This window comes from Acinonyx jubatus, chromosome C2 (genome assembly GCF_027475565.1).
Source record: "Acinonyx jubatus isolate Ajub_Pintada_27869175 chromosome C2, VMU_Ajub_asm_v1.0, whole genome shotgun sequence".
NCBI lineage: Eukaryota > Metazoa > Chordata > Mammalia > Carnivora > Felidae > Acinonyx > Acinonyx jubatus.
This window is the reverse complement of record NC_069384.1, coordinates 81659391-81776574: the sequence shown is the minus strand read 5'-3', so window position 1 is coordinate 81776574 and position 117184 is coordinate 81659391. Positions and strand designations below refer to the sequence as shown.

The 117184-nt window shown below is 49.9% G+C and overlaps 6 protein-coding genes, 3 non-coding genes and 1 pseudogene across 28 annotated transcripts; 7 read left to right on the top strand and 3 right to left on the bottom strand.

Moving 5' to 3' along the window:
- Positions 1–989: 989 nt before the first annotated feature.
- EIF4G1 (eukaryotic translation initiation factor 4 gamma 1) lies at positions 990–20709 on the top strand. 7 transcript variants are annotated; one of them, XM_027061281.2, is made up of 34 exons: positions 990–1130; positions 1951–2007; positions 2232–2325; positions 2624–2710; positions 3215–3235; positions 3812–3988; positions 4212–4311; positions 5411–5523; positions 6344–6436; positions 6641–6707; positions 6987–7817; positions 8101–8189; positions 8285–8471; positions 8566–8699; positions 8824–8982; positions 9151–9336; positions 9774–9971; positions 10195–10341; positions 10567–10803; positions 10968–11072; positions 11195–11354; positions 11558–11658; positions 12260–12362; positions 12593–12695; positions 12926–13158; positions 13289–13407; positions 13534–13706; positions 14008–14133; positions 14292–14373; positions 16633–16731; positions 16846–16980; positions 17091–17172; positions 17314–17454; positions 20084–20709. In XM_027061281.2, exons 3-34 carry the CDS (start codon positions 2266–2268, stop codon positions 20266–20268), a joined length of 4833 nt encoding a protein of 1610 aa, XP_026917082.1. In that variant the 5' UTR covers positions 990–1130; positions 1951–2007; positions 2232–2265; the 3' UTR covers positions 20269–20709. The 7 variants fall into 7 exon arrangements, with proteins under 7 accessions (XP_026917082.1, XP_026917080.1, XP_026917084.1 ...); XM_027061279.2 differs by having other exon boundaries at positions 9148–9336; XM_027061283.2 differs by lacking the exon at positions 3215–3235.
- On the top strand, positions 7882–7956 carry LOC113600032 (small nucleolar RNA SNORD66). The gene has a single exon (XR_003421011.1). It is a non-coding gene; the product is annotated as a small nucleolar RNA SNORD66 (small nucleolar RNA).
- On the top strand, positions 10837–10900 carry LOC113600033 (small nucleolar RNA SNORD66). The gene has a single exon (XR_003421012.1). It is a non-coding gene; the product is annotated as a small nucleolar RNA SNORD66 (small nucleolar RNA).
- LOC113600031 (small nucleolar RNA SNORD66) lies at positions 11404–11479 on the top strand. The gene has a single exon (XR_003421010.1). It is a non-coding gene; the product is annotated as a small nucleolar RNA SNORD66 (small nucleolar RNA).
- A 143-nt stretch (positions 20710–20852) lies between the features above and the next one.
- FAM131A (family with sequence similarity 131 member A) lies at positions 20853–29976 on the top strand. Of its 6 annotated transcripts, XM_027061301.2 has the most exons (8): positions 20853–21508; positions 22713–22773; positions 23784–23926; positions 24342–24388; positions 26076–26169; positions 26418–26600; positions 26801–26917; positions 28229–29976. In XM_027061301.2, exons 5-8 carry the CDS (start codon positions 26100–26102, stop codon positions 28702–28704), a joined length of 846 nt encoding a protein of 281 aa, XP_026917102.1. In that variant the 5' UTR covers positions 20853–21508; positions 22713–22773; positions 23784–23926; positions 24342–24388; positions 26076–26099; the 3' UTR covers positions 28705–29976. The 6 variants fall into 6 exon arrangements, with proteins under 6 accessions (XP_026917102.1, XP_026917100.1, XP_026917103.1 ...); XM_027061299.2 differs by lacking the exons at positions 22713–22773; positions 24342–24388; XM_027061298.2 differs by lacking the exons at positions 20853–21508; positions 22713–22773; positions 24342–24388 and adding an exon at positions 22790–23121.
- A 207-nt stretch (positions 29977–30183) lies between these two features.
- CLCN2 (chloride voltage-gated channel 2) lies at positions 30184–45398 on the bottom strand. Of its 2 annotated transcripts, XM_027061291.2 has the most exons (24): positions 44426–44934; positions 41984–42140; positions 41658–41789; positions 41153–41281; positions 40932–41065; positions 40747–40824; positions 40585–40663; positions 40335–40460; positions 40150–40234; positions 39956–40057; positions 38351–38435; positions 38058–38213; positions 37611–37680; positions 37270–37380; positions 36805–37018; positions 36360–36493; positions 35951–36123; positions 35722–35836; positions 35433–35506; positions 35152–35211; positions 34973–35011; positions 34696–34800; positions 30594–30680; positions 30184–30448 (listed from the first exon to the last, which is right to left on the bottom strand). In XM_027061291.2, exons 1-24 carry the CDS (start codon positions 44495–44497, stop codon positions 30254–30256), a joined length of 2712 nt encoding a protein of 903 aa, XP_026917092.1. In that variant the 5' UTR covers positions 44498–44934; the 3' UTR covers positions 30184–30253. The 2 variants fall into 2 exon arrangements, with proteins under 2 accessions (XP_026917092.1, XP_026917093.1); XM_027061292.2 differs by lacking the exon at positions 35152–35211 and having other exon boundaries at positions 44426–45398.
- Positions 45399–46074: 676 nt separating this feature from the next.
- Positions 46075–50038, top strand: POLR2H (RNA polymerase II, I and III subunit H). 2 transcript variants are annotated; one of them, XM_015081990.3, is made up of 5 exons: positions 46075–46664; positions 47629–47712; positions 47796–47889; positions 48438–48521; positions 49673–50038. In XM_015081990.3, the coding sequence occupies exons 1-5, from the start codon at positions 46592–46594 to the stop codon at positions 49788–49790; spliced, it is 453 nt and encodes a 150-aa protein (XP_014937476.1). In that variant the 5' UTR covers positions 46075–46591; the 3' UTR covers positions 49791–50038. The 2 variants fall into 2 exon arrangements, with proteins under 2 accessions (XP_014937476.1, XP_053077112.1); XM_053221137.1 differs by lacking the exon at positions 46075–46664 and adding an exon at positions 46725–47348 and having other exon boundaries at positions 47627–47712.
- A 3180-nt stretch (positions 50039–53218) lies between these two features.
- THPO (thrombopoietin) lies at positions 53219–59971 on the bottom strand. 5 transcript variants are annotated; one of them, XM_027061295.2, is made up of 6 exons: positions 58219–59971; positions 56718–56875; positions 56366–56493; positions 55981–56067; positions 54346–54513; positions 53219–54104 (listed from the first exon to the last, which is right to left on the bottom strand). In XM_027061295.2, the coding sequence occupies exons 2-6, from the start codon at positions 56737–56739 to the stop codon at positions 53442–53444; spliced, it is 1068 nt and encodes a 355-aa protein (XP_026917096.1). In that variant the 5' UTR covers positions 56740–56875; positions 58219–59971; the 3' UTR covers positions 53219–53441. The 5 variants fall into 5 exon arrangements, with proteins under 5 accessions (XP_026917096.1, XP_026917098.1, XP_026917095.1 ...); XM_027061297.2 differs by lacking the exon at positions 58219–59971 and having other exon boundaries at positions 53219–53907; positions 54024–54104; positions 56718–58212; XM_027061294.2 differs by lacking the exon at positions 58219–59971 and having other exon boundaries at positions 56718–58212.
- On the top strand, positions 58352–69852 carry CHRD (chordin). 3 transcript variants are annotated; one of them, XM_027061290.2, is made up of 23 exons: positions 58352–60608; positions 60839–60942; positions 61472–61604; positions 61755–61883; positions 61973–62072; positions 62196–62283; positions 62644–62785; positions 62901–63041; positions 63125–63207; positions 63284–63431; positions 63580–63686; positions 63810–63929; positions 65142–65298; positions 65648–65868; positions 66319–66432; positions 66775–67038; positions 67122–67215; positions 67333–67389; positions 67677–67780; positions 68232–68334; positions 68743–68897; positions 69068–69167; positions 69396–69852. In XM_027061290.2, the coding sequence occupies exons 1-23, from the start codon at positions 60461–60463 to the stop codon at positions 69446–69448; spliced, it is 2865 nt and encodes a 954-aa protein (XP_026917091.1). In that variant the 5' UTR covers positions 58352–60460; the 3' UTR covers positions 69449–69852. The 3 variants fall into 3 exon arrangements, with proteins under 3 accessions (XP_026917091.1, XP_026917089.1, XP_026917090.1); XM_027061288.2 differs by having other exon boundaries at positions 58396–60608; positions 69393–69852; XM_027061289.2 differs by having other exon boundaries at positions 58402–60608; positions 61475–61604; positions 69393–69852.
- Positions 69853–116032: 46180 nt separating this feature from the next.
- On the bottom strand, positions 116033–116551 carry LOC106983798 (galectin-related protein-like; annotated as a pseudogene).
- Between the last annotated feature and the right edge of the window lie 633 nt (positions 116552–117184).

Sequence of the window (117184 nt, the reverse complement as noted above, 5' to 3'; positions counted from 1 at the left end):
CTTTGGAGCTTCAGTTCCTCATATACAATGGGAAGAATAATACAATCTGTTTTATAGGAAATTGTGAAGATTGAGATCAGATAGGCCATATATATTGAACCACCACTCTATCCTTGGTACAGAGAAAATTTTTTCTTACCTTCTGAGATTACATGTGTACACATACACACACCTACACCCACAGATCACACATGGGCGAGTGAGAGCAAGTGTGTCTTTGCTAGGTACATAGGCACTGAAGCCCTTTCACATGAATTAACTCCTTTAATCTTCACAATCCAATAGAGTGAGTGGATGTTGTCATTGGTAAAGAAAGCAGGGTGGTTAAAAGTTTAGATTTGAGTCAGACTGCCTGGTTTCAAATCTTCCCATTTTTACAACAGTTATTAAGTAGGTGGGTAGTAGGTACATGGATAGGAAGCAGCAGAGTTTGGATTAAAACCCAGGCCATCTGAGTACGTGTATTTGGCTCTAGGACGGTTCCTCCTGGTGCCAAGTCTTTTGACTGCAGGGAAGGGGTTTTGGGATTACTTCTTTCGTCATTATTCTGAACTTTCCATGATTGACTTTTGTCCCTCCCTGGGAGTGGCTGATCTTTGGGAGGCAAATCTACTCATACTAATTTCTTAGAATGTTTCAATCTTTCTGGCCTAACATTCAGTTTAAGTATTTCAATCACCTTATCTTCAAAGGTTGCATAATTTTTATTTTCCTATTTGTATCATGATTTATTTAGGCAGGACTGAGTCTTTAATGAATTTCGCTACTCTCAGCCCCTGGCCAGCACTTCGCCTCGTACTTAGTATGCACTCAATAAATGCTCTAAGTATGAATGAACTAAAGAACCGCGGAACGGAGACGCAGATGGGGGTCAGTCTGGAAGTTCCAAAGTTCGGGAGGGGACACGGGGGCGGGCAGTGACTGTCACATGACCAGGCGGGGCAAATCTTCTGTGCTCCGCGGCGCCGGGCGTAGCTCCTCCCTCTGCGCCGGTCACGTGGGGGCGCCGGCTGCGCCTGCGGAGAAGCGGTGGCCGCCGAGCGGGATCTGTGCGGGGAGCCGGAAATGGTTGTGGACTACGTCTGTGCGGCTGCGTGGGGCTCGGCCGCGCGGACTGAAGGAGACTGAAGGTAAAGCCGCCATGTCCGGGCCCGACCCGGCCCCCCCACCCCCTCCCCCCGCATCCGCCGCCATCCGGGCCGGGACCGGCCACCCTGCGCCGCCGCCCCGGCGCCCTGGCCCCGCGGCCCAAGCCCGGGCCCCGGCCCGCCAGGGCCCGATCCCTGGCCCACGTGTGCCCGGCCTGGCCCGGCCTGGCTGCTGGGTGGGGGTGGGGGAGCGCAGGGCCGGAATATGCGGTCCCCGCTGGCTGGGAGGGCGCCGGGTTCGCCGGCCGCGAAGTGCCACCTCGGTCTGACCCGAGGGGGCCCCGCGGGCGCAGGCACCGCGGCTCCCGGCCCGCCGCCCCCTCCCCCCTTTGCGGCCCGGCCGCCGGGAAGTGACACGTTGTTCTTTGGCACTGGCCGGCGCTGCGCAGGGAGGGCGCAGGGGAGGGAGGCGGCAGCGGCGGGCAGGGAGGAGCCCCCGGCCCCGCCCGCCCTCCGGGCCGACCCTCACTTACTAGAAACCGGCTCCTCTTCGGCCGCCGCCCGCCTGGCCTTTTACGGCCCGACTCCCGCCCTTCCTGGTCTCCACTCCTGGGCGGCGGCAGGCCTCGCGTCTGGCCCCGTGCGGGTGCCCCTGCGGCCACCCGCAGCAGGCGTGCCTTGTGTGCCCCTGGGCCTGGCCCCGAACCCGGTGTCCCCAGGTGGGGGGTGGGGACACCACGGCCGAAGCTGCTAGCTCCATTTGTGATCCGGGAGCCTGGTGCCAGCGAGACCTGGAATTTCCGGTCTGGTTGGTCTTGGGCCCCGCGGAGCCAGGTTGATACCCCTCACCTCCCAACCCCAGGCCCTCGGATGCCCAGAACCTGTAGGCCGCACCGTGGACTTATTCTTAACCGAGGGGGTGAGTGAGGGGGCTGTTTCAGCAGATCAGGGGGGTGGTTGGAGGTGATGCTGGTTTGACAACGTGTTGGTGGGGACATAAGCTGGATCTTTTCTGCTCTTTCAACCCCTTGGCGCCTCCGGGACTCGGTGTGGAACCCGGCCCTTGCTTCACCCCCTCCCCCCACTCCATTTGCCTTAAGCTTGGGTCCCTTCTCCTTTCCGAGCTCCACTCTTTCCCAACAGGTGCTGGGGGGACCCTGATGTGGCACCAAATGAAATGAACAAAGCTCCACAGCCCACAGGCCCCCCACCTGCCCCATCCCCTGGACTCCCACAGGTAATTAGGGAGGAATTAGCAGAGACTGGGGTGGGGGTGGGGGAGACCAGGCAGCTGGTCAGGAACAGGTTCCAACCTCTGGATTTTCCCACCCCCATCTGTGTCAGGGCAAAGTGCAGCTTCCTGCTGCCAAATTGAGACAGGGCCCCTGGGCTGTTCCCAGGGGCTGTCATGGGGAAGAGGGGGCATGTGGACTGCTAAAGCTCTTGCCACAGGTCTGCTCCCCTTACTTTACCAGCTTGGGTTTCTGCCCCACCCGGGTTTCCCCTCTTGCTGAACTCTGGTCTCCCCCCTTCAGCCAGCGTTTCCCCCGGGGCAGACAGCACCGGTGGTGTTCAGTACGCCACAAGCGACACAAATGAACACGCCTTCTCAGCCCCGCCAGGTGAGGGGCTGTGGGGAGGGGAGTAGGGTGCCTGGGTGGGAGCCATGGAAACCTTAGGCCAGTTTGGGCCTCGCATGGAAACTGTGGAGACCCTGTATCTGCCCCAATTTCCTGATAGTTGCTCTGTGTTCTTTCATGTGTCTCTGCACTTTGTGCTGTTGATTACTTACGGTGGCTGGCCCCTTGGGGAGTATGTAGTCTATGGGGTGGCATTAGTAGGGGTCCTGGTGCCTTGAGAATTGGGAGCAGTGCTTTGGGCCCCGCTGCCAACTCCTGTTTTCTTTGCTATTTCCTTCTTTTACTGGGAGGTTGTGGTTGCTCCATTTCCCTTCCCTTCTTTCTCTTTGGACTATGGCAAAGTAAACACTCCAGCTGGTTCTTGCCTTTCTCTGTTCCCTAAATTCTTTCTCACTAAGTGGCAGCATTCTTGTCCTACTTCCTTCATTTTTCCCCCTCATCACCTTGGAGATAATTCTCTTCTTTCCTGTCCCCATGTGCTCTCAGGGAGGATTCAGGTCTCTGCAGGTAATACCCCTTTGCTAATCCTGGACCCTCTCATAGTCTCACCATTATCCTCCGCCCTAGTCGAGGACTAGATACAGGGACTGGGGGTCTTCAGGGTGGGGACATGTTTGCTGTTAAGGTCCTCAGTCTGAGACTGACCGATGCATGTTAGAGGCTAAGTCTTGCAGAGTGCATATCTGGGAACTGGGAGACTGTTGCATGTTAGTGGTTAGTTTCTCAGTACCTTAGGGTGGAGCAATGCATGCTGGGGAGTATGTTGCCCAAAAGGGCTTCACTTAGGCATGATGCATCTGGGTGTTAGGAAGCCTCTGCAGAGGGTAGCCTGGTGGAAGTGACGTGAGTATGCACGGCAGTGAGGGAGTATATTCATGGAGTGCAAAGTGTATACCTGAATGTGGAGAGTATGTGTGAGTACAAGAGGCCACTTAATCATTAGTTGGTCAAGTGAGTTAGGATTGGTCCCTGTGCTCCAAAGCCCCCAGTATTTCTCTCCAGAGTAGAGACATTGTGGAGTGGCCATTTTGCTGTCCACTTCCTTCCTTTCCCAATGCCAACTGCCTTCCTCGCTCTTGACAGCACTTCTACCCTAGCCGGGCCCAGCCCCCGAGCAGTGCAGCCTCCCGAGTGCAGAGTGCAGCCCCCGCCCGCCCTGGCCCAGCTGCTCATGTCTACCCTGCTGGATCCCAAGTAATGATGATCCCTTCCCAGATTTCCTACTCAGCCTCCCAAGGGGCCTACTACATCCCTGGACAGGTGAGGTTGGAGGCTTGGGGACTGGAAGCCATGGAACCTTAAACCCAAACCCCCACCTCCCCTACCCTGACCCTCCTGTCCCATCTCTTTTCCAGAGGTGGGACTTCGTTTTGGTCATTGCCCATAGTTGACCTGTCCTGTCTTGCCCTACGTTCTCTTTGTAGTTTGATATGGTACTCATAGCTCCCTCAACTGCTCTCCCCTCCTCCCCCTTCCCCACCAGGGGCGTTCCACATATGTTGTCCCGACACAGCAGTATCCTGTACAGCCAGGAGCCCCAAGCTTCTATCCGGGTGCAAGCCCTACAGAGTTTGGAACTTATGGTAAGCAGGGGAAGGAGTCAGGTTGAGAGTGAGTCCCACGGAGCATCTAAACTCACCTATAAATTCCTAGACCCTTCCTAGGCTCATTCCTTGGTCTAAAAATGATAGGGTTAAGTAGGGATTGGTGCTTAATATGTAACTTGTTGGGTGAGGGGCAGGTAGTGTTTTATCCTATTGCTGAGAGTTAGGAGTCCTTCTCAGGTCAAAGAATATAGGGTCATGCACAAGTTTGAGGGCCTGTTAGTAAACATTTCCTGTGACACTTGTTCTGTGGTTGGTGGGAGCCCATGTAATGTGGATTTGAGAGGATTTTGTAGCTGTTTTTCACTTACACTCTAGGAAAGGATTAGTCTTTTTTATCGCAGTTGTTTCCAAAATTTTCTGATCATCTCAGGAAATATTTTGAGTGTGTACCTCTAATATGTGTGTTTTGTTTGTTTATACATATGCATCATTTAAACAAATAACATGTTGTTTGTCAAAAACAAACAAGTGGATATCATGGATGAGATTAAAGAATGCATCCCATTTTGGAGACCATTGCTTTAAGGAATTAATTTTTCCACTTCCTGGGCCTGGTTCATAATGTTACTCTTTGTTTCCTTGCCCCTTAGTAAAGGGCTGGAGATTGGAACTGGACTCAGGTTGAGTGGGACAGGGTTGGCAAATCTGTTTTTCTCATTCCCAGCCAAAGACCTGATTCTGTTTCAGGTTAAGTAGTTGCTGCTCCCTCAGAATACATGTGTGTGTGTGTTGCTGGGGGTCTGAGGCATACATTATATCTTATAGGGTAGAAGAGAAACAGAAGTTCCTGGTAGTGGTAGCTGGTGTGGAGGGGGAGGAGTGTGCGCCTATAAGGTGTGTGTCAGTGTCAGGAATTCTTGTAAACGCAGTTCAGACTGGTTCCCCAGCTTTGATAGACACCTAACTCCCTTGGGGAGGTGGGTGGGGCAGGGCGAGGGGCCGGCTGTGGGTGATGAGAGGTTCTGGGGATGGGAGGTGTTCAAGCAGGCATTTGTACATGGTTGGGCCCTGACACTGCCACCATTCTTCCTTTCTGTGTCCCTTCCATCCCCCTTCGCCCATCCCCCCTCCCAAGCTGGCGCCTACTACCCAGCCCAGGGTGTGCAGCAGTTTCCCACTGGTGTGGCCCCCGCCCCAGTTTTGATGAACCAGCCACCCCAGATTGCTCCCAAGAGGGAGCGGAAGACCGTGAGTAGCAGCAAGGGGCTCTGGGACATCTGGGAAAGGGAGAATCAAGGTCAGACATATTGTGGGTCAGGGAGCAGAAAGTTGAGGAAGGAGATCTTCAGCCGGGAGCGGTTAGAGAATGCGGATCTGAAATGCTCAGGTTCTCTGTAAAGTATAAGGTACTAAGACTTCAGTGTAGAAGCAGCTCATGGGAAGAACTGAAGTGGCTAGTGCAGGAGTTCCTGAGAGACCAAGGTTCTGGGGTCTATAAGATCAACGTTCGGTTTTGGGTTTCTGGTGGCTTGTCTTGGAAATGGTTTGTTTTCTGTGGCCCCACCCCCCACCTCCCAGTCCTGGAAGCTCTTGAGGCCTCCGCCTCTGCTCAATCCTCAAGCCCTGGGCGTGGTGCCCAGAATAGGGTGCCAGGGCTGGGGAAGCCGCTGAGTCACCCTGGCTCCACCCACTGGATCTGGGCCCTGCCCCCAGAGATCAGGCAGACTAGCCACAAGTGAGCCGGATGGGTGCTAGATGGGGGTCCTGGGCTCTAGGGTGTGCAGCCAGTTGACTTGGGGACTGCTGGTGGGGTAGGGATGAGGGAGGGAGGGGCATTGTGATGTACGAGATTGCTCTGTGAGGTCAAGGGTCTCTTAGGGGTGGGGGCCAGGGCAGGGAATACAAGATGAGCTGGATGGGTTGACAGTAGAACTCATGGGGTTTCTGGCACTCACCCACCCGCTTCCCAGTGGGGAGTGGGGGGTTGGTGTGGAGTCTTAGGAGTGGGGCAGGGTGGAAAGGTGGGCTCCCCTTGCTTCCCACTCATCCCGGAGCTTTCTTTCCCCAGATCCGAATTCGAGATCCAAACCAAGGAGGGAAGGATATCACAGAGGAGATCATGTCTGGGGCCCGCACCGCCTCCACACCCACCCCTCCCCAGGTACTGTCTGCTCTTTGAGTGAGGCCCTGGCTACGATGGCTGTTCTGACCTGGACTCTCAAGTCCTTTGATCTTTTTTTCCAACTAAGGGATTTGTTTTCCTGTTTTCCTGGATTTTTAGGCAGACTTAAAGTAGAAATGGCTCTAGTAGAGAAGGGTTGTGGGCCTCTTCAGGGCAAACTTGGTAACTCTTTGTGTCTTGCAGACGGGAGGCGGTCTGGAGCCTCAAGCTAATGGGGAGACACCCCAGGTTGCTGTTGTTGTCCGGCCAGGTAGGTAAGCAGGTGGGGCAGAGCTTTTATGGTGAAAAGGAGTGTGACAGTTTCAAATGCTGAGGAGGTGGAGTGACTTGACCTGGGTGCCAGGGAAGAATGACTTAGGGTTTAGGTAGTGGGATTTTGCGGGTGGATCAGATTTTAGGTGAGAAGGGAAAAGGCTTAGATAGGAGAAGATTGCGGGGGTGATTTAGGCCGGGAATGTCTTAGCTGGGAGGAGGAGGAACAACAGCACTGAAGACCTGCTTTTAATTACTTGTCTTTTTTGTGGTGCAGATGACCGGTCCCAGGGAGCAGTCATTGGGAGCCGGCCGGGGCTGCCTGGCCCAGAGCACAGCCCTTCAGAATCCCAGCCTTCGTCACCTTGTCCGACCCCATCACCACCCCCAATCTTGGAACCGGGGTCTGAGCCTAATCTTGCAGTCCTCTCCATTCCTGGGGACACTGTGACAACGGGGATGATCCAGATGTCTGTAGAAGAATCCACCCCCATGCCCCGTGAAACTAGGGAGCCATATTGCCTCTCTCCAGAACCCACTCCCCTCGCCGAACCCATACTGGAAGTAGAAGTGACACTTAGCAAACCGATTCCAGAATCTGAGTTCTCTTCCAGTCCTCTCCAGGTTCCCACCCCCCTTGCATCTCACAAAGTGGAAATTCTGCCTGAACCTAACGGCATGGTCTCATCTGAGGATCTGGAACCAGAGGTTGAGTCGAGCCCAGAGATTGCTCCTCTCCCTCCGCCAGCTTGTCCTTCTGAATCCCCCGTGCCCATTGCTCCAACTGCCCAACCTGAGGAACTGCTCAACGGAGCCCCCTCGCCACCAGCTGTGGACTTAAGCCCAGTCAGTGAGCCACAGGAGCAGGCCAAGGAGGTTACAGCATCAGTGGCTCCCCCCGCCGTCCTCTCTGCCACTCCAGCTATGGCTCCTCCAGCTGCTTCCCCCACCCAGGAGGAGGAAATGGAGGAAGAGGAAGAAGATGAAGAAGAAGGAGAAACAGGAGATGCTGAGGGTGAGAAAGGAGGAGAGGAACTTCTTCCCCAAGAGAGCACCCCTGTTGCAGCCCACCTGCCTCAGAATTTGGAGGCAGCAGCAGCCACCCAAGGTAAGGTGTGATGGGATGGTAGAAGTGGGGCGGACTGAAAAGTGTGTTTTTTTTTTTTTTTTCTCTTTATTGATGACCTCTCATTTGTGCCACTGTGTCTGGGTCATAGAAGCCTTGTCATGGACCCTAAGAGCTAAAATTCCGAGATTAAGGAATTTTAAGTCCACAGTGGGTATGTTGGAAAGAGGAAATACTATACAGTAGCTGCTTTTTATTTCCCCAATTATTCCCACTTTTGTTCCCCATAGAAGTTATTCCCACTTTTTTCCCCTTAAATAAATAGTGGCAGTGTCTGTGCCAAAGAGGAGACGGAAAATTAAGGAGCTCAATAAGAAGGAGGCTGTAGGAGACCTTCTAGATGCCTTCAAGGAGGTAAGGGAGCAGAAAGTAACGGAGGGGAGAGGGCAGAGTGTGGGTATGGAACAGTGATCATACTGTAACCAAAATGGGGTGTCCTGTGGTTACAGGTGAGCCCAGGAGTACCAGAGGTGGAAAATCAGCCTCCTGTAGGCACCAGCCCTGGTCTGGAGCCTGAGGGCAGCAGTGTGCCCCCCCGGCCTGAGGAAGCAGATGAGACCTGGGACTCAAAGGAAGACAAAATTCACAATGCTGAGAACATCCAGCCAGGGGAGCAGAAGTATGAGTATAAGTCAGGTATGCTGAGGGAAAAGTTGAGAAGGGTTGTATATTCTTGCCAGGCCCCCAGGAGACCAGTGTATATGATTGGTTCATCTTGTCTTCCTCGTAGATCAGTGGAAGCCTCTAAACCTTGAGGAGAAAAAGCGTTATGACCGTGAGTTCCTGCTTGGCTTTCAGTTCATCTTTGCCAGTATGCAGAAGCCAGAGGGATTGCCCCATATCAGCGATGTGGTGTTGGATAAGGTTGGTAGGCTTGAGGGGGAGGGTCAGTTTGGGCTGGAGGGCTTGCTGGGGGAGGTGCCTGAGGTCCTGAGAGAGTAGTCAAGAGCTGTAACTGTTTCTCATGCCTTCTGCATCCTCTTCACAGGCCAATAAAACACCACTACGGCCACTGGACCCCGCTAGACTTCAAGGCATAAATTGCGGCCCAGACTTCACTCCTTCCTTTGCCAACCTTGGCCGACCAGCCCTTAGCAACCGTGGGCCCCCAAGGGGTGGGCCAGGTGGGGAGCTGCCCCGAGGGCCGGTGAGTGGGACTGGCTAGAGGGACAGATGGTCAAGGGGGTTTGGGGGATGGCTCCCTTGTCTTGTTGAGAGATGGGGAGAAAACTGCCCTGGAGATGCGTGGTGGCAGTGTCACAGGTTGTGCTGATTGGCTCTGTGTCTTCACTTGTTCTTGCCCCTTGCTTAGCAGGCTGGTCTGGGACCCCGGCGCTCTCAGCAGGGCCCCCGAAAGGAACCACGCAAGATCATTGCCACGGTGTTAATGACTGAAGATATAAAGTTGAACAAAGCAGAGAAAGCCTGGAAACCCAGCAGCAAGCGGACAGCTGCTGATAAGGATCGAGGGGAAGAGGATGCTGATGGCAGCAAAACCCAGGTACTGACAAGTGCTGTTTTTGGTCTCCAATTTTTCTTTTCGGGGTCTGCCCTCTGAGTCAACTTTGCCCTCTCTGTTTCTGTTCTTTTGTTTGTTTGTTTGTTTAAATGTTTATCTGTCTTGAGAGAGAGAGGGAGAGTGCATGTGCATATGGGGAGGGGCAGAGAGAAAGGGAGACCGAGAGAATCCCAAGCAGGCTCCTCATGGAAAGTGGAGAGCTCGACGTGGAGCTCTGTCTCATGAACTGTGAGATCAGACCTGAGCTGAAATCAAGAGTCAGATGCCTAACTGACTGAGCCACCCAGCTGCTCCTGTTTCTGACATTCTTATCACTAGTGTCTACCTGAGTCCCTACCACCCTCTACTGTTCCTCCCAGCGACCTCTGTTCTTCTGAGAACCTCACTGGATCCTGTGTCTTCTCTGTCCCCTCTGCCAGGACCTGTTCCGCAGGGTGCGCTCCATACTGAATAAGCTGACACCCCAGATGTTCCAGCAGTTGATGAAGCAGGTGACACAGCTGGCCATCGACACTGAGGAACGCCTCAAAGGGGTCATTGACCTCATCTTCGAGAAGGCCATTTCAGAGCCCAACTTCTCTGTGGCCTATGCCAACATGTGCCGCTGCCTCATGGCGGTTAGTTTCCACTGTTACTAAACCTTGTGGTCTAGTTCCCTACTTCTCTTCCTGAGACTCCTTGAGTCCAGCTTCTTGGTTCTCTTCCAGCCTGTGCCGTTGATGGCAGCCAGAAGGAGGCAGATTGGGGACCAGAGGTCTTCCTGGGTTAGGTAGTTAAAGACTCTTGGAGGGCCTTCCCACTTGGGACCAGTGTAAATGTGACATTCTCTTTGACATACAGCTGAAAGTGCCCACTACAGAAAAGCCAACAGTGACTGTGAACTTCCGAAAACTGTTGTTGAATCGATGTCAGAAGGAGTTTGAGAAAGACAAAGATGATGATGAGGTTTTTGAGAAGAAGCAAAAAGAAATGGATGAAGCTGCTACGGTGAGAGAAAACCCACCAACCCACTGTCCATCCGGTTGCTACTCTGGTATAGAATTGGGGGTGGGAATAAGGGAGGGGTGGGGGTTCATGGTGTTTTGGAGGTTTTTCTGCCTTGAGGCAATAGTAGTTGCTGCTACGTTTAGGAATCCAAATGCAGTGGAGGAGAGACGTTTTAGCCCAGTGGCTGGGTACCTTTTTGATGGATTTCTATCCTATAACTGACAGGCAGAAGAACGAGGGCGCCTGAAGGAAGAGTTGGAAGAGGCTCGAGACATAGCCCGGCGGCGCTCTTTAGGGAATATCAAGTTTATTGGGGAGTTGTTTAAGCTGAAGATGTTAACGGAGGCAATAATGCATGACTGTGTGGTTAAACTACTTAAGAACCATGATGAAGAGTCTCTTGAATGCCTTTGTCGTCTGCTCACTACCATTGGCAAAGATCTGGACTTTGAAAAAGCCAAGGTAGGGGTCCTGGGATGTGGAAGGGACAACAGACCCCTTGTTGGGCTGTCATGTGTGGGCCACTGAGCCACAATGATGGAGCTGAAGGTCTGAGGAGGGGCCAGGCCTACAGTTGGAGGTGAGGTATTACAAGTTCCTGACCTGATGCCTTTGCTTCTTCCTAGCCCCGGATGGATCAGTATTTCAACCAGATGGAAAAAATCATTAAGGAAAAGAAGACTTCATCCCGAATCCGCTTTATGCTGCAAGACGTGCTGGATCTGCGACGGGTGTGTGTCCGCTCCTCTCCACTGCTGGTCTGCTTCCTGTACCCCACAGTCCCCAGTTCCCAGCACGGCTTTGTCTGGCCATCTGATGTAATTACTTTGTGACTGGCCTTCTCTACCCACAGAGCAATTGGGTGCCACGTCGTGGGGACCAGGGTCCCAAGACCATTGACCAGATCCACAAGGAGGCTGAGATGGAGGAGCACTGGGAACATGTAAAAGTGCAGCAGCTAATGGCCAAGGGCAGCGACAAGCGTCGGGGTGGCCCTCCAGGCCCACCTATTAGTGAGTTTGAGGCTCAGATTAAGGAGGGGGTAGAGTAAGGGGTTAAGCTTTCCGTTGATGACTTCTTGTTAGTGCCACGTGTCTGGGCCACTGAGACCATGTGATGGAACTGAGGATCTGAGGAAGGGAGGCTGGGCTGGCCCCAGGTGATATGGCGGCTAGGAGTTACTCATTATTGCAATATGCCCTCTTCTTTGTCCCAGGCCGAGGCCTCCCACTTGTGGATGATGGTGGCTGGAACACAGTCCCCATCAGCAAGGGCAGCCGCCCTATCGACACCTCACGGCTCACCAAGATCACGAAGGTAGGGGTGTGTGTATTGGAGGGAGGGGTGGTGGTCATGGGAGGGTGAAGAGGGATCAAACAGACATTGAGCATAGGTTTGGATCTCCGTCCCCTCATTTTCTGAGGTTGGGAAGGCGACGGCTGAATTTTCCCTCTTAGACTATCTAGTTAGATTGCTAGTGACAGGGCTGCCAGCTCTAGCCGGGGTTGTATTCACATCCGTCTGGGCCAGTGTCAGCAAACTCCCAGCAAATCTGGCCCATTCCTTGCTTCTCTACATTTCACAGCTAAAAAATGGCCTTCGTGTTTTTTTAATGGTTGAAAAAAAGAAAGCAGGTATTATGTAATATGAAATTATTCAAAATGTAAATTTCAGTATCCGTGGTTTTATTGGGATATAACTATTCTCATTTCCCTGAAGTATTGTGCATGACTGCTTTTGTGCTACAGTGGCCGAGTGGAGTAGTTGAAATAGAAACTATATGGCCTACAAAGCCTAAAATATTTACTATTTGGCCTTTTACAGGAAAAGTTTCCCCTGGTCTAGGCAATTTGCTACCTTGTGGCTGCGGGCTTTGGCCAGATTAGACTCATGACTCCACTCCCCTTTCCTTCCTCAGCCCGGCTCCATTGATTCTAACAACCAGCTCTTTGCACCTGGTGGGCGATTGAGCTGGGGCAAGGGCAGCAGTGGAGGCTCAGGAGCCAAGCCCTCTGATGCAGGTATGGAGGCCGTTGTAAGGAGCTGGGTGGCTATTCTCTCTTGAGGGCAGAGCCTTGTCTATAAGGGAGGCTTTTGGTACCAAGTGGTTAGGTAGTAATGGGAGGCGTATGTTTGGGGCTGGGGAATAAACTGTGTTCTTGTCGGGACTAGGACCAAGTGTCCTAAACAGTAGGAGATAGAATGGAAGACAGTAGCAAGAGATTCTGATCCGGGCTTTTTGCCTCCCCAGCATCAGAAGCTGCTCGTCCAGCTACTAGTACCTTGAACCGCTTCTCAGCCCTTCAACAAGCAGTACCTACAGAAAATACAGATAGCAGACGTGTGGTACAGAGGTGAGGTTTCCTGGATGTTTTTCTTCTTTATGCTGTGAGAGTGCTGTGATTGGACTTTGGTGGTTGCTATAGGAATCCTCACACCTGTAATGCTCAGAACCTCTGGCTAGATGGGGCACATTCCTGACGCCAGGAACTAGGCCCTGCAGTTGCTCAGCATGTTGGATAGTTAATACAAGAGAGCAGCTAGGCATATAGGTGAGACGTGATGTGCCTGCTTTTTTCTCCAGGAGTAGCTTGAGCCGGGAAAGAGGTGAGAAAGCCGGGGACCGGGGAGACCGCCTAGAGCGGAGCGAACGGGGAAGTGAGCGTGGAGACCGGCTCGATCGCTCTCGGACACCTGCCACCAAGCGGAGCTTCAGCAAGGAAGTGGAAGAACGGAGTAGAGAGCGGCCCTCCCAGCCTGAGGGACTGCGCAAGGCAGCTAGCCTCACGGAGGATCGGGACCGTGGGCGGGATGCTGGTAAGGGGCTGGAAGAGGAAGGGAAGGGTATGTTTGGGACTAGGCAGTCCCCAGACCGTCTTCAGAGCTCTGGGCCCTTCTTTCTAGGAAAATTAGAACTGAAGTCCTCAATCTGTTTTTTCCCTTTCAGTGAAGCGAGAAGCCACCCTGCCCCCGGTGAGCCCCCCAAAGGCTGCACTCTCTGAGGAAGAGCTGGAAAAGAAATCCAAAGCCATTATCGAAGAATATCTCCATCTCAATGACATGAAGGTAGGCATTGGGAGGGGTCTGAGTGACAGCAGAGTGGGCAGGGAAGGACGTGTGTGGATAGGCATGGAATACGGGGTCTGGACCAGACGGTGACTGCCCTCTCCCTCCTGCCCCGCACACCTGCAGGAGGCAGTGCAGTGCGTACAGGAGCTGGCCTCACCCTCCCTGCTCTTCATCTTTGTGCGGCATGGCATCGAGTCAACACTGGAGCGCAGCACTATCGCTCGTGAGCATATGGGGCGGCTGCTGCACCAGCTGCTCTTTGCCGGGCACCTCTCCACTGCTCAGTACTACCAAGGGTATGCCTTCTTAGGGCCTCCTATTTTTCCATACCCACAGACTTCCCTCCTTTATAGGACCCATGGAACCTTGGAGTTCCTCAACTGTCCTGGTTAACAGATCTTTTGGCAGGGATAGGGGTGTACCATGTAAGGACTGGAGTGTGGCTTTAGCTTGAGATAATTGCCCCGTGCCTAGGAAGTGCTCCCCAGGGGCTCCACAGTTGATCCTTTAACAATGCCGTGATGCCCCAGATGGAGGGTGAGAGGTCTGGCTGGTCTTTCCTAGAAGGCCCTGACTTTGAATTCATTTCATCTGCAGTTTGTATGAAATCCTAGAATTGGCTGAAGACATGGAAATTGACATCCCCCATGTGTGGCTCTACCTAGCAGAACTCATAACGCCCATTCTGCAGGAAGGTGGAGTACCTATGGGGGAACTGTTCAGGTAAGCCCCTTGAGTGGGATTCAAGAGAGGTAAAGACAGAGTTGGGGAGGGGAAAGGAGGGATGTATGGCAAGTTTGATGCCTGGGTTTAGGGAGGGATGGGGTAGTGTGTCGAGAGGGCTTTGGAGGCTATCAACACTCCCTGTAATTTTCTTGTAGGGAGATTACAAAACCTCTGAGACCCATGGGCAAAGCTGCTTCTCTGTTGCTGGAGATCCTGGGGCTTCTATGTAAAAGCATGGTGAGTGAGAGCCTTTTGGGGGTGATGTGTCAGGACTTCCCTTCCCACCATCCGGTTTTGGCTCCTTGCTGTGACCCTGAAACCTCATGGTCCTTTGGTGGGATGGGGTTAATGGTGATGGTAGTTGTGTGTTGGTACCTAGGAGAGGAAATGTTGAGACTGGCACTGACCAGTTCCTGTTGAGTTCTCGCCAAGGCTGGAGGAGAATGGGAATCTAAGACCCGAAGCCCTTGATTGATTGATTGATTGATTGATTTGTTCAGCTAGCATTCTTTTTTTTTTCTTTTTTTTTTATTAAATTTTTTTTTTCAACATTTTTATTTATTTTTGGGACAGAGAGAGACAGAGCATGAACGGGGGAGGGGCAGAGAGAGAGGGAGACACAGAATCGGAAACAGGCTCCAGGCTCCGAGTCATCAGCCCAGAGCCTGACGCGGGGCTCGAACTCATGGTCCGCGAGATCGTGACCTGGCTGAAGCTGGACGCTTAACTGACTGCGCCACCCAGGCGCCCCTTTTTTTTTTCTTTTAATGTTTGTTTATCTTTGAGAGAGAGACAGAGTGTGAGCAGGGGCGGGGCAGAGTGAGATGGAGACACAGAATCTGAAGCAGGCTCCAGGCTCTGAGCTGTCAGCACAGAGCCTAACGTGGGGCTCGAACTCACGAACTGAACCGTGAGATCATGGCTTGAGCTGAGGTCAGTTGCCCAACCAACTGAGCCACCCAGGCGCCCCGGTTAAGCTAGCATTCTTTAAAAACATTTACTAATCACATACTAGGCACTGGAGATACCACCGTGAATAAAACATAGAAAACCAGCTGGAAGAGAAAAGTAAGAAATGACAGCTTAATAAAAACAGCGTTAAGTAAAGTGTGAAATAAAATAGTCAAAATGGAGTGTCTTGAGTACTGTGAGGTTGGTAATGTTCATGACAGAAAGCCTTTCCAGAAGGGCGCTGGGACTGCTTTGTGAAAGTTAAGTGGTGACTATAAAATGTCATAGTGGAGAGATGGGAAAGGCAAGTTGGGCAGGGTACTCTGGTAGTGAGAGCTGGGAAGGGCACTTTTAAGAGTTTAGCTTCCCAGGGCGCCTGGGTGGCTCAGTCAATTAAGCTTTCGACTTCAACTTTGGCTCAGGTCATGACCTCACGGTTTGTGAGTTTGAGCCCTGCTCAGGCTCTGTGCTGATGGCTCAGAGCCTGGAGCCTGCTTTGGGTTCTGTGTCTCCTCTCTCTGCCCCGCCTCCTGCTCGCACTCTCTTTCTCTCAAAAATAAATAAACACACACACACACACACACAAAAAGTCTAGCTCCCCTGGGACCTGGACAAATGAGACTTTAGTGGAAAGGACTTGCTCTTTCAGCGTCCTATTAATCCTTTTGGGTAGAAATGTGTAGCAGGGTAGTTTGTGTTTAAAAAGAGAGAAAAGTACTTTGAACTACCGCGTTCATTAAATCTGGTGTATTAGGTTATAGGATGTGTTATTCATGCACTGTTAATAAAGAAAAAAACTTATGGTCATTTGTTTAAATGTAATATATCAACTGTGAGGCAGTTCAATTTTAGTGGTGTTGGAGGCAATTCAATTTTAGCGGTGTTGGAATGAGTATCTTTAAAATTCGTGAAGTATAATCGTCTTATTTAGGATTAATGTCATCATTTTGAGTGTCGGTTATTTTAAGAGTAACGTCTTCAGAATGCCTTGTTCCCTAACAGAAAATGGGTTCAGACTATTGTTTATGTGAGGATTTCTGATTTGCCTTGGGGGCTGTGGGAGGGATAGATCTGTATCTAAAATTTTCTGGACTTAATAACTAAAAAGGCATATTTGTTAGAAGTTGTCCTGTCCCATGAGCGTTTGGTAAGTTGGAATAATGGAAAACTAAGCAATTTTAGAAAAAGAAACATCAAGGAATGTAGAAGTCTGGGATGAGGTGTTTGGATTTGGTTGTTTACCTTTTTCAGTAAAGGCGGTCTTGTGAAAGCTAATTGATGTCTTTCATAGAGGCTGTTAGGCTATTCTCCCCACCGCACCCTACCCCCCGCCTCAGTTTCCTAGCACTGTGGTAGATGAGTTCTTGTGTCTTTGGGTGGTAGTACCAGTCTGTAGGCATGGAGAGACTGTGCCTGTTGGTATCTCTGTAACAATTTGAACCCTTAGGCACCTAATGGGCTTTCAGTAAATATTTGCTAGATGACATTCGTGGAACTATGTCTTAGAGGGAGAGAGGGTTACTGAATTGGTCTTACATTTTCTAGGGTCCCAAAAAGGTGGGGATGCTGTGGCGAGAAGCTGGACTCAGCTGGAAAGAATTTCTACCTGAAGGCCAGGACGTCAGTGCGTTTGTCGCTGAACAGGTTTGCGGCTGGAGTTAGGTTAATTCTAGCATTTGGGACTGGCCATTCGTCTCCCTCTTCCCTCAATGACTCACATGGTATACTTACCTCCTATTTGGGTCTTTTCATTTGTAGAAGGTGGAGTATACCTTGGGCGAGGAGTCTGAAGCCCCCGGCCAGAGGATGCTCTCCTCTGAGGAGCTGAGCAAACAGTTGGAGAAGCTGCTGAAGGAGGGCAGCAGTAACCAACGGGTGTTTGACTGGATAGAGGTATGTGTCTCCTGGATATTGGGAGAGAGGCATACAGGAGAGGCAGTTTTTGATGTGCGGGTAGGGACAGAATTCAGAACATATAGGCCATTTGTTTCTCTTCTGCACAGGCCAACCTGAGTGAGCAGCAGGTAGCATCCAACACACTAGTTCGGGCCCTCATGACAGCTGTCTGCTATTCTGCAATTATCTGTAAGAGGAGCCAGGGAGATGGAGGGGCAAGGGTGGGCCCAGCAGATGGAGGGAGGAAGGTTTTGGTCTTTGCCTCCTAGTTGTGGACTGGACCAGGCTGAGGGTGCATTGTTCTGCTTAACCCCGTCTGTCTTCCTGTAGTTGAGACGCCCCTCCGAGTGGATGTCGCGGTGCTGAAAGCTCGAGCGAAACTGCTACAGAAATACTTATGTGATGAACAGAAGGAGTTGCAAGCGCTCTACGCCCTCCAGGCCCTTGTAGTGACCTTAGAACAGCCCGCCAGTAAGAGCCGGGCTGCAGGGGTGGGGTGGAGGAGCTGCCAGAGAACAGGAGGCAGTAATTGCAAAGGGTCTCAACCCAAGAAAGGGGGCTGGTCATAGTAGAGCAAAATGCCCTGGTGATTGATTCCTTCCCCCTGCACTGCTTATTTCTTTGCCTACAAATGGAAGAAGTTAGACTCATCGTGAAGATTACTTGACTACTGTTCTGTGCCAGGAGCATGGAGGTGAAAAGTGATAACGGTTTCTAAATACTGAGTGCTCTGGCGTCCTGGCATGGGGTTGAGATGATTTTCTTTTTTTGCCTTATTTAATCTTCATAACTACTGTTTAAGGCTGATGCTGTTATCCCCTTTTTCTTACTGGGAGACTGAGGCTTAGGTTAATATGCCTGAGATTATGCATTCAGCAGATAGGTATGTGCCAGAGCACTGGGACATTGGCAGTGATAAAGTCCAGTACAGTTCTGTGTTGGCATAGAGTAACACAGTGGTGATGAGTGTTGGAAGATGGGTCCTGTGGGGTACTCTCTGGGGACACCTAAAGGATAATGAGTGGGAAGTGACAAATGGTAGCTAAATGACCAGTTGGAGGGGAAGATTTGAAGGAACTGTGTGTGTAAAGGAAGACCCTGAGGCAGAAAGTACTTGATACAAAGTAACAGAACTGTTCAAGAAAGGCCAGTGTGGGCGAGCACAGCAGCCAGCCGTATGTGAGGCAAGATGGGGCTGGAGAGATGGATGTGGGCTAGGTCATGCAGGGCTGTCTAAGCCGTGGGACAAGTTTTGGCCTTCAGCCTAAGGACAGGAAAAGGCTTTGTGAGATTTTAGTTTTTAGCTCATCTGGGCCTTTGGTAGGAAGAATGGTTTGGAATGGGTTAAGTGTGAACATGGCAAGAGCAGCAAATTAGGAGTGGGTTGTGTTGCTGGTGGCAGTGAAGCTGGGAGGGGTGTAACTACAGTTAAGACATAACACTGGCCTAAGGGGGAAGAGGTGATGAGACAGGTTAAGTTAATGTATGACTCTCAGGATGCTTTGAGTGAGGTGATAGTGTGGTATACCGTACAGTCTGGGGGTTGGGAACACTGGGTCAAGTTGATTTTGGTCATAATTGGGTTTGTGGTCCCTGGGTGGGGGTGATCAGAGATGTCAGGTAGACAGTTGAGTATGGGAATTCATTTGGAGAGGAAGAGGTCAGGGTGGCTGATCTGTGAGAAGCTGACACAGGGCAACACATGTGCAAGTCCTCAGAGGATATGGGATTGCCCAAGGGAGAGCAATGAGAATATGGGGTAGAGCCTTGAGGAAGTAGAGGACCCACAGGGAGGGACCAGAGGAGGACAGGGCCCTGTGAACAAAGGACAAAGTAATTTTAAGAGGGGGAAGTGGTCAGTAATGCTAGATGCTGCTTGAGAGTTCCATAGGAGCAGAGCTGACGGTTTAGGGCCTTTGGAGTATAAAAACATGGAGGCCGCTCTGGCATAAACAGTATTTAGTAGAGCAGGGGACACTCTGGATTGGAAAGGACTGAGGAATACTTGAGTGAGATAGGAAAAAAGGAAAACAGCAAGCGTAGACAAAGTGTTTAATGTCTCGTCCAAAGACAAAAATCTTTTGTTTGACTGTAAGAGATTGTGGTTGTGATGGAGGCCTTTTGTGTTTAGATGGGAGAAACTTGGGTTTGAAGATACAGGGCAGAGTGGATAATTGATTGTGTAGGGTCCCCAGGGTGGGATGCACCGGATTTGGAGCACAAGTTTGGGACGAATGCTCTGCTGCCATAGGATGGGGCTGGGGGGCTGTCCACGGGTGGTGGTTGTGGATTTGAGGGTGTGTGCGCCCTGAGGAACATCCTGGTTTGCAGCTTCTCATAGATGGCTGTCAGCGTTTCACCCAGGCCTGGACTCTAGAACCTATGCTTTATTTCTTTATTCAGAAGAAATGTTTCACTACTTGGCCTCCATTTGCTTTTGGAAAGATTGACAGTACAGTATAGGGAATGGGACAGGTTGTGTTCAGGCCTGATAGGACAAGCGCTAGGGAGGGCTTCACTAGAAGCCAGGTTGGGGAGAAAGAGGGTCAGAGGAAGGGGTGCTGGAGTTGAACCTAAAAGAATTCATTAGGAAGGTGACAAGAGAAAGATGATCCTGGCAAAGGATGTGGCACACGTAAAAATGTCAAGGCTAGAGAGGATGTGTATGTTCAGATGTATGGAAAATAAGGGGAAATGGGGATCCAGTTTGTCAGAATCTGTAATGGTGGCCAGTGAATGTTCCAGGTTATAAACCCTTGACTTTGGTGAGTGATATATCTGGGACTTTTGTGATTCCCAAATTTAGGAGTACCAATTCTGTATATAGTTTTCCTCATTAAATAGATCATGAATGGAGAAGCTGCCAAGGTAAGGCAGGTTTGTAAGGTTCTGCTGTGATTTGTTCCTGTGCGTGCAGCAGTCTTAGATCGTAAAGTAAGATTAACACCTTGTTAGAGACCTACCTAGTCACTCTAATCAATGGTCAGACACACAAATGTCAGGATGATGGGTCAGGGCCTTGATTTTTAACAGTGGAGCTTGGGAGTGGGTTGGGTGGTTGTGGGCATCACTCCTTAACTGCTGTCCTGCCTGCTTGCAGACCTGCTTCGGATGTTCTTTGATGCGCTGTATGACGAGGACGTGGTGAAAGAGGATGCCTTCTACAGCTGGGAGAGTAGCAAGGACCCCGCTGAGCAACAGGGCAAGGGCGTAGCCCTTAAATCTGTCACAGCCTTCTTCAAGTGGCTTCGTGAAGCGGAGGAGGAGGAGTCTGACCACAACTGAGGGCGGGTGGGGCCGGGGACTTGGAGCCCCATGGACACTCGGATGACCCGGCCAGCCGCCCGGACTGCAGGGGGGGCGGCAGCAGCGGCGGTGGCAGTGGGTGCCTGTAGTGCGATGTGTCTGAGCTAATAAAATGGCTGAAGAGGCAGGATGGCGTGGGGCTGCCTGGGGCCCCCCTCCAGGATGCTGCCAGGTGTCCCTCTCCTCCCCCTGGGGCACAGAGATATATTATATATAAAGTCTTGAAATTTGGTGTGTCTTGGGGGGGGGCACCACCGCCTGCCCCTGGGGTCCTTTTTTATTTTCTGAAAATCACTCATGGGACTGCCGTCCTCGCTGCTGGGGGCATATGCCCCAGCCCCTGCACCACCCCTGCTGCTGCCTGGGCAGGGGGAAGGGGGGGGCACGGTGCCTGTAATTATTAAATATGAATTCAATTAAGCTCACTGCCTCCCTGCTTTATGGCCTACTCCCTCTGGAGAAGGGATATGGATAGGTGGGCAGTCTCCTTTCCAGAGCTGGCACTGTAACAGTTCCTGTACCTGGCACCCCTCTTGCCTCTTCCCTGTCCAAGATTGTGGGAGTTGGAGGGTTACTTCGCTGGAGGATTGGACCCTTGAAGCAGACATGGTGGGATGTCCTGTTGCTTGGTAGGGGAGAAGAGAGAGACAAATAGCTGTGGGGTACCTTTAGACACACTGAACTCCTGGAAGAATGTGATCCAGACCCCAATAACGTGGAGGAGGCCTTGGGTTTCAAACTGTTTATAGCCGGAGAAGTCCTTTGTGGTTTCAAGGTCTCATCTGTGAAAGGATGGGGCTGGATGCAACGACTTTTACCGTCCTCATTCTGTGTACCTGGCAGCCCGGGCCCAGAGCGTTCCCTCCCACCCTTGCCTTTCGGGGTCGCTGCGCAGTAGGGCCTGGGAGGAAGGGACGAGGTGTTTCCGGACTCGGCCCCGGGCCGCCTCTGCGTGGCTGTGACGTGTTTCGCCCCGCCTGCCTTGGGTGGTGACGCGAGTGGCCACGCCCCCGTGCTGACGTCACCGGCCCGGTTCCCTCTCCGGGGAGCGGCGGCGGACGCTCGGCTCCCACCCCTCCCCTCTCTCGGGCTCTCCCCTCCCCAGTGGCGGCCGCGGCCCGACCCTCTGCAAGGCGATGGCCCGAGCCCCGAGCGCGGGCTAGCGTGCCTGGGTTCCCGGCCATGGGCTGTATCGGCTCTCGGAGTCCGGCGGGTCAGGGTAAGAGGCGGAGGCCGGGCACGGGTTGGAGAATCGGGCTGCGGCTGCCCGGTGCGCGGGCCGCGGGTGGGTGGGGGCCTTGAGGAAGGGGCCGGTGTCGGGAGGGGGAGGAGCTTGTACCGGGGAGGCGGGCCTGTTAAGAGGAGGGAGCGGAAAGGAGCGGGGAGGGGGCTAAAGCGACTCGGCTTCGCTCCCACGGCCTGCCTGCTTCTGGGTTTTGCAGGGTAGACTCGTGGTCTTTCCGCCTGGATTCCCACCGCTGAAGGTGGCAGGAGGTGCACAGCCTTGGGAGGGGCAAGTTGTCCATGGCAATTGGCCATCCACGCCCACACACTCGCCGCCCCCCAGCCTACACCTCTCCTCTCACTGTCCTGGGAGTGGCTCTCTGCTGGGAACGTGCCTCTTCTAGCTGCGTCCCAATACCCTTAAGGAGGTAGCCTGCAAAGGCTGTCAAGCACCCCAGCACGGAGTTTTTGTACTCCCCCGCCCAGAGTCGGCTAGTTTATGAAGGAGACTGAGGCCCCATTTGGGGCACCTGTGAGCACCTGATCACCTCTCACCTCGTAACTACTATTTTAGTTCCTTTTCCCCACTCCCAACAAAAACATTATCCTACCTTGTGTAGAGAAAGAGGAGCCAGGAGAGAGGCCATCAGGGCTTCCTACAACTGCTGATCCCTGCTGCTTGGGCCTTGGTTCCCATGGATGGTGGGTGGTGCATGCTGTGGCCTGGCCATAGTCCTATGCATCTGAGGTCCAGCAGCCAACTTAAGTGTCCTGGGTTTCTCCAAGCCCAAAGCCAGGCAGCGTTGTTGTTGTTGTTGTTTTTTTCCCATGAAGTTGAAGGCTGGGTTTTGGAATGGGTCCTGGGCTTTCAGGGCAGGTGGTCAGTCATACAGGCCTTAGAGTGGTTGGTACTTGAGATGTTTTGAAGCTAAGACTAGCTGAGATTTGTACTTTCCTTGGTTCCCATGAGGAATTCTGGGATTTGTAGTCCTAAATTAACCTCATGGCTTTTGAAGCTGAGAAGCAGCAGGCTGCTCTGATCCCTCTGGCCCTGCTAAGGCTTGGGGTTCAGGAAGTCATTCCTCCTGTAGTCAGGGGAGAATTTGGCTGACCTTAGGACTGGCTTTGAGAGCCCTGATTAGGTACCAGCCTGGGGCCAGGGATGGCCTGTAACCTTGTGTCTTCCTTCTGGTTGGTAGCATTTCTGGGGACCACCAGCTGGCTGAGGCTCAGGGACAGAGACGGCTACTCCAGCTAAAGGTCAGTTGTGATGTACATTGCCTATTGGCACTGTCTAGGGGATGGGCCTCAGCTCCCTGAGCTTCAGAGAGCTCTGCTGGGCCCCTGGCACTCCCACCTCCTCAAAGCCATGAAGCAGGAGTGTTCTCCTTCTGTGACTAGGCACAGGTTCCAAGTGGGGAGGGGACTGGCTCAGCATCCGGAGCCAAAATAAGAATAGAACTGGGAGCTGAGCCTGGAGCAGTTCTGGGCTTTTGGTTCTCTGCATCAACACAGCCAGCATGCCTATGATTTCTGTGCTGGGCAAAATGTTTCTATGGCAGCGTGAAGGGCCTGGAGGACGATGGACTTGTCAGACGAGTCGCAGAGGTGAGACCAGGGACTGTAGATGTGATCTGGGAGGTAAGGGGAAGCTGAGGAATTGGGTGCTCAGGTGGCAAAAGGAAAATTACTCTGGTTTAGATAGTGGGAACCAGGATGATACAAGAACAACCAGGCTGGGGCCAGACAGGGCATCAGGAAAAAAGCCTTAGGGGACTGGGATGAAAGTAAGAAAAAATCATGGGTTTGTCAGAAGAGAAGAGTAAAGAGCTGCATACCAGCTGATGCTGGCGAGAGGAAAGAACCAAGAGAAGGAAGGCAGCAAGGCTGTAAAGGGTCCAAGGTGGTGGTGGGGAGGAGGATGGCGATGGTGGTGGAAGATTGCGGTGTGCTTTCCAAGAGGAATGGGTAGGCCGAGAAACCCAAGATTCAGAATTTATGAAAGTGTAGGTTTCATCCCTAGGGTTCTGACGGTAAAATGTATCCAGAGGAGGAAGGGGGCCAGTGGGCTGCCACAAAGTCGTCCCAGGGGCCTGAAGGTCAGGAATGTGGGATAGGGGCTTTCAGAATTGTGGAGAGCACCAGGTGGTTGCTGATATTGGGAAGGGGAGAGGGAGAGGGGTGAGGAAAAATGATATGGCAGCGCGATAAAAATGAGGATTTTGGCACAAGTGAGAGCCCAGGTGAACAGCCTTTCCCCCACCCCTCAGTGGCCTCGGACCCGGCTTGGGCTGTGGAGTGGATCGAACTTCCTCGGGGCCTCTCTCTATCTTCCTTGGGATCTGCTCGGACCCTCCGAGGCTGGAGCCGATCCTCCCGCCCTTCCTCCGTGGACAGCCAGGACTTGCCAGAGGTGCTGGGCCCCTGGTGTTGGTAGGGGGAAGGGGGGCCGCATTCACATGAAGGGGATCTGTATCCCCCACCTCCGCCTCGACAGCCTGCTTCTGGCTCTCTTTTCCTGCGAGCGGAGGCGCTATCCGGCCGGCGGGGCCCGAGGCCGCCCCCGCGCCGGTCTGCTCTGCTCGGCGTGGTGCCAGCGGGCGGGCTTTGCTCGCGCCTTGGGCGCTGACGTCAGCGCATCCCAGGCCGTATCCCGGGAGATCCTGTTGCATGGTGATGGGTTGCCAGGGAGACACACACCTTTTCTCTGGGCCTGGGCCGCAGCTGCGCGCAGCGCAGCGCCGGGCACGGATGGCGGTGGCTGGGGGCAGTGAGGGGAGGGAGGGAGAGCCAGCCAGGAAACACCCAGCAGGTGCTCCTCCCCCCAGGCCTGGCCGGAAGCTAACGGCGCCACCCTGGGGCCCATGTAAGCCAGGTACTGACGCGGGGGAGGGGGGGGGGCGGTGCGGGCAGAGGGTGGGCCTGAGGTCAAGGGAGGAGGTGGAGTCCCTCTTGTGAGGGGTGGGAGCTAGGCAATGCCAGGGAGGGGTCATGTGCTTCCAACTTCATTCATTCATTGAGGGAAACATTTGACGGGGCTTGCCGAGGAGCACTGAACCAGGTGTAGGGTGGAGGTAGGGACCTAGGTGAATCAGTCAGGCCCTGCCATCCTGAGATCCCTCAGGAGAGATGGAAGGGCAATGCTGAGGTGGGTGTGGGGGCGGGGAGGGGGGAGAGAAGACTGGACTGAAAATATAATAGGAGGTGACACTTGAGTCAGGCCTTAAATGGTTGGGAGCATTTTGTCAGGCAAGGATGGCGTTCTTAGCCCAGGGGAAAGCCAGGTTCCTTTGCCTGGTGGCAGGAGGGATGCTTGCTGACAGGGAAGGTGAAAGTGGGGTTTTATTGGGCAGAGGAGATCTGTCATGGATTCCAAGGCCTGGAAGGAGACAGGGGGCTCACAGAGTGGGCTCATTCTGTGCCTTGCTGTGAAACTAGGACTTCATTGGACAGCAGAGGAGCCCAGAAAAGATTTTAAATAGGGACACGTGACCAGTTGCATTCCAGGAAAATTATTTGTTTACTTTTATACTTTGTCTCATTCACTCAGCCTATGTGTTTAGAAAGGTTACTGTGTACCAGGCACTGTGCTAAACACTGGGGTGCAGCAGTGACAAAAGAGACCAAATTCCTTCAAGAGCTAAAGATCAGTGAGGGAGACCAGCGACAAATAAGGAAACACACAAAGTGGACCATGATTACACACACAGGGTACGTTTATAGAGGATGGTGACTTGTTACAGAAGGAGGATGGAAAACTGGTTGGCTGGCCAGGAAGACCCTTCTGAGGGAATGATGTTTCAGCCAAGACAAAAGATGAGAAGGAGCTAGCCAGCCATGGGGAGGAGGGAGAGGAACACTTACACAACATCCTAGGCTAAGAAAATAGCATGGAATTGGAGGAGCTCATGGGTCTCCAACTATGCTAATCTGGACACGGAGTATTGAGGGCTTGAGGAAGGGAAGGCAGTGGCAGTGGGAGCCGAAAGGATGAGCAAAGCATAGGGGAGAGTTGACGGTCATGCTGAGGCTTGGAGCCAGACTGAATGGGCAAATGCGTGATGCCGAGTAAAGAAGCTGGGGAGCAGGGCCAGATGTGGGAAAAGGTGTTGGGTTTAGTTTGGGTCATGCTGAGTCTGTGGCCCTGGTAGGCTATAAAAACAGCTGGAGGATTGAGAGGAGATGGTCAAAGAGGAGAGGACCTGGAGGAAGTCCTTGATGCCATAGCTTTCTCCCTTCCTCTTTTTCCTTGTCAAAGGTTCTTGACTTCCCAGATTGCCTCCTTCCCCTTTGGGAGCTGAGAAGGTGGGGCAGGGGTGATAGCTACAGTTCTGCTCCTTTGGGTCCGCCTGGATCTCTGTTGCTCCTTGGGAGCACATAGCTTGCTGGTCCTGGCTTCTTAGCCTCCCTCTTATGTGTCTCAGCAGCCACTGAGACATATGTGCTGCCCTGGCGTCTCTTCCCAGCTCCCATATTCCCTTGACACCTTGGGTGGGTTATGGGCATGTAGGGATGCTACAGAGTGTCAGAGGGGCACTGACTCTCTGATGCTGTCACCCAAGGTGAATGTTGGAGACACAGTCGCGATGCTGCCCAAGTCCCGGAGAGCCCTAACTATCCAGGAGATTGCTGCGCTGGCCAGATCTTCCCTGCATGGTACGCACCCCCTTCCCATACCTTTGGCCACTCTGTCCTTCCTTCTTCCTTTTGCACATACACATTGGGGACTGTATCCTGTGAGCTCTTGCTGGGATCTCCCTTTTCTTCCCCTTCTCAGATGAATCCCAGCTTCCTCCTCCCATCCAAAGGCACATGTGGACCCAAACTACCACCACCCTTCCACTCCGCTCTCAGATGCTCCCTGGCCTGTGCCCTAACCAGGCCTCCCTCTGCCTCACCTGCAGGTATTTCCCAGGTGGTAAAGGACCACGTGACCAAGCCCACCGCTATGGCCCAGGGCCGAGTGGCTCACCTCATTGAATGGAAGGGCTGGAGCAAGCCAAGCGACTCACCTGCTGCCCTGGAATCAGCCTTTTCCTCCTATTCGGACCTCAGCGAGGGTGAACAAGAGGCTCGCTTTGCAGCAGGTGGGGACAGGAAGGGGTCAGCCACACATTTGTCATAGGGTTGCTCCCATTGCCTCACACCTGATGTGGAGGTTGGAGTCTTTCCATACCCCTTTCTCTTTCCTCTCCTGTCTCCAAGCTGAGCCCTAGTCTTAATTCTTCCTCTAATGTATTCTGCTAATGAACCTTCTCCGCTAACGAATTCCGTGTCCTCCCGACAGGAGTGGCCGAGCAGTTTGCCATTGCAGAAGCCAAGCTCCGGGCATGGTCTTCGGTGGATGGTGAGGATTCCACCGATGAATCCTATGATGAAGACTACCCTGGAGGAACTGACTCAGGTGAGGGGCAGTCCATGTTCGTGCCCCTAGCTGGGGTGGGACTGAATGAGAGGCCTTGTGACTCAGAGGCTTTTGGAAGGGGTGGGGTGCAGACCCTGTCCAGGCAGTCCTTGACATTTCCAGGGGCAAGAGGGCTGTCCACGCTCATGGGGGGGCAGTCAGCACCTGGAAATGGAGTAGTTCCTTTCCCATAGGTGCGGAGCCTTCTCTGCCTGTGCCGTTGGGCCTTGTAGTCCAGAGACCTCACCGATACCTTCTGTGCAACTGTGTCTCTGGGAGGGTCTGCTGTGCCTCACCTTTCCCTCTCAGGGCAGCCTTCTGGCCAGCTGTGGCAGCACAGATGAGCCACAGCAGCATAGCACCTCACAGGGCCATGGCCCCAGACAAACAGGAAGGCGTGCTGGGCCTGGACCGCCCACAGGGCCGTGCTGGCTCATGCTCAGCATCCTCAAATTCCATCTGAGACCTGCCTGTCGGCCTTTCTCTGGGCCAGTGCTTCCAGAGGGGACCCTGCGGGGCTGTGCAGCTGTGCACAGCCCTCTTTTCATCTTCCAATCCCCAGACCACATGGCTGACTTTCTCTGTAGCTTCTAGGCTCATGCCTCACAACACTCCCCCCACCCCTACTTCTTTGCCTTTGAAGATTGCCTCCACCAGCCCCCACCCCTCCAGCTAATTAACAGATTCTCCAAGAGCAATACATTCGAGCAGACTAGCAATACATTAGAGTTATGCTGTGGTCCAGAGGTGACTGATTTGGTTGCCTGAGGCCAAGATGGAGCCCGAAACCATAAATGCTCTCGTTTGATTGAGTTGCAGGCCTGCTTTTTGATCCTTGGTGTAATGATAATAACATTTATCCGAGGCCACCACAACCCCACGTAGAAGCTTCGTGCAAATTCAAAAAAGCACCTCTCTCTCTGGTGGGCACGGTCCCATGCTAGGGCATGCTGCTTGATGAGCAGAGGGTGGGCTGAACTTCAGTCCACACTCACTGCCTTGGATAGGCTCCCCTCGTGCAATGGACCACTGGCACAACCATGTGTGGTATCCCTGCATTTATTACTTTCTTACTTTGTGCTACATTCTTTTGTTCTCTCAGCAACCCCATAAGTAGGTATATTAGACTCTCCAATTTGCCATTAAGGAAACTGAGGCACCAAGAGGTTAAGTGACTTGCGCAGTTACCCAGCTCCTACCCACTCTCCCCAGAGCTAGGGGTGCCAAGGGTGGAGTGGGGAGAATGTGGCTTCCAGGTTGGTCAATTGACATGGGGCTAGTAGGGCTTAATTCTTTTTTCTCCCCCTGCAGATATGGCTGGGCAGCTGCCCCTGGGGCCCCACCTCCAGGACCTCTTCACTGGCCACCGATTCTCCAGGCCTATGCGCCAGGGCTCTGTGGAGCCTGAGAGCGACTGCTCGCAGACCGTGTCCCCAGAGACCCTGTGCTCTAGTCTGTGCAGCCTGGAGGATGGGTTGCTGGGCTCCCCAGCCCGCCTGGCCTCCCAGCTGCTGGGTGACGAGCTGCTCCTCGCCAAACTGCCCCCCAGCCGGGAAAGTGCCTTCCGTAGCCTGGGCCCATTGGAGGCCCAGGACTCGCTCTACAACTCGCCCCTCATGGAGTCCTGCCTTTCCCCCGCCGAGGAGGAGCCAGCCCCCTGCAAGGACTGCCAGCCTCTCTGCCCGCCACCAGTGGGCAGCTGGGAACGGCAGCGGCAAGCCTCTGATGTAGCTTCTTCTGGGGTGGTGTCCTTAGACGCGGATGAGGCAGAGCCAGAGGAACAGTGACCCAAATCATGCCTGGTGGTGGCATGCGTCCCCTGGCTGCTGCTGGGGGCAGAGCCTCTGTGCCCAAGTGCGGGCTGGAGGCCTCCAGCAGAGCTCCAAAGCCTAGAGGGCTCCTGGGAGCACTCACTCCTCCGTTGTGTGTTTTGCATGAAAGTGTTTGGAGAGGAGGCAGGGGCCAGGCTGGGGGCGCATGTCCTGCCCCCACTCCTGGGGTTTGCCGGGGGTTGCCCGGGGCCCCTGGGGCATGGCTACAGCTGTGGCAGACAGTGATGTTCATGTTCTTAAATCAAAAATGCCACATACACATTTCCTCCTTGGATGATGTGAACCCCTAAGGGGGTGGTTGTGACTGGGCCCTGTGGGGTGGAACGGGAGGGAGCCCGGCCCCCTCTCCCCCTTCCCCGTGCCTCTCTCTTTGCTTCTCTCCACCTCTGAGTCCATGTGCAGTGCTTGACAGACTCCTCCCCCATCCCAGGGTGGGCTGGCTCTTACCCTCCTGGAGCCTAGGATTGAGCCGTTTCCCCCAAGGGCCCCTCGCCCAGCTGGGCTCGTGCTGTGCTTTGCCTCTCCATCATCTCTAAATCTTCTATTTCCTAAAGAGGGGTTTTGGTCTGTTCTTTCAGTCGGATATTCTCTGGGAGGCACTGGATTGATAAAGGCATGTACCCTCTGCCCTTTTCCTGGCCCCTTGTAGGATGTGTGGGCAGGATCCCAGCGGCTCACAGCCTGCCTGGCTGCCCTATTCACCGAGTTCTTGTCAGAGTGGAGTTGGGAGAAGGGATGGCTCCACTTGCTACGGAGCTGTGACTTCAATGTTCTTCCAGAGAGGGCCACAAGGGGGCCACGTGGGTGGCTGGGCAGTTGTCTGTGGGGGCCTGAGCCAGGCAGGAATTGTGCCAACAAGTGACAGTCATGTGGGAGTGTCTCTCCTTGGGGAGGGAGGAGGGTAGTGCCTTTCTTGGCTGAATGAAAGGCCAAAGCTATAGCACTGCGGGCCTCTGCCCCAGCTAGCGTGTTGATAACTAAGCAGTGGAGGCCTCTGTGGATCCTGTGTTCCACAGACCGTGAGCTCTGGAGTTTTATGGCTGTGGGGGGTTTGGGTGGCTGCAGAATTCCGAGCCTTGTAGGCTTTGGCAGGTAAGAGGGCCCAAGGTAAGAACAAGAGCTGATGGGCACAGGCATTCTATATATAAGTGGCTCATTAGGTGTTTATTTTGTTCTATTTAAGAATTTGTTTTATTAAATTAATATAAAAATCTTTGTAAATCTCTATATACATCTGGTCATTGGAGGTTCCAGTATAAACCCATCTTAGTTCTACCCGTTTCCCCCTCAAAGGGGGAGCAAGGGTCAATTGACTCCACCCCTGTCCTGCCAGGGGGATGCTGATCTTCCTGCCCATGGAACACTTGCTACAGGTGGGCACTGGGTCAGATTCCAGGTAGGATGAACCAGGAGGAGCTTGGCACCCCAGGACTGGAAGGGAGAGCTTCACGGTCTAGACCAACAGCCACAGCCACTGCCATCCTAGGCCACCCACTGAGGGGGTTCATTGGCACTTGTCATCGCTGTCAGAAGGGCTCCCCTCCCGGGGGAGGCCATGATGGGAGCGGGGCCCCCAGAGTGCATGCACCTCTGTGGTCTCTGTGTCACTGCTGCTGGTGGCACTGTCACGGAAGCTGGCCAGGGGCGGCCGGACTTTGACGCCCTGTGCTGTGACAGAGCCCTCGATAGCCTTCCGGAGCTAGAAAGGGTAGAGGGTCAGATGTGTGGACTCTGAGCTCCCTGCTCAGACTCCACCCCAACACTTACCCCAGGTGAACTGGACACAAACAAGCCTGCATGCCTGTTTGGAAGCAGAAATGGTTTGATGGCCATTATCATCTCACCTCCTTTAGGGTGACGATCCCAATGAGTCGGCCAATACTGGTGACATAAGCATGGTCCACTCCCAGTAGTGAGAAGATGGTGTGAGTCTGCAGGGTGGGGAGAAAATACACTGTACATCATGTACACCATCTACAGGCCAGAGGGCCCCAGGACAAGGCCGGGGTGGGGAATAGGAGTGGTGCCATACATAGATGGGGGGTGGGGAAGGGAGGGCCACCAGAGGGAAAAGAATAGTGAGGACATTTCTGCAGCCAGGCCTCAGAAACTTGATAGAGGGAATCTTTAGGTTGCTTATTTGGTGGAGAAACAGAGGAAGGATTCTTCACCCCATGTTAGAAAGAGGATGATGGAGGACAGAACAACTGTTCAAATGTGACATGTAATGATTGGCCATGCACTGAGCGAGATCTTTCTGAAATTAGTAACTTCAGTACTGTTCTGAGATACCCATTCTACAGGAGAGGCAGTATGAGGCTCAGTGGTGACGTGACTTTGCAGCTCCAGAAGGAGTTTTCATCCCTCTATAGAAGGATAGTTTTCATCCCTCTACAGCCCCGCTCCTGTGCAGATGTCCAATCAGTCACAGAGGTATCTGGCAGGGATGTTCCATATCCTTTAGGGGTACTGGCCCTGAATTTTGTGCCTCTCACCCCACTTTAGTAGCTGACACATGCTTCCCATTTGCCTCCAGCAGGCTGGCAGTTAAAATGTCCTTTACCGTGGCTCTGACATTTCAATCATGACCTGAAGCACTCTACGTCTCACATACAGTTTGCCTTTTCTGGGGCCCAAGTAGCATCCCAGGTGCTGTTGAGATGTAGCTTGAAGTCCAGGGAAACAACAGTCAACCACAAACTCCCATGTCTTTCTGGCTTTGGACTCTCCCCCCAACTTTCAAATGTAATCACCAAGGGCTCAGGAATTGTCAACCAGTTCTCCTTGTGTTCTAAGTAGATTTTCTTGGGCCAGATGTCTTGAAAAACACTACTGACACAGCAGTTCCTGGAATTTTTGGCCTATCACTTATCGCAGTGTTTTCAGTTTACTTGTAAAGTCTCTTGGCTTAATGTTTGAATCAAAATGGGCATTAATAACCCAGCTTTTTGAATACTAGTTACTCAGAACTCATTATAGCCATCTGAAAGCTTCAAAAATATTTTCTTATACAGTTGCTAAATCATTAGAGGGCTTCCAGAGCTTTCCTAACTCTCCATTTAAGGCATGACAGTACTTACAAAGCAGTTAGAAGTTCAGTCTTAGAATAAGCTTCTCTACGTTCCTTCAATACCTTTATCATAACTTGTTGGGGTTACCAAGTTCTTCCTCATATCTAACTTGAATCCTACACGCTACATGTTACCTTTTAGTTTCCTCATCTGACTTCAAAGGGAAACCTATATTATCAGATTTTCTGTTTTAATCCACTAGCTTTGTCTTCTTATGGTTTAATAATCCCTCTATCTTCTCCCAAGGATCCTATTAAATTGTTCCCCCTGGATTTTCTTTTTCTCCACAATCTTAATTAGAATGAGCTTCTGGTGGACTCTATGGCTTTTAGGTTTGCAAACCACTGGTCCCGGGCAGTCACCAAGCCTTGCCGATCTGCTTCCTGAACATCTTGGCCATGCTGATTCCCTCACTATCCTTACCAGGACCAGGCCACAACATCCTCATGGGTTCTGCTTTTGGTCTCCCTTCCCTTCAGCATGGCTCTGCCATCCTATGAGCTTTCTCAAACTTGAGTTAGAGCCCATACTCCCCAGAATAGCCCACAAGACTCTGCCTAAGGCCATCCCAGTGGTCTCAGATTCTGCTAGACACTCTAGCTTCCAGCCTCACATAATCACTCATCTTCTTCTGAAAACACCAATTTCTTGGATACTTCAACCCTTCCCTCAAGTCTCCCGCTGTCTGCCTCTTAGTATAAGCAGTAGTAGAAGTCATTCCTCACATATATTGAACTCTTGCTATGGCCAGGCACTGTTCTAAGTATCCCATATCAAGTCCTTTATCCAAAGAAAAACCTATGATGTAGGTACTCTGAGCCCCATTCTACAGATAAGGAAAGCAAAGCACAGAGAGGCTAAGAAATTTGCCAAGGCTACACAGCTAGCTAACACATGGCAGGCTGAGGATTTAGGTAAAGCTGGGCTGGCTTAGCTTTGGCATCCTAGCCTCCCCTGCCCCTGCTTGTCTGCAGGTGGCTTCAGAATGAATGTGGCAAGTAGCTGGTATGGCTGGCAAGCTCTAGTCTCATAGGTCCCTAAATAGTCTCCAGTGGATTCCCTCTCCCCGTGAATGTTCCCCTCCTGAACTTGACTGGGCTACTACTAATTGATTCTTCAGGCCTACAAGGCCATTTTGAATTCTCATCTTTTATGTTCTTATCACTTCTAGTTCTTTGTACTTTTGTTAGTCGGTTTCTCAAAGGCTTCTTCTCTTCCTCTGATTTTTAAGTTTGTAACAAACACCTACTTTGTTCTTTTTCATTTTAATTTAATTAGACACCAGGGAGCCCATTGGAGGGCCTGTACATCTTGGGCTTGGGAACAGTGAATTGACAGGGAGAGGGACAGCGTGGCCTTCTGAAAGAATCCTGGGATTGTGGCCAGGGAATCTGGGCTCTGGGCCTGGCTCTGCTGTACTGACTCAGGCAAGTGACCTCTTCACTGCCTCAGTCTCCCCATGTATTAAAATGGTTAAATCCCAAGGCTTTTGGGTCAAACCATCTTGGATTCCAGTCTGATTGCGCTGCTTACTAGCTGTGTGACCTTAGGCAACTTGCTTAACTTCTCTGAATTTCAATGTCCTCATCTATAAAAACTGGAATATCACAGTATCCATTTTACAGTCCAGTTGTGAGGATTAAATTAAACGTGTGTAGAGCTTAGCAAGTGGCTGGCACATAGTGGACACTATAAAAAATGGCAACACGATAGAAAAGCTTTAGAGTTCTTAGGAAGAAAGGCTTTAAATAAAAACTCAGTGTATTCTCAGGTCTATATATATTTTTCTTGCAACTGTACTGTAGTTCCCCAGTCACTTTGATCTGATGTCTTTACCCAAAGGCTTTTAAGTTCCTTTATTACCTTTTGCTTTTTTTTTTTTTTTTTTTTAAATTACCTTTTGCTTTTCTCTTTCTTTGTGCCCTGTCCTTCCTGGCCCAGCCTCTGCTTGTCTGGGCTCTTAGGCTCAGCTTGCACCTCGGCTAGCTGCTGGAAATGCAGACCTTGGGAGTATTCCTCCACTGCCTGCATCCCCATGCCCTGGAGGCTTGCACGTTTAAATCTGTCAACAATTTGGCTAAAATGCTCTGCTCGGTTTCTACCCCAGCACCCTGCTGGGTGTGCCTGCACTTCCTGCCTTCGCTTAGAAGCCTGAAGATGCCCAATGAGGCCACTGTCCATGCTGGGGAGGCCCCGAGAAAGTCCTCCACAGAGAGCCCCAGCCCTCCTTGAGTGTCAGCCTCACCCTCCACCAACCTGTCTGCACTCAACTTTTCTCCCCTTGTCTGCAGGCCATTTTGCCCTTCTACTGAGCTATCTTCCTGTGTACCTACCAGTTTTCCTTTGGCCTACATTATTAAGTCAGACTTTCTGGGGTCTGACATTCCAAGCCCCCCACTGGGCGTTTCTCATCTTTGTTTATCTCTTCTCTGCAGTGTCCCCACCCCTACTTGGATATTTGCTAGCTTGTTTATTAGAGTTTCTTATCCTGCCTGTTTCTCACCCATTTTTTTTTCAGTTGTGGGTGTATCAGCCTTGTTGGGTGCTGGCAGTCTCCTGCCTGGCTCTGACCCTGGCCTGGCCCTCTGGCTTCCACCCAGCTCAAACCCTGTCTTTGTTGCTGCTTTGGCCCAGAGTTCCCTGGGGGCAAGGCTGAGCAGAGGAAAAATGATGCCTGCGGTAGGCAGGAACAGGCTAAGGGGCCCTGACTCCCGGCCTCCCATCCTTTAAGGCAATATGTTTGAAACACAGCACAGAGCCCACCCTCTGCTACCCTGTTTCCCCACACCTGCCTGAGTCCAAACTGTGGGAGGACCTAGATCCCCACACCCTGTGCTCCTGAGAGCTCAGGGCAGCCCCTGGCGACTGACCCTACCTTGTGCAAAGAGGTCCGCTCCACCAGCTGGAAGGGGGCAGGGTCAATTTTGCAGTCGCTGAAGTTGACAGGTTCATCTAGTTGCTGTTCCTCCCACTCCAGAATCTGAGAGGATGAGACAGAGGATTAGGGGGAAGGTGCCAATAGCTGCTCTCACCTTCCTGAAAGCTGGCTCCCCCTTTTCCCACCCAATGGTCCCTCCCATGGGGACAGCAGCCAAGATGATGACTGAACACTCCCAGGAAGAAACAGGGTCCAGAGTCCAGTCACACCTTACCTCCTCAGGGGTCATCTCGCCTTCCAAGTCTGAGTCACTCTAGGAGAGAGGGACAGAGGTTGGCAGCTAGTGGCTGGGGGGAGGTGGGTGTACCCCCCGGCTTGGGGAGGCTTATCCCGCTAGCCCACAGCCCTCCCTGTCCAGTGCTCCTGAGGTGCAGGAAGAAAGTGAACACTTACCGCCAGGGAGATTCGGACCCGCTTCAGCTTGCGCTTGTCACATGATTCGGACTTCTCCAACTTTGTTAGAGCCAGAGAGAAGAGGAGTTGATGTTACAGGGAGGGAGGTGAGGGTTAAGTGGTGGAGCTGAGAGGAAGAGCACACAGCAGGGACAGAGCTGACATCTAGGAGGGCAGAAGAGCAGGGACAATGGAGGCAGGCTCTGTAGGGTTAATGGAGGGGTGGTCTCAGTGTCAGAGAGAGAGCTGGAAAGAAAGAGACAGAGACTCTGACTACTCACCTCTGAAGCAGCCTCGGGGGGTGGACTGCCACAGAAGAGGCTCCTGAGGGCAATGCCTGCCTGCTCCATGTTCCCTGTGTTCCCAAACACAAGGCCCCGGGGGCAATGTCATCTTTGAGGGCGAGGACCAGGAGAGGTGAGGAGGGCAAGAGGAGAGGTGTCCTGGTTCTACCCCTGGCCCATCTGGGCAGCCTCTTAGCTGGGATGTGCTCAAGCAAAAAGGTTGGGTAGGGCTCCCACTGGATCTCAGGGGCCGTACTCTGGCTCTGCCAGTGGGAGAGAGGCCCACCTGTGGGACTTTCCCCGAGGTTCATGGTGTTGCTGGGCCCCCTCTTGAGAGCAGGCTTCAGGGGCTTGTGAGTCTCCCCCGGGGCTGCAGGGAAACCTGAGTCCTCTGTGTTCACCTGCAGAGGCAGGAAGGGGCTGGTGAGGCTATGGCCCCAGATGACTTCTGTATTGCCCTCCCAGTCTACGTGACATCTGGGAAGATTGTGCGGTTGTGGGGTTCCCCTGCTCACCTGGAAGCGGACGGAGGTCTCAGGGCTAGGGGGACTCTCCTGATCGGACGGTGGAGAGGTCTGGGCATTTTGATGCTCCTGCATGTACTGCCGTCGGCGGGCTGGGCTCAGCTGTGCCCCCAGCAATGCCACCACCTGTGAGCGCTCAATGGAGCCCAGGAGGATCATGGACTCTGGGTAGAGCAGGTGGGAGGACTCAGGAGCTGGGGGTGAGGCCCTCCTACTCACCCCCGGCCTTCTTTCACACCCAGAGTGGGGTCTTGGACACAGACCACGCACCAGAGGGAACCCCTGGCTGGCAAATGCTGGCCCAACCAAGGAGACTGGTTCTGAGCTCCTGTTCCCTCCCTCTTCCTGAGCAGCGACCCTGGGAGATGCCCCCAGCACCAGGGATCCCTCCTGGTCTCACCAGGGGATTCCACTAGGGCCAACATGCGGCCCTTGGTCCTGTGCAGTGCTAATCGAAGGTCCCGGAAGGTGCAGCTGAGGGCCACGTGGGGAACATCCCGCACCATGATGTCCTCCACTCGCATCCGGTACTGCCTGAGGGTAGAGAAAGGCACTTAGTTTGTGATCATGATGGGGAAGGGATCCCAGAGCACTACCATCAGAGCCATAAGAAGGCCCCAGAGCCCATGGGGACAAGGGCTAAGAGCCAAGGAGTATTTCTGCCTTCATTTGATCAGGTGGGGCTAGCTGCGGCTTCCCCAGGATGTGGACAGGGCAGCTCTGGCCAGGAGAGAGCAAGGTGGCTGGTCTCCCAGCTTCACTGTCTGAGGACTTTGCTGGAGGTGGGTCTGAGGGGGTCCTTCTGACCCTCACCCGCACCCCCCTTGTTGCCCAGCCCTCCATACTGGTGGCGGCCCCAGCCCAGTTCAGGCAAATAGGGCAGTTTCTTGATCCGGATGATGCTGTCATAAAGTGAGGGCTGTAGGCTCTGGGCAACGGCGTTGGCCAGGATGACGGCAATCATGACGGGTAGGATGTGGGCAATCTGGCCTGTGAGCTCGAACACGATCACAGCCGTGGACACTGTGTGTGTCACTGCTCCTGCCAGTGCAGCTGCCCCTGGAGGTAGCCATCTTCAGTCACCTCAGGGTGCTCAGGTCCCAGATGACCCTCCCCATCCAGGGATGGTCCTCTGGGGGCCTTTCAGGTCGCCCAGTACACTACCGGGGACCTGCCAGGCCGCCCAGTACACTACTAGGGACTGGCTTCTGCATCTGAGCGAAGCCGGGTTCCTGCCAGCAGGGGGCACCAGAACCTCAGACCCTGTGGCCAGGGGTCTTGGGAGACAGATGGGGACCTGGAGCACTTACCCACCACTGCATAGCCACCAGGCACAATCCGGTAGGTGCTGCCGTCAGTGTGAATCCCATCTGGAAACCAGGCAGCCATGCTTTCGCCCACCAGACGCCCAAATGCTGCTCCTTCAGGGAGGGGGGTGGGAAGAGAAACAGGTAGTGGAGGGGGAGGGTGGGGGCACTAGGAAGAGAGAGGGTCAGAAGGTGGGGGAGGGGCCAGTGGGTCATTCAGTACAGGGGATAGTCAGGGGGTGGGGTTGGGGCTGAGGCTGGACCAAAACCCACTCCCAGGCAGAGAGGGGACGGCGAGTGGGTGGGAAGGTTGAGGCTAGGAGAATAGGCAGCTGAAGACTCACCAATGACAAAGACTGGCATGAAGGCCCCACAGGGCACTGGGATGGTGGTGGCCAGTGCAGACATCCAGAACTGCAGGCAGGAGGTGGTTCAAACAGGTAGAGGCACTGCCAGGCCCCAGGCAGCCCCCAGCTTCACCCTGGGGCGTCTACCTTCCTTATCAATCAGGCACAAGCTCCCAGCTATCCCAGAATCCCCCAGGATCAAAGAAAGGAAGACTCCAGAACCAGATGGCTTGGGTTCAAATCTTACTCTGCGGTCTAGCTCTGGGACAATTATGTAACCTCTTTGTGCCTTGACTTCCCATCTTAAAAAAAGGGCTACTGATAGTACCTTTCTCATAGTGTTGTGAGACTTAAAAGGAATGACTATATGGAAAGTGCTTAGAACAATGTCTGGCACCTAGGAAGCCCAGGTTGGCATTAGCTCTACACATGTAAGAGCCCTACCTTCATGAGAATGAAGATGACCAGGGTGAGGAAGACGTTGGCACGTGGTGGGCTCCAGGCCTGTGAGGTTCCCGGTGGCTCTAGCTCCTCTACCAGGCCCTGGCGGACCCACGTCCGGTTGTCAAACAGGGTGACCAGAGTCTCTTTCTGTGAGAGCTGTAGGTGAACACGGTGCCTCAGGCTGGGGAACAGCCAGGATGAAGGGAAGGGGCCCAAAGGAGAGCAGAGACTGTTGGCTTTAGAGGGGATATATCCCAAGGGAAAGCACAAGTGTCTGTTCTGCCTGGAGTTACCTGTCCGGCCATGAACTGTCCAAACCCAGGGGGGAAGGTCAGAGTGGAGATGAGCAGGGTCACCAGAGCTGGGAAGAGCAGGCGCCTAGAGATACAGGTTTCACAGCATCAAACATGGGTGGTGTACCTACTACAGACTGGTAACAGTCTGGGTGCCCTCACATACCTCAGGGCTGAGGTCGCAGCAGAGCCTCATGCTTACATAAAAGCACACAGTTCTGAGAGAAGGTCCCTTTTGCTGTTCGTGATATGATGGACCCAAGGGTGATGGCTGTCTGGGGTTATTATAAGCCCAAATGCCTTTCTGTTGGCCCTCAATTCCCCAAGTAGGTAGCAGAAATCCAACCCATTCCAGCCCTCTCTTGGACACTTCTGAGCTGTGACTCCTCTCTATGCTCTCAGAAGCCCAGCCAAAGGGCACACTGTGTGACAGTATGGAGAAGTTTATGCCTTTGTTTCTCTCTGGTGACTTAGAGTGAAGGTCAGTGTTGGGAAAAGCTACGGTCACTCATGAAGTTGACCAAAGGTGCCAGAAGGAACAGGTTTAGTGGGCTGCCCTTTCTCTGAAAGACGTCAGTCCCAAAAGTCCCATCTCGGGCCTTCCCGCTCCCACTCCTCAAGTTCACAAATGAGAGAGTTAAGCTCTGGAGATTAAAAAATCTCACCCATTTCCGTGCTTCAACGGGGTGGGGGGGGCGGGGAAACTAAGGCTCAAACACTCTCCAGGAAGCAGTGCCATCTGTCCAGGCCAAGGGCCTAAGGAAGCCTTAGGGTTTTTGTTGTTGTTTTGTTGTTGTTGTTGTTTAATAAACATTTTTTTTTGAGAGAGAGTGTGACTGGAAAGGGCAGAGAGAGATGGAGACACAGAATCTGAAGCAGGATGGAGACACAGAATCTGAGGCTCCAGGCTCTGAGTTGTGAGCACAGAGTCCAATGTGAGGCTCAAATTCACGAGCTGTGAGATCATGACCTGAGCTGAAATCAGACGCTTAACTAACTGAGCCACCCAGATATCCCGGAAGCCTTAGTCTTTTCAAAAAAAAAAAGAAAAAAAATATATATATTTAAATATTTACTTATCTGTTTGTTTATTTTTAAGAGACAGAGCACGAGTAAGTGAGGGGCAGAGAGAGAGAGAGAGGGAGAGAGAGTGTGGAGCCTGGAGTGGGGCTTGAGCTCATCTGATGCGGGGCTCGAACTCAAGAACCATGAGATCGTGACCTGAGCTGAAGTAGGATTCTTAACCGACTGAGCCACCCAGGTGCCCCTTTAAATTTTATTTTTAAATACTCCCTACACTCAGTGTGGGGCTCAAACTTACAACCCCAAGATCAAGAGTCACATGCTCTCCCGACTGAGCTAGCCAGGTGCCCCATGGAAGTCTTAATCTTTGATGTGAAGTGCCTTGACTAAAAATTCAAAAGTGCCAATTTTGAGGTAATTCATATAAAAGCCAAAATGTTCAATCATTCCGGAAAACACCATTGGCTGATTTTCTCAATGAAGTGCTATCTTTAACTGGGCTACTCTTTGCCACAGTAGGGTGGCCCTCTCACCCTACTATGACCATCGCACAACTCAGAGAGGAGCCCAGGTCCAACTCACTTCTTCATGAGGAAGCGGTTGATGGTTTTCTGCTTCCGCATCACCTGGACAATCTTCCGGTTCAGGTAGACAAAGAGCGCTCCCCCAAAGCCACTAGCAATACTAGAGAGGGGAGAAGTACCAGGGTGAAAGGGGGTCTTCCCTCTTCTACCTCCTCCTCTCCGATGCACCCCAGCTCCCTGAGCTCCCCTCACCCAATGACAGCAAAGGCTGGCAGCTCCTGGAGGTCAAAGGGGAAGTCAAGCCGGAATCGGGTTTTGAAGAGAGCCGTAATTGTCTCTGAAAGGAAAGCAGAGTAGCAAAGGGAGGCAGGTGTAGTGTTGAGGGCCCTCACCCGAGCCATCTCAGGGGCTCCTCTCGTCCCCCAGGTCTCCCCCACCTTCATCACGGTTCCAGACCGCCAGGACCCGGAAGATGAAGGCACTGAAGGTGGCAGCAAAGAAGCCTCGCCAGTAGTTCCGCACAGCGAAGAAGGTGGAGGTGACCTCAATGCTGAATAGGACGCCTGTGGGGGGGCAAAGCAGAGTGCCACATGAGGCCTGGGCCCTGCCTGAGGACTCAGACCCAGATGAGAGGGGCAAAGGAGGTGAGGCCAGGGGCAGGGCTGAGGGGCTGGACTGACCGCCTACCTCCAATAGGTGCTGCAAAGCAGCAGCCTACTCCCACGGCACAGGCAGCAGCCAGCATCTCTGTGTTCCGGGATTCATTCTGGCAAGAGTGGTGGAAATGGGTGTCAGCGTGGCCTCAGCAGCCTCCCCTCCCCCTCTGCTTTCCCCCAGGGTCTCCCTTACCTCATAGATGCCCCCAAAGAGGGAGAGGAACTTGCTGAGCAGGGCAGCACACATGCTGGCGATATGCACAAAAGGGCCCTGGGGGTGTGGGAGCAAATGGTGAGTGGGGAAGGGGCACACCTTGACCTTGGCCTATCTTCTTCCCCCACTGGGTCAGACTCCTTCTATCCCCAATCTGGAGTTACCTCTTTGCCAAGGGGCATCCCGCTGCCCAGGGCACAGGTCAGCCCAATGACCTTAGCTACAAAGGTCTTCAGGGTGAGGTATTCCTTCAGCACCACTCCTCGCAAGATGGTCTTCATCTCAGGGATGCCAGACCCTGGAGAAGTTATGGTCCCAGGAGAGTCATTTGATGTGCCCATTTCAGGAGGTCCCATCACTGCCCTCCCCTTCTTTCTTACTGTACCGACAGCCTGAGGAGCCAGGATCTGTGTGAATCCAGCTGAGAAAGTGATGAGAACGATGGGGTAGGTGACCCAGGCCAGGTACTGGAGCAAGAGGCTGGTGTTCAAGCCTCGGGACATCCACTGTTGAGCTGTGGGGAGAAGATGAGCTGCTGGACCCTAGATGCACACACCCAGTCCCCACCTAGCCACTGGGACACACTGATATGACAAGCTGTCCCAGGGAGAATGGATCCATCACAGACAGCCTGGGCAAGAGGGGTAGGGAGGCGGCCTTACAGGGCATTCATTGGGACAAAGATCACAACAGGGAAGAGGGGCAGTTCGAGAAGGGAGGCAAGAAGTTGTGGCCTATGGGAGTGGCAGTCATTATGCCTGAAGAGGAGGCAGTCAGGCTGGCTGGGGAAAGTGGTCAGTGGCCAAGTAGCCAAGATGCTTGGACAAGTGTGGCATGGAGAGAGCAGGTTGGTTCTTCCCAGCCTTCCCCTTGCCAGCCCTTGTCCTTACCCTGCAGACAGGCAGCGATGGCATAGTCCATGGCCCAGCTGACCAGAGCCATGAGGAGCCCCAGCAGGACCAGGAAGATCCAGTCTTCACCAACCCTGGACACTAGGAACTTATGGCAGCGTACGGAACAGACTGGGAGCAGGGAAGGGAAGAATGGAGCGGGGAGGAGGGGAGGCTAGCACCAAAGTATTCCCACCTCTGCCCCCCAACCCTCAACCTCCCAATGGGTAGCTCTAATGGCCTCTGTCCCCCTTAGCACAGCACAGCACAGCACAGCACAGCACAGCACAGCACAGCCAGGTCTCCTGCCCCAACCCAGGTCTCACTGCGGCATCGGGCGCAACGGCTCTGTCCATATTCAAGGAGCTCTGGGGGAGCCCGAGGGGAAGGTGGACCCCTCCAGGTCTCGGGCCCTCCCAGGCGAATCCGAGCAGCTTCCTCTTTGGCAAAGGCCCCAAGGTCCTGAGTATACCGGCCATACATCTGAGGAACAGGGAATATGGGGACATTAGCAGATGTGCGCTGAGTGGGGACCCCTGCATCAATTCCCCTTCTCCCAGACTCTATATTATATGCCCCTTCTTGAACCCACAGTTTCCACTTTGGCTTGGGGTGTGGAAACAATGCACATTACAGACCGTGGGGGCTGTCCTGGCCAGAGTAATGGGGACAGCCAAGGTACAGGGCACAGCACTGGGGGTGGCAGAATAATCGTCCTCTTCTCACAGGCCTGCCCAGGGAGCATGGAGGAGGAGGAGTGGGAGGGAAGGCCCCAGAGGAGGAAAAGATGGAAAAACCTAAGGCAGTCTGAAAGTGGGAGGAAGGAAGGTCAGAGAATAAGGGATGGTCAAGGACGGAAGGGTAACAATGAGGGCCTCATGGAGCTGGGGGCAGCTGAGTTGGGCCTAAGAGCAGGCGGGGCCTCAATCCTTATCACGTTCCCGCTTGGCCTCTAGCCTGTGACCAACTCAGCTGCACCCTTCCCATCCACCGTAATCCCCTTGTCCCCATTCTCCACCCCTAACCACCCCCCCCCCCCCCACAGCCTGCCAGCCCAGCTGGGAGTAGAAAGTCTCTGGGTGGGTGGAGAATGCTGGTGGCTTCAGTCCCACTCTGGGGCTGCCCTGAGTCCAGTGGTGGGTTGGGGCCGGCAGAAGCTGATGGCTGGGCTGTGACTGGGGATGTTGGGGTGCTGGGACGGGAGAGTGAGAGTCGCTGAGCCTCAGCTAGACCTGCCAAGCTGGGCGTGTGTTGGGGGGTGGGGAGGAGTAGATTCCGGCTGCCACCCGCAGAGCTTCGGGACACAAAGGGCTCCTGTTGGGGCTGGGGTTGGTGGTGGGGGGGAGGGAGGGAAAGATAGAGACAGAGCAAGAGAGTGATAGAGAATGAGGAAAGGGAGGAGAGGGAAAGGGAAAAAGAGAAGCCAGGGGAAAGGCAGAGAAGAGAAAGGAGAAGAGGGGAAGAAGGAAGGAGGAAAAGAGAGAAAGAAAGTAGAGTACAAAGAGGCAGACACAGTGTAGGAGGGGGAGGTGAGTGTGTATGAGGAAGACAAAGGGATTAGAAGGAGAAGGGGGAGAGGCTGGAGCAGAGAGTGTTCGGGAGACAGCATGACCCTGAGGATTCGTTCCAGAGATAGAGACCAGGCAAAGGAGGTGGGGATGTGGCTGGTGCAACAGATAGACACCATTTCAGAGGTCAGGTGCCTGGCTTCTTTGACCAAAGCCCCATTCTCAGCCAGGACAGATTGACAGACACCTCCCCCACAATGCGAAGGCTTGCCCCTCTCCCCTGGCTCCACCCCCGCCCCTGCCACCTCTCCCTGTCATCCTGTTTCATCCAGTCTCTCTCTTATAACAGGGCACCTCCCAGCCCCAGCTACAACCCAGGACCCCTCCTCCTGGAGAGGCTCCCTCCCAGCCTCCTTCCAGAGCAAATTCCAACCCAAGCTGGTAAAAAGGAGCCACCAGCCCACTCCCTTCCCTAGAGTTTGGGTCCTCGGCCTAGTGACACAAGAAGGGGCAAAAGGCTTCTCAAACGCTAAGTTGTAATGGTAGCCATGAGTCAGCTCACAGCCCCAGGACCCCTGCTTTTAATGAGGTCAAGGGACACCCCTGAAGTGGGTGGGGGCTGGATACCCAGTCAGCATGGACAAAGGTCCCAATTCCCACACCCATTCTCGCTTGACCCATCCTCCCTAAAGCTCCTGTACCAAGAGTGGGGGGGGGGGCAGTGTACAGGAAAAGCTCTTTCCCCCCAGAGAATCCCCTGAGGGCTTCTTGCCAATGCTGGGTTGCCAGTCCCCCAGGGGTAAGGGCTGGGGGCTAGGTTTGGGTCTGAGCCATCTTTCCACACAGTCTTGTTTCTAATTCTAGTACAGTGCCACACACTTAGTGGGGATAGAGGGAATGTCTTGGATGGTGGAGATAGGAGGGTAGAGAGAAAAAGTTCAAGGGTGTGAGTGGTGCTGGGGAGGGATAGTGGGGTGCTGAGACTTCAGTCCAGGAGGAGCAGAGAAAACGTGTGTATGTGGGGGTGGTAAAGAGAAGGACACCTGGGACAAGCACCTGATGTCCTTGTCCTCTGCAGCCCCCTCCCCAACCCCCCCCCCCCCCCTTAGCTCTCCAGCCTCTCAGGCCCTCGAGCCTCAGTTTCCCCAGCTCACTTCTGGGGCGGGCTTAGGGTAGGCCCCCGGGCCTCGCGCTTCCAAGGAGAACCCAGAGCAGCGGTACCGGAGTGCACTCCTGAGGGTTCCGCTCGGCTTCACTTACCAGGGTCTGCTCGTACTGCAGCGCCCGCGGCTCCATCCCTTCCGCCACTGTCGCGGCCGACGCGGCCGCCATCTCCGCCCACAGTCCTCTGGCCTCCCGGTGCGGCTCGGGCTCGGGCCCGGACTCGGCTCCCGGCCGGCAGAGCCCGCGCCGGCACCCGTCCCGTCCCCGCCGCCCGGGCGGCCGAGTGCAGAGTGCGGCGGGCCCGGTGCAGGCGCTTCGGGCTCAACCTCCAGCTCGCGTCCCCTCCTCGGCGGGCGGGCCGAGGGCGGTGCCCTCTTGTGCTGCTCCGCCCGCCGGGCCATCCACAGGGGCCGGCCCAGCCGGGCGGGGGTCTGCGTTGAGGCCGCCTCCGAGGCTCCGGGGAGGCGGCAGGGGGCGCTTGGAACGTGCTAACCTGCGCTCCCTCTGCTCAAAGGCCGGGAACTGAGAGGGGCAATTGGGGCCAAGCGGGGGCGGGTCCGCTGGCACGTGGTAGGGCCGGGCCAGGCCCGCGGCGCCCAGTGCCGGAGCAGGAGGAGCCGGAGACGTTGGGGCTCAGCAGGGCCTGGGGCCGGGGTCTGCTGAACCGTTTAATCAGATTCTTTGCGCTCAATCTCTCAGGAGTGGCGCCCTCTCTTGCTTCTCCGGAGGGGCCAGACGGGCCTGGCAAGGCCCTTCTGCTCCGTCGAGGGTGAGAAGCAAAGCTGAAGGGACTCGTTGGGAGACGCTAGGCCCAGACAGCGGGCGTGAGGGGGTGATGCTCGGAACTGAGACTCTCGATCTCTTTCATCCTCTTTCCTCCTCCTTCCCTTACCTGCTGGTCCTCTTGGGAGTCGCACCTGGAGTAACCCGGCCTGTGGGGTGCACCAGGGTGGAGGTGGGGAGGGAAGGTGAAGGGCTGAGGCCGGAGGGAAGAGATGTCTAGGTGCCGGGAGGCCGCTCCTGGGAGGAGGGTGTGGGCGTACAGAGGTCGCTTTTCCTTGGCAGGTCCCAAGGAGAAACTCGAGTAGCTACTGACGTCTCACCACCATGGGGAACAGCCTGCTGGGGATCTGCATTCTCTACCAGGGTCTAAAGAAGGATAGAGCAGAGGGTGGGGTGAGCACAGAGTGGATGGGCAGTGTAAGAGATTGTGTCAGAGGAGAGGCTCTGGCCCAGGAAACAGGCAGTGTGCGGGAGAAGGCAGGATCAGGATGAGGGGGCATGTGGGAGGCACAGGCGGTGCCCAGGAGGGAGGACGGTGCCCAGGAAGGGGGCAGTGTGAGAGGAAGGGGCAATATACGGGAGGAGCTCGTATTCGTGGGAGAGGATAGCGCCAGGATGAAGGGGCATGTAGATCAGCGTCTGGAGGGAGAAGGCAGTGGTGGGGCAACAGGTAGTACCAAGCGGAAGGGGCAGTGCTCAGGAGGAGAGCAGTGTGATGAGGTTAATGCCAGGCTGAAGAGATCCTGTGGAAGAGAGTAGGTCCAGGGGAAGAGGGCAGTGGTAGGGAGGGTGCGGTACCAGTGGAGGGGACAAGTGCAGGCTTTCCTTTTCCCCATAGTGACATCATGGCAAATTCCCAAACTGTACAAACCCAGCTCAGGTGACATCCAGCAGGGCCAAGTCAGCCGGGGCCGGGCTGGGGGACCTCGGTGCCAGCTGGAGGGACTGGGCCCCGCGCTCTGCAGGGTCAGCGCGCTGGGGGCGGGGTTCTGTTCCTCCTGCCCTCCGCGAGGACTGTGCCCTCGGCGGGCACGCGGACCAGCAGGATAGGGCTAGGGCCGGGGTTCTCTGGGCCAAGGATCAAGGTCCCTGGCTGGGGTAGGCTCGCAAGCATTCTGGTCTTCCCAACCCGGACTCTCAAGAGGGCGCAGTAGAGCCTCATCAGGGAGCGAGAAACCGCGCCACCACGGCCGGAGGTGGGACTAGTCGTGTCCCCGCCCTGGGGCGGAGTTATATGGCCCTGAGGCCCGCCCTAAATCCTGAGGACTCTCGGAAGCAATCGTTCGGGGCGGAAGTTAGGAAGCCCCGAGAGCCAGGCAGCGGAAGTGGTGGCGTTACTCCTTGTCGGCGCGCATGCGTTATTCTAGTCACTTGCTGCCACTCTAGGCGCTTTTACCATCCCTCCACGCGAGGGGAAGCGCGTACCCTTAGTCGTGGTAGAGGTCTCAGCCACTCTGCTACTCTCGTGGCTGTTTCACCATGGCGGGCATCCTGTTTGAGGATATTTTTGATGTGAAAGACATTGACCCGGAGGGCAAGAAGTTTGACCGAGGTAAGTGAGGTGTACGTAGGGGCGGTTTAGGGGAAGGGGCTAACCTCCTCGGGGACACGCCCCTGGGCCCCTTGTCCACCCCACCCACGTGGCCTGCCCCTACCGGCAGTTCCTGATAGAGGACTCTCCCTCGGGAAACATTTTATAGATGGACAACGGAGACTCGGAACTCTGCCTGGCTTCACATATGCTGTGCCCTGTGCCTGGCTGGCTTTTTCTCATGGTGCTGATAAACTCCTGGGCACCTTTCTAATCGCTCCTCACTCTGAGCTAGGCGCTGTATCGAGCACCTTACACACATTTTGTCCTACCTATTCCTTTCAAGAGCCTCCATGAGGTAGGTGGTGACTTACCCAGTTTGCTCCTAGAAGTTAAGTAGCCTACCCAAGGCGACATTGTGAGTAATCAGACTTCAGAGCTTGTATTCTTGTAGTGTCCTAAGAATTTTTAGTTCTTTGTGACGTCCTCCCTTAGTCAGAATTGACTGATTGCTATACACGTCTTTATTCTGTTACTGATCAACAATTATTGAAGTGTTCCTCCTTGATGTCTCTTCCTTTACTTGGAGACTGAGATGTTCTTCGAGACAAACACCAGTTCTTACAAGTCCCGATAATCCACTCAGCACAGCAGCCAGCACCGAAAGACAAACCTTTGGATGAACGAATAACTTGCCCAAAGTCAGGTTGTTTCTTAATCACCCAGGCAGGCCTAGAACCTGGATATTATTTATTGCCAGAGGACCTTTGTTTTTTTCTGGGATTCTGTCCACTTGCCATAGTTTTCTTCCCTTTCTTTCTGACATGTCTGGTTCTGCATTTCTCTGAGAGCAGATGAGAGGCTAGTGGATGCAGACTGGGTTAGACTGAGTGTTCAATTACATATAATCCCCCAAAGCGGGGTCTGTAGCGTTTGCTGGAGCCTGGCAATTACCCATGCCACTCTTTTCTCTGCTTCCCTCCAGTGTCTCGACTACATTGTGAGAGTGAATCTTTCAAGATGGACCTAATCTTAGATGTAAACATCCAGATTTACCCTGTAGACTTGGGTAAGTATTGAACACAGACAATAGCAGGAGGCTTTTTGACATTTTAGCCGTTCTTCACTCCCAGGTATTGCCATTATTTTCAGGTGACAAGTTCCGGTTGGTCATAGCCAGTACCTTATATGAAGATGGTACCCTGGATGATGGTGAATACAACCCCACAGATGATAGGCCTTCCAGGTGAGGAAGTGAAGAAGGGAGCACTTGAAATATGCCTGAAGATTAAGTAGATAAGTAGTATGAAAAGACCCTTATTTAATTTGTGGAATAAATGATTATCAGCAGAATCTGAGTAACCTTAAGGAAATTGCTACACTTAAGAATTTGAACAGCCAGGTGTTTATCCAAGCAGTAATTACGTGCTTGTGGGTTGTAGTTTATTGATGGCTAAGGAAATGACCACTGAGTGACCTAAGCTGTGTGAACCTTGCATCTTGGGAGAGAGTTTGGTGTGATGGAAAGGCTTTGGAATTCCACGGAGTTCAAATCTCAGCCCTACCACTTATTTGTTGAACAACCTAACCTCTTTCAGCCTCAGTTTCCTCACCAGTAAAGTATGCATGGTCCTGCTTTGCTCATTGGGTTGCTGTGAGGACTAAATGGCATTGTATCTGGAAGACGTCCGTTTTCATAATGTTGACGCTTAGTTGTCAGTTACCATTATTAAAGGGCCTCTCGTTATTGTTAACTACTTTTTTAAGAATAACCTTGCTATTGTTGTTTCACAGGGCTGACCAATTTGAGTATGTAATGTATGGGAAAGTATACAGGATTGAGGGAGACGAAACTTCTACTGAGGCAGCAACGCGTCTGTAAGTTCCATGGTCTTGTGAGACCCTTGTCCCCCTGCCTTGGGCCATGCTCTGAAAATCTGGGCCGTGCTCATGTTTTCTGTGTCTCTCCCCAGGCACCTCAGACCTAGGCAGGACCCAGAACGGGACTGTTCTGGGAACAGTTTCCAGTCTGAAATGTAGGCTGCTCACTTGGCCCTTTGTCAGGACCTCAGGGCCCAGGGGTCCAAGTGAGAAGCCGATGATCTTGCTATGTGAAGTGCAAAGGCAGGTTGCTTCCCCAGGAACTAAATGCAGCATTAAGTGATTAAACTGCTAGACTTTTTTGGTTTTGTTTATTTGTGTGTGTGTTTTGCTACTCTGCAATCCAATCCCTAGTTCTTTGGTTTCCCTGCCCAACTATTTTAGCTGTTCTTTAAAATCTTATTAAAACAATATGTGCTCTTGGTAAGAAATTTGAAAAGCAGAGAAGTAATGTGAGGAAGCAAAAAAAAAAAAAAAAAAAAAAATCACCTATAATTCCATACCCAAAGGGAATCTTTTACATAAACATTTTTGAGTATTCTAGGTTTTTCCTGTGTACTTTTTTTTCTTTGAGATCATGTTGTTTGTTCTCTTTTTTTTTAAGTATTTATTTAGTTTTGAGAGAGCGAGTGCAAGCGGGGAAGGGGCAGAGAGAGAGAGAGAGAGAGAGAGGGAGAAACAGAATCCCAAGCAGGCTCTGTGCCATCAGTGCAGAGCCCAAGGTGAATCTCCACCTCATGAACCGTGAGATCATGACCTGAGCCGAGACCAAGAGTTGGACGCTTAACCGACTGAGCCATTCAGGCGCCCCTTCTTCTGCTCTTTTTGCTTCAAGTTATGTAAAATGGGTTTCCCTATGTCAGTTTAAGGCTTTTCCTAAACATTTTAATAGCAGCATAACATTCCAGTAAATGGATCTATCTTAGTTCATTTGATCATTTCCATTACTCTGGGCATGTAGCATTTTCCACCTTTGTTTGATATCCGGAATACTGCCATGCACATATCTGTGCATTCATCTTTGTCTGAATTTTGGTTCCTAATGACCAGACGCTAGAAGGGTGCCTCTCTTTCTTAAGCTGGGATGGGGAGCCACTGGGTAGCCGCTCCAGAGCTTAGACTCATGGGACTGGGGCCTTCCATTTCAGCTCTGCCTACGTGTCGTATGGGGGCCTGCTCATGAGGCTGCAGGGTGATGCCAACAACCTGCACGGATTTGAAGTGGACTCCAGAGTTTATCTGCTGATGAAGAAACTGGCCTTCTGAAGCACCCAGGAAGCCAACCTTGCTGCTTAGTCACTTAGGGCTTGGACATTCATTCATTCAAGCCTGAGGAGCAGTAACTGTTGACCACCTGTTCAGGAGGGGCTGTCTGTCTGCCCACTGTGGGTGCATCTTTAGGTGGTCTGGACTCCATGGGAAACTTGCCTGTGAAAGACCCAATGGGAGAGCTTAAAATGGATGAGAAGTTGTTTTGTGTGTATATGATTTTTAAATTAAACTTTACTTTTTCAGATCCGTTTCTGCCCTGCCCTTAAAAAAAAAGTCTTTTGCATTTACCCTAAAATCATTTTTTCTACTTTGCCTGTGGTATATTATATTTCTGGCCCACAGCCAGATGATCACATGTCAATGTAGGATCTATCACAGCCTTTTGGTATCTGGGTTTAGGGTTATCTCAGCCTTCTGGGTAACTACCCCAACATTTATCCTCCAAAGTGATTTTCTGTCTGGGAGAGTGTTGTGCTTTTGGCTCCTGAGGGCACCCCAGCACCGGAAGATACCACCCATTTGGCATAGAATTTTGAATGGGCAAGGAGCCCTGCTTGTGTCCTTCCAACACTTTAAGTCTCTTAGGAAGTCAGATCACGTTGATTTAAATGAGTCACTTGCATATCCTGGAAATGTCCATCATTTTTGTGGAAGCTTTGGGTGGAAGCTTTTAGATACAGGCATGGGACATGACTATGAAGAGAATAGGAAGAACAGATTTGGTGGTTATAGGAACAGGTGGAGGAGCTAGGTGTCTGCTCTACATTGCATTATGCAATGCAGGGAGGGAGGGTGAGTGGTGGGGGTTCTCACCAGTACCACTGAACAGGCAGCTGCTGCACAGACCAATGAAGTGGACAAGGCAGCAATACCAATGAGGCTGGCAGTCCAGTTCTAGGACAATGGAGCAGCCTGACTGCAGTCCCTAACTTAAAACTGGGCAAAAACAAAATGGAGGAAGTGGTGATGCTTGTAGAAGCACTCCAGAATATGAGCTGGCTTTTTAGCCTGGCATTTGAGGTCTCTGAGAAAGTCTCTGGACTCTTATTTCCCCTAGGAGATTCAGGGTAACAATCCAGAAAGATTGTGAGTGTGTATTAAGCAGTTTTCTCTTTTGATCTCCTGGTTTTGCCATGGGAGCTGGTCCCCCTGCTGGGATGCCTGGGGTATTTCCTTCCCTATCATTTTCAGGTCTTTACATGAGGTGTTAGAAATAGTATTTAGGGAAATGGGTTGAAAATGGATGGTCTCTGCAGGGGGGAGGAAAAGGTGTTTTGCTTTACTGTGGGGGGGGGGGGATGGACAGAAGGTGCAATGGGGGTTGGAATGAATTTTCATGGACTCGTAGAACTTTTTTACGTGGAGTCAGATTTGGGGTTTTGGAGAAGGCTGGATTTAGGTTAGAGTGGGGAAACTTAATTACCAGTAATAGTTTGTGGGGTAGCATAGCAGACCATCCTGGCTATCCTGGGTAGCAGAAGAGAGAACTGGCATGCAGTTGAATAGAGAGAAGAGTGTTCTGGTTGCCACAGTTTTTTGCTTTTTGTGTAAAGGGAAGAAGGGATGGAATAAGTCTGACGATGTTTTGGGAAGGGTAGATTCTCAATATGGACAGATTAGTTCACATTGGAGAAGCCCAGGAGTTATTTGCATTTGCCCTGAAGTAAGTCCAATGCTGATAGTGGATGCCTGGAACTTACTGGCTATATACTTCTTGCAGTTTTGCCAACCTTGTCTCTCATCTGACTGTGCTGAGAACCCTTATTAAGCCTTTGTCTTTGGTCCCTTCGGCATATCTTGTTCTGGGTGCTGACTCTTTCATGTGCCAGAAGGTTCTTCATTTTGATCATTACATTTAATCCAGGTTAGTATTTCAGTAAATTACAATTTCTACTTAACCATTCCCTTGACTGCATGCTGGAATTTGTAGTGTGGATGAACTGTTCTCTCCCATGCAAAAACTGACACCATCTGAGATGCGTACACTTTTGAGCTTTGCGCATTTGTTGATTCCTTCTCCATGGCAACTGTTCTATCCATGATGGGAGAGAAGGACACCTGGAGATGTCTAAGTTCGTCACCCCCTCCAAGAGCTTTTGGTTTTCTACTCAGAACTTTTTAATTGTTGGTCTGTTTACTCCCCCAAGACTTGGAAATCTTTCCTGATATACAGAATCACTGAATGATCTGTTGGACAGTACACCACACTGGGGACCATATGGGCTCTGGTCAGCCTAGGGTTTCTTCTTGCTCACAGGGCTATGTAAGCATTGAGAAAATGCCTGGCTTCTCTGAGCCTCAGTTTCATTGTCTGCAAAGTAGAGATGATAATCCCAAGGTGATAGAGTTGTGTGAGCGGTATAAAAGGTAACATACGAAAGGTTCCCGGCATGCTGGCTTTCCTTTCTTCTATTTTGGAATACCTCTAGTGATCCTGGGGTATCTGGCAGTGTTTGGAACTCTGGATTCCTGGCTGTTTTACCTACATGGTCGTCTTTCCTTTGGGGAGTTGCGGGGAGGGAAGAGGAAAAAGCTGCTATTAGTTTTCCTACAGGAGCCTCTGGAGGTAGTGTTGACCTGTGCAATGGAGTTTTTGTTTTGGGCAATAATAAACCTCTTCAGAGGCACCACAGCGGCATTTATTTGCAAGGCCCCATAAGCCTGGCTTCTCTAGAGAATCCTTAGCAGAGTTCATGGTGGTCACATAGGGCAGCTTCTTAGATACTGTGTGCTTCTGGGATTGGGAAATGAGCCTTCAACTTGTACTTGTCCCTCCTGCTGTGTGAGCCCTAGGAGACTGACTCTTGCCACTTCCTGCACTTCCCCCTGACCTCCACAGGAGGGAGGCAGGAACCCGTGCCTGGCAAAGCTTCCTGCTGAGCTGCTGAAGCTCTCGCTGTTTGCTCAGCTGTCACATCCAGGTTTTGTCTTGACTGAACTGTCTGCACAGCCTTACCTGGGGTGTGAGGCTCTCCAAGGCTTCCTGTTAACTTTTTGGGAGGGGAGGGAAGGGGGAGATCTATTGCCCCCTGAGAAGAACATCTCTTTCCTTTGCTTTTCTGTTAGCTTTTGGGTGTTCTTATTTATTCTTTATTTATATAGGCTCAGTTTTGTTGATTATGTAGAGACGGCCTTTCTGAGAGACAACTTCTCATTCATTTTTCAAGAGTAAGGATCTCCTAAGAAAAGGAGATCAGAGCCCTATTGAGAATGATAGTAAAGGGGAGAAAGACACTAACCTTAGTTCTGAGGAAAAAAAATCAAAGCTCTTTTTTCTCTGTTTTCTGACATAAGGTTAGTCTCTACCTCTGTTCAGAAGCCAGGCCAGACCAGCCCTTTGCATAATTACCGTATGAAAAAGAGCACGTAGAAAATTAGTAAGCTGTAAATTTGTGCAGAAAATAGACCAAAGATAACTAGACGCTCTAGTGAATATTATTGATAGCTTAAAAAAATAGCTTCTGAAGTTTTACATTATACAGTGAAAAATGATCCCCTTTTCTGTCCTGTGTATCCCGCTTTAGCAGGGCTTTGGGTTTCAGGTGAAAGCAGGAAATCTGGTATAACTTGATTCCCAGGGCCTCCCCTCCGGGTAAGGGAACTTTACATGGGAGACAGTGCTGAAGCTGGCAGGGCCCTAGTACCTTACTCCTCCTGAGACAGATTCTGGAAGTGAGGGTGGGGTGCAATTAGAAGAGGACTGGCAGAGTTGGGTGTGACAGAGGGGTCAGGAAGTGGAGGCTGGAGCTGGATCGGGGGAGTGGGTGAGGTGGGTGAAGGAGAGAAGAGTGTGTATTGCCCAGTAGGAGGATGGATTGGGGAAGGAGAATATCCAGGCCAGAGGTCGGGTGGCAGGGAGCTCATGTCTGAAGTTCCTGGAAGGATGTCTGGAGCTCCTAGAGCCCTGGGTGAGGGTCCAGGAAAGAGTCCATGAGTTCCAGTCAAGGGTCCGTGTGTCCTGTTCACGTGTCCAGGGATTTGGTCTAGGTACCTGGAGGTTTGGTTCAGCCGACCAGGAATCTTGGCTCTGAATCCCTGCAGCCTCTTCAGAAGTCCAAAGCCAGTAGTTCTGGCTGAGACACGGGAGTCTGTCTCCAAAAATCCTGAAGTCCTGTTTGGGAGCTTGTGTAGTGTGAGGACTACAGAGGTATTGCTTGGGCCAGCTGTAGTGGGCAGGGCCTGCTTGGCACAGAGAGTGGGCCCTACTACAATCAGCAGGAAGCGCACCTTTCCTCGGAGCAGTTGTTGGAAGCTCAGGAATATGGCATTGGGATCCTTGTGAGCTGTGGTCCTGCCCTGTGGAGGAAGCTGTGGGCAGAGGATGGGCCTGAGGCCAGAGATCTGGGCCAGATATCATGTCCCTCTCGTCTATAGGGAAAGATAAGGTGCCAGCACCCGGACTTTATGGCTCGGGGAAAGCACTCCTTAGTAGGTCAGCTCTGCTACCCTCAAGATTCCCAGAATTCTCCTTTCTTCCCTCAGGTCTTCCAAGGGGGCTAAGTCAGCAAAGGACAGTCTCTGTAGTCCCCTTGACTCAGGATTTACTTACCTGGGTTCCTAGGAGGCCCTGCAGGGCCCCAAGGAGGAGGCGGACCTGTCCAGAAAGCTGTCCCAGGAGGGATGAGAGGCAGGTGGGTCCCAGTTGTCCCCGTGCTGCCATTACTCCCTCCAGCAGAAGGGTCGCGGCTCCCAGAACGTCCTGTGCCTTGGTCTGCTCCTGCAAAAGAGATGGAAGGGAGAAGGGCCCGCTTCAAAGGGCATGCTAGTAGTGGGTGGGGAGCCCGAGGAGTAGCCAGGGGGATGAATCATAGGAGCTGAGAATTGGACAGGACCAAAGTCCCACCCAGCACAGGAATTCCTTCAGAGTCTCCCGACAATTGGTCATCGGCCTCTACTTGAGTAACTCCGGTGTCCAGTAACCCAGCCTGGTCTCACACTTAATTTCAGTCAGAAAAGTTCTTTTTTCCCCTTATATGCTGAAATCTGAGCTGTTACAGCTTTTACCTCTGGGTTCCAGTGTTGCCAGTTCACTCTTTCTGCTACAAAATCTTGGGGTCATATGGTTTTTTAAAACTTAATGTAGAGATAAGGCCATCATAAAGATCATAAAAATGAAGGAAGGGGGCTTACTGATAAATGGCAGACACAGAGCTGCAAGGGATCCCTAGGGACCACCCTTCATCCCTGGCCCAGTCCCCCTGGAAGACCTGAGGGAAGAGAGGGCATTCTGGGGATCTTGAGGATAGAAGAGCTTGATCTTAAAAGGCGTGCTCCCTCCCAGGTTTCCTGAGCCTCAGACTAAAGCACTTCCGGCCATACCACAAGACTACCACTTTCCTCCAAACTACTCAGCACCCCCCCCTCACCGCCCTTTTTTAAGCCATTCCTCACATAACCTGTTTTCTAGCTTCTCACTGTTCAGGTTGCTTCTTCCTTCTGGACACATGCTCGTTTAATATGGTCCCTCTGAATAAATTAGCATTTATCTTGAGGAGGATGTCTGGTACTCAGTCCAGTACCGTTAAGTGCAATCCCTTTACTGTTTTTTAGGAGTATTTCCACAATGCGGATGCTAGACATCTAAAACCAGCTAGAATCACTAGCTTTTAAAATAGCTGCTGTTTGAGGTCAACTCCGTCTTCCCAGATCTTTTTCATAGTAAGTTCTAGGGCTAGAAGTTTATATAAAGGAAGTGGGGGCATCGTGGCCTGGAAGCTGGAATAGGACTTTATTTAATTACTTTGAGTAAATGTACAGTTTTATATATATCTCTGTTAAATTTTACCTTGTTTTTGACCTAGCCTTTCAGCAAGTTGAATCTTGATTCTGCCTTTTGTTATTTTAGCGGTGCTTCCCAGTTTTGTGTCATCTGAGGATGACAGATCAGTCTTCCTTCATGCTAACTTAAGAAGGTTGCACGGGACTAGGTCAAAGGCATGGCCATAAGCGACTTTTATCCAGCTTTCCTTGGTGTTCAGCTTTGAATCTATTTTAACATACTAGGACTGTAAGTCACCTTGTCCAGAGGACAACATCATAGTGGAATGTAGATTAGGTTAGGGTGGCCAAGCTGAAAGTGAGATATTCTTAGGGGGCTCAAGAATTTTAAAGAATCCATGGGAAGCAGTACAAAACTGATGAAGACAGGATTTAGGAAAACTAAAGGAAGGAATGACTTTCTTACCTTCTGGGTTTTCCATTCTCCCAGGCTAAAGTCCACAGCAGGCAGCAGGACAGGTGTGGACAAAGGGTTAACGTCTGGGCACTGGCTCTATTGAAAAAGATGGGTGGTGGAGAGGTGGAGAAGGGAGCTCAAATAAAGGGGGGGGGTATGGTGACCCCGTGACCAAGATAGACTTCCATGAGCAATATATATCCAGGCTAGAGCTTTTAAAATGGGCTAGATTGCAAATCGTAATCCTTGTCAAGGAGTGGTGATTGGGAGGCGGTGATCTCACCAAAGACAATATGGGGACAACAGTGCTTGGATCATGGAGTGAGAGGAATGATGGGAGTAAGGGCGTCTAACCAGTTAATGGGTAGAGGGGTGAGTGCTGGGAGATTCTCACCAATTTGCTGTGAAGGACATGGGAATCACGAAGCAGTTTATTTAGGAGACGGGGGTCACAGGCTGGAGGAGCTGGAAGGCATAGATTCAGTCTTGCAGTTAGGAGAAGCATGACCACGAGGAGCAGTTCTTAGATGAGAAGTGAGGTTGAAAAAGAAGAAATCACTGTCAGGTGGTGGTCCAGGAATTCCCATTTAAGACTCAGACTTGAAATCCAGGGAATTTGCCTTTCAGAAGCCTTATTCCCAGGAGATTGGGTTCCCTCAGCCCTCCACCCCTGCAGCACATCTCCTTTGTCTTTCCTCTCTAACCATGTTCTGATTTGGCCCTAGGTCCCTCCAGTGGGTTCTTACCAGTCAGCTCCATTCTGGCCATGCTGTCTGGTTGGAGTGGCTCCCTGGATGGGGCCTCTCCCCTGAATCCTTCCTGGGGCCATGGAGGCGGCTTGGGCTCTTGCACTTCTTGCACTGTGGGGCACAGGTGGGCTGAGGAAGAGGGTCTGGAATCTATCCTGCAAGTGACAGGAATAATGAACATTTAATCAGGTGTCAAGGAAAAGACTGCCTGGCTGGGGGGAACAGCTGCTGGGAGGGTGTGAGCCGCCGACCAGCCTAGAACTGCTAGAGCTCTGACTGCTCCCAGGTTTCCGTGTGAGTGCAGCATATTGTGTCTCCTTTTTGTCAGGCTCCTTGGTGAATCTGCTGTGGGGCACCAGCCCCCTGCTGAGAGCAGGACAGAATCTGTATACACACACACACACACACACACACACACACACACACACACCTTAACTGGCCTCAAAATTCTGAGCAACCTTGGTTGTTTGGTTGGAGACAATCTAGGACAGGGAAAGGGAACAGAAGTATTGTGGCATAAGCCCTGGAGAAGAGGTTGGAAAGCTGGATACAGGGTCAAGGTGAGGAGCTAGTAAACATGTGCGATGTGTTGAGGGGTGGCTTGGGGAGTGGGGCTGAGGAGGTGAGTTGGGCAAAAACAAAACTGGACTACTAGGGGTTGGTGATTACAAGATTATGAGAAGGTGGTATGGGAGCAATGAACCTATCATTCTCTTTCCATTTACCCCCACCCAAAAGCCTCTTGGAGTTTTTCTTTACACTCCCAGTTCTGAAATACTGGGTTATCCAAGGTGAAGAGATGGGCTAACAGTCTTGGGACTTGCCACCTGAGGCAAGATGCCCAGGAATGGGCACCTGCTGAGTGAGGTACCCACCTTACACGGCTTACCTCGCCTTGGACACCCACCGTATCCATCTCATAGCCCATATCTTCCTCCCTGCCCCCTTTGCAGAACCCTTCCAGTTCCTTTGCAGGACCCCCCACATGGCCTCCTCCTTCTTTGACGAGTAGTGCAAAGAGGCCTGCACCTGATTCAATATTGGGATTTCCTGTAGGTCTGTCAACATGCATGAGCCCTCCTCCCATTACCCTCTCCTTCGTCCCAGCTTCTCCAGTCCCACAATTCAGAACCTTAAGCTAACTAGGAATGGCTGGGTAAGAATGGGGATTGGATCTGTGTCCAGCTTGATGCTATGTGTCCTAAGCCCTAAATGTGCCACCTTTCTTATTTTCTCCCTGAGCACATGTCCCCTTTCCTTAGGACCCGCCAGGACTGCTATATTCCTCCAAGTCTGAGATCAGTCCCTCAGAACCCAGCACCCCACCCCCTACCCCTGCTCTGTCCTGCTCCTCCCATTCTGGGAAGGCTACACTCTTCTCGACAAAGGTCAGTGCCTGTAGGTTCCAGTTTGCCTGCCCCTCCCCCAGCTGAAAGCCCAATTCCTCTTTCCTGTCCTTCCTACCCTCACTTAACTCCAAAACCTGCTTGCCACTCACCGGGTGGAGAAGGGCTCCAGGACCCAGGTGCACAGCAGGCAGCCCTCTGGGGTGCAGATGGGTAGGAAGACATGTAGTGTTGGGGCACAGCCCCTCCACAGCAGTAGGGTCACACGCCTGCCCAGGCCACTTCTGCCCAATCAGAGAGCAGGGAGCTACCAGACACTGGCGAAGGCCCCCGGAAGTGACGCCTTCTCCTCCCACCCGCACTGAACATGGAGCCCCTGCCTGGACCATGGTCCACCAGCGGAGCCCAGCTCTTCCACCCACGCACACCACACAGAGGATTTGAACAGAGGGATCCATCTTTTTCTAGGAGATGGGAAACCTGGGGCCTGGCTGGGGAAGGAGATGAGAGGGGAACAGGGTTTTTTTCTAGGAGGAATCGGGCAGGACATTTTTGTTCCTGGGGAAGAGTCACAAAGGTCTGGTTCTGGTTTTAGATATATTGGTGGGTTTTTCAGTTCTTGACTGGCTAAATTTCTTTTCACCTGCTGTTGAAATCCATTAGGGCTCTTGCTTTTCTGCTTTTCTTTCCTATAACCCTCTCGGAGTCATGTCTTATTTCCCCTTTCCCAGTGGGAATGTGGGTATTGCCCATTTTAGAGAATGACGCTGTCATTGGTCAGTGTTGTGGGGAAAGCGTTTGGACAATTTGAGAGGACTGCACGGTGAGGGCTGTTTGTGGTGGTGGTGGTAGGGAGGGGGTGGGGGTGAGGCTGAGCTCAGGGCCCAGCAGCTCAGACAGCTAAGGCCACTTAACTCTGTGCCCAAGCTCTCCTGCACTTGCCCTGTCTTTCTCCCTCTTCCATCTCCTACCACTCCATATGTGACAAGAAGAATAACCAGGCCCATGTGTCCCTGTCTCAGGGAAGACAGCTGCTGAACCTCCCCCGCAAATACCTCCTGCTGGCCCCCCTCTTCCTTTGGCCCTGGCTCTAGTTCCTTTGCTTTCCCCTCAATCCCAGTCTCCTCACAGTCTCTGTCCTCAGGGGCCTCCTGGCCTGACCTTGTTCCCATCACCCCCACCTCAGTTCTTCCCCTTCTGCTCCTCCTCCCAAGGATGGGGCTGTCAGCTAAGGAGGATGGCCTAGATCCCGGAATTCTCCAGTTCAGCCAGAGGAGATGCCTCCCAAGATTAGGAAGGAGAGTGCTGGGATGGTTGGGAGGATGGTGGGTGAATGGGTGTGGGAGGGGACAGGGAGGCAGTCAAGACCAGGAAACCAAGACAAAGGAGGTTGGGGGTGGGGTGGAGAGGCAGAGGGTCCCCTGCGTGAAGGAAGAAGGTGAGAAAGGATGTGAGGCTGGGGATGAGGATGGTTAGATGGGCCTCCGGACAGGTTACCGTAGGGAGGGAAACACTGTCACCAGACAGAAATGGGACTCTGAAATGGGACTTCCTGGGGACCAGTAGAATGAGGACAGACCTCAGAGAAGAGACAGGGACACAAGCTAGACAGAGAGTGTGGGTAGTGTGGGGTTTGAGAGGTGCTGTGGGCCCACAGTAGGGGAGATCAGTTGACCGGCCTTTGGTGCACGTTGTCATCCTTAAAAGACAAGTCTTCATCCTTCCGGCAGTTACCGAGTACTAGCCCAGTGGCCGGCCCAGGCCTCAGGCCCAGCCTCTGCCCCTCCCTGGCCTGGGGCTCCCGTCCCGGGCTGGACACGCACCTCCCGGTGCAGCCGCCCTGTGGCCTCCGGCAGCGGGGGGCTCCAGACCCGCCTCTCCTCCCCTCTTCGCGCCCCCTGGTCTCTCCCCTCCCCCTACCCCCTCCGCTCCCCCTTCCCCTGCAGCCCCTCCCTCCTCCCCTGCCCCGTCCCAGCCCCTCCCTCCCCTCCCCCACTCGCGATCCGGGCCGCTGCTGCTGGGCCGGACCCCCCGGGCTCAGCCCGGCCCCTCGCCGAGCCGCCGCCGCCGCCCCGTTTGCTGAGGAGGAGGCCCCCGGCCGGGGCGCCGGGCGCGGGGCATAAAACGGGCCAGAGCCGGCGCCCAGGGCACTAGAGGCGCGTACGGCCCGGGTCAGCGCCCGCCCGCCCGCGCTCCTCCCGGCCGCTCCTCCCGCCCCGCCCGGCCCGGCCCGGCGCCGACTCCCGCCGCCCGACGAGCCCCTCGCCGCACTGCCCGGGCCCTGGCCCCGGCCCCCTCCCGCCGTACCGCCCCCGGCCCGGCCCTCCTACCACCTCCCTCCTCCTTCTCCTGCTCCCTCCTCCCTCCCGCCTCCCCAGCTGTCCCGTTCGCGTCATGCCGAGCCTCCCGGCCCCGCCGGCCCCGCTGCTGCTCCTCGGGCTGCTTCTGCTCGGCTGCCGGCCGGCCCACGGCGCCGGCCCCGAGCCGCCCGCGCTGCCCATCCGGTCCGAGAAGGAGCCGCTGCCCATTCGGGGAGCGGCAGGTAGGTGGGCGCCTAGAGGGACGCGCAGGCAGAGTCCGGCTCGGGGCAAGTCTGCTCCCGCCCGGAGGGGGCGCCGGGCGCAGGTGGCTCAGCTCGGCAGGCTGCCTGGAGGGGTGGGCGCGGGTCGCGAGGCGCGTCGTGCCGGGGGACCCAGGGCCCGGCCGGCGGCCCCCGGGGCGGGCACACCGCAGGAGCGGGACAGCGGCCGCCAGCCAAGCCCGTCCCCGCAGGCTGCTCCTTCGGCGGGAAGGTCTATGCCTTGGACGAGACGTGGCACCCGGACCTGGGGGAGCCCTTCGGGGTGATGCGCTGCGTGCTGTGCGCCTGTGAGGCGGTGAGTGGACCAAGCGGCCGTAGCCGGGGGCCCTTGCGGGTGGGGGAGCGCTCGCGTCCCGGGATGTCGGGGTGCACTCGGAGCCGCTGAGGATAAAGAAGAGAGTCTGCAGGTATTTGGGATATATATATATATATATATATATATATATATATATTTTTTTTTTTTTTTTTTTTTTTTTTTTTTTTTTTTTTTTTCTCCTGGTGGGAGGCAGTGCCCCTTCAAGTCTCAGGTGTTGACTGCTATTGATCACCCACTATGTGTCAGGCTCTTTGCCAACGGTTTCGTCTGTCTCTCACTTAACTCCTAGAAAAACCCTGCTAGATACACACTATTATTTCCCCCATTTTCCAGATAGGGACCCTAAGTCCCAGAGAGGTTAAATTGTCTAGGGTCACACAGCTTGTAAGAAGCAGAGTGGTCTGACTCCATGGGATGACCTTGCTCTGGTCCTGACTCTCCCCTGCTCGCCCTGGGTCTCACCAATTGGCATCTTGCACTCACTTGGTTTTTGCATCTTCTCTGCAAGCAGCCTCAGTGGGGTCGCCGCTCAAGGGGCCCGGGCAGGGTCAGCTGCAAGAACATCAAACCTGAGTGCCCAACCCTGGCCTGCGTGCAGCCGCGTCAGTTGCCGGGACACTGCTGCCAGACCTGTCCCCAGGGTAAGGCCCGCTCCGCGGTGAGGGGAGGGCGGCAGGACAGTGGTACTTGGTCCTGAGCCACAAGGATGGATGGGGTGGATGGAGCAGATGAAACTGCCGACTGCCTTCTCGGTGCCCAGCTGAAGCCCGTGTTTCCCACTCCCGGCTTAGAGCGCAGCGGTCCGGAGAGGCAGCCTACAGGCCTGGCCTTTGAGTATCCGCGGGATCCAGAGCACCGCAGCTACAGCGACCACGGGGAACCAGGCTCTGAAGATCGGACGCGCGGAGACGGCCACACCGGTAGGTAGGGGCCAGGCAGGAGTTGGGGTTGTGATTGGGGCCGGGCTGCTTCAGTGGGTGACGATACTAGGGACATCTTTTCCTCACAGACTTCGTGGCGCTGCTGACAGGGCCGAGGTCGCAGGCCGTGGCACGGGCCCGAGTGTCTCTGCTGCGCTCTAGCTTGCGTTTCTCCATCTCCTACAGGCAGTGAGAAAGGGGAAGGTGGGAGGAGGGGCCAGCTGGGGACTGGGGAAGGAGAGTTGGGAGAGGCTGGAGGAGCTGCTCCTGGCCTAGGCTCAGAGCCCATACTCACCAGACCCTCATTCCCAGGCTGGACCGCCCTACTCGAATCCGCTTCTCAGACTCCACTGGCAGCGTCCTGTTTGAACACCCTGCGGCCCCCAGTCAAGATGGCCTGGTGAGATGATGCCATTTATGAGTGCTTCTCCAGTCTGGGCGCTATGCTGAGGGCGTGCTCTGCAATGCCTCCTTTGGTCCTCATAACAGCCCAGTGAGAGGAAAGCACTGACATTATGATGCCCATTTTACAGATGAGGGAACTGAGGCTCAGTAGCAGAATGTGATTTGCTCAAGGTCACACAGCTAGTAAGTGGTTGAGCCAGGATTTGGACCCCAGCCTCTGGCTCCAGGGCCCCTTCTTCAGCTTCCTAGGAGGGCTTGGGGGCTCCTTTGTACTCCTTCCTCACCAGAGCTAGGCCTCTCAGCTGGCCTGTCTTACATACTGTCTGAGTAGGACCTTCTTGTCTCTCTGCTCCAGGTCTGTGGGGTGTGGCGGGCAGTGCCTCGGTTGTCTCTGCGGCTCCTTAGGGCAGAACAGCTACATGTGGCACTTGTGACACCCACTAACCCTTCAGGGGAGGTCTGGGGGCCTCTCATCCGGCACCGGGCCCTGGCTGCAGGTGAGGGGAGCAGATGGCCCCTGGACATGAAGTTCTGAGTCTTCTCTATCCCCAGGAATGGAGTGGGCTGAAGAGGGGACTTTCTGATGGGCTCTCATGGTCTTCCTTCCCCCAGAGACCTTCAGTGCCATTCTGACTCTGGAAGGCCCCCCACAGCCTGGCACAGGGGGCATCACCCTACTCACTCTCAGTGACACAGAGGACTCCTTGCATTTTTTGCTGCTCTTCCGTGGGCTGCTGGAACCCAGGAGTGGGGGTAAGTGGGAGGGGGCAGGGCAAGTGAGGAGAGGAGGCAGAGCAGGTGTCTGTCAGAGGCATCCATACGGATGGCTGTTGCAGGGCCAAGCCAGGTTCCCTTGCGGCTCCAGATTCTACATCAGGGGCAGCTGCTGCGAGAGCTCTACGCCAATGCCTCAGTCCAGGTGAGTGAGGGTCTGGCTCTTGCTGCCACCTGCTCCAGCCTCTTGCTGCCCCCACCATTCCTTGCTCTCCCTCCAGGAGCCAGGCTTTGCCGAGGTGCTGCCCAACCTGACAGCCCAGGAGATGGACTGGCTGGTGCAGGGGGAGCTGACGATGGCCCTGGAGAGGGCAGGTGGGCCAGGGCTGCGCATCAGTGGACACATTGCTGCCAGGCAGAGCTGCGATGGTGAGGCAGGGTGGGGCCTGGCACCCCGGGCACACACAACCAAGAGGCACAGACAAGTGGCCGGGGTGGGTATGGGAGGCATCGTGTGGGCTGGGCGTATGAATGGCTGTAGGACAAGCCGGCCTCCACCTATCTCGCCCCTCTGCAGTCCTGCAAAGCGTCCTTTGTGGGGCCGATGCCCTGATCCCAGTTCAGACGGGTGCAGCCGGCTCAGCCAGCCTTACACTACTAGGAAATGGCTCCCTGATCTACCAGGTAAGAGTCAGGGGCTGCAGGAGGTGGGAGGGCAGCAGGCCGGGGTCGGGCTTTGGCCTTCATGGTTCAGGCCCCAGGCCTTCTCTGCCACTTCACTTTGCCCTCCCCAACCCTGCCCACCAGGTACAAGTGGTAGGTACAGGCAGTGAGGTGGTGGCCATGACACTGGAGACCAAGCCTCAGCGGAGGAACCAGCGGACCGTCCTGTGCCGCATGGCTGGACTCCAGCTGGGAGGACACACAGTGAGTACTTCAGGCAGAGCCAGGCCACAGGGCCCACACCCCAGAGCTAATAATGCAGGGGTGTGGGAAGCCAGGTTGGATGAGCAGAGATGTTCAGAATCATTCACTCACTAACAGATTCTCTCACTGACACATTGACTCACTGGACATGTTTTTTTTTTTTTTAATTTTTTTTTTCAACGTTTATTTTTTTGGGGACAGAGAGAGACAGAGCATGAACGGGGGAGGGGCAGAGAGAGAGGGAGACACAGAATCAGAAATAGGCTCCAGGCTCTGAGCCATCAGCCCATAGCCTGACGCGGGGCTCGAACTCACGGACCGTGAGATCGTGACCTGGCTGAAGTCGGGCGCTTAACCGACTGCACCACCCAGGCGCCCCTAACTGGACATGTTTTTAGTGAGCCTCGGGCTAGAGACTGGAATACAAAGAAAATCAGGTGTGGCCCCTGTCCTCAGCAAGCTCACATCAAATGGGAGGAGGAGTTGGACAGGGAGACCATATAATTATAAATGTGATAGCAATGGCTGCCACTTACTGAATCCTTCTTTTTTTTTTTTTTCCTATAGTTAACATTTTTAAATTTTTAAAAAAGTTTTTTAAAAAATTTTAATTTATTTTGAGGGAGAGAGAGACAGAGAGAGAGCAGGAGAAGGGCTGAGAGAGGGAGACAGAATCCCATTGGCATGGAACCCAGTGTGGGGCTTGACGTGGGGTTTGATGTGGGGCCCGACATGGGGCTTGTAGGGGGGGCCTGACACGGGGCTCGTAGCAGGGCTGGATGTGGGGCTCAAACTCATAAACCATGAGATCATGACCTGAGCTGAAATCAAGAGTCAGAGGCTTAAACAACTGAGCCACCCAGGTGCCCCTTACTGAGCCTTTCTACATGCTACATAGTGCACTGGTTGCCTTACTTATATTATTTTTGGCCCTTACAGTTCCCATTTTATAGATAATGAAGCGAAGGATCAGACAGGTTAAATAACTCCTCAAGATTGTTACATAGGTAGGAAATGGCAGAGAAGGGACCGGAACCTGGGCTTTCAAGGTTCTTATCCAGTGTTATGCGTGTGTAGAAGTGTGTTGGGTGTAAGAAAACATGGAAGACATTCGGAACCTTGGGCTTGTGTGAAAGCTGAGGAGGGGTTCGTCTGGAATCTGGCAGACTGCAGCTAGGGCATCTAAGTCTGGCATCCTTCCCTGTCCTCCAGGCTGTGGGTGTCTGCCCTGGACTGGGTGCCCGAGGGGCTCATATGCTGCTGCAGAATGAGCTGTTCCTGAATGTGGGCACCAAGGACTTCCCAGATGGAGAACTGAGGGGGCATGTGGCTGCCCTGCCCTATAGTGGACACAGCACCCGCCACGACAGTGAGTGCCCTGGGATCTGCCTGCCCTTTGGTGTCCTGTGATCTGTGACTCAAGCATGTGAGCATGGTGCCAGAGCCTGGTGTGTCTTTCTCTGTGCCTGAGCTCGAGGTTGGCATCTGGAGAAGATGGGGATGTACAGGGTGGCCCTGCTGGGAGACCTTCTCTGTTGCCATGGTGCAGGGGTCTAAAACTTGACTTGCTGCTTGCCTCCCCCTCCACCCTGCCCTGGGCCTATGGACCGTGTCGGCCGATTTGTGGAATGCATGTTGGGGGAGGCCGGGGAGATGGGGAATACCGGGCTGCTCCAGGCCACCTTTTCATCTGTCACCTGTCCTCTGTCTGGATCCAGCACTGCCCGTGCCCCTGGCAGGAGCCCTGGTGTTGCCCCCTGTGCAGAGCCAGGCAGCAGGACATGCCTGGCTCTCGCTGGATACCCACTGTCACCTGCACTATGAAGTGCTGCTGGCTGGGCTTGGTGGCTCAGAACAGGGCACAGTCACTGCCCACCTCCTAGGGCCTCCTGGGATGCCAGGGCCCCGGCGGCTGCTGAAGGGATTCTATGGCCCAGAGGTGAGGACATGATGGTGGAGGCAGCTTTGAAAGTATCTGCTTTTTAGCACGAAGGGCTGTGTGGGCCTGTGGCGGGAAAAGCAGAGAGCAGGTAGCTTGGTATGGCAGAGCTGACATGGGCTCGGGAGTCAGACAGACCTGGGTATGAATCTGACTCAGACTTTTGTTATCCATTCTCCTTCCTGTGTCCTTCTCTGGTGGGATCTCTTGGATAGCATGTAACATCCTGAACCTCCAAAGGAGCGGGTGGGGTGGAGCAAAACCCCTCAAATGGGGTGGACTTGGAGTTAGAGAGGCCTGGCTTTCTGAGCTCCACACCACCATTAATGGGCTCACTTCCTTGAAGACTTTACTTAACCTCCTTGGGTCTCGGTTTCTCATCTGTGAATTAAGAAGGGTAGGTGCAGCCCTGGACGGCCTTGTTCCCATCCCTTATCCCGGCTCTTACAGGCCCAGGGCGTGGTGAAGGACCTGGAGCCTGAGCTGCTGCGGCACCTGGCTCAGGGCACTGCCTCCCTGCTGATCACCACCAAGGGTAGCCCCCACGGGGAGCTCCGGGGGCAGGTAGGCAGGCAGTGTGGGCCGCTGGGGATGTTTCAGAGTTGAGCCTGCACTGTGTGCTCTTGCCTGAGTCACTTTGCTCTCTCTGAGCCCTGGGGGGTTGGGGGTGGGGGGTAGTATCACATTTCCTGGCTGGTTGGGAGGATAAAGCCAGCCAAGGTACATGACGAGGCTGGCAGCAGACCACCCTGTCTCTGGTCGCTGGGGTGACTGCTGGTGCTAATAGCATCCTCCTGGGACGCAGAGGTGCTCAGGGGTCGAGGTGTCTCGGGCAGGTGGGCTGGCCGAGGCTGGTGGAGACGCGGAGGGAGCCCGGGTGCTGCCTCAATTCGCCTCTCCTCCCAGGTGCACATCGCCAACCAGTGCGAGGTGGGCGGCCTGCGCCTGGCGGCGGCGGGGGCCGAAGGAGCGTGGGCGCCGGACTCAGCGGCCGCCGCGCTGCCCGCGCTGCCGGCTGTGCTTGGCCAGGACGCCCCCGCGCCATCCAAACCCGGAGGCCCCGGGCGGCCGCGAGACCCCAACACCTGCTTCTTTGAGGGGCAGCAGCGCCCCCATGGGGCTCGCTGGGCGCCTAACTACGACCCGCTCTGCTCGCTTTGCACCTGTCAGGTAGGATGCCCCTGCGGAAGGGTGCACTGGGGTCTGGATTCTGGGGCAAGGGTCCCAGCCAACCACCCCACCTCTCTTTGCAGAGACGCACAGTGATTTGTGACCCCGTGGTGTGCCCGCCGCCCAGCTGTCCGAGCCCAGTGCAGGCACCAGACCAGTGCTGTCCTGTGTGCCCCGGTGAGTGACCTGTCCCAGTGGGAGAGGGTAGTGGAAGGTCCACTGTAGGGGCTGAGGCCTCTAGGGAGGGAAGGGGGGCCGCCATCCTCTGCCTTCACTATTTCTTTGGCTCCACAGAGAAGCAAGATGTCAGAGACCTGTCGGGGCTGTCACGGAGCAGAGACCCTGGAGAGGGTGAGCTGGAAGTCTGTGTGCAGGGATGAGGAATCCAGGGGAGCTGTTGGGTGGGACCAGGAGGGGCACAAAAGGGTGAGAATATATATGGGGGGAGGAGACTGAAGGGCACAGGTTCTGAATGACACCTGGTAGGCTTCATTAGAGTCACTGGTCCACAAATGGGTCCTGGTGTTAGACTAGTATGGGGCTGGCCTGAGACTCCAGCCTTGATTGTGGGCCCAGCCAATGAGCTCAATACTCACGGCAGCTGGGCACTGTGCCCCCCCTTCCTCCCTGTCCCCCAGGCTGCTATTTTGATGGTGACCGGAGCTGGCGGGCAGCGGGCACCCGGTGGCACCCTGTCGTGCCCCCCTTTGGCTTAATTAAGTGTGCTGTCTGCACCTGCAAGGTATGGCTGCCCAATCCTCTCTGGTGCCATAACCCAGCAGGGTCTGCAGAGGTGGGGAGGGGGCTGCCAGAGGGAAAAGCCCAGCCTTGGTGAGGGAGGCTCAAGGATTAAAACACTGAAAAGTCCTTTGAGCTTTGAGAATCAGCTTCCTGCAGGAAAAGGGAAGGGCTGATGTGGGTGTGAATTCTGGTTCTGCCAGCTGACCAGCTCCACATAGCCCTGGAACTTTCTGTACCTCCCTGAACTTCCTCTTCCACTCCTGCAAGCAGATACGATAGCAGTTATGTTGCAGGGCTACCGTGAGCACTTGAGTTCATGTATATAAAGCACCAGCCCAGGGCCTCTGAGTGAAAGGCCATGGAAATACGACATTGGAGGGATGGAAAGGAGAGGGAGGAAGCAGGAGGCTCCCCTTCCTTTCTGACACCCATTCCTCAATGGATCCCTACAGGGGGGCACTGGAGAGGTGCACTGTGAGAAGGTGCAGTGTCCTCGGCTGGCCTGTGCCCAGCCTGTCCGTGCCAACCCCACTGACTGCTGCAAACAGTGTCCAGGTGAGGGGGTGGGCACTGAGGCCTCTTGGGGCAGTTGAGGTGCTTCACTGGCTTGTCATGGGTGAGGGGGTGCATAGTGAAGGTGGGTGGAAGGAACTTCTCAGCTAATTCAGCGTTTACTGAGCACTGCTCTGTGCCTAGGAGCTAGGGCTCTAAACGCACTGGAAAGAATGTGCATGTATTTATTAGTGGGCTATGATGGGTTCCAATTCCTACACGTCCCTCCCTTTCTTTCTCCCTCCCTCCCATCCATCCATCCATCCATCCATCCATCCATCCATCCTCTCACCCAAATTTGTCACCTACTAAGTGCCAGAAACTGCTAGGTGTTGGAGATTCAAAAACAAATAAAACCTGGGTGGCCCTTACAGAGCTCACATCTGCTGATCTCTTCCTCCCTCCCAACAGTGGGGTCAGGGGCCCACCCCCAATTGGGGGACCCCATGCAGGCCGATGGGCCCCGGGGCTGCCGTTTTGCAGGGCAGTGGTTCCCAGAGAGCCAGAGCTGGCACCCCTCGGTGCCTCCCTTTGGGGAGATGAGCTGTATCACCTGCAGATGTGGAGTAAGTGGGGAATGGGCTCTGTGTGAGATGGGCATTGGGGACCTGGCCTAGAGTGGGGAGACCTTTCCAGGGAGGGTAGGCTCCTGGGAGTGGGCTTCCCTGAAGAGGCTGGAGGCTGCTGTTCCCCTGTGCCTCTGGGTACCCTCAAAATCTACTCTGTCTGGCACCAGGCAGGGGTGCCCCACTGTGAGCGGGATGACTGTTCACTGCCACTGTCCTGCGGTCCAGGGAAGGAGAGTCGCTGCTGCTCCCACTGCTCACCCCGGCGATGTAAGTGAGGGGGCTGTATGTGGGGCACCCCGGGAGGGAAGGGGGCACCTGCTGCCTGCCAGGAGCAGTGCCATCTGCTTCACGGGTGACTGAGTCACACAGATTGTGTGTGCTGACTTGTTTAAAAGTTCTGACCTTTCTGGGCCCAGAACAGAGATGCTCCGCTGTGTCCTCCGTGCCGCCCAATTTCCTCTGTCTCCAAAATGTATTCCCTTTTGTCTCCAGCAGCCCCAGAGACCAGGACAGTTCCAGAGCCTGAGAAAGAAGCCGAAGGCTCCTAGGGAGCAGCCGGAAGGCCACATGACCAAGAGGACGGGGCCTGGGCTGGGAGAAGGAGTGGCGCCAAGGGCCCTGCATCCTCCTGTGGGAAATCAAGTGCCTTCGGCTCTTTTCTGCCTCTTCTCCCTCCCCCCACTACCTCTGGGAACCACAATTCCACAAGGGGAAGGGGCAGCCAGGGCAGGCCAGGGCCACGGCCATTCTGACTCCTGCCCAGTCACCCTCCAGCCTCTGCCTTAGAAGCCCAACCCCTTTCTTTCTGTACATAATGTCACTGGCTTATTGGGATTTTTAATTTATCCTCACTCAGCACCAAGGGTCCCTCCACTTCACTCCTGCTGCCCCTGAGCTGAGCAGAGTCATTATTGGAGATTTTTGTATTTATTAAAGCTTTTTTTTTTTTTTTTTTCAGTCTCAGGGCTAAAAGTTGTTTCTTTGTGGCCAGGGACCTGAGTGGGCCTCCGGGGAGAAGGTCTGAGAGTGGGAGCCCTGACTCCAGGGGCTTCCCTCTGAGCCTTGGGGAGCAGGAGGAGACCTGGAGAAGGAGAGTGGAAGCATAGCTGTTGGCTGGCATTGTGGGACTCCACAGAGGGGCCTGGCGATGTCACTGAGATGGACCAGAGCCTCAAGAACTCAGGCAACCCGAAGCAGGATTTAGACACAAATGTGGTTTCCACTGGTCTACTCATGGTTGGCATTTTGCTGACCCCATGTTTTTTTTTTTTTTTAAGTTTATTTATTTATTTTGAGAGAGAGAGAAAGAGTTGTGTGTGTGAGCAGGGGAGGGGTAGAGAGAGAGGGAGAGAGAGAGAATCCCAAGCGGCTTCCGTGTTATCAGTGCAGAGCCAGATGTTAGGCTTGAACTCACGAACCGTGAGATCATAACATGAGCCAAAATCAAGATGCCTAACTGACTGAGCCACCCAGCCACCCTGCTGACCCTATGTTTGAAGTGGCTCCAAAGAGGGAAACAAAAGTGCCACCAGCCTTTGTCTTGTTTGTTTAAAGTGAGGCAACCAAGCCCCTGTTATTCTTTTCTGGAAATGAATTGCATTCGGGACCCATTCTGGGGCAAATCTGGATCAGAGTAGACTGGAATCAGCCCCTGGCCCCGTTCTTGGCTGAGCTTATCTTGGTACCAAGTGGTATACAGAATAAGATAAGACCTCTCCCCGGTTCCTCCCCATTCCTGCCATCAGCAACTGGGCATTCCCACAGAGCTCAGGGGCACAAGGGAAAGAAGAGTGTCAGGATAGAGAGCAGATACATGTACCTGCAGATCTATCTTTTGTATAAACAATGCAGGATAAAGTGAGGATGGAATTTTATGACCTGGTTGGGTAGTGGGAAAGAGCAATCATAGCCTTCGTGTGTAGGATGAAGCATGGTGTGTGTCCTAAAGAAGTTATTGTCCTAGCCCCTTGGAGCTCCAGTTCTGCTGTCAGCTAGCTGAGTTATTTAGCTTTCGGGAGTCAAGTCCCTGTTTCCTTTCTGTGAAACTGGTATCTCCCTCACAGGATCCGATCAGAACACGTGAACCCCGCAGCTCTGGGCCTGGCACACGTTAGTTGGAAAGGCACTCTGGCTGAGGTAGGATTCCTGGAGCTGGTTGGAAGTGAAAGGCAGGGGGAAGTCTGGGAAGTGTGGCGAAGGGTTTCCATTAATGAGATATTCTGCCGAATGCCCAGGGGGAGTGGGGAGGCTGGTTGGAGATGAAGGATGATAAGGATGGGGAAAACTGGACTTGGCCCAGAGCCCTGGCTGTCAGTAGGGGCATCGCGAGGGTCAGATAGGGAAGCCAAACAGCAGGATTGGCACAGGGCTAAAGGCAGAGAACGAAGTACAGGACCAGGTGTGGTGAGATGGAGGATTTGGCCCAGGAACGGATGTGCTGACGGTATCGTCCTCCCTGGCAAGGGAACTTCGTGGGAAGAAGCGTTGGTTGAAAAGGAAATTTTCATCCTCAGTTTAACACGAGTTTGCTACTGATGCTCACAAGACGACAGGAAGGGCAGGGGCAGTGAGCATCCACAGTCTGGCTCGATGGGTTTACCCCAGGGACCCTGACCCGCAGGACCCATCAGGGCCTCAGAGCAGTGTCAGGGGATGTCAGCTGAGCAAATGAATGGACAGCTAGTGGCCCAGGCAGAGGAGGGCTCTCCTCAGACACCAGCCCCTGAAACACCTGTCATAGCCCGCGTCCCCACCAAAGCTGGTTGGTCCCCAGGCCCTGCGAGCCCCAGGAAGGTGGTGTGGTGACCACGGATATCCAGCCCTGTGCAGCGTATGAGGAACACGTCAGACAAACTGGAAGCCCTGACCTGTAGAGACCTCAAGAGGGCACCCCAGCTGTTCCCCTTTAGGGAACCACAAAGACCCGGAGAGCTCTTTCCCTTTCTAAAAACACCACCACCTGAGAAGAAGCCCGTTTGCCCTGGGGTTGCGTATTTCAGTGTCTCGAAGCAGTTGCTGGTGAGACTTAAAATCTGATGTCTAAAGTGTGCCAGTCAGGCCTTCTACTTCGCAGAGGCTTTGACAGAGCCTCCGCACTTCTCCAGCAGAAAGAGATGGAAGGTAGGACACAGGGGCCCCGCTTGGCCAGAGGAGAAATGGGGGTGGTTCTGGCACAGCTGCTTTGTGAGAAGACAACTCCTCCGCGTGCAGCCCTCCGCTTGGAGGCTTTCGACTCGTGAACCGCTGCCGAGGCGGGCCGCGGTGACACCATTTGCAGGCGTTTATAGGGCACTTCCAGATTTCGGTGTCAGGTGATGGACAGCCACGTGAAGCTATCGCAAGGTGGCGCTGCCAGCACCCACCGGTTCAGGTTGGGCCACAACTCAGGGTAGCGTCTGTGCAGGTAGTAGAATAATGGATGGTGATGACTTAAGCAGTCGTTTTCAGACCCTGAGAGGGAGTGAGTGCCGGTGCCTCCCTCTGGGCAGAGGGAGCAATGGCACTGGGAGGCGGGGGGGAGTAGCCTGGGCGCTTCCTGGGAGTGGGGAGTACAGGCCCCACTCTCCTTCCATTTGGCCACCACTTCTGTGAAGGCCTGCATTCCAGAGAAGAATTGGTTGCCTTGGAGAAAGTTTCAGAACAACTGTTCTGTTGCGTTCGGCTTCTGTTTACAAAGATCACGGGAAATAGAAAAAGTGTGACTCTTCTGGAGCAACAAGAGTAACAGAGGGGGAGGTTTCATAAAGTAATAAAGTTGGGCCGAGGAGGGAGCTCACCAGGTGGGCCGGGAGGGACACATTTTCATTCACCATGTTCTAGATAGTCAGAGACCATGTGTGTAGGAAAAAAAGCACAGAGAACATGTATGGGATACCGGAAATATTTTGTTGGTCTTTTATTTTTTTTAATGTTTATTTTTGAGAGAGAGAGAGAGAAAGAGAGGGAGGGGGGAGGGGCAGAGAGAGAGGGAGACACAGAATCCGAAGCAGGCTCCTGGCTCCCAGCTGCCAGCACAGAGCCTGACAGTGGGGCTCGAACCCACCAACCGTGGGATCATGACTTGAGCTGAAGTCGGATGGTCAACCGACTGAGCCACCCAGGCACCCCCAGAAATACTTTCTTAAAGATGTCAAAAATATTGTATACCTGAAGCTGATGTGATATTGTGTGTCAATTGTAATTCAACTAAAAAGAAGATGACAGATGAAGGAATTCTTAGGGATTGTGCAATGATTATGCACCGAGGATGGAGCCACCCCTTATAACATCGTTGGCCTTTGATATATGTTTTTATTTAAAAAAAGGAGCTGCCTGAATTACTTTTACTCATCACAGAAGTAAGTCATTGTGAACAATTATGGCAGGACACAGACGTGTGAGGAAGAAAGAAGAAGTCACCTGTTAGAAAGAAAGAATTCCAACCCCTGGATAGCTACTGTTTAAAAATCCCTGGGTACTGGGGCGCCTGGGTGGCTCAGTTGGTTGAGCGTCCGACTTCGGCTCAGGTCATGATCTCGCAGTTTGTGAGTTCGAGCCCCATGTCAGACCCTGTGCTGACCACTCAGAGCCTGGACCCAGCTTCAGATTCTGTGTCTCCCTCTCTCTCTGCCCCTCCCATGCTTATACTCTCTCTCTCTCTGTGTCTCTCAATAATAAATAAACACTAAAAAAATAAAAAAAATCCCTGGGTATTTTCTAAGTTGTAGTCTGCCCTGCACCCCACTCTGGGTCCTGTCCCTGCAGCACCTCTGTTCCCACTTGTGAAGTGAGTGATGTCTGTCCTTGACCCAGTGGAGGTATTTGTATACCTCTGGAGCTGGAGAACAAGTAAATTTGCACAAATAGGAAAAGCAGGGGATTGCATTTAAGGGAAATCTAACCCTTTGCATTTAAAATGCCAGTGGACGGGGCACCTGGGTGGCTCAGTCGGTTAAGCGGCTGACTTTGGCTCAGGTCATGATCTCACTGTTCGTGGGTTCGAACCCCACATTGGGCTCTGTGCTGAGAGCCTGGAGCCTGCTTTGGATTCTGTGTCTCCCTGTCTCTCTGCCCTTCTCCCGCCCCCTCCCCCCCCCCCCCCCCCCCCCCCGGCCGCTTGTGCTTTGTCTTTGTCTCTCTCTCTCAAAAATAAACATTAAAAAAATTTTTTAAATGCCAGTGGAGGCAAAAACCCAGAAAATTTGAAAATGTCCTCACCAACTCAGAAAACTTGGCAAACTGGCATTGAGTGATTTGATTTTCAGCAAATTGACTAGAGCCAGTGGGGTCCCAGCTCCTCAGCTGATGGGTGTTGGGCGGGTCTGAAGGTTGTCCCATCCATGTGGGCAGCAGAGGTTGGCCAGCGGGGTTGTCTCCTGGCGGCCAGGGCCCCAGCTGTTCCTTGGGAGGAGTCATTCACCGTGTTCTCACGTTCGCATGCCTTGGCTGGCCTGGCTCCTTGGCTGAGACGCGGCTTCCTCCTCTTTGGCTTCCTCCTCTTTTGGAGTCCCGCGTGCCTGGCTGAGTCCCTGGTCCTACTGCAGGGACAGAGACTCCTCACTCTCCAGTTGTGTGGTGGAACGAGAGGGGGGATGGGCGAAGGTAGCAAGTGACAGTGGAAGGGGAGCTGCCACTGAGCACCCCACTGAGTCCTTCTCCATGCGGGGGACAAGAGAGGCTGCTGTCTGCATTCAGCACGGGTTCTAGGAAGACAGCTCTGCCACGGACAGGTCCTTCCAGCCCAGGAACTGGTGGACCAGATGAGCCTGGCATGGCTGGTGAAGCAGCACATGAGACTGGCACAGGTGGCTGTGGCTGTGACTTTGTACACGCATGGCAAGGATGCCCTGGGGAGCTATTGCACTTCCTGCTGCTGCCCCCGCTCTTCCTGGTGGTCCTGGTGCCCACTATGGAGGGCTGGGTCCTGACCAGCACCCTCTCTGAGGGGAGATGAAGGAAGATGACGGGGAAGTGGATGCAAGCTCGCATCTTTTTACGGTGCTTTTGGGGAGCATTGACATGTGTACACGTGTGCACGCACACACGTCTGAAGCGTGTTCTGTGTGAGAGAGTGAAGCTGTCCACGCTGCATTTGTCATTTACATCCACGTTTGTTTGAACACGGGGTTTTCTGTTTCCTTTATTTCTGGTTCACTTTCCCCTAATATGAATCTAAAGAAGCAATGAACTTGTCCTTTAAAACCCAAAGGTTCTGTAGTCCTTTCTGCCTGCTAAGTGGGTAGCTATAGAGACCTATTCTATTTATTTTTATTTTTTTAAAAAAAGTTTTAAATGTTTATTCATTTTTGAAAGACAGAGAGAGCACAAGCAGGGGTGGGGTGGAGACAGAGGGGGAAACAGAATCTGAAGCAGGCTCCAGGCTCTGAGCTGTCAGCACAGAGCCCGACGGGGTTGGGGGTGGTGCTCAAACTCATGAACCCGAACCCGTGAGATCACTACCTGAGGTGAAGTCGGAGGCTCAACTGACTGAGCCACCCAGGTGCCCCTGTAGAGACCTATTCTTTACACTGATCTGGGGAGGGAGGTGGGGTAGGGGATGGTAAGCAGCAAGACAAGAGCCTACAGAGAAAGGAGGCCCCGGAGAGGTGTCCAAGGAGAAGTAACAGAAGGCCTTTAATTATGTACTCTATCTTACAACTAATCAATTTACTCACTTTTATTTTATTTTTATTTTTATTTTTTTTTAGGATGAACTTCTGCATTTATTTATTTATTTATTTATTTTTCAATATATGAAATTTATTGTCAAATTGGTTTCCATACAACACCCAGTGCTCATCCCGAAAAGTGCCCTCTTCAGTACCCATCACCTACCCTCCCCTCCCTCCCAACCCCCATCAACCCTCAGTTTGTTCTCAGTTTTTAATAGTCTCTTATGCTTTGGCTCTCTCCCACTCTAACCTCTTTTTTTTTTTTTCCTTCCCCTCCCCCATGGGTTTCTGTTAAGTTTCTCAGGATCCACATAAGAGTGAAACCATATGGTATCTGTCTTTCTCTGTATGGCTTATTTCACTTAGAGTCACACTCTCCAGTTCCATCCACGTTGCTACAAAAGGCCATATTTCATTCTTTCTCATTGCCACGTAGTATTCCATTGTGTATATAAACCACAATTTCTTTATCCATTCATCAGTTGATGGACATTTAGGCTCTTTCCATAATTTGGCTATTGTTGAAAGGGCTGCTATAAACATTGGGGTACAAGTGCCCCTATACATCAGTACTCCTGTATCCCTTGGGTAAATTCCTAGCAGTGCTATTGCTGGGTCATAGGGTAGGTCTATTTTTAATTTTCTGAGGAACCTCCACACTGCTTTCCAGAGTGGCTGCACCAATTTGCATTCCCACCAACGGTGCAAGAGAGTTCCCGTTTCTCCACATCCTTTCCAGCATCTATAGTCTCCTGATTTGTTCATTTTGACCACTCTGACTGGTGTGAGGTGATATCTGAGTGTGGTTTTGATTTGTATTTCCCTGATAAGGAGCGACATTGAACATCTTTTCATGTGCCTGTTGGCCATTCGGATGTCTTCTTTAGAGAAGTGTCTATTCATGTTTTCTGCCCATTTCTTCACTGGGTTATTTGTTTTTCGGGTGTGGAGTTTGGTGAATTTACTCACTTTTAAATAGATACTAATTGTATGCAAAAGGCACAAAATGATTCCTGGGGAATAGTTTCTTCCTACCATCATCATTCCCCAGGCAACCTGGTTCCTTCCCCAGAGCCTTATTGGAAACTATTTCTTGCTTATAAGAAAGCCTTTTAAGAACAGAGATGTGTAAGATCCAAGTTTCAGTTGTTTGCATTGTTGTGATACAGGTCAGTGCTTTTCTTTTCTTTTTTTTTTTTTAAATGTTTATTTACTTTTGAAGGAGAGAGAGAGAGACAGAGCATGAGTGGGGGAGGGACAGAGACAGAGGGAAACACAGAATTTGAAGCAGACTCCAGGCTCTGAGCTGTCAGCACAGAGTCCGATGAGAGCCGTGAGATCATGACCTGAGCCAACGTTGGATGCTTAACGGACTGAGCCACCCAAGTGCCCCAGACCAGTGCTTTTCAATCTTTAATGTGCATATGAATCGTCCTCGGATCTTGGTTAAATGCAGAGTCTGATTCAGCAGGTCTGGTGTGAGGCCTGGGATTCAGTACTGCTGGCAAACTCCCAGGCCATTTGCTGCTGCTGCTGGTCCAGGACACTTTGTGAGTAGCAAGGATGTAGACAAGTCCATCACAGCACACTTTCAACAAATCGGCCATGCCACCAATGCCTCATGGCAGTTTATTCACTCAACTAATATTTATTGAGCATCTTTATTATGCCAGTCACTACTCTAGGTGCTGGGGACTCAGCAGTGAATTACACTGACAAAAAGCCCTGCCTGTATGGAGTTTATAATCCAGTTGGGGAAGACGGTCAATAAATGCGATATATGTTAAACATACAGTGTGCCAGAAGAAGATGGTGCTATGGGAAAAAAAAATTACTGCAGGAGAAGGGAAAGTGGGGGAGGAGGATCTGAGGGTAATTTTGATAAGGATGGTCACAGAATTCTCTGGTAAGGTGACATTTGAATAAAGACTGAAGGAGGGGAGGGAATGAACCATGGGGTTATGTAATGATTTTTATAAAATTATGAATGGGGCTAAGTTCCTTATTAGGAGAGGAGAAGGGAAGAGACCTGCCACAACCGTGAGATACATGTGAAATCTGTGTCTGTAGATATCTAAACTCTGAGTGAGAAGGGATTCTAAGAAAAAGAGTCCCTTGGAATATTAGGGAGAGAGCTGGACCCCCACAGGAATAGGGAATGGACTCTTGATCAATAGTATTAAATCTCTTCTTCTAACATTTAAATTATATACTATATAAAAATGAAATATGAATAGAATAAGAGTTAAAGAAATATCTACTACCAGGTACAATGAGGTCACATGCATTAATGGGTCAGTTATGCCTGCATGAGTTTGCCTTCAAGATACAACCCACCCCAGGCATTTGTGAGTCTGGAAAAGGAGGGAGAGGAAGAAGGGAGGAGGTTCTATTCACAGCAGGAAAGGAACCTCACAGTAAAATCTCTACCGAGGCAGAGGTTGCAATTTAAGCGCATATTTTGTGGTTGGAAATGTTAGAGGCCAAAATGTCACATGAAACATAGAGAGGTTTCCAGGTTGGCAGACCAGGCAGGCTGGAGTTTGAAAATCTCACGGAAGGCCACCTAAAGAAGCTCCATGCCAGAAAACAGAAATGGACTCCTGGAAACTCTGATGCAAGGGGCTAATGTGAAAGAAGGGAGCAGAGGAAAGATGGGGGTGGGGAGGTACCAGGTGGATTCCTCCTGGCAGGGTGACTCCAGATGTTGGAGGACCCCAAATGCCTCATTCTCCCCCAGAAGCTCCAGCAGCTGGAGCCAGATCAGTGCTAGGGGAGTGCGGAACCCATCTGGGGAGAGGCACAGCACCTTTCCTTCTGATCATCCCATCAGGTCCCAAGAGGTCTCACTCAGATTTACTTCCAGGATATATCCCCCTCTTCCCTTGACACAAACATTAGTGCACCTGCTGGCTGATGCCTGAAATTCCTTTAGTAGATGTTTTTCTTTCCACAACTGGAAGATGAGAGTTTTAAAATGCCAACGACTGGTTAAGATATTAGGTCATCTACTAAAGTATAACCTACCAGTCAACAAATATAAATGCTTATGGTCAGATCCTGTCCCTTTTTGACAAGGAGAGTGTTAGAAAAGACTTAGAGGATGGATGACTGAGGGGTAAGGGGGGGGGAAATGAGGACTTGACAGCCAACCTTCCAGGCAGGGACACTGACCTGGGCTGGGGATATTTACCTTTAGCAGCTCCGCGGGAAACAGTTGCTGTGTGAGGGGGAATTTCTGTCCTGCACATCTGTGTACTCTTCCAGCTTAGTGGGAACTTCGCCACTCAGACATATGACTCACATCAACAGTGTTTTTCATGAGTTTTAGAGGCTTTTTTTCTTTTTTTAAAGCAAGGCTGAGGTCATTACGAAGGAACTTTTTCTCATAGGTTCCAACTGAGGTATCAATGGAAACGGCACCATCGAAGACCTTTAGAAGAAGCTTTTTTATTTTCCCTCCTCCCTCCAGAGATAGATGAATGAGGGGACTTCCTGATGGGATTAAAAAAAAAAAAGTAGTGTTTTATTTTTGTCTAATTATAAATGTAATGATTCTTCACTGGAAAAGTTTTGGCAAACAAAACAGCCTAACATGAAGGAAATTTAATGTTAATTACTTAATAAAATTAAAATGCCAACTCAGAAGTAATCCTCATTTACCTTTATTATTTTTTTTTAAGTTTATTTATTTATTTTGAGAGAGAGAGAGAATCCCAAGCATGTTCTGGACTTTCAGTGAGGAGCCTCATGTGGGGCTCGAACTCACAGAATGTGAGATCATGACCTGAGCCGAAACCAAGAGTCCGACTCTTAACGGACTAAGCCACCCAGGCGCCCTAATCCTCATTTACCTTGGATTTTTTTCTCCTAATTTTTTTTCTGAACGTTAATATACCATGATTTATTTGAAGATTTCAGATGGTGTTTCTAGTGAACCATCTTTTTTGATTATAAAAATGTTTGCCTGAAGTAGAAAAATTTGGTTGAAGAAAAGTCCAGGAAAAATCCTTTGTTGAGCGTACAAAGTTTTCTGAAGTCTTTTCATCCTTGTGTGTGTTTTGTTGAGTTTACCCTGTGTTTATATTTTTATATCCCTCTTTTCTTTGCTTGGCCCTATTATCACACATCTCATGAGCTTTGCTGTGGACTGTTGAAGTTTTGAGAAATGCCTGTTTTTCCACATCTGGGTGAAGCTTGAAGTAGAGGCTGAGACCTAAGCGCCATCTTGGTGGGACAAACTGGGCCCTGGGTCCTGCTGGGAAAGGGCAGGCAGCTGCTTGGTGACAGCAGCTTGGATAAGGAAGGAATGGGTTGGGACACCTACAACTACAGTCAGGAGCAGTGGGGAGCCATGAGGAGCCTGGAAAGTGGCAGTCAGAGGGAGTCAGGATGCGAAGCCAGGGGAGGAGGGGCCGCTCCCCCTGAGATCAGCCAGAAGCTGCTCCAAGCTGGACCAGCTCTCTCCACATAGCTGTGGTTACCTTAATAGTTTGCAATGTGTGTATTCATTTTGGTTGCCAAGAAGACTCAGCTGGGTGGATTTGGGCTCAGTAGATGACATTTTGTGAGGAGAAGGGAGGCAATTGTGGGAAGAAGGCACAGGAAGGAGGGACCCGAGGAGCAAGAAAAGCCTGTTTTGCTGGTGACCATGTTGGTGTCTTGACTTCCATTACCTCAGGTTACTTGGGTGTGAAAACTTCTTAGAAATATGGCAAGTCTTGAACTAGCAGCATCTTGGTATAGTGGCTTGAATCCAAGGCCTGCTGTGTTTGTTTGTTTGTTTGTTTGTTTTGTTTTATTTTTTAGGCCATGTGACCTTGGGCAGGTCATTAGACACTCAACCAAGCCTCAGTTCCTGCAAAACGGTGACAATAGCAGTTATCTGACTGATTGTTAAAAGGACTGTGGAAAGGTATGGAACCTGCTTGGTATAGAGTTGGCACTCAGTGACAACACTATGATTGGATCTGATGGGTGTGAGACTCTTTAGGGAGGTGTGAAGTGCTCTGCATGCCCATGAAAGGGTGAGGTTATTTGGAGTAGAAGAAACTGAGTGCTCAGGGGTCCATTATGTGAAGGGACAAAAAATATTACTGTGGGCACTGACCACAGCCTTTCCTCTGTCAAAGAGAGTCCTTCATAGCCAACCTAATCCTCATTCCCTTTTCCAGCCCAGAGAGGAGGCATTCTTTGTTGCTGGGAGTGAGGCTAAGCCATTTGCATGGTGGGGAAATTAGGGTTCAGGGGTGAAGGCTCCAGGGCTGGAGTGGTGAATGTTGAAATTTGTATGTGGGTGAGAAGGAAGTGCACAGGAGAGCAGAGATTCGAACATGTTACTGTGGGCTGTGTTTATGGTTCTTTCTTTCTTTCTTTCTTTCTTTCTTTCTTTCTTTCTTTCTTTCTTTCTTCCTTTCTTTCGAGAGACAGAAAGAGTGTGAGTGGAAGAGGGGAAGAGAAAGGGAGAGAGAGAGAATCCCAAGCAGGCTCCATGCTGCCAGCACAGAGCCCCACTCAGCACTTGATCTCACGAACCACGAGATCTTGACCTGAGCTGAAATCAAGAGTTAGTTGCTTAACCGACTGAGCTACCCAGGCACCCCTGGTTGTCCTTTAATATTTTCCAAGATGTGAATAAAAAATGGAATTCTTTTTTTGTGGTAAAATATAAAGAACATAAAAATTTATCATTTTAACCACTTTCAAGTGTACAATTCAGTAGCATTAAGTACATTCACAGTGTTGTGCAACCATCACCACTGTCCATCTCCAGAACTTTTTCATCCTCCCAAATAGAAGCTTTGTACCCATTAAAAAATAACTCCCCATTTCACTCCCTAGTCCCTGATAACCTTAATTATACTTCTGTCTCTATGAATTTGACTATTCTAGGCACCTTATAGAAGTGGAATCATACAATGTTTGCCTTTTGTGGGGGGCTTCTTTTACCTAGTGTAAAATTTATAAGGTTCATCTGTGTAGTAGCGTGTATCAGAATTTCATTTCTTTTTCAGACTGAATACTATTCCACTGTATGGATATTCCACATTTTGTTTATCCATTCACCTGTTGATGGATAGTTGGATTGTTTCCAACTTTTGGTTACCATGAATAATGCTGTCATGAACCTTGATGTACAATATCCAGTTGAGTCCCTGCTTTCAATTCTTTGGATATATATCAGGAAGTGGATATGTGGATCATATGATAGTTCTGTGTTTGACTTTGGAATTCCTCTCTAAGTGCCTTTGGCTGAGTGTCTTTTGTTCTTGTTGTTTCTCAAATCCTTTCATTCTGTTTTAGTCCCTCCCTTTCTTTATTTCATTCCATCGATTTGTTGGGGAAACTGGATTATTTGTCTCTACAGAATGATCCACCTCTAGATTTACTTATTGCTTTCTTGTTAGTGCCTTTTAATTTGTTCCTCCATCCCCTATATTATCCATAAACTAAAAGCTAATTATAGAGTCTTGAATAGATTATGGTTCAGGCTTTCCGCAAGAATATTTCATAGGGGAGCTCTGTATTACCCTTTGGATCGCATCCAGAGGCACAAATTGTATTTCCTTCTTTTCTTTCTTTTTTTATTATTTTTGAGAGACAGAGTGAGCAGGGGAAGTGCAGAAAGAGAGGGGGAGAGAGGATCCGAAGCGGGCTCTGCACTGACAGCAGTAAGCCTGATGAGTGGCTCAGACCCACGAACCTCGACGTCATGACCTGAGCTGGAGTTGGATGCTCAGCCAACTGAGTCACCCAAGCACCCACAAATTGTATTTCTTAAACATAAATCTCTGAGAAGGAACCCACCAGGTATCTTGGCTTGTTAAGATTGGACAGTTCTTGGACCTGCATTTCATCGCAAAGGAGTAGGGCCAGCAAATAAGTCAGTGGCTGCGGTCTCCTCCTTCAGGTTCCCTGGGGAGAGCGCAACCTCTCCCACCCAGACATCCTCGGGACCTGACGTGGCCCAAGGCTCTGCACCCTGGATAGAAGGGGAGAATAGAGAGTGAGAAGGAGGACCCCAAGCCCATCTCTGGGTTTTGTACACAGCTGATGTCCAGGGAATGTTTGTCTGTAGGGATGATAGTCTATGGATGAAGTGAGGAAAGAAGAGAAAAGATGTTCTAGACAAATGCTGGTGGGGATGTGGAGCAACAGAAACTCTCATACATTACTGGTGGGAACAAAACAATGGAAACAGTCTGGTAGTTTCTTACTAAACATACATTTACCGTACAATGGGACAATTGCACCTGTAGGTATTTACCTAGCGAAATGAAAGCTGTTCGCACAAAACACTGTGCCTGAATGTTTTTGGAAGCTTCATTAATAACTGTAAACATCTGGGAAGAACCCGAATGTTTCACCAGATGAGTAGATGAACACATCATGGTCTGTCATTCAGTGGGACAATACTACTCGGCAATGAAAAGTAATGAACTGCTAATACCAACAGCAACTTGAATGAATCTCAAATTCATCATGCTCAGGAAAAAGAGCTAGACTGAAAAGGCTATGCACTGTGTGCTTCTCTATATATGTCATTGTATAATAGGCAAAATTATATGGACAGAAGAGAGATGAGTGGCTCTTAGGGACTGGGACTGGGGGAGAGGTTGACTACACAGGAGCACAGTAGAATTTTGAGAAGGTGAGGAAACAATTCTGAATCTTGATTGTGGTGGTATTTACTTGAATGTATACATTTGTCAAAATCTCTCAGAATGCAATACTAAAAAGGGTGAATTTTATTGTTTGCAAATTATGCCTTACTACAAATGGGAGGGTAGTGTGGTGATCACTTGTTATTTTGAGGATGCCAGGCAAATCTCCCAGCCCTCTTAGCTCCCGGATCACCTGGGTGATCATCCAGCTCAGAGATTACCCATCATCTCTGAGTTCCCCACTCAGAGAGGTCCTGATAAAAGGCATGCCCACAGTCCATTATGTCAACCAAAGGGACCACTTGTCCTTCTCTTTGGGACAGCTGTAAATGGGCAGGACAGTTGGGCTCAACCAACTGGATACCCTCTCCTGGGATTTTGAGTCTTGAGAATATGTGACTAAAGGTTTGAGGCTGCTGGCAGGTGAGTTTCATTGTGTCAATAGCAGTGGCACATGGACAGATGGTCTGTGCCCAAACCTTCACATTCTTCTTTCTGCTCTCCAGAGCGTCCCTGCTTCTTCCTCCTTATCCTAGCAATTCCTATGTTGCTTACAATGACAAGACTTGATTTCTGTTGTTTACAACTCACGATACTTGATGATACAAAGTAGGGTAAGAGCAGGTAGAAATGAGAAGAATATAGAAGTAAAGATGGAGAAAGAGGAACAAGAAGAGAAAGGTTAGTAGACGTGGGCAGTCAGAATTGAGTGATGAATCCAAGGCAAACCCATATTAGGGAGGCCAGTCACTGGTAAAAAAGGATGGTGTCCAATCTAGTCTTGATAATACTAAGTCTCAAGCAGTATTATCTGATTCCCCAACTGTTGTGTTTCTTGGGGTGGTGGTGTGTTTGGGGCTTTGCTGTGGTAGACGTGCTAATGTGCTCATTCTGTTCTTCCTGGTGTGAGATAAAAATACAACGAATTACAACAGCTGTCATTTGTTAGGTGCCTGTCCTGTGCCATGGTTTCTTCATTTCATCCACAATGCCCTGGGGTTGGCATTATCATTCCCACGTTATAGAAGAAGAAACTGAGGCATAGAGAGATTAGGCCAGGCATACAAAGACACATGGTTAGTAAGTGGCTGAGCAGGGGTTCAGATGCAGATGTGACTCATGGAACATGGATTCGAGGATCATTTCAGTTTTAAGGGATTTCAGTGCCCAGGATCCAGGTTGTTCCTACCCCCCACCCCCCCCAACCTCCAACCACTCCCTGGGAGGGCTTCACAGGGCTTCATCCAGTTTATGGCATTTTCTAGCAAGTCTTATCTGTTTCCCTGCAGGTCTGCAAGAGGTCTGCAAGATATAGATTATGTAGAGGGGTAGCTCTGACCTGGAGCTTTTACAAAACACCTATGCCCTGCCCCTAAACCAGAGTCTCTGGGTGGCAGGGGAGAGTCCCGGCAGCAACACTTTTAAAAGGGGATTGTGCTGCAGGTGAGGGATGAGGAAAAAGGCAGATCTCAGTGGCATGGTCAGGAGATGTGCTGGCCCTTCCTTAGAACAGAGCTCTCCCAGAAGGAGCCAGCCAGGGAAGGGTGCAGCAACCTGGGTGCACCATGGTCAGGAGGAATGGTCGCACTCTGTTGTCTGTGCCCATGGGAAGATTGTCCTAGGCTGGTACCGGAGGGCTCAGGGATCGCCCACAGAAGCCTCCTAAACCCCCCACGGGGGGTTCTGACAAGTTCTTGACAAGAACTGTGGGTTCTTGTCAAGGCTGCTGGTTCATACCCCAGTGTGCCAAGTCGGTTGCCATCACCTGCCAAAAGGTAGGGCCAAAGGCTTTCCCTTTATTGTTTCTCTTGGTGTTGAGGGTCAAGAAGGGCTGTGTGTGTGTGTGTGTGTGTGTGTGTGTGTGTGTGAGTAAAATTAGAACAGCCCCCTGCGGCTTGGCCTCCTGCTTCTCAGTTGCTGCTTCTATCATCTCTCTGTTCTGCTGTCCTCTGTCTCCCGCTTTCCTGCCATGGGTCCCTGTCCCTGCTGTTTGTCAGTCACCTCTGACCACTGGTCTCTGGCTCTTCCTGCACCTCGCCTTTGGTCCTGGCTGCCTGTGTGCAGGAGATGACCCACTCTCATCCTCTGTCTTTGGGTCGTGGGGCAATGCTCACTCTTCTGCCCATACTGAAGAGTATCTTGTCACCTATCCCCAGATCTCTGGGGCTCTCAGTCCCCCTATTTCAGTTTAGCATTTTTTTTTAGCTTAGCATTTCTTTTTAATTGAGAGAGAGAGGGAGAGAGAGAATCTTAAGCAAGCTCCATGCTCAGCATGGAGCCCGACTTGGAGCTCGATCCCACAACCCTAAGATCATGACCTGAGTGGAAATCAAGAGTCAATGCTCAACTGACTGAGCCACCCAGGAGCTCCTCAGCTTAGCATTTTAAGGGGGAAGGGTATGTATGTGTCCCATGGTTGAGTTCCCAATGATGGCTTCCTCCCCCCACCTCCTGGCCCTGGTTTTACTCTGCAGTCTCTGGGATGAGGCATGCCTTCTTCTCCTCCATCCTCACCACTGTGACCATTTACTGAATGTTTATCATGAACTGAGGAGCACTATAAGAGCTTAACATACACGTGGTACTCCAAACAACCACATGAAGTCATTAATATTATCATCCCAACCCCCTTGTGCAGATGAGGAAAACAAGGTACATAGAAATAATTTTTCTTTTCTTTTTTATTTTTTTAATGTTTATTTTATTTTTGAGAGAGAGAGAGAGAGAGAGAGAGAGAGAGAGAGAGAGAGAAAGAGAAAGAGAAAGAGAATGAGTGGGGGAGGGGCAGGGAGAGAGGGAGACACAGAATCCATCCAAAGCAGCTCTAAGCTGCCAGCACAGAGTCTGACACAGGGCTCGAACCCATGAACCGTGAGATCATGACCTGAGATGAAGTCGAGTGCTTAACCGACTGAGCCACCCCGGGTGCTCCCTAGAAGTAATTTTTCAAAGTAACATAGCTGAGTAGGTTCCTCATGATATACCCCTCCTCCCCTCTTACCTCAGGTCTTTGCATGCCAGGAGGAGGGTTGGGAATATTCAGGAGCAGCCTCCCAGGCACCTTGGTCTCACTATGCACCTGACCTCACTGTGCAGTTGGAGTCTGGCCCTCTTCCTCCCTTGTGGTGATTTCTCTTCTGGGGTTCCACTTGGGGGCTTCTGTTGTTATGGGATCTCTTCACCACCCACCTACCTGTGAGTTATCACTGTCTATACACATGTAAACCCCAAATATGATTAGAGTTCAAGTCATTTCCCATGGGGTATAAAACACTTCTTTAAATGTCTCCAAGCATTTTGTGACAACTTCGTTGGCACAAGGGTACCTACAGGGTGGTCTCACTCCACAGGTCACAGAGTGCGTGTGTGTGCGCATGTGTGTAAGAAGCCAAAATGTTAATAATCATGATCCCTGAGCGTCAGGATTCCTGCTGAAAAACATCTGTTGTATTTATTTTTTGCTATATCAAATATTTAGTACTTATATAATAAAAGTCAAATAAATGTAATCTGGGAACAATTTTAAAGGCATATAAAGAAGAAAACTAAAATCACCTGTAATCTCAATATCCAGAAATAACTACTGTTGAGACTTTGGTAAAACCATGTAGACTTGGGGTGCTTGAGTGGCTCAGTCAGTTAAGCGTCCTACTCTTTGTTTCAGCTCAGGTCATGATCTCACAGTTCCGTGGGTTCAAGACCTGCATCTGGCTCTGTGCAGGCAGTGTGGAGGCTGCTTGGGATTCTCTCACTCTCTTCTCTCTCTCTCTCTGCCCCCTGCCCCCTCACGCTGTCTCTTTCTCTCAAAATAAATTAATAAACTTAAAATAAACCCATCTAGACTTTTTCTTAAGCTGTTGTAGGTACATATGATTTGGGTTGTCTTGCTCTCCTGGTCACAAAGAACAGACACTATCCTCAGTAAGATTAACCGAAAGGAAAAGATGTATTTGGGGGTGGAGGGGATTGCTTGGGCTCCTGAGGCTGTGAGGAGCCAGGCATCACTCTTCCTGCTCTGAACAGGACTGCGGTCAGTGGGCTTTGGACTGCTCACCTTGCTTGCCCAGACGCGACCCCTTCTCGTGCCTGCAGGGTGATTCTGCCAGCCCCCTCCACTCCCAGATGCTCACGGACCTGTGGGGGAGGGTGGTGCACCAGCCTTCTCTGGCCCACCTCTCCACTCCAGGGCTGGTGGGAGGCCCCAGCAGCAGCAGTTGGTCTCCTCTGGGCAGATCTGTGGACATGAGGGGAGGAATTCTGATCTCCTTGCCACTTATAGGGGCCTCTGCACCTGTGATGGGGAAGAGCTGGAGCCAAATAGAGTCAAGAAGTGGAGAGAGGGACAAAGGCCTGCTACATGGACACAGCTGGGCCTGAAGCAAAGCACTCTTGCTTGGCACCTGATGAGCCAGAGCATCCGTTTTACTCTGGCTGGTTTGAGCTGGGTTTCTGTCATTTGCTTCTGCATGAGACCTGACTGATACCCTGGTCCTGGCCAATCTGCTGCAATTCCTTCTTTTGGATACATGTGTTTGCTGCCTTTCTAAGTATGGGGTGGCATGCCCACAACCAGGGGCCTTGTAAATACTCAGTTCCAGCCATGCTCAGAGACTCCCCGGCTGTGTTTGAGCCCCAAATCACTGCAGAGGGAATATGGCCAGAGAATGGAGTCACACAGGAAAACTGTGGCTGTTCAGGATCCACCTCTGTGGGATTGGGTAACTAGGTGGGCAGAGGAATTCACAGACAGAAAGGACCAGAAGAGGCACCCTAGAGGTAATTCTTAGGAGCCAAAGAGTCCTTAAGCGATGGGCACATTTTTGTGCCTGATGACACCAGTGCCTTACTTTCTCTTGTCCTGCAGATGCCAGGATCTGTCTTTCACTGTGGGCCCTTCTTCCTGTCCCCTCCTCTGGGCCCTTTTGCTCCTGTCCTGGGTTCTTCCCCACCCTCCCTTCTAACCAACATGCTGCCCAGTAGAGACCTTGCCTTATGGGTTCTTATTATCTAGAGAGAGAGGGAGACTGGTAGTGTGCTTAAAGCCCCCATGGCATGGAGTAGGGAGTGATGAGGGCAGCACGTGAGGAGATCTGGGGACAGACATACTCCCAGCTGGGGCAACAAATCATACCTCAGAGGAGGTAGCATTTGAGCTGAGATTTGGAGGATCCTTAAGCTTTAGACATTGCAAGTGGAGGGAAGGTCTCACGGCCCTGAGGTGGAAAATTGCAAGAGGAGAGTGTGGGTTCAGTGGGGTTGGAGGAGGCATATGAGGTGGGGGGGATGAGGTTGCAGACAGACTGTGGCAGCCTGGCTTGGAGGTAAACTGTCTTCTTGGGCCAGTACTGCCCTTTGATGTCAGGAAGCAGGTCCTTGCCCCAGGTGGGGCCTCAGAGGGCCCGGTGCTTTTGAGTGCCTTCTTCAGAATGTTTCAATCCCCCCTTGGGTGTCTGGGCTGAGCTGGCCTGGGCTGGGTGCCCTGAGCGAGGACTAGGTCTGCATGGGTTCTGTTATCCAGATGCCTGTTCCTCTCTGATAAAAGGGAGCTGCCCTCCTGGTAGACCCCATGCTAGGACCAGGACCCAAAGGAGCCCTGGGTCCTATTACTCTCCTCTATGGTGTTTCTGGCCCTCTACTCAAGGTGTGGGTGAACCAGAGGCCCTGAAGAGCTTGAGAACTCATACCAAAGGTGTTGTCCTATGAGCCCCACTTCCAGGAAGGCAGCCTGGTGAGCAAATTGCTCCTGCTGGCCAGCACAGTTGTTTTTTTTTTTTTTTTTTTTTTGGTGGGATCACATGAGTTTGAGTCACTTGGGACACAGGACAAATTCAAGGCTCTGGGCTACCGATGGACAACTGCCAACCCTTGGGCTTTACCATGTGTGTGTCCTTGCTTTGGCTCTCACCCAGCAGCACACTGATCACAGCACTGTCTCGGGTCTGCAGCACCCTAGGGTGGTAGGGCAGCAGGAAGTGTTCCCTGGGCACCCTCCCCACCGTGCCAACAGCACTAGGACATAACCCCAGCCCTCTGTCGCCTCCATACCACATCTCAGACAGCCTTCTGAGTGTCATTCATCTCCTCCAACGATTTTCAGCACCAGCCCACAACAAGGAGCCTTTCCTATTCAAGTCTTTACTTGCTGTGATGGTTATGGTGAGCGTGAATGAGACTGTTCTTTTCACTCTGGCCATGGGGTCCCTCAAGTTTCCTTCCCATGGTCTGTGAAAGGCAGGGGTGTGGTCAATCGGGAAAGAGAGATGACTCAAGGAATTCGGTGATTGTGGCCTGAAGAATTCTAGAGAAGTCATGGTTGTGAGATGAGCTGCTCTGTGTTTATGTTATAAAATCCCAATGGTATATTTAACATAACCTGAAAATAAATAATTGCTCACATATATGTAAATATATTTTGCATACTCTGGGTGAAACTTGTACTTGTGATCACTTTCCAGGAAGCACCATTACAACCTTTGAGAGAGTCACTGGTAGCCAGCACTCATGGCTGCACTGTGGTTAATGCAGCATCAAGGGTAGTGATGGAGCTGGCACTAAGTAAATGGTATAAGGGAATGGCAGAGGCAGGAAGGTTTATATTGTTTCACTATAAACAGGTTCTGAAGAGCCAAGGCATTGTGAGTAATAACAGCCTTGCTACCTTTTCCTCACAGTGAGATTCATGAAGTTGGCCAGGAATGATGACTTTGACCATGAACAACATGAACAGATGGTTCCTGGACTGGACAGGAAGAGCTGGCGCCTGTATATTATGGAGAATCTTTCTGTACTCTGACTGGACGATAATCAGTAGAGCTCACGTGAGTCCATAAATTTTCATAATACATTATAAAACCAAACTGTTTATGTTGACAGGAGCTCTACAAAAATTATTTGCCAAGGGCCTGCATACTGTAAGAGTGGTTTTGTCTTGGCAGTACTTGAGAGACCACAGGCCCTACCCCTCACCCCCATGGGCAGCTCCATCTATCTTGGCCTTGAATGGTCATTGGCCTCCTCTGGGACCCAAGTGCATGCTGTGCCTGTGTGCTGCCTGGCGCCATGCACTAGGGTGGACTGGAGGGCACGAGAAGCACAATGCCATAAGAGACCTGGAGTGAGGGAGGAAAAGGTCACAAGTCAGGAAGAAGAGATTGGTGAGGGAAGGCATGTGGTTAGTATCTTTTGGGAGCCAGGGTATCGTCTGGGCTTCTCAGGTCCCTGACCTCTTGTGGGGGTCACCAGATATGGCCAGTGTGTGGCAAGCATTGCCAGAAGCTGGGCTGGTTGGGCTGCTTCATAGGGAGTGTGATTATCAGAATCTGTAGAGCTTTCTTCTCAGGTTGGTCAGATTCCCGCAGATGCTTTTCCAGTGTACTGGCTGGGGATTAGGAACATGGCCACCAGTGTGGGGAGCAGATGGGTGAGGAGGCTGTGGATGGGGCATGTCTCAACAACATTCAACATGTAACCCCGCATTTGATGTGTGTTCATTGTGGTGCCCTGCCTGCACTGTGTGTGGCATGCCAGTGCAGAGACCCTCAATTTTACCCTTTCAGAAGAAAAACACCTCCAGTCTGTCAGAATGAGGGAAGGAGTAGGGGAGAGAAAGACTCAATCCTCAGTCCCCCTGTTTTTGGCTCCACCTTCACCAGCCTCCCTCCCCACTCTCCCCTTTCAGAGGCACCTGGTGACACCAATTCCATTTGGCATTTCAGGGGTATAAATAAAGATTTTTTCTTTACTTGCCCATAGCTTAGCGTTGAGCTTTTTTGGTTCTGCTACATTGGTCACCATTTCTCTAGTTGCTTTCCAACTTCCAAAATGTTGTTATTGACACCTCTCCTATTCTCTTTTCCCTTATGGACTTTTAATCTTTAAAGAAAAAAAAAAAAAGAATTTCGGGTAGTGGTGGAGATGAATGTGTGCGCCTAATCACCACTGTTAAGGTACCAGAATGATCTTTCTAACATTTAAATCTGATTACTTTTCCCTTCTGTTCAAGATATTTCCATGGTTCTCATTGGTAGCAAGATAAAAGAAATCTTGTGTATGGAATTTTTTAGGCTTTGCCCCAAATCAGGGACCAGACTGTATTTATTCTATTAGTTTTTTTGAATTAATTAATTTATTTTGAGAGAGAGAGAGAGAGAGAGAAAAATTCATGAGTGGGGGAGGGGCAGAGAGAGAGGCGGGAGAGAATACCAAGCAGGGTCTGCACTGTAAGTATACTTGAGCCTGATGCGGGGCTTGATCTCATGAACTGTGAGATCATGATGCGGGCCAAAATCAAGAGTCGAACACTTAACCAACTGAGCCACACAGGTACCCCTATACTATTAATTTCAATGAAACAGAAATTTCAGAACATCTAGAGACAGAAAGAATCAAAAGGTCACTTTTGTTCTCAATTAAATGCCAATGCTAAAACAGTATTGGCTACCACCTCATCACTTTCAGTCCCTTTTCTCTGGGCAACTTTAATTGTTGAGTGGTCTTGAGCCCTGAACTGGCTAGGGTTGGGGCTCATTGATGGTGTGGTGTGGTGTGTGTGTGTGTGTGTGTGTGTGTGTGTTTGTCTTCACACCTGTGGTCCATGGCCCTGAGCTGCTGAAGGGAATTTCTAGTTTATGTTGCCAGTAACAGAAGGCAGACTCTTTTTTTTTGTATTCTTTCCGGGGCATAAATTGCAGCTGGTGATAAAATGTGTTCAATCTCCCTCACATTGGACCACACAAATGCTTGGCCTAGGTAATCCTATTAGACCTACACCAGTGGCACAGGTGAAGCAGGGAGACATACATCCACAGGGTGAGCTGACAGGATCACCCAAAAGGCCTGGGGATTGGCATCTATTTTCTCCTCTCCCTTGGTGGTAACATGAGGAGATCATCATGAACAGGTGGAATCCCTTTGGAGGCCTTGTTCAAAAAGAGAATGTATGGATCTGGTACCCTGTTACCATATTGTTATCTATTACTATAGCAAGGAAAAAATGCCATCATGACTTTCTCCAACAGAGCATTAAGACTCTCTCAAAGAAGACAATGAAGGCTCTTCATTCTGTGCTTCCCTTGTACTTGTCCCTCTCCCCCAAAACAAAATGTATTGACTTTCTAGTTCAACAACATGGAACTACCCATACTTGCCAGGAAATGGCCTACTTTCTCTTACATGAACTTTTTCATGGTTTATTCCCTCTGCCTGGAGTGCCTACTCGGACTTTTCTACTCAGGCTGGATTGGTCTTCTTGTTATTTTCCAAATATGCCAGTCATATTGTCACCTTAGATCTTCTGCACTGGCACTTCTGTCTGCCTGGAATGTTCTTCCTCCATGTCTCCATGTGACCTGCCCCTCATTTCATTGTCTTCACTCAGATCCTACCTCTTGGTCATCACTGTTGATGCCCTCCACCCAAAGACCACCAGGAACCTATCTGCAGTGAGAAAGTTGGATTTATGGCAGGTTGCAATGAAGGAGAACATACTCCATGGGGAATGTGGGCTTCTCGGCGTCGGGATGTCAGAAAGGGCTCATAGGGTTTGGGCTTGTTTTTGTCTAGATCCATCATGGTCACAGAGTGGCCTTGTCTGATGTTGATGTTCTGTGAAATTGTTTATATTCAGCAGGAGAACACCACAGCCTAGCTGTGAGTGCCAGGCCAGGATGTCAGGGACGGCTTTTTGCTTCATCGTCATCGAATCCTGGTGCATAGAACTGAAACTGGAGGAGAGGGGGCAGGTGTTGAATACAAACATGTTGAATGACTTGGTTAAAGTTTGTTTTTGGCAAATTCTTGCTCCGCCTTCAAGTGCCTGGCCAGAAGCCCCTCTTCTGGGAAGCCGTCCCTGACTATCCCAGGCTGACCCTCATCTGTGCTCGCACTGAATGTTGTAGCTCTCTGTAAAGCAGTTATCACAGAGTCTAGCAAAGAGAGTCTGCAGGGCAGTCTTCCTCCCCTGCTGTGATGCCTTGAGGGCAGGGATCACTTCCTTCCCTTCAGAGCCCCAGTGCCCAGCACAGGACAGGTGCCTAATAACTTACTGACTGACCTATTGAATGCCCAGCTTGGCTGTGCTTAAATTGTGCCTCTGGCAGGGACTCCGGAATTCCATGTGTAATTCTCTGACAGAATGGTCTGCAGTCTGCTGAGTGGGAAAGAGTTAAACAGGAAACACCTAGGCACCAGCAGCCAGGGGTATGTTTATGAGTTTGTGATTCTCAGGAACAGCTTTAGGCTGGAGGACTTTGGCCCTTCTGTAGGGCCTCTGCAGTGTGGACTCCATCTGGGCCTGGCTCCTCCTCAAAAACTCCCCCCTTTCCTGGGGTGCCTGGGTGGCTCAGTTGGTTAAGCATTTGAATTAGGCTCAGGTCCTGATCTCACGGTTCATGGGTTCGAGCCCTGCGTCGGGCTCTCTGCTGACAGCTCAGAGCCTGGAGCCTGCTTCTGATTCTGTGTCTCCCTCTCTCCCTGCCCCACCCCAACTCGTGCTCTGTCTTTCTGTCTCTCAAAAGTGAATAAATGTTAAAAAAAAAATTCCCCCCCCTTTCCTGCTACCCAAGACTCAGAGGTGGCTGATTCAAGCCTGCAGGTCTCAGGGTTGGGATAGGAAGGAGATATAAGAGCTCAGGCATCTCCAGGCTGCATATGAGAAGACGGGGAGTTATCTGATTATCTGACTCTATTCTCACAGCAGCCCATTAAAGTACATACAGTATTACCCTTATTTTACAGATGAAGAAATAGAGGCACAGAGAGGTTAAGTAAGTTGCCTGGAGACACACAGCCTAGTGAGTAACAGAGGTGGGATTCAGATTCAGGTCTGTCTAATTCCCAAACCCATGTTTTGGACCACTGCACACACTGTACTCCCACAGTCCTCTGTGTGGCCTTGATGGTGGGGGGTGGGGTTGTGGTGGATCTGGACATTTGAGATAAGGAACACGTTTAAAGAGCTCTCTGGACCAAGTGGCCCCTAGAGTCAAGGTTCTCATACTCTGAAGGGCCAGGCAGGAAGTGGCCCTCTTCACAGAACGGGATGTAGGATGGGCTTTGTTCTGGCACAGCAGGAAAAGAGTAGAGAGGGAATCCACCCTGAGACTTACCTAAGTGAGACATTTGGGCTGCTTGGCCATCTCTGCAGGTCCCAGGTCTGCCTGGATAGGATGTGGGTGGAAAACTAACTCCTGTGGGTATTTCCTTGGCTGCAGACACTGCAGCTTCCACTTGGGGCCATCAGGAAAGGTGCACCTCAGACCCCCTTCAGTGGCCTGCTGGTCCCACAGCCACTCCCGGCTGTTATCCTCAGGCCTGGTTCTGCTCTGAGGAGAGAGAAGTGGATGCTGAAGAGGCCTCATCTGCATCCTGTGGCCTCCCCTTTCAAAAAACAACTTGCAGGGGCTGCTGGGTGGCTCAGTCAGTTAAGCATCACACTTTGGCTCAGGTCGTGATCTCGCGGTTTGTGGGTTTGAGCACCGCGTTGGGTTCTGTGCTGACAGCTCAGAACCTGGAGCCTGCTTAGTATACTGTGTCTCCTTCCCTCTCTGTCCTTCTCCTGCTCATGCTCTGTCTCTCTCTCTCTCAAAAATAAATAAAGGTCAAAGAACAACTTGCAGAGTGTGTATGTGGAGCGGGCATATGAGCAACTCAGGAACACGTGGACTCTACCTCCTTTATCCTGAGGAAGAAATGTGTTTCTTCAGAACCACTGGCTTCAGACAGTATTCCTAGAAAAGTTCATGTATAAAAAGCCTACTGAATTTTTATAATGATCTCTCCTCTTTTACCTTTAAAAGAAGGAAACATGGGACTTCTCTAAAGGTATGGCTACCACATAGTTCAGTTCTCAATTTCCAGCCAAGATGGCATGGTGAGTTCATGCTGTGGCCTGCTCCCTCTGTTCTAAACACATAGCAATAATAAATAAAATGGAAAAAATGATAAACAAAAGGACATAGTTGGGCCCCAAACCAAGATGGATATCTCTTTATACCAGAAGCAGATCAGAACTGCGAAGTGGTGAGTGGGGTTTGAGGGCCTGGTGGACTTGGGGTCTAGAAGCAGCAATAGTTGCCAAAGGCATAGCTCCTGGTAATGAGCTCAAATGCTCCATGCAAGACAGGACAACAGCCATGTTCCTTGAAACCAGGGGTGGGGTAAGACTGCCTCTGCTTGTGAAAAGAAGCAAGGGGGAAAAAAAAACAGCTGTCCATGTATAGCCTGGGGCTTGAAATGTGGGAAGACTAAGACAGACTCTTGACTAGGAACTGAGCCAAGCCACCCTCTGGCTATGTGCCTGGATCTGTGATCTCATACCACAACAGAGTGGGAGCCCTGAAATGCTATTATAAGACCTGGTTTTCAGTTGGCCCTGGGGTCCCAGCTCAGGATAGAAACAGAGCAAAAATTTGATATAAAAACAAAATTAAAAAATTATCCAACTAGCTGAGGTTGTAAACCAAAATATATGAAAAATACTTATGGTAAGAAAATCAGTCAACAGAATCAACATTTGGAATATGAATTCATTCTACATTATTTTTGTGAAAGTCTTATAAATAATTAAAAATAATGTTTAGGAAGCCTAAAAAGGCAAATGAAGGCTCCACATCCTTTGGAAATTAACAAGAAATAAAGGGGGCAGATAGAAATGAAATGAGAATAAGTAGATATAAAAAGAATCAATTGGAATCTTGGAAATCAAAACTTTGATCACCAAAAAACATAGTAGACAGAGTAAACTGTAGACTAGACACAATGAATTTGTGAGTTAGAAAACATTATTTAAGAATTGCCACTAACACAGTACACGGAAATAAGGATTAAAAATATATAAGAGCAGTTATGAAACATGAAGGATAGTTTGTATGAAAGACAATGTATGCCCAATAGGAGCTTCCAAAGAAGAAAATAAATGGAACCACAGTGAAGCATTATGGGGAAGTAGTAACAGAGAAATTTCCTTGGGGAAATTGCAGAACATCAAAGGTAAAGAGTAAAAAACCTTACAATAGACCCCAGAGAAAAGATAGATTGCTTACAAAGGAACTTTTGGCCTCAGAAAAAACCAAGACCAGAGATGTTGGAGAAGTATCTTCAAAATGCCAAGCAGAATTTTATACCCAGCTAACTTATAGTTAAAATTAAAGGTAAAAAGGGACATTCCATGCATAAAAAGTAAAGACCTTCATTGAAGGAATTATTATAGGAATTATTATAGGATGTACTTCAAGAAGAAAAATGGACCCAGAAAGAAAAGGAAGAATACAAGAAACGGTGTTAAGTACAGAAATTGATAAAAATATGTTGGTAAATATAAATGAACATAGATTATAAACAAAAATGTAACAAATTTCCGTTTTTATTAAAGATATACATATTTTTAAAAATTTTTAATGTTTATTTTTTTGAGAGAGAGAGCACATGTGAGTTGGGGAGGGGCAGAGAGAGAGGGAGACACAGAATTGGAAGCAATCTCCAGGCTCTGAGCTTGTCAGCACAGAGCCTGACACGGGGCTCGAACTCATGAACTATATGAGACCATGACCTGAGCTGAAGTCCAGCGTTTAAATGGCTGAACCACCTATATGCCCCAAAGGTATACATATTTTTAAAAGAAACTTAGTTCTCTAAGGCTCTGAGGATGGCCCCCAGTGATCCTTGCCTCCTAGTAGTCATGCCCTTGTGTTGTACCTCTCACACTGAATAAGGCTGACCTGTGTGATCCTATTGCAGAACATATTGCTGATTGCATTTCACAGGTGTGTGACATCTGAGGTTAAATGATGAAAGACATTGCAGCTTCCACCTGGTTTTCTCTAGGCTCACTTGCCCTGAGGGAAAGCAGTTGCCAGGTGGTGAGAGCTCACAAGCAGCTCCAAGGAGAGGTCTGTAAGGAACTGAGGCCTCATGCTAACAACCAGCACTCACTGTCAGGTATGTTAGTAGACCACTTCAGAAGGGGGTTCTCCAGCCTCTATCAGGCTTTCAGATGATTACAGCCCTGGAAATCTTAGCTACCTAACTAAACCCCTGAATTTCTTTTTTTAATGTTTTATTTATTTTTGAGAGAGAGGGAGAAAGAGAGAGAGCGAGAGCGAGAGCATGAGTGGGGGAAGGGCAGAGAAAGAAGGAGGCAGAAGGTCCCAAGTAGGCTCTGCACTGACAGTAGAGAGCATGATAAGGGGGCTTGAACTCACAAACTGTGAGATCATGACCTGAGCTGAAGTCAGATGCTTAGCGACTGAGCCATCCAGGCACCTGAAACCCTGAATTTCTCACACAGAAACTAAGTGAGATAACAAATGTTTATTGTTATTTTAAGCTGATTAGTTTGGGGGGTTTTGTTGTATAACAACAGATGATTAATACAGCTTATAATGAAAGATTGTAGCTCCCTGTCCTATCTTAACCCACTTCAGTTCCCAACCCCTAAAGGCAAACACTTTCAAATCTTTAACTAGTATTTTGTTGTTATTTGCCTCTATATTTCTATATACCTTATTTATATTTTTCCTATTATTTCATTTTATATATTATATATTTATTTCCTATTATGGAAGATTATATTTTTCTCCCACCCCTCCCACAAATCCCCCACCCCTTTGCTTTCAAGGTACTTACTTCATACTTTCTAGTTATTCAGTGCTTGTATTGGTATTACCATATCAATACTATTTGTAAACCTTGTATTGTGTTATGATTACATTTCCTTTCTTGCATAACTTTGTTTTCTCTAGTGATAATAATGGTCTATGTTTTTTCTTTTTAAGTTTATTTATTTATTTTGAGAGACAGAGAAAGTGTGTGTGTGTTCCTGGGTGCACATTTGTGTGAGTCAGGGAGGGGCAGAGAGAGGGAGAGACAGAATCCCAAGCAGGATCCACACCATCAGCACAGAGCCCAACACGGGGCTTGATCCCATGAACCATGAGATCATGACCTGAGGTGAAATCAAGAGTCAGACGCTTAGCAGACTGAGCCACCCAAGTGTCCCAATAATGGTCTTTTTGCTTGTTTAGATTTCATGAGTGATTCATCTCCTTTCAGTATGTCTGAACATGTCAGGTAATGTATTAATTTCCTCTTTTTCTTGGGGACATCTTCTAGAACCTTCTGTTCTGTTTCTGTCCAGGCTGGCTTCATTCTAGGTCCACTGTACAGATGTCTTACTGGAACATCCATTCTCTATCACCCTAGGGAATCTCTTAGCCTATATCCTGTGTCTCATGTCTTCCTGTTTGTTGGTTTATTCCCTCATTTTGATGGAGTATATTCCCCAGTGGCTTTCTGAGCAAGAGTGCATAAAACCTAGGCATATGTTTTAAGAGCTTTCATCTTTGAAAATGTCTATTCTACTGTAGTACTTGAGTGATGATTAAGCTGTAAATGTAATTTTGAGTCAGAAATAATTCTCAGAATTTGAAGACATTGCTCCATTATCTTTTAGTCTGATGTTACTGTTTAGACATCTGTTGCTATTTTGATTCCAGATTTTCTATGTAGGACTTTTTTTTTTTCCTCCTGGAAAAATTCCAGGCTCTTTCTTTTATTCCTATTGTTTTTATATGTAATGATTATAAGCTTTGGTGGGGTCTTTTTGAAATTAATTGTCCTGAGAGCATGGAGACTCTTACTCTAGAAACTCCCATTCTTAGGATGCCTGGGTGGCTCAGTCAGTTAAGCTTCTGACTTCAGCTCAGGTCATGATCTCGCAGTTTTGTGAGTTCGAGCTCAGCACTGACAGTGCTGCACTGACAGCTCTGCTTGGAATTCTCTCTCTCTCTCTCTCTCTGCCCCTCCCCTGCTTGCACTCTCTTTCTCTCAAAATAAATAAATAAACTTAAAAAAAAGAAAGAAACTCATGTTCTTTCTTCTTAAAAGTTTTACTTGAATTCCTTCTTTGATGTTTTTCTCTATTTTCTCTTTGTAAATTTCTTATTTGGATATTGGATCTTCTGGATTGATCATTTAAAGATCTTCTGGGCTCTGTGCTGACAGCTCAGAGCCAGGAGCCTGCAGCCTGCTTCAGATTTTGTGTGTGTGTGTGTATCTCTCTCTTTTCCCCTCTCCCACTCAGACTCTGTCTCTCAAAAATAAATAAATGTTTAAAAAATTTTAAAAAAGGGGGGCGCCTGGGTGGCTCAGTTGGTTGAGCGTCCAACCTCAGCTCAGGTCACAATCTCAGTTTGTGGGTTCGAGTCCTGCTTAGGGTTCTGTGCTGACAGCTCAGAGCCTGGATTGTGCTTCAGATTCTGTCTCTCTCTCTCTCTCTCTCTCTCTGTCCCTCCCCTGCTCATGCTCTGTCTTTCTGTGTCTCTCTAAAATAAATAAATGTTAAAAAAATTTTTTTAAAATGAAGATCTTATTTTTCTCTCCTATTTTTAATCTCTGTCTCTCTGTTCTACTTCCAGGCTGATTTCAGGGAGATTCCTTGGCTTTATTTCCAAACCTCCTTCTAAATTTTTCATTTTTTCTCTTATATTTTTGTTACCTATATATCTCTGCTTATCTCTCTAAGGATATTAAGTATAGATTTATAAAGCAGTTCCCCGCCCCCCGTTCCCAATTGTCTTTATTTCCTCAAATTCCATGTATGTATATATGTATGTATGTATGTATGTATGTATGTCTCTTCACAGAGGAAGCTCAAATGTCTGGCAATCCTTTCTTGTTAATATTTAGGATAAAGCACTAAACAGCTGACTGGAGGCTCTGTGTACATGGGCGGGTTTGTCTAGGTGGGTATCACTCTAGAATGTCTGGCTGGGCCATTTTCCCATAGGCCCACAAATATCAGTACATGCCTTTTCTTGGGTTGGGCAGCTTCCCCAGAGAGGCATCTTCCAGGGGTCGGCTGCCTGCCATGTTCTGGGAGCTCACTGGGATAATTCTTCTCATACAGATTTTAAACGATCATCCTGTATTTAGTCCCACCCACATCCCTACTCTCAAAGATGCCTAGTGTCCCCAGCTTCTATGACTTTTCAGGATTGTGCACACTGTTTCAGTTTTCCCTTGCATTTCCCATGCAGTTGGCTTTGGTGTCCACTTCTGGTCTATTGGGCCTGCTACTCCTGTCCATCTGCTCTTCAGCTTCTAAATTATTGATGTCTTTTTGTCTCCCTACTTTTGTGATTCTATGCTCTTAAAAAATAATTTTAGAAAGTTCTAAAATTGAGATTTGGAAAGGAGCTGAGGTCATTGGAAATCTGCATTATTTTTTTTTTCCTAAATAATAGTTAAAACTAAAACCAAGACTGGGGCACCTGGGTGGCTCAGTCGGTTGGGCGGCCGACTTCAGCTCAGGTCATGATCTCACCGTCCATGAGTTCGAGCCCCGCATGGGGCTCTGTGCTGACAACTCAGAGCCTGGAGCCCGCTTCAGATTCTGTTTCCCTCTCTCTCTGCCCCCCTCCCCTTGTTCATGCTCTGTCTCAAAAATAAATAAAAACATTTAAAGTTTTTTAAATTAAAAAAAAAAAAACCTAAAGCCAGGACCTTCACTATTCAGTATGGTAGCTACTAGCCACATGCAATTGAAATGTGGCTACTCAAAAATGAAATGTATTATACTTACAGTGCAGTACACATTGGATTTCTAAGACTTAGAATGAAAGAAAGAATGTAAAATATCTCATTAGTATTTTAAAATATTGATTACATATTGAAATTAAAATATTTCAGATATATTGGGTTCAATAAAATATATTAGTAACTTTCACTTCACTTTTTTGTGCTATTTAAAATGTGGCTTCTAGAGACTACAAAATTATATACATGGGTTGTTTTTTATTTCCATAGGACAGCTCTGGTCTAGATGACAAAAGATTAAGGATGTGTTTAATAATCAGGTAAAGTAGGGGCATCTGGGTGGCTCAGTTGCTTGGGTGTCTGACTTTGGCTTAAGTCATGATCTGGTGGGTTTGTGAGTTCCAACCTCGTGTCCAGCTCTGTGCTAACAGCTCAGAGCCTGGAGCCTGCTTCAGATTCTGTGTTTCCCTCTCTCTGCCCTTCCCCTGCTCATGCTCTATCTCTGTCTCTCTCTCTCTCAAAAAATAAACATTAAAAAGATTTTAAAAAATCAGGTAAGGTGTGTTAATGTCCTTGATGAAGAAAATGGAACAACTATAGATTTATTTGAATAAATTATGATTAGATATAACAGTTAAGAATTAGGGAAGAGCTGAAGAATTAAAATACAATATATACCTTCTAAACCAACAGAAGAAAAATAAGAGAATATTAAAAAAACTATCAGTCTAGCAGAAAAGAGAAAAAAGTTTTGAAAAGGAAAATGAGAAAAAGTTATTAGACAGAAACAAAATGATATCAGTACATTACAATACTTAAGAAACCATTATTTATATAAACAGATTAAGTTGACCAATTAAATTCAGAGATGATCAGAATGGGTAAAAGCAGATGAACCAAACATAAGCTGCTTATAAGACTCACATTTAAAACAGAGTCAGATGGAAAGGTTAAAAATGATATGATGAACAAACATGTACTATGCAAATATTATTCAAAAGGAAGTTGGTATAGCCAGGCTAATATCAGACAAAATCAAGGCAAAGAGCATAATTAGGAAATGACTAAAAGGACATTCTATTTTACTATTATACAGTAAGAAAGGAAACAATTCACCAAGCAGATATGATAATCATGAACCTCTGTGCTCTTAACAATACAGCAAAAATTGATGGAATTATGAAGAGAAATGAAAAATTCCCATAATAGATTTTATTTTATTCTATTTTATTTTGTTTTTGCTTTTTCTTTTCTTTTTTAAAATTTTTTAAAATTTAAATTTTTATTATTTTTTCCTCTTTCTTTTTGTTCAAAACAGGAGATTTGAACACATCTCTCTCAGACACTGATGAATCTAGTAGGCAAAAATGTAATTGTATTTAGGTGATTTTCCCCACAAAATTATTAAGCTTAGTCTAATATGTGCAACAAATTCAGAGCATGTATTTTAAAAGTACTCATGGAACAATTATGAAATATTAACTGCATACCATATGAAAAAGGATGTCATTCAATATCATGCAGATTGTGCTGTCTATAGATTAAATTAGGAATTAACAATAAAAATAGCATGAAATCTCCAACATGTTTAGAACTATAAAAAGTCACACCTAAATAAATGAGTTAAGAGAGATAGCATCACATTAGAAATGACCAAATATTTACAACTAAATGATAACAAACATACTACATATCAAAACTTGTAGGATGAAATAAAAGTAATTCTAAATTTTGAGGCATTTATTACAAGCAAGACAGATTTAGAATTAATTAAGCAATCAGTTCAAGAAGCTAGAAAAGTATAACAAGAGTAAGCCTAAGGAAAGTGGGGAGAATAGTAAAAATAATGGAAGTTAATGAAATAGAAAACAAAGAAACAAAATCTAAATAGTAGGTCACTGAAAAAAAAATAACAAAAGATAAACTTCTAGCAGGACTTATCAAGGAAGAAAAGGAAAAAATCACAAATAAACAATATTAGAAACAAAAATTGGCACTAGAAATACAGTAAAATTTTAAAAAATAGTAAGAGAAGGATAGAATGCCTTTATGTCAATGGAATTGAAAACATGGAAGACACGGATACTTTTCCCCAAAAAATGTGAAAAATCAAACTTGATCCAAGCATAAATAGAAGGTTTGAAATAGGGGCGCCTAGGTGGCTCATTTGGAAGAGAGTGCGACTCTTGATCTTGAGGTCATGAGTGTGAGCATCACATTGAGTGTTGAGTTTACTTAAATAAATAAATTAAAAGAAAGCTTGAAACAATAATTATTGTATAATTAACCAAACATCTCCCCCTTCAGAAGGCATGAGTTTTATGGGAAGTAAAAGTTTTACTGAAGCTTCAAATAACTGGTCAGGGAATTAAAACAGGGATTTTAATTTTTGAAGCTAGTATATTTAGATACTAACCAAACAAAGGTCAAGAAAAAATTATAAACCAATGTCGCTGGTAGCCAGCCTCCAAGATGGTTCCCAGTGACCCTTATCTCCTGGTATTCATATCCTTCTTTTAGAAAAAAATTTTTTTGGCATTTATTTATTTATTTTTGAGACAGAGATAGAGCATGAATGGGGGAGGGTCAGAGAGAGAGGGAGACACAGAATCCGAAACAGGCTCCAGGCTCTGAGCTGTCAGCACAGAGCCTGATGCGGGGCTTGAACTCACGGACCACGAGCTCAAGACCTGAGCTGAAGTTGGATGCTTAACCGACTGAGCCACCCAGGCGCCCCTCATATCCTTCTATAGTACTCCACCATGCTGAATCATGGCTTGTCTGTGTGTTCAATAGGACATGACAGAGGTGACACAGTGTAACTTTGGAGCCTAGTTCATAAAAAAACATTACATCCTCTCTGTCTTGCCTTCTTGGATAGCTCACTCTAGAGGTTGCCAGTTCGTGTCATGAACATATTCCAATTTCCCTGTAGAGAGAGTCACAGGGTGAGGAACTGGGCCTTTTGCCAACAGCCAACACCAATTTGCCATTCATGTGAATGAGTCATCTTAGAAGTGGATCCTGTAGCCATAGTCAAGCCTCCAGATGACTGCAGCACTGGGCAGTGGTCTTAACTGCAACCTTATGAGAGGCTCCAAGACAGAACCACCCAGCTAGGTTGTTCCATATTCCTGACCCACAGAAACTGAGAAATAATAAATGTGTATTGTTTTTATCAGCTAGTTTGGAAAAACTGCTATGCAGTGACAGAGAACTGATACAATCACTTAAGAACCTGGAGGCAAAAGTCATAAAATACTAGCAAAATGAATTAAGTAATATATAGAGTTTGTCCCAGAATGTAAGAATGTTTAACTCAGAAAAGTTCATTAATGTGATTCACCATATCAAAAAACTAAAAGAGAAAAATATATGATCACCTTAACAGATACAGAGAAAGCATTTGATAAAATTTTACATCCATTCATGATAAAACTTACCAAGTTGGGAATAGAAGGAAACTTTGAACATGATAAAGTTTATCTACCAACAATCAACAGCAAGCATACTCACATGGCACACTTTCAGAAGCATTTTTTTTTAGTGTTTATTTATTTTTGAGAGAGAGAGAGAGAGAGAGAGAGAGAGAGAGAATGCAAGTGGGGGAGGGGCAGAGAGAAAGTGGGACAGAGGATCTGAAGCCGGCTCTGTGCTGACAGCAGAAAGTCTGATGTGGGGCTTGAACTCACGAACTGTGAGATCATGACCTGAGTCGAAGTTGGACGCTTAACTGAGCCACCCAGGTGCCCCCCAGAAGGCTTTCTTTTAAACCCAGGAATAAAACAAGGATGCCTGCTTTCATCACTCCTTTTCCACATTGGAGAACCTAGCCTATGCAACAGGAAAAGAAAAAAAAGAAGGGGTATAAGGATTGAAAAGGAAGAAATGCAAGTGTTCTCTTATGCAGACTACAATTATCTACAGAGATAATTCCAAAAAATTTACAGATAAACTATTAGAAGTATTACATGAATTCATGAATATTGCTGCACACAAGGTCAACCGAGAAAAATTACTAGTCTTTCTACTCATCAATCATGACCAGTTAGAAAATATAAAGGGAAAAACAAAGATCTTATTCATAATGGGAAGATAAAGTATGAGATGCCCAGTAATTAATCTAATGGAAGACAGGAGAATTTTTAGGGAGAGAATTATAAAGCCTTGTGGGAAGAATACAAGAGATGACCTGAAAATAAACCAAGAGACATATGTTCATGGATCAGAAGACTCCGTATCCTAAATATTCCAAAGTCTCCCAAATAATCTATAAATTCAACTGAATTTTAATTAAAATCCCAATGAAGTTTTTTTTATTGTACTTGACAAACTGATCTCTAAATTCATATGAAGAACAAGAACTAGATAATTTTGGAAAAGAACACAAGGAGGTGGGATGGAAGGAAGGCTTAACCTACAAGATACAAGACTTAGTGGTGTTACAAGGGAATAGTAATTAGAGAGTGGGGTGGTGATCAGAACAGAGAGCCCAGGAAGAGACCCACGCACATATGGAAATACTAGCTGGCATTTCAAATCCACAGGAGAAAGAAATTACTTTTAAAAATAAGTGATGCTTGGAAAATTGGGTATCCACAAGGAAGAACAAATTAGATTCCTACTTCCATACCCCAAAATAAATAACCAAAAAGCTAATCTTTAAAACTTTTAGAAGAAATATGGAGAGCTCTTTATGACCTTTGGGCACATTATGATTTCTTAAATAGGAAGCAAAAATAAATCATAAAAAGAATGACATTTTACCTGTTTTATTTAAAAAATTTTTTTGATGTTTATTTATTTTTGAGAAAGAGAGAGACAGAGTGCGAACAGGGAGAGAGGCAGAGAGAGGGAGACACAGAATCTGAAGGAGGCTCCAGGCTCTGAGCTGTCAGCAAAGAGCCCAATGTGGGGCTTGAACCCACGGAGCCATGAGATCATGACTTGAGCCGAAGTCGGATGGACACTTAACCAGCTGAGCCACCCAGGGACCCCACATTTTACCTGTTTTAAATGAATGAACACTGTCTTTTCAAAAAAGACATCATAAATTCACTTGAAGAAAAGGCTCAGACTAAGGGAGTATTTGCCACACAAAGAACTGACAAAAGATTAGTATCTACAATTTGTTTTGTTTTTAAAAATTTTTTAATGTTTATTTATTTTTGAGAGATCATGAGCGGGAGAGGGGCAGAGAGAGAGGGAGACACAGAATCCGAAACAGGTTCCAGGCTCTGAGCTGTCAGCACAGTGCCTGATGCAGGGCTTGAACCCACAAACTGTGAGATCATGACCTGAGCCGAAGTCGGGCGCTTAACCTACTGAGCCACCTGGGTGCCCTTAGTATCTATAATTTGTAAAGAAAGCATACAAATCATATAGGAAAGAGGTCAACAGCGAAATAGAAAAATATGCCTAGAGTATGAAGAGGCAGTTAAAAGAAAAGGAGATCCGAATGGGCAATTTCACTAATAAGCAAGGAAATAAAAGTTTAAACTACATGAGATACCATTACACATCTATTAGACTGGCAACAATAGAAAAGGGATACTGCCAAGTATTTACAAGGACATAGAGTAGATAAACTGAAATTCTCACAGGCTGCTGGAGGGAGAATAAATTGGTGCAATCACTGTGAAGAACAATTTGGCAATGTCTAATAAACTTCAGATGTGCATGTCCTTCAGCTCTTCAATTTCTAGAGAAATCCTCACATGTGAACAAGGAGGCATGTACAATACATGGGTAAGAATTCATTACAACAATGTTCATATTAGGGAAAAACTGGAAATCTATATATCCCTCAACTGGGGAATGAATAAATAAATGGAACACGACAGAGCAGTGAAAATGCTACATGTGTAAACATGGAAAACTTTTAAAAAATGTAATGCTGAGAAAAAACCACTTTGTAAAAGGACGTATAAAGTGGGATACGTTTTACATGAAGTTGAAAACATGGATATTATATATAGTACATATATATTATGCAATATTAGCATACAAGGGAATGATAAATATTAGAATTCCACAGAGCTGGGTGTTGGGGGCTTAAACATAAGATACGTTAGTGTCTTTACTTCTTTGTTGAAATATTATAGTAAAAATCATAATAATCCAGATCTATGTGACTGTCAGATCAGATAAGATGACTCCTAGTTTCCTTATGCATGCGTATTTCATGACACAGGGGCTCCCTCTACATCCTGAGCTCCCTCAGGGGCATTATCTTCCTCCTTTCTATATTCCTAGGGCCTAGCACAGTGTGGATATTCAACCATGTTTGTTGACTGAATGACTGATGGATGGACTGAATGTGGAAATGGGTCAGAGGGGAATGCAAAAGGAAGAAGGTTAGGAGGAGGATGGATGGAGAGACTGACAATACTTTGCCTGAATGTGATGTGGGCTCCTAGGGAAGGAAGTAGATGGACTTCAGAAAAGCCAGGGAAAGGAACCTAGCTGGGCTTGAGGCATGACTGGAGAGAGAAGTCAAGGATGTTTCCCTGAACCTCTCACTTGGGGGCTGGAGATAGTGAGTCACCACCTGACATTTTATGTGTCTAGAAAGGGAACCCTGAAGGACACATAGACTTAAGATGATAAGTTTAATTTAAGACTGCTGTGAGACCTCCAGGCATAATTATCCAGCTTGTACTAGGATATTTAGGTCTACAGTTTAGGAGAGAGGCCAGGACTAGAGGTGTTGATTTGGTTGTGTTGGAGAAAGAGGGTAAGTAAGGGCGGTTCATAAGGTTCCCCAGGGCAGTACACAAGGTTCCCCGGGAGGGCGGGTAGAATGAGGAGGGCTGGTGACTGCAGACAGACCCTTGGGAGCATCAAAGATTTAAGGGCTGAGTGGAGAGACAGAACCCAGGCAAGGAGGCTGAGACAAGAGTCCAGAGAAGGGAGGGAACAAGAGAGGCAAGGCAACAAGTTTTAGGAAAGGGAGTGGGTTCAGTGGGGTCAGATAAGGAAGAAAGGTACAGAAAGATAAAAACTGAACAGGGTCCTTTGAATTTGGTGAGAGAAGGCCATTTGTGGTCACTGGAGAGGTGAGTGGGAAAGAAGACTGCATTGTACTGTGAATCATGATGAGCTGAATATAAGCAAATGTAGAAGAGTGACTCTTGAAACCCACTTTTTTTCCAGATGCCTGGACTTAAAGGGTGGGAAAAGATAGGTCGCTGAAATCACAGGCTGGGTTGGGAGTTGGGACATAGCTGGCTCTGAATAAACTCAGGGAAGGAATCTGAAGAAAGAGAGGTTTAATATGTGGGAGAGAGAGGAGATAATTGATGAACCAAGATTTTGGCAGAAATGTAGGAATGCGCTAATACTAATACCAACGGTACTAATTAGTAGTGGTACTACTAACACGAGCAAACATTTACAGAGTACCTACTATGTACCAGATGCTCTTCTAAGTGCTTAACATAACTGTAACCCATTTAATTCTTACAGCAATTCTATGAGGTAAGTGCTATCATGACCCCATTTCACGGACAAGGAAACGGAGATACCGAAAAGCAAAACAATGTCATCACTACCACTTGTTGATCTATTTTTATTTATCAGGAATATTGCTGCTGATAACAGCTCCCTAATATGTTAGTAGATCAGTTTTACATAGTAGGTATAATAAGAACACAGAAGCAGTAAGGACACAGAAGGACAGTTTGCCTTGGTCTCTGACTTTGGAGGGAAGTGGGCGAAGGGTGGGTGTGGACACAGAGATGGGTGTGGACTTCGAGGAGGGGTGGAGAGAAGGCAACGGGAGTTGAAGGTGGTTCAGGCTAATGACTTTGAATTCTTTGGCTAAGTAGAGGAGGAACACACTTGCTGTGGAAAACATAGGTAACAATAAAAGAAAATAAAAATTCCAAGCCCTTGCCATAACTACTTTTAGAGTTTTTGTTGTGTTTCCTTCCAAAATTTTCTCTAAGCATATGTATACAGGCATAAATACATATCTGGGGAAGTCAGTCCTTCCTTCTGATGGAGAGAATAAGAGTCAAAATAAACAAGCCCAGCAGAATCCAAACCCTATAATTTTGGAGCTACAAGCAGAACAGTTCTGTGTAGGGGAGATAGCTATTTGACCTCTTTCCCTTCTCCCAAGAAATCTCCCTCCAGGTTTTTAGTTATGTGAGCCCTACAAAGACTCTCTTCTGGAGTGCAAAGGTGTGTGACCAGAGGAAGCCAACCTATCTTGCACAAAGTATTGAAAGATCACCTCCGTAGTGAGGCAGTAGAGATGCATTTCTGCAGAGAGTTTCCTTGGAGAAATGTTTCAGACCTAAGTATGAATTAAGCTCAATCCTAGTGGCAGAGTAACATACCTATTATGAGCCAATTGCATGTAAAAACAAAAACAAAACAATATTTATATGTGTGTATTTGTTTTTGTTTCAAGGTAGAGTGCCCTAGTTTAAACAAGTGTGTGTGTATGTGTGTGTGTGTGTGTGTGTGTGTGTGTGTGTGTGTTCTCTTCATTGAGGAAGTTTCAAAACACATTCTGGCCTCAGGGATGTAGTTCCCAACAGAAACTGGGGGTGGGATTGGATGGGGCTTCCTGGAATCACCGAAGGGAAAATCCAAGCAATGGGTGCCCAGTGAGTGGCCCAGTTGTCTGGGGAAATGGTGTGGGGTACGACAACCCTCTTTGTATCTGGAGGGTGTAGAAGACTAGTCAACAGATCCTTGGGAGAGGTTGTAGAGGAGATGAAGGTGAGTGGCTCTGACTCTGGGGAGTGGAAGGGACTGGACCCTGTCCTGATCCTGCACTTTGGGTCAGCCTGAGGACAAACAGGGAAAGTGATCGATGGACACAAGAACCCAAACTGCACCTTTCCAGCCTGTCCTCCAGAAATACTTGTTCAAGTAAGAACGATGCTTCTATAAAGGTAGGATCCTGCTCTACACAGTTTTCACTTAATGATATATTGTAAATATCTTTCCATTTTATTCAGGGTTCTATGTCACGGTGTTCAGTCACCACTTCATTGTGAATGGACCATGGCTTATTAACTCACCTTTTTGTTGGAAACTCCAATCAGACTGAATCTCCTTAGAGACCAAATGAAGCCCATCTTGGGAGCTGGCCAGTGCTTTATCTTCCTGCTGTTATGAGGGCCAGCTAAGTCAGTTCCTCCCTCGCTCACCTCTCAACACCTTTCTGTGTGGTTCCGGACCACCTGTTGAAGCCCCAGCATGCCTGGCTCTGAGTCTCACAGAATTATTGGGAAAAGGAGGCCCAAGCACACTGAGAAAACACCGAGGCAAAGGCATGGCTGGGATCCCAGCACAGAGCCCTGTCCTCCCGCAGTTAAGTCTTGGCTGAGCTGAGCCCTTTCCTCATAGTGTTTGGCTTGGATGCTAGACTAGGTGAGTCAGCGCTCCTGGCACCCTACTTTGAGTCAAAGTCACATTGAGATGGGGTAGTTGCCAGATCAGTATAATTATCAGTCTCTCCAACAACCCGAGTCCTCTCAGCCCTCTCTCTGAAACTAGGTCCCAGGATGTCCTGTGAGGATGTAGGCATGGCCAGGCCACAGGAGCTGACCTCCATCAACTCTATAGTAGACAAGAGCCTCTTGAGACCTGGGTCCTGGTTCCTAAATGAAAGACACACCTCCCTCTGTGTCTCCAAATTCTTCATCTGGGCTTGAGGCCAGTGAGCACACACCTCCCAGATGACACCAGTCAGACCCGGTTGGAATCCCAGCTCCATCGCTGACTGGTTGGGTGATCTCTTTAAGTCCTCAGAGATGATTTTTCCTTATCTTTAAATTGGAAAATGTTATCTGTACTTAGGAATATAAAGAGTCAATGCATATCAATGTAATAGGGACTTAAAAGTATATTTTTCACCAGGCACTAATACTGTATTATGGTTGTGAAAATCCAAAGTGAGATGCCAAGTCACCTAATGGAGAGATTTTCTAAGGAAATAGCAAAAATCTGTCCCAAGACTTTTGAAACCCCTTGTTCATGTTGAGACTCTGAGAAGGTAGAGATAGAGGAGACACGAGGATTTCCTTGAAGAAAGCTGTGTTGGTCGGGAGTGCCATCTTGGACAGGGTGAATTCCTGCTCTCACACTTTAAATTTAGTGAGGGTGTGTCCAAGAACAGAATGTGTGACCCCTGCAGCTGGGGTGGTTGCCTGGGCTCTTGTCCACCCGGGGAGTGTGGAAGGTGCTCTCACTAGCAGCTTTGGTGGGGCCGTTCTTACCACACTGGGGCCAGCTTACTACCCAGAATTTTTGGGGATACAGGAAGCATGGGGTATGGGACTAGCTAAAGGCTGGAGCTGCACAGCCCAGGAGCTGAGGAAAGGGTCTCAGATGACCACCTGAAATGAGACTGAACTTGAGAGGCAGCCACAGGTTAGAGAGAGCTTCAAGAGAAAGAGGCCGAGTGGGGAAGCTGTGGAAAGGGCATTAAAGCACTTGGTGAGAAACAGTCAGAACTTAACATCTGTCTGGCAAGAATGCCTAAAGTCAACGTCCAGCCAGCTGCCCCTTCCCCGACTGCTCCCACAGACTGCCAGTTGTAGCCATGGCAACTGGCTGGGGAGGCCCGGGTGGAAAAAGAGAGAAGAAGCCAGATCCTTTACATTGTCCCCACCTCGGGCTCCCAGTTGGGCAGGGCTTGGCTGGGGGAGGAGAGGATTTAAGGTAAAAATAAGTCCAGAGTTTTAATGAATACCTTGCATTAATATTCTCATTTCTGAACTGACACTGTGTCTGCGCCCCAAAGTGACCACAGACCCTATCCTAAAAAGAAACACACAACCATCTCCCCCCACTCCCACTCACCGAGGGGGGTCTGGTTCACAGTCCTCTCTTGCCCTGACATACTTCTCCAGCTCCTATGCTACGCCTGAAGCATGTTGTCAGAATGTCAGGACCAACTTCTCTCGGCTAAAGCCATTTCTTACCACTGATTAACTTGAGCCTAATCTCTTTAGAAGAGAGATGGCTTCTGTGATAGGCCCAATCTTGCTGGGGGAGAGGACATGAAGTGTTTTTCCCATTGCCAGATGGGGGCAGTGCTGCCAGAGTCCGGCCAGCTGGCAGGATGGAGCAAGGCAGACTAACTTGGGCCATTTAGGTGTTATACTGGTGGGGGGCGGGGCCTTTGACAGACTTAAACTCCTTGCTCCACTGGTTGCTTATCTGTAGAAACAAGTTAATAATAATGTATATCTCAGAGCGTTAAGAGTATGAAAGGAAATCGTGTATTAGGCCGAATCCTAGGAAATAGCCACTGTTTTCAATCGTTCTCTACTGTCCAAAAATGGCAATTTCAGATGGTTCATCCTAATATGTAAACAATGTTTTGCGAGCTCTAAGTTGTTAGTTATTGTGTTAAACAAAACAAAAGCCTTCCATCCACATTCCCTAATGAGTCTCCAGAATTCTGTTTGCAGGAACATCTCAAAGGCTCTGGTGATTTGTAAGGTAGCTACAACCCACAGCTCAACAGCTTGAGACCAGCCAATGCACAAGATCTCAGCTCCTTGCCAGCTTCTTTGGTACCCAGAGGACTCCTTCTCACTCCTCTGGTCTCACCACAAACACTAGTACAAACCACAAACCCTTCCCACCCCAAATATGAACACCCTTCTACAATCACATCTGGAAGTTTCACTACAATGTGCCCAACTACATGGGTATTTATTATATTCATCCTGCTTAGTGCCCAGTGTATCCTTGCAATTCTGAGGATTTGAGTTTTTCAGGTTTGACAAATACTCATCCATTCTTTAAAAAAGATCGCTTGCATCAGATTGAAAAATCTGACTATATTAAAATTAGAAACTTTTGTATGAGAAAACCCCACTATAAGTGGAATTGAAAAATGATTCAGGGGGCTGAGTAGTGGAAGGAAAAAATGGGTGAAGGTGGTCAAAAGGCACAAACTTCCAGTTATAAGATAAATGAGTCTGGGATGTAATGTACAGCATGGTGACCACAGTTAATAATACTGTACTGAGTACTTGAGCCCCACATCGGGCTCTGTGCTGACAGCTCAGACCCTGGAGCCTGCTTCGGATCCTGTGTCTCCCTCTCTCTCTCCCCCTCCCCCGCTTGTGCTCTCTCTCTTTCTCTCAAAAATAAAATAAACATAAACAAAATTTTTAAGTAAAATTTAAAGCCAGGCATAAAAGCATCATATATGTTATATATACGGTAGGCTGGAAAGAAATATACGAATTCATCATGGCGATGGCTGCCTTAAAGAAAAAGGAGGAGGCGAGGAATTTGGGTCAGAAAGACCATCAGCTTTATCTGTAGTTTTATTTCTTTGAAAAAATTACTTGAAGCACATCTGGTAAAACATTATAAATTGCCAGTTCTGACTGACAGGAACACAATATTATATTATTTTTCAGTTCCATTTTGTAGTTTTAACATTTCTTTAAAAATTCCCCTCTCTCTTCTATTTTCTTCTTCTGGAACATCTATTAAAGGGATATTGGAACTTCAGAATTTATTTTCCCAATTTCTGAAATAGATTAATTTGTATTTTTCTTCTTCCCAAAGAATCCCTCAGCCCAATTTTCCAGTTCAGTAATTCTTGTAAACTGTAATTATTTTGTTATCAGTTCATTGGCTTAATTTTTTCATTTCCATTGTTGTATATTTACTTTTTAAGAGTTCTCATTGGTTCCTTTCCCTCGTAGCCTGTCTATTCTTGTTTCTTGGATGCCTCACTTATTCCCCTGAGGATTTGGATTATATTTAAGTCTTACACTTTGCTTCTGTAAATTCTTTTTCTATTGTGCGTTCAATTTCTTTCAGGGTGCTGGCCTTACTCAAATGTTTGCTGATTGTCGCCTGTGCTCGCCATTGGGGTTGAGAGGCCACGCTGGGCTCTGTTTGTGCTCCTTGCCTGGGGTGGGAGTGCAAGGGAGTAAGGGTGGACGAGGGGAGGGTGGGCAGCTGGAGCAAGGTGTGGCAGAGGCTGGTCTGGTGGGTGTGGGCTTCCTGGGTGGCATGGCACACTGCCTTGTCTCTCAGACCTAAGCCCATGTACACTGCATTGCCTGGAGGGAGATGCCCCAGTGGCCTCTGACTGGCGGGGTGTTTGTACTAATGTGGGCAGGGGTTGGTTTCTAGACACCAAACACGACTCTTCTTGGTAGTTCTCCATTTGGGTAGCCCTGGCCCCATCCAACCTCCGGGCATCCTGTCCTCTGGCGCTCTCCTCTCCGCGATTTGTTGTTTTCTTTCTTCCATCGACCCCATCAGCATTGCGTCTTCAGCAGCTCTCCGGTTTCTGATCCACCAAGGGACCCCTTCGTGATTCTGAGTTGCAGGTTGAGAAGAATATTTTGTCCTTCATTTCTTGGGAATGTATCTTGTTTATAATCCATCATCTGTGAATCTCAAGCAAGAAAGAGAGTTTAGGGTTAGCCCTGTAGATTTGGGAGTCATTTGAATAACATAAAGCTTGAAGCAGGGGAGGGAAAAAGACAGAACCTATGCAAGAGAGAGGGAAAGCCAGCCGAGGAGAGAATTTAGGAAGTTGCCCATGCTTACCGGGTTGGGATAAAACAAGAAACCCATGGGGAGGAGACTTGGAGAAGGGCAGAGGAGAGAGGAAGGTGTAGGGTGAAGACTGCAGAGGGGGGGCAGGACCTGCCCTGCAATAAGGTCCAGAGGGCAACACTGAGGCAGCAGGTGGCTCCGGCGAGCTATCTCCCTGGAGGGGTGGGGCCAAAGCCTGATGGGGCGGGGTGGGGCTGGGGGAGGAGGAAGCAGAGGTCCGGGCTGTGGAAAAAAGCGCAGGGTGTGGAGCGGAACTTGCAGAGGGTGAAAAACAGCCAGGAGGGGGCTGTGGTAGACCTGGGGAAATCTCCTCCATTGACTTGAGGACTGCTGATATCCACATGCGCGGAATCTTTCCTTTTTATAAGGACTCAAATGGAATTATCAGACTTGATCATTGTTTCTATTTGTAATGCATACCGCCAGAGGTATATTGGAAATGTGATTCCCGGTTATGAATCCATCTTTGTTTAGGAGCAATATCTTTGTTTTTTGGTTTTCTTTTCATGAATAGGGGGAATTTTTCCACCTGACACTGAATGATGCAAGAAATGTACAATTAGGTGTCACAATTTTTTGTCCTGGGGTAAGTAGTAACAGGTGTAGTAGCACTTTCTGCGGTTGAAACAGGTATATGGCTGCTGTTCAGAGCTTGACCATACTCTCCAGAAAAGAGTCCTTTCTGTTTATTCTGTCACCAGGAGAGCCGTCCCAGCTCTGAGATCCACAACTGCCTAGACTAGCAAAGAAATCACACCTTTGGCATACGGCCAAATTGATGAGGTTACTACCTGGGTACTGCTTGGTACTATGAGAAGATGTGCGGGCTGTGTGAACCCTGTGACCGGTCTTTGAGTCCTAAACAGTCATCTCATTGCCGTACTGTGAAAGAAGGACATTACTGCCCCGCCCAGAGAGAGGAGTCCTGCCTTAGGCAGATTACTGAAATTGAAGGAGAGATAGAACCGAAAAGGGAGAAACTTCAAAAACAAGGCCGGAAACACAAGGTCCCAAGAGGAAAAGGGGGACAGGTGTAGTGGCTATTAGGGGTCCTTCTTCCTTTCTTTTCAAAGTGTAGATATAGCTGACATATTATATTAGTTTCAAGTGTATAACATGATTCCATATGTGTATATATCGTGAAATGATCACCACAATAAGTCTAATTAACATCCATCACTACACATGGTTACAAATTCTGCGTGTTTGTGTGTGTGACGAGAACTTTTAAGATCTCTCTTAGCAACCTTCGAGTATTCAATACAACATTATTAACTATGGTCACCATGCTGTACATGTCATCACCACGACTTATCTACTTTATAGTTGGAAATATAACCCTTTCACCCATTTTCTTTCTTGGGGTTCTTTTTTAAATGAACAGCTTTATTGAGGTGTAATAGTCAATGAACTTCGTGTTTAAAGTGTACAATTTGATACTTTTTTTTTTTTGCCACTTTAGTCTGAATAAAATCCAGCATAATTGTCTTACTTTGTTTTGTTCTGGAAATAATGGCTCGGTGTCTTTGTTCTGACAGCTCCCTAAGGGCAAAACACAGTTTGAAGCTGTCATTTTGGGTTTAAACTGCACAGAAAGTAGAGACAGTGAAACGTGCTTTTTTGTTTTTGTTTCTTTTTAAGTCTCCAGATCTTGCTAGGACACTTGTCCGGAAGAGAGCTGTGGTACCCGATCCCGTTTGAGACAGAGGCGGTTTAAACAATATCAGCCAAGCTTAGCGATCTGGAGGTCCTCATGTATCTTTATGGTGTCAGCTGCAGATAGCATTTGAATGTGGTGGTAAAAATAAAAAAAATTGGTGTCCATCCACAAACACTCTGAAACATGGGTGCTCACAAAGAATTTCCACCCTGAATAGCTGGTCTGGGATGAATGGGAAGTAAGGTATCGCAGACTGCCCTTCACCTCTTTCCCCAGGTATACAAGAATTTCTGAGTCGTTGCCAGTCTGTGAACCCAGCTTTGAGTTCAATTGCCACATTGGCAGAAGGGTCTTCAGAGTCACCCCAGGTCAAGCTGATGGCAAAGCTCTCTGGGTTGAAGTCTACGATGCCCCCACCACCAACAGCTTCTTGCCTGGTCTCATGCCACCTGTCATGTGCCCACAAAATGGAACTATCAGTCTTGGGAAATACATGGCTTGAACTGGGGAGCCCAGGGAGTTGTTTAAATGCCCATCATGTGGTTTCACCATGGGAGTGCTGTCCACCACGGATCCTGCCATCCTCCCACATGGTGCATGGGGGTCCTTGGCCAGCAGCGCTGGGGAGGCGGGGGACATGGGGCACAGAGCTCCGGTGGGATTCAGGGGGATCCTGCACTGAGTGGGGGCACGATCCGGGGCTGGCTTGGGCACACGCTATAGTTTGATAAGTTTTGATATATGGAAGTACTTGTGATACCATCACCACTATCAAGATAATGAATGTATCCATTACCTTCCAAATTTCCTGGTGGACCTTTGTGATTTTTCCCTCCCCTGGCCCCTGCACCTAGACAACCATGGGTCTGCTTTCTGTCACTATAGAGAAGCTTGAATTTTCTAAAATTTTATATAAATGAAATTATACAGTATATACTCATTTTCTGACTGACTTATTTCACTCAGGATTATTATTTTGAGATTCATTCATGCTGTTGTGTGTATTCGTAGTTACAAACCGAATACTAAGAATAGTATTCTTTCATTTGTTGATAGACATCTGGGTTACTTCCAGTTTTTAGCTATCACAAATAAAGGTGCTATGCATATTTACGTACAAGTATTTGTCTGGACATGTGCTTTCGTTTCTCCAGTGTAGATACCTGGGAGTGAAATGGCTGGATCATATAATACGTGTATATGTTTAATTTTTTA

Coding starts and splice junctions, on each gene's coding strand:
- CHRD (XM_027061288.2), top strand. CDS start 60,461: ATGCCGAGCCTCCCGGCCCCGCCGGCCCCGCTGCTGCTCCTCGGGCTG. Junction 60,609..60,838: donor GCCCATTCGGGGAGCGGCAG/GTAGGTGGGCGC, acceptor CCGTCCCCGCAG/GCTGCTCCTTCGGCGGGAAG. Junction 68,335..68,742: donor CTGCTGCAAACAGTGTCCAG/GTGAGGGGGTGG, acceptor CCCTCCCAACAG/TGGGGTCAGGGGCCCACCCC.
- THPO (XM_027061294.2), bottom strand. CDS start 56,901: ATGTTCATTATTCCTGTCACTTGCAGGATAGATTCCAGACCCTCTTCC. Junction 56,494..56,717: donor GGCCAGAATGGAGCTGACTG/GTAAGAACCCAC, acceptor TTCTCATCTAAG/AACTGCTCCTCGTGGTCATG. Junction 54,105..54,345: donor AGGGCCTCCTAGGAACCCAG/GTAAGTAAATCC, acceptor CTCTGCCCACAG/CTTCCTCCACAGGGCAGGAC.
- CLCN2 (XM_027061291.2), bottom strand. CDS start 44,497: ATGGCGGCCGCGTCGGCCGCGACAGTGGCGGAAGGGATGGAGCCGCGG. Junction 38,436..39,955: donor AACCGCTTCCTCATGAAGAA/GTGAGTTGGACC, acceptor CTGTATCTCTAG/GCGCCTGCTCTTCCCAGCTC. Junction 37,681..38,057: donor TCATCTTCATTCTCATGAAG/GTAGGGCTCTTA, acceptor TCCTGCCTGCAG/TTCTGGATGTCTGCACTGGC.
- EIF4G1 (XM_027061279.2), top strand. CDS start 2,266: ATGAACAAAGCTCCACAGCCCACAGGCCCCCCACCTGCCCCATCCCCT. Junction 5,524..6,343: donor CCAAGAGGGAGCGGAAGACC/GTGAGTAGCAGC, acceptor TTCTTTCCCCAG/ATCCGAATTCGAGATCCAAA. Junction 8,983..9,147: donor GGGAGCTGCCCCGAGGGCCG/GTGAGTGGGACT, acceptor CCCCTTGCTTAG/CAGGCTGGTCTGGGACCCCG.
- POLR2H (XM_015081990.3), top strand. CDS start 46,592: ATGGCGGGCATCCTGTTTGAGGATATTTTTGATGTGAAAGACATTGAC. Junction 47,713..47,795: donor GATTTACCCTGTAGACTTGG/GTAAGTATTGAA, acceptor CATTATTTTCAG/GTGACAAGTTCCGGTTGGTC. Junction 47,890..48,437: donor ACAGATGATAGGCCTTCCAG/GTGAGGAAGTGA, acceptor GTTGTTTCACAG/GGCTGACCAATTTGAGTATG.
- FAM131A (XM_027061298.2), top strand. CDS start 23,034: ATGCCTATGATTTCTGTGCTGGGCAAAATGTTTCTATGGCAGCGTGAA. Junction 23,122..23,783: donor TTGTCAGACGAGTCGCAGAG/GTGAGACCAGGG, acceptor CCCACCCCTCAG/TGGCCTCGGACCCGGCTTGG. Junction 26,918..28,228: donor CCCTGGAGGAACTGACTCAG/GTGAGGGGCAGT, acceptor CTCCCCCTGCAG/ATATGGCTGGGCAGCTGCCC.